We start from the raw sequence: 119,709 nt of genomic DNA, 5'->3' as shown, positions 1-119,709 counted from the left end.
TTAAAAACAACTGAAGAAAAATCGGTGTAATCCCATCACACAGCCCGCTGCCTCCTGGCCCTGCAGCTGCAGTCGGTGCTGCCCAGGCTCAGCTAGAGCTGGGCTGGGGCACAGGCCATTGGGCTTGCAGAATCATGTAATGGTTTGGGTTGGAAGGGACATTCACAGCTCATCCAGTTGGAGCCCTGCCATGAGCAGGGACATCTTCACCAGCTCAGGTTGCTCAGAGCCCCGTCCAGCCTGGCCTGGGATGTCTCCAGTGATGGTTCATCCACCACCTCTCTGGCCAACCTGGGCCAGGCTCTCACCACCCTCAGTGTAAAATATTTCTTCCCCATGTCTGGCCTGAATCTCCCCTCTTTTAGTGCAAAACCATCACCCCTTGTGCTATCACAGCAGGCCCTCCAGGCTGCAAACCTCTCGGTTGCCAGCAGGGAGAAAAGGTTTGGTCCGTCAGGCTCCCTGCACTGCCTGTGCTGAGCTGCTTCCCCTGGAGAGCTCTGTGCTCACGGTGCTGCCAGAACACCGGTCTTGACCCCGCGGGCCACCGTCACTCACTCCTCTCTTCGTTAGCAGTTTGCCGCTGCGTCAGGGATCTTCCTGTTTAAATATTGACAGAGAAGCTTTTAAAATATACATCGTTGGGACTGCTGTAATTCCAGCTGGGGGCTCCAATGACACCAGCCGTGTCCCGATTCGCAGAAAGAGGGGACGACGGGGCTGGCAGCAGGCGAGCACTCCAGAGGTCAGCCTGTGTCAGGCCATGTGTGCCGTGGTGACTGCGAGTGACTTGTCTGAGAAAGAGCTGTGGGGACAGCGAAGGGTGCACAGGCAGCCCGAGCCAGGCAGGGCGGGTTTGTCCACACAGAGGTGGAGGCTCCGTGAGGCTCGCACCAGCCTACAGATGTTCTGGAACAGCTGCAAGCCAGAGGCAAGGAAATGGGCAAGCCTCCATGTATGGGGTAACAGGCTGAAATAATCAGATGAGCTTCTAAAACAAACAAACAAAAAAACAACCAGCAGTTCAAAATCCAGTGCTGCTCTCAGCCCCGGAGCAGCTGAGAGCCAGGCTGCTCCCAGTCCCTCCAGACTCTGTGCAGGATGAGGCTTTTTCCACTCTCCAGGATTAATTCTCTTTCTTTGCTTCACACTGCTCCTGGCGTGGCTGCAAGGGAAATACCTGCCCTGCAAAATGCTCCCGGCGCTCAAATGCGAGCCCTGATGGGCTGTCATAGCTGCTGAGGATCTTCCCAGGCTGGGGTGAGCAAGAAGGGAGACACCAGGCAGGAGCTGCAGGGATTGCAACCTCAGCCTGGCCAGGAAGGATGCCCAGGCCACGGTGGGGTCAGTGCTAGAGATGATTTGTGTTTGCTTTGAGAAATCCCCCAGATTTAGTTCCTTAATGGGTGATTAACATTCCAGCTGCTCCTCAGTAATAGCCTCTCCAGCCCATGGGAAACCCACAGACACGGTGACGCTGCAGGCGGATTTCATAACTCAGCCAGTGACTAAACAAAAAGGGAGCCCGAGAGCCAAGGCAAATGGAAACGTTGCTCTCAACCTTTCCTCCCGCCTGGGCTTTGGCCCTGCTGTGAACTGGTCCTGGCTGAGCAGGGTCAGTGGGAGCAACTGACCTGACCTGTGAAAGCCCCAGCTCCCATGGCACTGTTTCCTTGGCCGTGTCTCATTCCCACGAGCCACCAGTCCGGTGGCCTTACAGATGGCCTTGAAACAGAGACAGGAGCTGGAAGAGGCAAAAACTCTCCTGAAATCTGGTCTGGAGCCATTCACAGGTTAAAAAAAAAAAAAAAAAAAAAAAAAACGAAAAAAAAGAAAAAGCTTTTCCATTCACTTTTAAGGCCATTTTTAGTTTCAGAAAGGCAGTTTGTGCATGCACACATGTAAAATGATGTGTCAGAAACGAGCACAAGAAAATTAAAAAAGAAATCTCCAGCGCTGAAGTTAAAGCACTTAAGGAATTGGCAGAGACTTCAAGAGCCAGTTTCTGGTCCTAATGAAGTCGGTGGAAGTGCTGCCATGGACTTCAAGGGGACCATAATTTGGCTGTAACTCAGTAGGGAGCTGGAAGTGTTGATTAATAAATTGGAGACAATGCAGAGGAAAGCCACTGAACTTCTTTCTGACAGATGTGCTGAAGAAGAGCCTGTAAGTTAAAGCGTGCAGGAGAGGAACTGTTTTCCTTTGTGTTTGCAAACAGAAGATAGGAGGAAAAAAAGCAACCTGATATTCATGTAAAATGGCAGAGCTGGTATTTATAAATGCCGTTCTGAGCAGCCTTCTGTTTCCACGGAGGTCATTCTTATTACAAAAAAAAAAAAAGTATTAGCAAATGCCAGACCAAGCATTCAACAAATTCCTTTTTCTCAGAAGTAATTATGCAGTGGAAAACTTTACCGCTGGAGATTGCAGATTGTGCAGATTGTCCTCGGATTTTGGTGCATGCCTTTGATTACTCATTGCTGGCTTTTTACTTGATGATTTGTGCATGAATCTCCTCTGCTAAAGCCCTGACGGAGGTTTGCATGGCCTCAAAAAGCTGTTCCTGGTGCAGATACATTTTCAGGCTGAGTTTGCAAATCATTTAAGGCTGAAAAAATCCCAAATGTTTGATACCCTTTACAGCAGTTCGTAGCTGAAAAACTTCCTGTTTGTCTCTTTTTGTTTTCTGTTCTTTCAAGTAACTTCGGCATAGGCAAGATCTTCAGAGAAAAGGCTTGTGAAGGAAGCGAAATGTTTAAGGATAAGAAGTCTTTGACTTCAATGAATGCTTTGGAGTGCATTAGGAAATTTGCAGCCATAATTGTCTGCAATTCTTTGTGTCTCCTTTCCTACGATTCCCTTTCTTCCTTTATTTTTGTTTATCTGCCTGTTTCATTGATTGAAATTGCTTCCTTGCCTCCCATTAGCTTGGAAGCTCTCCCAGATCACACCACCAAAGCCAAACCCAACAGACCTTCTGCTGCATCTCCACGGGCTGGACATGAAACTTGTCCCCAGGATCTGGACACGAAACCTGGCAAGGTCTTCTTCATGCACTGCATCCTTTCATTACAGGAGAACTGTGATCCCTTCTCACAGGAGATCCCATCTGCCTGACATGGAGCCGGACAGCTCGTGCTGGTGATTAACGTGGACTGGAGCGTGTCTGAGCGTGCGGCAGAGCCCCCGGCAGCCTCTGCGGCGAGGGCAGGAGCACCTGAGCTGTGTTAAACTCATTTTTCTCCTCTCTGAGGAATGAAGGGAATTCTGTTTGTGCACTTGCAGGTCAGGGAGCAGCCAGCCCGTGACTAGACATGTACCTTGCGCTTGTCTTGATGTTGGGCTGGAAAAGCTGAGATGATGCGATGAACCGGTGCTCTGAAATCAGGCTTGGGTTCCGCAGCTGGGGAGGAGGATGGTGACAACCTCGTGCTTAACTGGCTTCAAAAATCAGACATGAAGGCCACACACACACTGGGAGAAAGATGAAAGGAGACATCGGCCTGGCACCTCAGTTACACCAAAGGTGTGGGCTTTACAATTCAGGACAAACTGTTGTGCTTGCCCTGGGGACCGGTGGTGAGAGGAAGGACCTGGTGGGAGCATCGCTGGGTAGATCATCACATGTGCCCCAGGCCCGGGGGATGGAAGGAGCCCTGTTGTTGGGAGATTATCGCAGGGTTTACGGTCATCCCTTGTACCCCGACATGTCAGGGACTGGAGGCCGCTCTCTTCCCGAGGCTGAGGAGCCGAGGATGGGCAGGGGAGATGGAGCAGTGGAACGGCAGCCCCAGGGGGGCCAACCCCGCAGTGTGCGCTCCGAGCCCCCCGCTGCAGTCGGGTGTCCGCAACCGAGCAGCGCCGGGGCGGCTCCACCGCCACCCGCCCTCCTGGCCCCGGCCCCACAGCCCGGGCAGGAGCCCAGCGCGGCTCCCGGGGCGGCGCTGCCGGGCCGGGGCCTGGCGGGGGGCGGCGGGGGCCGGGCCGGGCGGCGGGGCGGTGCCTGGCCGGGGCGGCGGGCGGGACGCGCCGAGCGGGGCCGGGCCCAGCGGAGCCGAGCGGAGCGGAGCGGGCGGCGGTGGCGGCCTGGCGGAGCGGAGCGGTGCGGGCCCGGCCGGGCAGGCAGGTACGGGCCGAGCGGGGTGGAGAGGCGGCGGCGCAGACAAAGGGCGGCAGCGCGGGCCGGGATCCGCCGGGCCTTGCAGCACGGGCCGGGCTGTGGGAGCCGGGCCAGGGGAGCCGGGCCACGCCGCCCTTCTCGTCCCCCCGGGCTCGGCGGCTCCCCCGCGCCGCCCCTTCCCCTGCGCAGGCCGCTGCGGTGCCCCTCGGGAGGAGCCGACCGGGGGTCCGGCGGGGCCCGCCCGGGGCGGCAGAGCGAGGGGTCTGGTGCGAAGCGCACCGCGCCCCGAGCATCCCCGCCAGCCCCCGGCTCTGTCAGGCCCCACGTCCCCCCCGTGTCCCGCAGCCTCCCCTCCGTCGGTCCGCTGCACGGGGGGCTCTGGAAGTGAAGCTGTGCGGGGTGGCCGGGGGTGCCCTCGCCCCACCGCTGCCCGGGCATCCCCCTCGATGTGCGGCACCGCCGTGGCCGGCAGGACTGGCGGCTGCTGCAGCTGGGGGTGCGAGGCCTAGAGCATCCCTGCTCTGCAGGAGCGTAAGTGGCATTAGTTAAAAATAATAAAGGATTGAAGGAGATCAGGACAGCGTGGCTGGGAGCCGGTTTGATGGTGCACTCCTTTTACATGGCACGGCTTGGCCGATCTGGCTGGAGTCCCTGTAAAGCACCTTATCACTCCCTCTGGAAGCAGTCCTAGCGTTCAGCCAGCCACCGCTGAACTCCTGGGCCTTTCACACATAGCTGTATGTATTATTTCCCCACAGTCTTTTGGGTTTTTTTGCCTCCACCACTGCACAGGCAGGCTGTCTCCTGCTGTAAGGCAGCCCGCGATGCCCAGCGATGCAGAAGCCACACCAGCTTTGCCACCTTTCACTGTCACCTGGAAGGCTCTGCTTCCCTTGGAGGCTGGTGCTCGCTCCCAGCACCACGATCGCATCCCAGCGCCGGGGCTCTCCCTTCCCATGGTCCCAGCCGGCTGCCACCACAGCACATCGTGGGGCTGATCTTCTTCATGCTGCCGGTGCTCACAGGGTTGTGAAGCTGGTGCCTTGCAATGCCGCTTTGTCACCAACAGCCTTGAAACAGCAGCTCTTCCTGCAGCAAAGCAGCATCTTTGTTACTTTAATCTCAAGAGTGCTTTTTACCGGGGCTGCGCTGGCGCAGAAGGGGGGGCGAGCAACCCATTGCCTGCTCCTCTTGACTGGTCACGGAGACCACAGCCGAGGAAGTTGTCCTTTTCCAAATAAAACAACCAGGACAAATTTGATAGGAAATAAGTTCCTCGCTTCTGAGTGAACTTGCCGTGGGTGGAGAAGAAGGAAATTGAACAATAGAAAAAATGTGTGGAGTTTTATACAGCAGGAAAAAAACCCCAACGTCGCTGGCTTCTGGTGGGGTGGCCAAGCATCTTCCCTTTGCGTGTCCAGGGGCTCCTCTTCGGCAAGGATGGTGAAGACGATGTTCATGTTTCCTGGCACCCCTCCAAGTCTGGGACATTGGTATGGGGAGCCAGGACCTCCTGTGTTACTGGTCCCCAAGCCACCCCACAGGGTCACCTTGCTCAGCCCTAGTGGGTGCCATGTCACCCCGCTGGCTGCAGCCCCCAAATTCCTCCTTCGCCACCTGGAGCCACTGGCACAGGTGCTGATGGAAACACTCACGCAAACGAAGCCTTTCCCACTTCCTGCACCTTTGGGAAGCTGATGGGTCTTGTCTGGTTGTGTTTGGGTGGGGATGGAAAACCCGTCCCTGCCAAACAGACTTTTTATTACAGGTCGTTTTAGGTTTTTTTCCCCTTTTTCTTTCTGTGTGGCACTGTCAATATTCTAGAACAGGTATGTTAAATGTGCTGTTGGTGGTAATTTAAACAGAAGAAATAAGATGCCTCGCAAGATAAAAGCTAGGCTGGGGTGAAGAGGGAATGATTAATATTTTTTTTCAGTAGTGTGTCGTGGTGAAGTATTGCACGGCCAAGCGTGTCCCTGCTGCAGTGTCACCAGCACTGCCTGCCTCCCTCTGCCTGCAGGCTCTTATAACCAGGTTTGATTTGGGGGCATCTCTGGGTGCCTGGGCCAGGGACAGAAGCCCGTGGTCCCACCGGGGATCCTGTGTCAGGGGCTGGAGATGGAGCCGCTCTCTTGGCTGTTCATGCTCTGGGGCAGGGTCATGGAGGGCTTTGCTTAAAATGAGTTTTGTGGAATTTTACCTCCTAGGTTTACCTTATTGCATTGGGTTTTTTTATTTTTGACTGCTGAGGTCTAGAGCCTCCTAGAATGAGGTTAGGACTCAAGGCACAGAGGGCAGCAACATATTGTCTATATCTTGCAATGGCTTCATGATCATGGAGGGCCGGGGTTCCCAGTCCATCTTGACGATTTTTCCAGCTCTGCTCTTGAAGACACTTTTGGACCTCAGGATTGCCCTTGGCTTCTTTGTGTGTTTTCAGCCCAGATGGTGGCCTTGCTATGCGTATTTTTACAATGTGCCATCATCACACATGGGCCGGTGGCTTTGGATCATGAGACAGGAGAAGGACCTGGGTGGAGGGCAAGCATGATGCTGCTTTCTTGAGGACCACCTCAGAAGCCTCGGGGGCTGTGAGGAGTCAGTCCCCAAGTGATGGCAGCCCCTGCACCCCTCTGTGCCCGTCCCCAGGTGCGGAGGAGCAGGACAGCCCTCGCACCAGGACCCCTGGAAGGGCTTGGTGAGTCACACAGCACGGACGCGGGGAGAGGGCGGCCTGTAGCTTATGATTCATTTTGTTTTCCTGCAAAAGCCACCAGCTGTAATGGCAGAGCTTGCAGAAGATGAATCAATATCGAGCCATAAATCCCACATGTGACTGCTGACTGGGCAGCGACGGGGCTGGGGTTGGGACTGCCTTGGTTGCCCTGTCCTCCCCAAAAGCAGCAGGACCTTGCTGCAGACCTCTGCTGGGGAAGGGGCTGAGATCCTCAGGTGGTCTGAGCCTTCCTGGAAGGGTTTAGGAAAGTCAAGAGATTCCCAAATGTTAGATAGCCCATGAGGAGCTACCCTGGTATTTGTGCGGGAACATGCCCGGAGTTCAGTTCTGTTGCTGGTCTGATCCAAGCTGTGAAGATGATGGTTGTCTTGGAGAGACCGAGACTCTCTCCCAGGGGCTCTGCCCCGTTGTTGACAGGGGACCCAAAATGTCTTGGACAGCTCATCACTGATGTAAAGTGGGGAAGAAGGACGGAGTGTTCTCTGTCTCTCTTGGCTTGGGTGCATTGAGGGTTGGATGTACAGCGAGGGGTGTTGCTCTCAGATCCCTATGCCAAGTGGGGACATGTGTGTCACCCAACGGCTCTGCGCATGGCCTGGGAGGATGACCGTCCCCGGGGTGTCCCTGCTGCTCAGGCAGCCTGCCAGCTCCGCACACCTGCTGCTCTCTTGGCTCAGTCTCCAGTGCCCTGGCCTCAGCAAAACCCACATGCTGTCCTGCTGCTTGTGAGCATCTCACTGAGTATCCCCCTTACTTCCCAACCACCGTCCGTTTCTTCACAGCCTTACACAACCTTACACAGCCCTGCAGTCCCACAGCCTGGAGTCTGCACTGGTGGTACCAGCTTAGAAAAAAGAGCTGCCTGAAAAAGGGTTAACGGCACGGTCCTGAAATATGGCTGCAAAATGCTATTGATACCTGAATTCTGAACATTACAGCCCAAACCACTTTATATCTCCTCAGTTCATCCCTTGGCTGTGCTGGTGCCTCGCTGACCTTGTGGATTTACGTTGGAGAGGGAGATGGAGGCCATGAGATGGGGATGCTTTTCCTGAGGGTGGGGACATAGGAACCCACTTGAGTGAAGAATGTCCCCAGGTAGATGGACCAGCAGCAGTGTGGTCCCCTGGCCCAGCTGGCCGGTGGAATGTGGAGCAGGACATGTCACCGATGGTTTGTTGTTATAGCTCTCACCAGCTGACGCCACGAGCTGCTGTGGCGAGGCCGGCAGCGGGGAGAGCGATGGAGGGGCAGGTGGGGCATTGGAGGCTGGGTCCTCAAGCATTTGCTTTGCCTTGAGCCTCTGCAGAGGAGAAGGAGGGGTCAGGGCTGATGCTGTAACCCTGGAGCAGGTAAACTAAAGCAACAGACTTCCCATGTAAATGCCACCCACACGGATCTGAAAATTGGGGAGGCAAGAGGCAACTCTGGTGCTGGGCTTGCGGGGGGCGAACATGGGCTTCACCAGTGGTGTCTTAGAGGATGAAAACAAAACGGATCTTGTAAATATCTGCTGTACTCTGCGCCTTTTCCTGTTTTCTGCATTTCCCCTGGGCTGGTGAGCATTCCAGCTGCTGGTACTTTTTAAGGGCGGGAAAGCTTGCGTGCAGAGGTAATGTCTTTTATTAGCCTAACTAATACCTTTAGGAAAAGACAGATGTGCTCTCGGGGCTGAGGAATGCCTGCGTGTCCAAAACGTGGCGTTTTTTCCAACTGCGTCCATTGGTCTAATAAAAGATCTGACCTCCACCTGGTCCGGCCGTGACCTTGGAGCATGTTAGCCCCGGGAGCATCGCGTCCGTTTGTCAGTCACCGCCTGGCCTTTTCCCAAAAGACCTGCCAGCCCGGGAGCCGTCACTAGAGCATGGCTGTGCTCACAGCAGGCGCTTACCTGCTTCCAAATTCAGGGCTGGCTGTGAGCACCCAGCCCCACAGGTGCTCAGGCCCCTGGCAGAGTCTGTCCTGGCTGATCATGGTGAAGCAGAGCTCGGCTGCGGCTCAGCAAAGCATTGGGGCACCAGGCGGGATGGATGCGGTCCAGGGAGAGCATCCTTGGGAGCCCCCGGGAGGAGGGGGCAGCTCGTGCCGTGCTCCATCCTTGCAGGGATTTCTCCTGAGCATGGGCACTGGGGGATTGGTTGCTCTCCATGAGCCAGTTCACACCGTGGGTTTATGGATGCTGCTTTGCAAAAGTGCCATTTTGAGGCCAGGTTAGTGCTTGGCAAGGCAGCTCCCCAGGACAGCTAGTGGTTCTTCTGTGGTGGGATGGAGCTGCTCTCCTGCCATCTTCAAATTCTCCGTAATGGGCAACTGTCAAGACAATGAAGCAGCTGGCCTGTCCCAGGGGGCTCACAGCACTGCATGGCCGAGGGGGGAAATGCTGCCACCCCCCAACTCTTCACGATCGAGCATCACCTTTGTGCTTGTTGCAGGACCAGCATCTCTGGCCAAGCAAACTGTCAGAGGCAGCAGAAGGTGGTTCAATCGGTGTGTTTTTTGGGTAAGAGCCCCGTGTGACCTGCGGTGAGAGCATAGACTGCTGCTCCAGCAAAATATAAAAATTCACGCGAGATTATTTTTCTCTTGTCCTTTTTATGTTTTTTAAATACTTAGTATTTTGGCCCTGCTTACCCAGAAGGGCTTTCAGGCACTTGGAGAGCCGCAGGAACCAATACGGCACATTTCAAAGCAGGAAAACCCGATTCATTGAGTGGATTCCCACTCCACCCCGCCCCCCCCCGCCCCGCAAACCCACTTAAAATTCATGGAGAGTTTTGTCAGTAAGAACCTGTTTCAATTAACAGACAAAAGAAACTCCTCGTTAAGCACCTCTTTCAATTAAGGTTTGGGAGAATTCCCCCAGCTACGCTTCCTCTGGAGCAAAGCTGTTCCTGAGGATTCAAGGACAAAAAGCACCCAGGAGGAGGAGTCACCTTTGAAGAGCTCTGGCTTTTTTGGGGGTAGGCAGTGGCACAGCCTGAACCATAACCTGGGTGTCTGGTCGGGATAGTGTTGGGGAGCATCAGCACTGTGGGGGTTGGCTGCCCAGCCTGACATCCCTGGGGCACAGGAAAGCTAATGACAGCTGCTAATTGCTGGCCTCATTTATGGACAATTATGAACGATGCTGATTTTACGCAGGTGCTGGCAGATGGCGGGGAGTGTGGAGAGGTGCTCTTCCAGATCAGGGTGCTGGGGACAGGGTGGGTGGCAGCCACCAGTGTCACCTTCCTGGTACTGGTGCCACCTTCCAGGCACCGGTGCCCAAGGCTCAGGTGTGGGGTGACCTCCTGGGGTGTTCCTCTCTGCAGGGGTTGGGGAAGGGGCTGACAGATGGGGGTTTGCAGAGGCAGGACCTGGGGAGTGGGATTAAGAAGTGGGGTTTCCTAGAGCTGGTTTGAAGGCCTCACTGGCCGAGCTTGCCAGCTGCTCTGCCACGGAAAAAGTTTTAATCACAGGCTTCCAGAAACCTCACCCAGTTCTTTGGGGTTTTGAGTTCATTTTTCTCATTTGTTTGGGGTCTTTTTCTACCCTAAAAATTCGTCAAACATTTGCAGCGATTTGCCACACACCAAACCATCCCTCTGCAGGGACAGAAACATTTTCATGGCTGTTTTTTCGAAGAAAACTCAAGGAAAGTGTTGCTTTTATCTTTTCCAGTAAAACTGAAGTGCTAACAGGGCTTTGTGGGTGGAAAACGGCTCCTCCGGAGCTAGGTGCTTTGACCCAAAATAACATTATTTACATGAAAAGTCTTTGACTGCTTTTGCTGGGGGAATCACTCATCTTGATTTCCTTCCTGCAGGAGCGGGCAGGCGGTGGGCAGCCGGAGCCAGAGGTTATTTCCAGAGGGGAAACTTAGTTCGGGCACAGCATCTCAGGTGGATGCTCCAACTGCTCACTTCTGGCCAGGCTTTATAAATCAGATCTTAAATACAGTGTTGAGAAAAGGGGAGGATTTTCCTGCTGAAGTCCCCCAGGGGTATGAACACTCTAGACCTTGAAAAAAATCAGGGCTAAATTTTCCTGATATTCCCCTGTGTTTGCTTCTATTCAGCCTGTGCACAATGTGGAGAAGCTGAGCTGGGTGGGTTTGGGGTGTCTGTCCCTGCTTTTCCCAAGGGCAGCTGCTGGAGCTGCCATTGTCCTTCTTTAATTTTGCGCCTTTTAGGCACTGGGGAAATGCCGGTGTCCTGAGGAACGCGGTGCTGGGGCTGTCCGCCTGCCAGCAGCAGCGTGTTTTTCTCCCTGCCTTGTTGTAACTACTGTTTGCAAAGCGCTTAAGCAGCCCGTGTAATCTACCGTTAAGACGCTCCTTATCTGGCATTATAAAACTGCGCCGGTGGTGCATGGGCAACGGGGATGAGCTCGTTTCTGTCCTTCTGCTCGTTTTCCCCTCTCCATGTGCTCCACATCCCTCTCCCCTTTCCAGACATCCTGAGTTTGAAGCCTGGCGGGAGGCAACTGGGTTTCCATAAAGCTCATCCCTCCATCCGTGTCTCTTTGTGCCCATCTTAAGGCTCTCCCGGGCTGTCAGTAAGTGGGGATCGCCAGGAAAATCCCCAGTTTTGCTCCATTTGAAGCTTTTATGGCAGTTTGTCTCTTCATCCGCTCTGGCGCAGGGCTCCGGTCCCTGCTCGAGGAGCACCTTGCAGAGCTGTGACCTGGTGCCTCCTGTGTTTTGATACCGCTGTGCATCGTACACCGAAGCAAAGGAGTTCATCTCCTGATTGTGCCTTCTCTTGGCCCAGGGATCCGGCCCTGGATGTGGAGGGAGGCGATGGGGACAGGGACAGGTGGTCCTTTGCACCTTGCGATGGCTCTTCTCCCATGCCAATACTCCCAGCTCCTTGCAGGTATTTCCAGTTGCAGTTGGCATCGCTGCCTTTCAGAGTTGGTAAAGGCAGTGGTGCAGAGGTAGGTGTTTAAAAGCAGGTCTTTCACACCAATTACATGATCATTTTCAAAGCAAGCTCCCCTGTCTTCATCTCACAGTTGTCTCTTGAATAATGTGGTGGTATTAATCTCTCTAAGGACATGCTTCACTTAGTGGTTTTAGATCTGCAGCCCTCTCAATATTTCCAACGGAGTGAAGAGGATTCCCTCTAGAGGGAACTTAAACCTATTAATAATAATTTGTCTGCCTTTTGTGCATCTTTTACGGGTATTTGTGGTTCCCAGGGCTGCATGGCACCAGTTAGTTATTGCTGAGGGTGCTGGTGAGGATGCATGAGGTGTAGGAGAGATAGCAGACACGGTGGGCTGAGCACTGTCACTGTACTGGGGACCTCGGTCCCAACCTGGCCAAATTTAGACCTTCCAGTAGCCTTTTACCATCAAATATCCGAGTGGGAGACAAAGCAGATGCGTCAATGGCGCTGACCTGGCTGCCTCCTCTGCGGTGGCTGGGTACGGGAAGCATTGGAGTGAGCAGAAGCAATTGCAAATCGCTGAGCTGGGCAATGCAATTTCACATCCTGCCTCTAAATCCTTCTCCATCCAGGCTTAACCCCCAGGGCTGGCTTATGTGGAGAAGGGGAGCTGGTGTGGTGGTGAGGGGGTGATGACCCAGCAGTGGGGCTCTCCCTGGGTGGGGAGGACAGGGTGCTGGCAGGAGAGGAGTGGGATGACCCTCTTGGCTGTGGTGTTTCGGATTTGGCCCTGTCTCTGTGGGCTGAATGTTGAGCGTCTGTGAGGTACCAGAGTCAGGGGCTGGGGTCCTAACTCGTGCAAGGTCTTGGAGTCTCTTCTCCATGAAGGTGGATGCTTGCTCCCTCCTCTGCAGCCCTTTCCAAAAATGTGTGAACAATTTCTTGCCGTATGGTTTTGAGCTCACTTCCCATCCCTGGGCTGTGGGGTTGGGACGGTTGATTTATTTGACAACCAGGACTTGTGAACTGCCTGATCTTCACTGCTTGCACCTGCGGCCAGACCTATTGCACCCCCTGCCAAATCAAACCCTGCTGCGCTTGTCTGCTTGGACTGACGACCCTTCCCTCTCCTCCAGATCCGCTTGCACTTCCTTGCTTGTATTTAATCCTCCCATTCCGTCCCTGCAAAATCCCACTGGAGGTTAAAGGGAGAGTGCTGCAAGCTGCTGATGGAGATGGTTTTATCCTCTTTCATCTCCTCTGGTGCCCCTCTACCTTTCCGGGGTGCAGTGGTTCCCTGGGGAGCATTTGTGGCCATTAACTCTGTCCAGGGGAAAACTGCAGCCCCCAAACCACACTGGGAGGGCGGAATTTAGAAAAGCTTTTAAAACCATTTTTGCCTTCCTCCTGCAGCTGTCTTAGGTTTGAAGTGCCAATAGTAAAGGGCTTCCTAGCCACCGTTTGCACTCCCCACCTGCCCCGGCATCGGATCCAGCCCTGCGGGTGCTCCAGGCTGCACTGGAGAAGCTGCTCAGATGCTGATTGTGTTTGTCAGGGATGTTGGATTAAGAGCGCTGTGGCTAAGCCTCCTTGCTGAGCCTCCTCTCCAGCGGAGCCTGGGCAGGGCTTTGCTCAGAAACCCACCAGAAAACAGCATTTTCCGGGGCTCTTTCTCCTGTGGTCCTTGACGTGTGGCTGTGGCTGAGCACCCGTCTGTGTGGTGGGAGCCCACCGGCACTGTACGGTGTTCCTGGGGGCCTGAGGTCTGCGTGTGGCACTCAGACTGATGTGTCCAGCTGGTGCCTTCTAAATAACCACTGTGGTTGTAAAAGGCACCGGAGTGGCTTCTAAAAATCAGGTTAAAAGGAAGTTTGATTCTGTCACCTTGCAAGCTCTTGTGGGTTTTTTTCTATTTTATTGCCTTGTTTCCCTTTCTGTTTTAGAGAAGCTGTTGGTCTCAAGAATTTGTTTTGTGTTCTTGGACCTAAAGCTGCTTCCTTCTGTGGTGTGGAGCTGTCAGCTCTTCCACCACTGACAGGGATGCACAGGGGTTTGCTGGGCAGCATGCAGCCAGCACCCACTCCTGTGGGGAAAACCCTGAGCAGGAGCATCCCTGTCTCACACCATCGCCCCAAGCCCCTCAGCATCCTCCCCACGGAGGGTTTGGTCTGGCAGTGAACTGGCAGAGCAGGATTCCTGCCCGCTTCCTGCCTTGGCGGTGGGTTTGTGGGGCAGGACACTGCCTGCCCTGGTCCTGGCTCACACCTGTCTGCTCCAGGGGTCCAGTGCTGCCCCCCTGCCTGGGCAGGTGCTGCCTTCATGCTTTGACGTGACAGCCTCCCTCCCCAGGGAGAATCAGCCGATGTCTGCCTGGAGATACTGTCTCCAAGCCTGGTCATAAAATACCATAATGTAAAGCTCTTAGGAGAGGATGGACTAATGAAGTCCCTTTGAACCTGGCAGGCGATGTGGGTGCGGGGTCCCATTCCTGTCTGCTCCATCTCGTGGAAGGTGGTGCCGCTGGCATCGCACTTGCTGGCTGTCACTTGCCCATCACTATGGGAATGTGGCTCCCAGCACCCACTGGTCCTGAGAGACGAGAAAAATGAAGGGAGAACAGGCTGACACGGCCGGGATGCTTGGTAACGCAGTCCTGGCTGTCTGCGTCCCTAGGGATGGTACTGGGCAGATAAACTTCCCTCTGCATGGGCACATCCCTAGAAACAATGTCCGCGTGTGCTTCTCCTTTTGATCCTGCATTCGTCCGTGTGTGCCAAGCTTAATTACAAACTGATAGAACCGGGCGCTCCACCGTGCCTGGCACAGCCGGGTGTGCGGGTTGCCGGCAGGCTCTGGGTGAAGTAGTGCTGTGCTGGCGGGGTTGGGAAGCAGAGCCTGGAGCAGGGTTTGCTGCAGGGAAGGGCAGGGATGACAGGATTACCCTGCCAAGCCCCAGCCTGTAATCCACAGTACAGCTCAGCTGGCCACGTTTAATCCCGTTATGTGCCCAGCTGGTGTCTGTAGGACTGGTGCTTGGCTGCGGTGCCAACAGGGCACAAGGGACTCTCCTCGGGGAGGACCTCTATACCCTTGTCCCCAGCACCGGTGGTGGGTTTGGGGACAGTGCTGCAAGCCATCATGCCAACACTTTGTATTTTCCTTAAACACATTGGCTGCATTGGTGTGGCCCTGGGTGGCTTAACTTCCTGGCAAGCGGTGCCTTCTCCTTCTCCTTCTCCTTCTCCTTCTCCTTCTCCTTCTCCTTCTCCTTCTCCTTCTCCTTCTCCTTCTCCTTCTCCTTCTCCTCCTTCTTTCTTTCTCCTCCTTCTCCCTCTCTCTCTCTTTTCTCTTTCACAGGGGAGGAAAAAATATTCTCCAGGTCCTTTCAGCTGCTTGTGGGCACTCCTGTGTGCCCCTCTTGGTGACCTTGGCCAGTGGCTCCCTGCTCGGCCTCGTGCCAGCTGGCTGCACACATCCCTCTGTGCCAGCCAAGCTGGGTGATGGGCGGCTCGCACCCCCCACACCCCCATTTTCCTTGCCACAGCCTGGCCCCAGCTGGGCAAACAAGAGGAGCAGGGCTGCTTCTCCAGCTGTTTGGTGCAACAGGGACTCACGGGAGGTGGGAACTCCCCTGCACAGCCCCCCAGCAGCACGGCAGCTGGGATCCTGCAAAACGCCTGCGCACTGCGCTCCCGCCCCATCGCCAGCACGTCGGGAGCTCGCGGTGCTCTCCTGGCAAGCTGTGGCACGCCAGCCAGCTCGCCGAGGGATCTACCAGGGCCGCTGTGCTGGCGTCAAACAGCGGCATTGGTACAGACACCGACCCTGCCCACTCACCCTGTCTCTCTCTCACAGGGCACTGTGTGGAGCCGGGGGACCGGGGTGCCCTGGGGAGCCGCCATGGCCGTGTGCCCGCCGCGAGCCGCCCCGAGGCCGCCCGCCGCCCCCTCGCCCCGCTGAGGCCATGGGGCCACTGCCGCCACTGCCACCACTGCAAGGATTTCGGCTCAGCAAGAGGACTCTCGGTGCGTCTGCCATGGTGACATGAAGCAGACAGCAAGGGACGCCGGACTGCTGGAGGGGAGAGAGTCTGCGCAGGCGGCCTGCTAGTATTTTAATTTATTAGTAGCATTCAGTTTTATTTTCACCTATTTTTGTCGGTTGGTTTGTTGCTTCTTCCCCTCCCCGGGGCTCGCGAGGGGAGGGGGCGGGCAGGGGGGAGGTACCCCACCTCACCCTGCGGATGCAAGGATGACTGTGCTGGCCAGGGCCCGGCGGGGTATCCGGCAGCTCTCTCCACAGGTGGTGTTGCTTCTGCTCTTCGCCTTCTGCCTGCTCAGTGTTTTCGTCTCTGCATATTATTTATATGGGTGGAAAAGGGGCTTGGAGCCCTCAGGGGACGTGGTGGGGCCGGACTGTGATGAGCCCAAGGTCGCCCCTTCCCGCTTGTTGCCGCTAAAGACCCTTAAGGTGGTCGACTCCTCCCGCACGGACCCCTTGGTGCTGGTCTTTGTGGAGAGCCTCTACTCCCAGCTAGGCCAGGAGATCGTGGCCATTTTGGAGTCAAGTCGCTTCAAATACAGGACGGAGATCGCCCCAGGGAAGGGGGACATGCCCACGCTGACTGATAAAGACCGGGGACGCTTTGCGCTCATCATCTATGAGAACATCCTCAAGTATGTCAACCTGGACGCCTGGAACCGGGAGCTGCTGGACAAGTACTGTGTGGAGTACGGCGTGGGCATCATCGGCTTCTTCAAGGTAAGGGGGTGCACAGGGTGAACTGAGACCCTGTAGCCAGGCTGGGTGTGAGCAGGGGGCTCTGAGGTCCCACTGCCCTGCAGGGACCCTGCCCTTCTCCTGCTTTCTGCCAGCAGCCCTGGTTTGTGTGGAGCCAGCCCACAGCCTGACGTGAGGCACAGACTTCTAGAAGTGGGCATTGACTTAGCCCTCTCCTCATGGAAGGGCTGTGCAGGCCCTGGGTGATTGGGGGTAAAAACATAATTCTGGGGTCAGTCTGGTTGCTTTTAGCATCCCATTTCCCAACAGTGACCCTTGCTGGGCTTCGCCAAAAGCACAAGTGGGTATGTTGCTCGGCAACCTGCTGCCCTTCTCCTGCCCAGGGGTCGCAGCCCTGGGGTACTTTGCATGTTGGACGTGAACAGGATTGAGCGTGCAAGGGGGATGAGGGTGTCCCATGCTTGGGAGGGGAACGGGGGACCTGGCACATGGATTTCTGGGGATGCTGAGCCACCTACCCCCTTGCCACAGCAGTTGGTGGCCCTGGAGAGCTCCTGGCTGCACAGCCAGGCTGGGCACTTGCTGTGTCTTTCGACACCTCTGTCCCCCGTGTCCTGTCTCCTCCAGCTCCCATCTCTCCCCACGCAGGCCAATGAGAACAGCCTGCTGAGCGCCCAGCTGAAGGGCTTCCCCCTCTTCCTCCATTCCAACCTGGCGCTGAAGGACTGCAGCATCAACCCCAAGTCTCCTCTGCTGTACATCACACGCCCCAGCGAGGTGGAGAAGGGTGTGCTGCCTGGCGAGGACTGGACCGTCTTCCAGTCCAACCACTCCACCTACGAGCCCGTCCTCCTGGCCAAGACCAAGTCAGCTGAGTCCATCCCGCACATGAGTGTGGACGCGGCACTGCACACCACCGTGATGCAGGACCTGGGCCTCCACGATGGCATCCAGAGGGTACTTTTTGGCAACAACCTCAACTTCTGGCTGCACAAGCTGGTCTTTGTGGATTCCGTCTCTTTCCTGACGGGCAAGAGGCTGTCCCTGCCCCTTGACCGCTACATCCTGGTGGACATCGATGACATCTTTGTGGGCAAGGAGGGCACGCGCATGAAGGTGGAAGATGTCAAGGTGCGGCTGTGATGTCCTGGGTGGGCAGGGTGCTCGTGCTGCTCTGGGGTGCTCCGGGGATGAGCTTTTCTGCCCCCAGAGTATCCCTTGGCCCCCTGGGAGCCCCTTTTGAGGATACTGATCCTCAACTTGGTGTGACAGCTGTCCCCAAGGCCATGCGCTGAGGACATCTTGCTTTCTCTCCCCCTTTCCCAGGCACTGTTTGACACACAAAATGAGCTGCGCACTCACATCCCGAACTTCACCTTCAACCTGGGATACTCAGGGAAATTCTTCCACACGGGTGAGGAGGGCGAGGGCATCGCTTTGCGTGTTGGTGCCATACAGCTGGTGTTGGGGCACAAACCCATGCTCAAAGAGGCTGATGTTGGGGCTGCAGGAGGGTCCTCAGACATCCCACCCCTCTGCCCCTGTCACTTGGTCACTGAGAGGGGCTCCCCCTCCCTTGGCCCCAGCTGCTCACACACGGCTCTGTGTGCCTGACAGTGACACCAACCATTGTGCCCGCAGGTACCGATGCTGAGGACGAAGGTGATGACCTGCTGCTCTCCTACGTGAAGGAGTTCTGGTGGTTCCCTCACATGTGGAGCCACATGCAGCCTCACCTCTTCCACAACCAGTCGGTTCTTGCTGAGCAGATGACCTTAAACAAGAAATTCGCTGTCGTGAGTAAGATGCTGCCGGTGGGCATGCTTGTGGTGGGGGGAGGATGGGAGAAGAGGGGTGAAGAGGCTTCCTGGGGGAGCCAGGTGATGATCTCTGCTTGCCAGAGGAATGGGACCTGGTGACGTTAAGTCCTGTCCCCTACATTGCAACTGGGCGGTTAAATCCATTTATACTCTAGTATCTGGAGAAAAAATGAAGTATTGATCTGCATCAGCCAATGCACTGCTGCAGCAGCAAGCTGCCCTGCTGCCTGCCCGATGGGAGACATTGTCTGTGCATTGCCTGGCCATGGGGCATGTGGAGATCCAGCCTGAGGGATGTGGGCGTCTGATCCCAGGAAATGTGGAGATCCAGCCCGAGGGATGTGGGGTTCCTGTCCAAGGCTCTGCAGGAGGAATGGGCTGCCCGGGTTGGTGTGTGCTGGGTTTTATCTGAGCCTGGGATTTGGTGCTCAGCCGGGCACCGTTTGATGCTGCGCTGGGCAGTGATGCTGGATCTCAGAGCAGTTACTGTGTGCTGGCAGACTCAGGCTCATGGAAACTCCCTCTGCAGGCTGAGCTGTCAGGGACATGTTCACTTTATAAAGGTGGGCTCTGACCTTCAACTGGGCACGGGGTTGTCCACCCTCTTGGACTGTCCTTTACCTCCCCTGGATAAAGCCAGATCATCCTGTGATTGACTGGTTTGAATCCAAATGAGTGAAGCCAGACCCAGTAATAATAATTGGGTTCTATGGCCTAAAAGAGGGATCTTTAGGCTGATTTCATTAGAGATGCTTAATTAGAGAGAGACCCGACCATCCCTGCTTGAGATAGATGGTTGCCCAGCTCAGAATTTCCAGGCTATTTTATACCTACTGACATAAACCGATTTACAGTCCCGTATAAATGTGTCGCCTCATTCTCCACAGAAAAGCTTTGCTGCTGTTATTTTGTTGTTGACAGCAGAAATGGCAGCGATGAGGATGGTCCACGTGAAGCAGAGGAGCGAGTGTCCACCCAACATGTCTGCTCCTGGGCTCCCTTTCAAGGAGGCAGCCCTGGTTAGGAGAAGATGCACGGGCACAGCCCTGCTCTGGTTGCTCTCTATGGGCACAAATAGACGATCTATAGTGGGGAATGGACAGTCCCTTGGGGAGTGATTGGGTTGGGACATTGTGGTTTTGGGGTTTGCAGGGTCACCCACTCCCCGCTCCCTTCTCTGCAGGAGCATGGCATCCCTACTGACATGGGGTACGCCGTGGCCCCCCACCACTCGGGTGTGTACCCCGTCCATGTGCAGTTGTACGAAGCCTGGAAGCAGGTTTGGTCAATCAAAGTGACGAGCACGGAGGAGTACCCTCACCTGAAACCCGCTCGCTATCGCCGTGGCTTCATCCACAATGGCATCATGGTAGGTGGCCAGGCTTTATCTCTGGTGCTTCTCTCCTCCTGCCTCCCCTCAACACCCAGAGCCTCAGCAGGTGATTTCTGGACAACTCAGATGCTTTGATTTGAGGGGGCTGTGCCCTCTGCTTATCCTGCATGGGAGAACCTCATATGAGGACAATTTTTGGCTTTTCCATCTGTCCACCTCCATCCCTTGTGGGCAGCAGGATTCACGTTGAGGATGGTGAGGGGCAGTGGAGCTGATCCTGATCTCAGAGGGGTTGAGAACCCCCTTTTTGTTTGGGAGGAGAAGGGGATCCAGCCATGGATACTTGCAGGAACCTGTGTGGCTGTTTCCTTGCCTGACTCCTCTACCTGCACCATCCATGTTTTTCTCCTGCCCCAGGTACTCCCCCGGCAAACCTGCGGCCTCTTCACACACACCATCTTCTACAATGAATACCCTGGTGGCTCCAGCGAGCTGGACAAAATCATCAACGGGGGTGAACTGTTCTTGACTGTGCTCCTCAACCCCGTGAGTACAACCACCCAGCTGTCTGGGGACAGACGGGCAGATGTCTCTTGCAGAGCCGTCCCCAGTGCTGCTGTAGGAGATGTCCCCGATGTCCTCAGCCGGGGTGGGAGCCATTTGCACAGGACAGCTGCTGTGTAAGGCTCTGCTAACCCCTGCTCTGTCCTCTCTGCTTCAGATCAGCATCTTCATGACCCATCTGTCTAATTATGGCAATGACCGCCTGGGCTTGTACACTTTCAAACACCTGGTCCGCTTCCTCAACTCCTGGACTAACTTGAAGCTGCAGACGTTGCCACCTGTGCAGCTGGCACAGAAATACTTCCAGATTTTCTCTGAGGAGAAGGACCCGCTGTGGCAGGTACCCCCTGTGCCTGGGATGAGGGGAGCAGCCCCATTTCTTGTGCTGGGAGAGGGAAGTGGGGTGTAGCTGGCCCTGCTCTGAGCAGGGGGTTGGACAAAGTGACCTTCTCAGGTCCCTTCCAACCCATATTTCGCTCTGATTCCCTGAGCAAGCAGCGTTTTTTCATGTCTCTGTGGTTCTGTGTGCTGTTCCAGGAAGGGATTTGCCCCTTAGACCTGGAGATAAGCCCGATCTTGGCCTCACATGTGTCTGCTCAGGCTGGCGGGGACTGAGCAGTGGTGAGCGGTCCCATCCAGGCTACCTGGTCTCTAATCCTCCACCCTGTGTTTCAGGATCCCTGTGAAGACAAACGACACAAAGACATTTGGTCCAAAGAAAAGACCTGTGACCGATTCCCGAAGCTTCTAATCATTGGGCCTCAAAAAACAGGTACTTCCCTTTACCTTTGGTGCCCTGAGCATGCTGGGAGGCTTGCCAGGTCCCCCACACATCCCCAAAGAGCCTCTCTCAGCCCTCCTGCCCTGAAGCAGAGCTTGGAGGGAGGTTTGGCCCAAGTCAGCTCTCACTTTCTGTCTGTCTGAAGGAACAACTGCCCTTTATCTCTTCTTGGGGATGCACCCAGACCTGAGCAGCAACTACCCCAGCTCAGAGACCTTTGAGGAGATACAGTTCTTCAATGGACACAACTACCACAAGGGCATCGACTGGTAGGTCTCCCCGCTGCGGGGGCTGAGCTGGGAGCACCAGTTCCTTCGGGAACAGGAGCAGTGATGCCGTGGGTTTTCCCATCGACCTTGCAGCCACTGGGCTCTTGGCGGAGGGTACCTGGGTGCTGCAAAGTGGGATGAATCCTGCGCAGGCTCTGCCTTTTGCAGGGGCGCGCTCATGCTCTGCCTTCAGACCATCACACCACCGCAGTTTATCCCTGAGATGTCGTTCTGAAGGCAAAGGCCACTTGCCAGGACTCAAAAGTGCCCCCAGCAGAAGCTGGGTGCTTGTGAGTGCATCTGCTACTCCCTGGTTTTGGGGTCTGCCTGGAGTATCTAGTGAGGCCTGGCTCTCCCAAATGGCTGGAAGAGATTGTGGAGCCACAGACTGTGCGTCAGGCCTGGAGGCACCCTGCAGAATTAGTGTGTGATACAGGGCATCTGAGATGTCACCTGCAAGGGGGTGGATACTGGGGACATCCCATGGTCTCAGTCCACCTGCCTCATGCTGCGCCTCCCCCAGGTACATGGAGTTCTTCCCCATCCCCTCCAACACCACCTCAGACTTCTACTTTGAGAAAAGTGCCAACTACTTTGACTCAGAAGTGGCTCCCCGGCGAGCCGCGGCCCTGCTCTCCAAGGCCAAAGTCATCACCATCCTCATCAACCCTGCAGATCGAGCCTACTCCTGGTATCAGGTGAGCTGCCCCCCCCGCCTCTCCTCTGGCTTGGGCAGCCCCATGAGGTGCTGGGCAAGAGGCTTCCCTCCATCACCTTGGTTTGGGAGGTGGGGTGGCTGTGGATGCCACACTTTTTGGCTGAACAAGACACACAAGGACACAGCGTGGTGGCCTGGAAGTGGCAGCGCCCCATGGGCAGCCCAGGATTTGGGTTGCCCCAGGAGCAAACCTGCCTTGCTCATGCCTGACAGCACCAGCGAGCTCATGATGACCCGGTCGCCCTGAAATACACCTTCCATGAGGTGATCACGGCGGGACCTGAGGCTGCTCCGAAGCTCCGGACCCTGCAGAACCGCTGCTTGGTGCCGGGCTGGTACGCCACCCACATCGAGCGCTGGCTGAACAGCTATCATGCCAACCAGGTAGGGATGACAGCACCCCATTCCTACGGTGACAGCACCCTGAGGAGCCCCCCTCACCCAAGGAAGGATGCTCAGGGAAGAGAGCTTGGCTCCCAAGTCAGATGCCAGAGTGCTCCTGTGGGAGATGCTTTTCTTATACTCTAAAAAACATGGGAAGACGAGTAAAACTACTTGGGGAAGGGGCAGAGGGTAGATACTAAGCAAGAGGGAAACCCTTGTAGTGTGAAGCTGGTGATGGATGATGCACAGAGATGTTGTTGTGTCAGTCCTGGGCAAGGGGGTCCTGCTGGTCCCCTGGCAAAGCAAGGTTGAAGGGGGCTGTGGGGCAGAGGGCTGTGGGTGGCTCTGCAGGGACACCCACTACTCATCTGCCACTCTCGGCCACAGACCCGCGCGGGGCTGCCCTGTCCAGTGTCACCGCGGCATTGAAACAGGACAAAAATAGCAGGCAGTGCTGCCCACGGTTCAAGCTGCCTGCAAGGGAGATGGGGCTGGACGCCGGCCCCGCTGTGACCCGCACAGTACAGTGCTGCTGGCTGTGCACAGGCTCAGTCCTGGAATGATTTTTCCATCGTCACTTAGCCTTATAAAGTCTATTAGTTGTCTGGTTCTGTGTAATTGCTGTAACACAATCCTGGCTGTTGGTGGCTTGGGTGGCCGTGAGCTCTGATGTTGTCCTGGACAGATCGTGGCCCTGGCTTTATTTGCATTTAGCATTCTAACACCCAGTGTAAGTGAACACCAGAGCACGTTACCATTCAAAAGGGGACCCTGCATGGATTGGTGGAAGGTTTGACTCTGAGATGGCAAAAGGTGCAGCGAAGGTGTTGTCATGCCCCAGGAGAGCAGGGCTGGCAGCCAGCGGCACCTCACCACGCTGCCTTGCTCCTCACAGATCCTGGTCCTGGATGGCAAGCTGCTCCGAACAGAACCCGCCAAAGTGATGGAGACGGTCCAGAAATTCCTCGGAGTGACCAACTTCATCGATTATCACAAGACCTTGGCGTGAGTCCTTCCTCAAGCTTCTTCCAAGCTGCCACCAGTCCCAGTGCAGTGGTTTGTCCCTGGGGCTCACCACAGAGCTGCCCCTGGTTTTGATGACACCAGGGTTTCACCTGAGACTGGAACAGCAGCTCCTCCTTGCTGCAACCTGCACCAGGGCAGCTGCAATCAGAAATAATGTTCAACGAACACCCTGCTTTGCTGTGCTTATCCAGGCACTGCAGTGGGGACAGTGGTGTCACCTGGGGCAGCTCAGGAGCAGCTCTAGGTTTCCAGAATGGGGTTCAGGGCTGTGTTTGTGCTGCTTGTTGAGCTCTGGCACCCTGGCTCTTTATGCGCTCTTGCTGCTTGTGATCTGTCACCTTGACCTGAGCCTTCCAGACACTAAAACCCACCATAGGAAGCAGGAAACTGCAGAGCTGCTAGAAAAATGATAATTTACCTCTTTGCTGCTCTTACCTCTATACGTGGCTGCTCGGAGTCTGCACCCAGGTGTTGTGGGGTTCTTGAGGGCATCCAGGGCTGAAGATGCTGCAGAAAATAGTAATTAAACCCATGTAGACCCCTGTGCTCCCTCAGCAGGGCAATGCGGTGGTGAATTAACCTTGCTGGGCTGCTTATTGTGCTGCTGTACAGGGAAACTGTTGTACCAGGGGGATGGTAACGAGCGTTTCACTGGACCGTGAATAAAAAAGGTGGAGAAGTGCCCCCATGCAGGGCTGGCCAGCAGCAGGGCTCATCAGGGGGGCAAGAGGGGTGAGGCAGAGCTCTTGCTTTGCAGGTTTGATCCGAAGAAAGGGTTCTGGTGTCAGCTGCTGGATGGAGGAAAAACAAAATGCTTGGGAAAGAGCAAAGGGAGGAAATACCCCGAGATGGATTCAGATGTGAGTACACAGAAAGCCTGCTGGGATGGTCCTGGGCAGGGCTGGGGGGGCCATGCTGGGATGGTCCTGGGCAGGGCTGGTGGGGGCCATGCTGGGATGGTGGGCTCGGGGCTGATGCCCCTGACGCTCCTCTCCATTCTCGTCCCATTGCAGTCGCGCACCTTCCTGCGGGACTATTACAGGGACCATAACATCGAGCTCTCGAAGCTGCTGTACAAGATGGGGCAGACGCTGCCCACCTGGCTGCGGGAGGAGCTGCAGAGCACCAGGTAGCTGCCGCCTGCCGCCCCCAGCAATACCCGAGCGGGGCTGACCCTGCACCCGGCAGGACCTTCCTCAGCAATACTTGACTGTGGCCTTGGAGGGGACCCCAGGAGCAGATGTGGCCTTGGAGGGGACCCCAGGAGCAAACAGCTGCACCGGGGCTACCCCACTGGTGGCCTGACTCTGTGGTCCCTGCGCTGCCACCTCTCCACCTCACCCACACCTGTTTCACTTTTATTTTTCCTTTTTAATTCCTGGGCCCGTCAGTGGGGTCCCTTCCCACCCCGACATGGAGAAGTGGTACAAATTCCCCCTTTCTCTGCCCAAAATGGGTTCCGACTCCCCTGGGCCTGAGGGCAGCAGCAGAGCTGTCACTCACGTCCTCGTCCAAGGGTGGAGGAGCCGCTCTGGGCCCACTGGAGGTGGTGTTGCTGAGCTGAAGCAGAGGAACTGAGCTGGTGGAGACCCAAAGCACAGAGGGACCCAGACCCACTCCTGCCATCGGCCCTGCAGCGGGAAGCAGGAGAGTTTGCCAGATTCCGTGACACCTACTTGGAAAAGCTGCGAACAAAGCAGATTTTTCTTTCAAAGACTCAGGCATGATTGCTTTTGTCAACTGTTCATTTTCAAGCTCCTCAATTTCATGCTCCCCTTCTGTGGGCAGTGCAGTGGGACAACGCTGAGCAGGAGAAGGGGCTGGTGTGCTGGCCCTGGTGTGCTGGTGTGCGACGCTCCTGTCCCCCCCAAGCTCCCCTGCGATCTTGTACACACGTGGTGTTTCCTGTGGTAAAGCCAAGTGGTGCCCAGCATCCCCAGGCATGGAGGAGATCCAGCCCTTGGGGACAGGGCAGACCTTGGGATAATGGCAATCGGAAGGATGCTGAGAACTTCAAACCTCTTGAATATTAAAAGCTAAAGTATTTTAATAATGGTGGGGTGTGGGGTGGGGGGAGGGTTAGTTTGGTTCCCATTTTGCAGTTTTTCTTTGGTGCCAGAATTTGTACCTAAACCCCGAGGGTTTTACGTGGTCTCTTTGGTTGTTACATGTGACGTGGATGAAGGTCAGTGGGGAAACGGGGACAGTTTCCCAGTTGGAGAAGCATCTTTATACCAGTGGTGCCGTACAGAGCTGCCACCCCAGCTCTGCCCCGGCCTGCCCCGCCGTGTCCCCTGGGTTTTGCTGCCAGGGCTGGCAAGTGACACTCAGCCATCATGGGATAAGGTCCCAGATTTCCCCTGGGATGGAGCTGCTCCTCAGGGTGCAGGATGGAGGTGGTACCCGGGATGCTGCCCTGCCCTCCAGAGCGGGGCCAGGACAGCACGGGGGGACACACTCAGTGTTTCACCCTGGTGAGTGGCAGCGGGGGGTTCCTACATGGTTATTGTAGCAGGAGCCCCCGTAGCTGTGCGTGGGGCTGGGGGGACCGCACACCGCGCTGCCCCTGGTGGGGTTGAGCTGGTAGAGGTTCCCAGGCACTGCTGTGAGGTCCTGCCAAACGAATGGTTAATAAATGTCGGGGCTCTGGTTTTACTTGCTGGTTGTTGCCTGTTTCTCTCCTTAATCCCCAAGTGGGGTTTCCATCTGCCTCCAGGGGCCTTTAGTCCCATCTTTTGGGGGGATTTGGGGAGGAGGGAGGAGGTGTATGGGAGCAGCTCTGCGTGCACGAGGTGGCAGCAGCCGTCCAGTCCCAGATCCGACTGCGCTGCGCAACCGCCATGGCCTCCTGCTCCCGGGACAGCCTCCAGCACTGCCTGTGTTTCATTTTGAGGGGCCAGAGGGTCCCCACTTGCCTTCTTCCCCCTGCCCAAGGGTAGGTAGCCCCTGCCCGCCGTCTGCTGCCTCCCCACCGCCTTCTGCAGCCTGGCCCCTGCAGAGCACTGGAGGAAACGAAGATGGAGCCTAATTAATCCCAGCTGGGTTTGTTTGAACCTGTCGGAGTGACAAACGATGTGCAGTGCTGCGGGAGCCGCCGGACGGAGGGGAGGGGGCTCCTGCCTGCCTGCGCCCCTGGGGCTGCCTGCCTGGACAAGGAGGCTTTTAATTTCTGGTGATTCTGGAGCAAAGCCAGGCCATGTACCCTATGCCATTACCCCAGGGTTGGGTTCCCAGTGTCCCCAGCCCCAGTCGTCCCCATTCAGCCCCAGAGTGATGTGCAAACCCCTGGCTTGACCAGGTGGCACCAGCTGCTGCCCAGCTGAGCCCTGAGTTATTTGCTTGTTAATTAACAGGGCCAGCAGCACAACTCGGCCCTATGCAATGTGGAATTATTTAAACCTAAAAGTGTCTTTACCATATTTTCCTGTCAGAGAAATCTCGCTGTGACCCTCCCCACTCAGTATCAACCTCCTACTTCTGCTTGTCCAGAGAGACACATGAAAGGGGCTGAGGCTGGCAAGCACAAACCTGTCCAGGACCTCAGCTTTGAAAACCCAGTATGGGAGACGGGAAGGGCCATGGGAGCTGCTCCCTCGCAGGGAGAAGGCGGCGGGGTTTGCACCCTGTAAATAACAGAGATAATTGACCGCGGACAAGCCCATCACACCCCCAAGAAAGGCATCCCCGGGGCAGGTGGCTGGAGGTTAAATGGTGCAAATATTTCACACCACGGCAGGATTGCAAAAGCAGCAACAGCTTCACCATCTTCCACAGGCCTTTCCTCCAGACTGGGGACCTCCTCCCGGGGGACAATGTCCTGGAGGTGGGGTGGGTGTGACGCAAGGCACCCGCAAGGACAGGGAGGTGGCAGAGGTGCTGCTGATGGGGCTTTGGCTGCAAAGAGCCACACACAATATTTATTCTAATGCGTCATTATTTTGAAGTGGCGTGTTTACATTTTGTGATAAAATAATGCTAAACTCTGGTATCTGAAAAATGTCAATGTATTTTTATTAGATGTTCATCTACCCCTGGATTACAAAGCCGAGAGAAATCTTTTTGTAAAAAATTGTACGTTTTCCTGTAAAGATTTGTAGGTCTTGTTTTGTAGATCCAAATGTATAAAATGTCTTCTATACATTTGAAGATATTTATATATAAGATGCTTACAATGCCTAAGACTGTAAATACAGATCGCCCATTTAAATGTCACAGCCTAAATCATAAAATGCTGGAGATGTAAAATAGACTTAAAATGTCAAAGGACAGATGACAAAAAGATGTTTCTTCCATCCGGGAAAATTGTCTTATAACCAAATTCCATTAATCCCGGCTTTCCGGTGGCTGCAGTTAACCCAGTTCTATGGGTGGTATTTGTTTTAAAGCAGAGATGTGGTGATGGGCAGCTCAGGGCTGGGACCCCACAAAGCTCCTGGCCTGGTGTCCCCCCAGCACCCCCTCACCCCAGCCTCAAATCCCCCCTCCCTCCCCATCTGCCAACCTCCCCACCGCTGCCCTTCATCCCACCGCCCTCCCGCAGGCCACCTTTGTCCCTTTCTGTGCCATTTATTATTAAAACCAGGTGTCAGAGTGGCTCTGAGCCTGGGGGGAGCCAGGGCTACCTCCTGGGGGTGTCGAGGCAGGGCAGCAGTGGGTCATTCCCCTAAAGAGGGACCGTGGGGTGCGGGGGGATGAACTGGGGGGCAGTTCCATCTCCCTGAGGAACTGGACTCCCTGGGGACTCGGTGGCTTTCTGCCAGCCAGAGCCAGCGGGGTCAGCGCTGAAGGGGTGTCCCGATGTCATCTGGCTTCTAACACAAGTCCTGCTGGCTGGCAAAGCTAAAAACAGGCAAGTGGAGAAAGATAAGGGACTGATAAGGTGTTTCTGGTTGAATAATGCAGGGGCGGTTGGGAGGCAGAGCAGCGAGACTGGGACAGGAGGCTCAGGGCAGCTTCAGGGTGAGGAAGGGCTGCGAGGGGATGCTGAGTCCTGGAAAAAAAGCAAAAGCAGATATTAAACCAGGCTTCAGGTGCTGAGGGTGTGCAAAGGGCAACAAGATGCAGATGGCTCTGGCTATCCTGGCAGGTTTTCCTTCAGCAAACCCAGCTTCTAGCCACATAAACACAGATATAAGTTCTCTGGGCTCAGGGAGCAACAAAAATTGTGCCAGGAACAGCAGCACATTCCCACCGCTGAATGGCTGGCACTGCTGTGCAGGTACAGCTCAACTCACATAATATATAGATTTCAACCATGTTGATAGTTTTCCTTCTCTTTTTAAGGCCTGCAGGGACTCGGTACTGTTTGTTTGCTGGTGCAGAGCTCGCTTTCAGGATGCTCCTTGCTGTGGGCTGCTTGCCTCTCCCCTGCTGCCTTCCCCAAAGACCCTGAGGATGCCCAGAGCATGCTCAACGAGTCCCTCTCCTTGTCCCTCCCCAAGAAAATGTCTGTGGCCCCTTTGCAGGGCAGCTGGGGAGTGAGAGAGGATAAATTCAGCAGCCAGGGCTGCTGGAGGGAAATGCTGAAGGGTTTCCTGCTGTTGCACATCTGGATTGAGTTTCATTGCTGATCCCTCCCCAAGCATCACAGGGCTGGAGCTGCTGGGAATTGAGAGCCATGATGGGGGTCCCAGCACTGGGGCGGGCAAGGAGGGATGCTCAGAGACATCTTTCCCACTGTCACGGGGGGCTCATCATGGCAGATAGCCCATCTCAGCTCCCATCTTCCCAGCCTTTCCTCCACAGCCAGGCTTGAGCAGCCCAGCCCTGTGACCACCCAGGTGTACTGGGTTCCCCACAGCCACCCCTGGGACACTCCTGGCTCCTTGTCCTTCCCTGTCACCTCCATCCACCCACTCTCACTCAGGGTTGCCGGGATACTTTCTCCCAACCATCCAGTCCATGAGAGGCATCACCTCCGTCACCTCCGTCCTCCCACGTTCTACAAGGCTGGTGGTTACTTGGGTGCTGTTCCACAGCCAGACCCCACGGCAGAGAGGGGACAGTCTGGTCCTGTCCCTCTGCAGTGCCACTGCCACACACATGGACCATCCCCAGGGCCACTGGGAAGATGCTCTGACTGCCCATCCTGCCTGTGGGGGCTCACGGTGAGACCAGCGAGCTGAGCAGGGGGATGATGCTGCCGGCAGTCGCGAGATCCGGGCTGGCTCCCTGCCTCCCTCCAGATGTTGTGCTGGGGGGAGGTCCTGGGTATCCCGCTCGCAGCTGTTTGCAGCTCCCAAAAAACCTCCAGCTCCCCTTCAGCCTCTGCAAAAAGGAGGGCGAGAGTGGGGCCACCACTGCCTGCAGCCTGCTTGCCCCCCAGCATCTTGTGCCTTGCTATGGTGCTGCTCAGCCTGGCCAGGGCTGGGGGGGGACAGGAGCTGCCCTCTTAATTTTGGCAGCGCTGGAAGAGCAGTTGCTGGGCTCCTCCTGGACATGGTTTTGCTGCTGCTGGCTCTGGCTGGTGTGCCGGACCTGAGAGTGCTGTCATCGGAGCTGAGACTTGTTGGCTCTTGCAGCAGATGTCCCGGGGGAGTCCCAGCTGTGTCCCCCCATGCAGATGAGCAGATTGTCCCTGGGGTCCGCTCTGGTGCTGGCACAAGGTCCCATGGGCCAGGTCAGGCTGGGAGGGAGCCCCACGGTGTGGAGGTGGGTGCAGCCCACGGGTGCGCGGAGGCCTTCGGGGGGGTGAGGTGGGGAGGTGGTGAGCAGTGGCATGGTGACCTGGACCCCCACTCCAGGCTGCTGCCGGGGTCTCTTCCCTGGGCCACACACAGCCACAGTGATATTTATACAGGATGAGAGCGGAGCATCCAGCCCTGCACACGCCCCCCACCCCCCCAAAAAGCCATGCAGACCCAACACGAATCAAATGCCTCGGAATGAGCCAGAATAAATATTTTATGGTAAATTACCAAAGCTAATAATTATAAAAATCTGTACTTATGACCTAGAGGCAGAGAAAGCTTTCCAAGCAGCTGGTGACCACATGGTCCCCCCCTGCTCCCTGGGCAGGCTGACAGACCCCTCCCCAGTCGAGAGGAGCAGCCTGGGGGTAGGAACTGGGGGGATCTAGGGGTGGGTGTCCTCCCGTGGCTCTGGAGCTGGGGCTGCTGGGGGGTCTGCGAAGCCCCGTGAAAGGGCTAGAGACAGGATTTACCCAACAGCAATTGCTACTGGGGTTTGGGGAGGGGACAGCATGGCTTGGGGGGGCTCAGCTTTCCCCCCCCCACAGCCCCACTCTGCAACAGCTTGGGGTTATTTCATTGCTGAGGGATCTGGGGACAACAGCACTGCAATGTGGGGACAGGCAAGGGGAGAGTGAAGGAGAGAGGAGGAGGAGGGATGGCCCCAGCTGGCTGTGGGGTGAGCTTGTTTTACCCATTTGACCACTCAGAGGCAATTTTTTGGGATGCAGCCACCCCTCCTCGGCCAGTAGCAACCAGATCTGCTCCCACCCCGCGGCCAGGGCTGCTGGGTTGGCACAGTCCCCAGGGGGAGTTGCTCAGATGTGGCCATGTGATGGGGCTGGATGAAGCAGGTGCCAGCTCTCGCTGTTTCTTTTCCTCCTTTTTGCTCCTCCGAGCATCAGCTGGAACAAGCACAGCAAGAGCTTGGGCACATGCCCCACCAGCATCTCTCAGCCTCTTTCGCCTCCTTGCAGCCCCTGGTGTCACCGTCCCCATCATGGCGCTCCACAGCCTCTCGCCATCACCCTGGCCACTGTCGTGGCCCCATCTCCTTCCAGAGAAATTGGAAAGAGGGGAGATTTGAGGAACCTAATCCTATTTGCTGCTTCCACCTTCCCCCAAACTTTTCCCCTTCCTCCCTACCCTGATTCAGAGAAGAAAACTGGCTGGATTTCAGGTCAGCACCCAGCTCTCCCTTGCTTGGCTCCTCTGGGTCGATGACTCAGATAGTTGACAGTGGCGGCATCCGCGGCTCCAGCCTCGTTTGGCTCTGACGTGGCTCCAGCAACAATGGTGTTGCCCTTGAGTGAGTTTATGCCGAGCTGCAGGCTCCCTCGCACCCGCCTGGCTTGATTTAGGCAGCAAGCGGGGTCAAAGCAGGCAGGGAGCAAAGGCGGAGGCCCATCGCTTGTCCCCACCCAGGGCGCTCGGCAGTGTTTGGGGAGCACCTGGGTGCACCGAGGGCTGCAGGGGTTGTTGCTGGAAGCGGGTGGATGTTACAGTCGCCAGATCTCCACAGGTGGGTGCCAGCATCCCACCTGCACCCCCCCATGGCAGCACCGAGCAGCCTCGGGGTGAACATCCAACCCCTCACTGATCCGGGGGTCTGAGCTTCAATCTGCTCCCTGAGGGGAAAAAACTGCTCCCAGCCCCTCGGGCCTGTTGTCCCCCATCCCCTGGGATGCCGTGGGGGGTTAACCTGGGCTCAGCCCTTTCTCTGCATTACTGAGAGCCAAGCGGCCACAGCAGCCCTGGGCTGAGCCAGACCTTGGCTTCCAGCAATCAACAGGAAACGGGAGATGGATTTCTCGGCAAACTGGGCTTTCCATAAACAGTCTGAGGGGCCGACCCGCGACGGCGGGAGCAGCGCAGAGCCAGGGCCAGGCTTTACAGCTGTTTATCACATTTTTCTACTCTTGTTTCCTCCCCGACTCGGCAGCTCAGGGTTCCATTTCTCTCACGTGAAAACTGGGGCTGAGCCAGGCGCTGTAGGATGGGTGCTGCCATCTCCAGCCTGCTGCACCCAGGATGCTCCCACCAGAGCAGGATTGGGACAGGTGGCATCCCATGGGTCCTGAGCCCTGCTCAGCCTGGGTGCAAGGTGCCACGGTGCCCCTCCAACACTTTCCAAACCTTCAACCCAGCTCCTGTCTGGCTGCCTTTGCTTCGGAGCATGTAACCCAGCTCCATGGTGTTGGGGATCTCTGCCCCAGGCCAGCCAGGCCTCACTGGCACACAAGCTTCCAATTTCTCGGCAATCAGGGCTTAGGAAAATACAAACTGACCCTGGGAGGTGAGAGGGGACCAGGCGGGGCGATGCTGGGTTCTCTGCCTGCTTTTCATTAGAAGCAGCTTGTTCAGCACTGTCCCTGCTCCCCTGTCACCCCTCAGCGAGCTCAGCAGCCCTCTTGTTTCCCAGTGATGGTTTGCTGATCTCAACCAACCATGAGGTGCGAGATTCAGTTGTAAAACCTCCATCCATCTGTCCGTCCCTCCCAGCAGGATAGAGCTATTCACAGCCGTGCACTCTCTGCAACCCGCACCAACATCCCCAGGCATGATCCTGATCCAAGAGGCAGCATTGGGGGCTGCCCCCATCCCCATCCCCGTGCACACCCTGTCCCATGGGACAGCGGGGACTGTGTTTTCGGGTGGTGGAGGTCGGCGCAGGGCGGTGGGGTCAGTCGAGCCCAACAAAGGGGCTTTCTTTCGGCTGGGGCTTGGGGGGAGCGCGGCCCGTCTGGAAATGAAGCCGCCTGCGTCAGAGGCAGACGGCGGCGGGACGGGGGGGTCTTCCAAAGGGCAGGAAAAGTGGCGGCTGCAGCGCAGGGCTGCTGGAGCCCCTGGGGAGCTGGAGATTTGCCAGGGCAAGACCCCAGGACCCTCATGCCCCCAGCCCTAGGTTGCCCACAGCCAGTAGCAGGAGGATGCCCCGTACCCGATGCACAACCACTGTCTTCATCCCATGATGCCACCATGATGTCAGTGGTACTGCCAGTCCACCCTGCAGGCTAAGTAACCCTCATCTTTGCAAATTTGTTTTTTTTGGCTCTGAAAGGCACAAAAGCACCCCACAAATAGGCAAGAGTCAGCACATAGACAGACGTTAAAGCAAAGAGTGAGAGACCTCGCACTCCACCATTTTTGGCAGGTCGGTGTCAGTGGCAAGTGCCAGCTCCTGGCCCCTCCCCAGCATGCCAGGTCCAACCAAAACCTTCCCACAAAAGCCAACTGTGCGAGCCACCAAAACACAAGCAGCTCTGTGCAGCCGTCCAGGCGCTGCTGGCGCGGCCGTTCCTGCGTGTTTTGGCACCGAAACGCACATCCTATTTCCATGTGATGGATGTGCAAGAAATGTGTTTGCCTGCAGAGAGGGGATGTGGATGGCGGGATGGGGGCTGGAGCGGGACTGGCAGGGGAGGTGTGGTGTGTGGATACAGGGCTGGCCAAGGAGAAATGCTGCCTGGAAACGAGCTCAGCTGGACTGGGGCTGCGTTTGGGAGGAAAGCTGGTATGTGGGTGTGTTGGTGTGTGAGGACGTTGGGCTGGCGAGTATGTTGAAACAGAAGGGTTTGATTTTTTTTCATTTGAAATGGCTTTTCTGATCTCTTGGAGTATAAAACAAAACATTACCAAAGGCGGGGGGGGAACAAAAAGGCAAAAAATCAGCACTAACTATTCCTTCCCACCCTGAAAAATCCCCTTTGCAGCCACATTTTTTGCTTGCTTGTTTGTTTTTCAGCCTCAGCATGAAGCTGTGCCTCAGAGGCTCACATGTCCCCTGGCCGTGGCTCTGCTGTCCCCAGGCTGCCAGGCAGGGATGGCCTTTGGGGAGCAATACTGCAGGGATGCTCCAGCCCGTGGGACAATAGCAGTCACATCACCCTGTGTTCAGAGGAGGGAGGAAACTTCATGCATGTCGCTCTTTGCCCGAATGTTATAGAAGTGCAACCAAGCAGTGATCAGTCTGGTAGTGAGAGATGCTCATGCCTGAGGACCACAAATTGGTGCCCCCAGCCCTGCATCCCTGTCCCTAGTGGGAGCAAAGGGACACTTAACCCTTGGGCAGGGGAGAAGCTCCAAGGGTGATTCATGGCATCATGCCCGACCTGGCATGACAACACAGCTGTGTGGTGGGAAGCTCCTGCACGATTGGCTTTTCCAGCTGTAAATCAAAAGAGCAGCTTGTCTGCAGGCCAGGGGATGGATGCTACCAGCTGTGCTGCGATTTTGGGGCTTCCCCCCAGCCTCCTCTTGGGTATGGGCACAAGCAGGGGCTGCAGTTGTTGGAGGTGCAAGCCACGTGTGGGTCTCTGGCACTGCCCATGCCCCGGCCTGTCCCTGGGCAGCAGCCAAGAAGGTTTTGGATCTATATCCCTATTCCCATAGGGAGGCTAATTTACCTCCCAGGTTCCTCACTTTTTACTCTTTCTGGCAGTATTTGGTTTCACTTGTCAATAGGGAGGTGTCAGAGCCCACAGGGTGCCCTGACTGGAGCCATCCCAGCTATAGTCACTGCTATCCCACACAGGCCACCATGTTCCCCATGCTGTTCCTGTGCCCTCTCACAGTGTGAGGGACACCCAGGGGTGCAGACACTGACCCCCCCAGCCTGTTCCAGGCATTGCCGCGTCTCCACAACTTCCCAGTGCGCTGAGCCCCAGACCCCGCTGATTAGAGACATTTAACATTCCTCCCAATGCCAAAGGGATATTTTATCAGTATTGTGTATTTTTTTTTTCCTGCAGACTATTTTCTTTTCATGAAAACATTAAATGGTGTGTGAGATAAGGAGCAAATTTATAGCAGTTCACACCGAGGCAGCCAAGACACTGGCAAGGAAAAAATGCTTTCCCTCCTGCTACCCGCCTTCCCTCGCACACTCCCCACCCTGGCCGCTTCCTCTCATTCTCTCCAAATTCTCCTGACTCCCACGACAAGCTTGGCTGCCCCATCCTGGCTTTTCCTGCTCCGCACCAGGGCTCACCATGAAGTCACCCACTGAGCCGGGGCCGTGGCACAAGGAGGTGCCAGGCACAGTCCTGCTTACCATCACCCTGGGGATGCTGGTGAGGACTGCCTGCATCCTGAGGTGATGCAGCCCTGCATCAAGATAATGCACCACCTGGATCTGTCGTTGTGCCAGGGCTCCTGGATCCAGGCTGTGCAAAGCATGTCTTACCTTAAAAATGAGCTGGTCTAAAACCAGGCTGATGTTAACCATGGGTCTGGGTGAGACCTGCGAGCCCTCTCCTTCCCTCCCCCAATAAAGCATCCCTTGTTCCATCCCCGCTGCTGGGAGCTGCTTGGCAAACCAGCCCTGGGGCTCACAGAGCTGTAATGTTTCACTTACCAAAATCTGCAATAAATTTTCCTAGCGGCCCCCAATCAGCTGGCCCCCGTCTGCCGGCGCTGCAGGTTTATGAGCTCTGAAGAGCTATAAAGGCCTTTTACTGCCTGCGTTTTTTTATTCAAATTAGAGTGTGACTGGATAAACACTGGACAAAGTACCGATTTACTGTGCACCCTGCACAGTGTGGGGCTGGGGGCTTGCAGCTGGGCTGAACTGTGGTTCCATGGGATGGACAATGTGTCCCTTCACCCCCAAAAAGCTGGGCTGATGCCTTCTCCCCTGGTCAGCCAAAAGAACCAGAGCTGGGGAAAGGGGAGTCCACTTTGAGAGCCTCCATGGGTACTGGGGCAGGGAGTGGGCTCTACCGAAGGGCCCCAGTGCTGAGGGATCCCGGTTTGGGGAAAACAGAATACATCGACAGTCCCCTCCATCTCAAACCTCACTTGGAGGTTTGCCACCAGCTGATGTCTTCTCTTGCCCAGAAGGTCAAAGTCAACATCTCTTCTATGGCAATAAGGGAGAGATGCAATGCCAGGTACCCCAGATGTCCCCATCCCACATCAAGGTGGACAGTGGGATCTGCAGGTAGCGGTGCCAGCCACCCTCTGTGCTAAGGACCAGGGACGTCCCTTCCCTGCTGGCAGAAGTGGTGTCACCCTGTGTAACAGACATCATGATATGTCCCTTGGCACCGTGGAGGGAGGTGGATGGGAAAAATGGGTGATCAGCATGAGGTATCCAACACGAGTATTTTCCAGCCCTTCCCTGCTGGCACCTTGCCTGCTTGCTGCTTCGAGGGATGCTCTCGTGTCCTCGAGTGTGTGCAGGGAGGGGACTCACCACCAGCCCCTTTCAACCCCTCTCTGCCACTGTTAGTCAAAGCTCCGTGGGACTGTGGGGGTCTGCTGTGTCCCCAGGACAGAAGAGCTGTTTTAGAGTCTCAGATCCCCAGGATGGTGGGGATCTGTGCCCCCTTATTCCCAGAAGGGACACACAGCATATGCAAAATCAGGAACCCCCCTTTCCCAGACTTGAGTTTGGGGGTGAGAGGGGCTGGCTGCCCTTTTGTAGGGAGAAAATCACGCAGGGAAGTGACGGTGGTGAAACAGAGCAATTTTCCAAACTGTGGTTAAGGGTTCCCCCCAGCAAGGAGCGGTATGAGGGCAGAGGGGCCACTTGCTGCCACCTTCAGCCCCCAGAGACAGATGCCACATCCCAGACCCAAGTGCGGGGCCATGCTCCCAGCCGCTGTGAGCTCTTGAAGAATATAGGTGGTTAATGCCTTCAGCATGTATGAAATATCCCATATGCTGGGAAACAAAAGGGGCTCTGTGCTATTAAAGTTTCATTTCCCCACTCCCCTCCTCCCGCCCCTCTCCCCCCTGTTCACCCTGCCCCGCGCAGCGCGGCTGGAGCAGAGCGAGCGAGGAGATCCAGACGCTGCTGTCCCCCAGCTCCCAGCTGGGACCCCAGGGTCCAGGAACATCAGGGGGACAGCACACTTGATCCCCCTGGACTCAGCTGGAGCATATGGAGAGCAGACAGCTTTCCTTTTCCACGAGAGAGAACGGAAAGGGAAAAGAGGTGAGCATGGTGAGCGTGAGCATCCCCACAGCCACCCGGGGCTCTGGGGCCATCCTGGTGGGATGCTGGTGGGCATGGCTCTCAGTGACCGCAGGGGCAAAGTGGTGTCACAGGACACGCTCCTCCAGCAAACTCCAGGATGGAGCGGGCTCCTGGCAGAACAGAGGATGGAGATGGGCTTCCCTGAGCTCCCTGGCATGTTTTCCTCACAACGAGGGTTCCTGTGGCTTCTTGGTCTTGCCCAGGACCCCTGCCCAGGCTGGGGATTTGGAGTGGGGAGCAGCCCTTTTCCCTGGAGCTGCTGGGAGGAGGATGAGCTGTTGCGGGGCTTTGCTGGAGGGGGGAGACGAGGAGGGGGAAGAAGAGGGAAAGCAGCGCTGGACAGGGGGATCGGTGGCAGCAGAGCCAGCCCAGGGAGGCAGCCCTGTGCCTTGGGGGGGAACCCAGGCACCTCATGGGTGTCCCTTCACAGGGACAGCCCTTCCTCATGGCTGGACCCCCAAAGGTCTGTGGAGTTTGGGTCCACCAGTTCCCCAGGTTCCCAGTGCTCATCCTCTGGTCTCCTGAAGGGGTTAAGAGAGGAGAGGAAAAGCGGAGAAAGAAAACAGAGGGTTGGGAGAGAGCGGCTCGGTCAGGGGCTGTTTGCGCTGGTTGGGATGTGTCCTCTGCGTGTTTATTCCTACTGCACAAGCACTTTTGCCAGAGCGAGAGCCAGACTGCTGAACACACTGCACACACACATGCTGCTCCTGCCGCTCATGCATGCACAGCCCCATCCTAAAATGCTGCCCAGTCGCACCCTTTCCCTTCCACCTCCTGCCCATTCCCCTCTGCACTACAAATGACCTGGAGATCCCACTGAGCAGCGATGGCTGGTGGCTGTGTCCCAGCCCCAGGGATCCCCAGAGCCCAGCACCAGGGCTGCTCTCCTACCCCTCCTGCCCCCCCGCCTGTCCAAGATGGGTTCACAGCCTTGGCCAGCTGGATGGGACCAAACCTTGTGTCGCAAGGCCACCAGCCCGCTGTGTTGCTGGGGCCAAGGCCTGGGAACGGGCATGTGCTGGGGTTTGGCTGCTTTCCTGGACTGGAATGAAAACATCCCCCTCCCTGGGATGGTCTTTGTTTCCCGTGGACTGTCCCCAAGCGCTGCCAGGGAGGCTCAGACGGGCCAGACCCTGTGCTCGGGTGCACTCAGTCCCTGCCTTCTCACTGGGCTAAAATGTCCTTTATTCTGGTCCTGGCTGTCCCCAGGCTGTGTGCATCCTCCTCTCCTTTCAGGTCCCACCCTGTGTCTCTGGGACTGGAACTGGGAATCAAGGGACTGGCCAGGGCTGCGGGTGCAGGAGCCGGCAGGGAGCAGCTCCCCCTCTCTTAGCTGCCAGGTCCTGTTCCCCAGCCACCACCTCAAGGCTTTAGGGCTCCAGGGATGCCTGCCAGGGGGTCACAGTGGGGAGGATGGAGATGCCAGGGCTCAGCGAACCTCAGCCAAGTTGCTGGCTCAGCCATTGACCTTGCATCTATGCATGGAAAGGTCTTGTGTCCTGATCCCAGCAGCCCTGGGTCATGGCCCTTGGTGTGTCTGCTCAGGGGAGCAGGGGGAGATGTGTCAGCAGCAAACCTGGCTGTGAAATCCCAGTATGGCCCGGGAAGCTTGCCAGCCTCTGGGGACTGAGATGCCCTGGTTGTCAGTTGTCACAGCTCCGGCAGCCCTGAATGCACAGAGGTTGCTGCTACTGGCTTTTCAAGACTCTGTGGGTTTTCCTGCTTAGTTAATGGGTTGTTTTTTATGTCTGCTGAGGCTGAGCTCCTGGGGCCAATGTGACTGTGGGATGAGCCCCAACCCCACCGCGAGATGAGCCCCAAGCCCACTTCAGGAGGCTGCCCTGCCCTCCTCACCCAGGCATATTTTTGGCACAACAAACAACAGGTGCCCCAACAGCCTCGGGGTGACCCCATCCCCACTGTGCCCACCTCCAGGAGTGGGATTTGGTTTAATTAGACAGCATTCGTCATCACCCCCCCCAAAACGTTCAGTGGTATCGCTTGGGAACGGCGTGAAGGTGCAGTGGTGCCAGCCTCCCCTACGGCATCTGCTGCTGGGGTTCTGTGGAGAAATTCGGGTGTGGGACCTGCTGTGCCGGCAGCCAGTGGCTGCACAGCCGGGACTGTTCCCGTGTGATGGATAATGAAGATGAGCTGCCCGGGGCAGGCAGGGGTGTGCCGAGCTGGGTGGTCAGGAGCTGCCTGTACTTGGCTGGCCAAGCCGGCTTGCTCTGACATGGTTTGGGTCTGCTTTCTGGGGAGACCCACGCTGGGCTGGGCTGCTGGACCCCAACCTGAGTGAGCCCCCTCTGTCCTGCCTTCCCCCGGCTAGCCACCTCAATTCTGCATGTCCCAGGGGCTGGAAGGAGCCTCCGGTTCATCACCCAGCCCTCAGTGGGTTTATAGCAGTGGGGATGTTCTTCCCTGCTCTGGCTGCCACAGCTTGGTCTTTAAGGTCATCTTCTCTCTCAGACCTCCCTGGTTTTGCATTTCATTTGAGCATTGAAAATGCTCAGCTGCATTTTCATCCCTGGCTTCCCGCAGTGATCTGCCAGGGCTCCAGCTGATGGTCCTGTTTCCCTGCACAGCAGAGGCCAGGGGTCCTTGGGGACTGCCACCCCCTCTGTGGCACCTTAGACTAGCACTGGGCTGCAACCAGTGGGACCTGGAGTCTCCAGTGCTTGGCAAACTTGGTGCTTTGCTCCCCAAAACTGCTCTGAGAAGGGCTTGGGGCAGCTGTAACAGCCAGGCTGGGGATGTCCTCTCCCTCAGGGATGCAGCAGCTTAAGCTACTGTTTAGATCTGGTCTTGCAAGGTCCAAGATAAAGACAGGGCAGGAGGACAGCCCAAGACCTGCCCTGTGCAGCCAGGGTACAAGTGACTCCTGGGATGGTCTGAATGGGGCTCCCAAGTCAGTCGACCCCATTAGGGATGATGGGGGGCAAAACTGATTTCTGGACCCAGCCAGGAGGACTGAGAAGGGTCAGTGTCACTCCGCTGAAGTGCACAGGCTGAGGTTCAATGGATGTAAATCCCCACAGAGCATCTGCATTTGCTGAAGCCCCCTGCCAGCCTGGGGCTGGGAGGTGGTTTGAACAGTGGGAGGAATGGAGCGAGTTTGCTGAGGGCTGTGACCCAACGAAAAACACCCTGGGAGCTGGGGTGGTGGAGTGGGTACAAACATCTCCTGAAGTCTTTTGGGGATGTTTGTGCTGGGGTACAACATGCATGTAACCCCAACATCAGCCCAGCCTGCACCGCGCTGCCCTCCAAGGGATCAGCATCCCTCCAGACCAGTGCTCCACCCCAGCCCACTCCCAGCCCCTTCCAGCAGAGAGGTGAGCTGTCCAGGTGAGCTCTCCTCCCCTTGAACAGTGGAGGGACAAGCCCAGGGCCTGGGTGAGGAATCGTGCAGGCGTGCAAAGCAATGCAGAGTGGTGCAGAGAGGTGCAAAGTGGTGCAGAGCAGGTGCAAAGGGTTGCAGAGCTGTGCAAAGGCATGCAGTGTGGTGCAAAGGGATGCAGAGAAGTGCAAAGGGATGCAGAGCAGTGCAAAGGCATGCAGGGTGGTGCGAAGGCACGCAGAGCAGCCCATGCAGCCACATCCAGCCCTTGCTTCCCGCGTGGGGTGGAGGAGGAAGGGGACATGGTACAGCTGTCCCAGATGCCTCTGTCTTCCCTCCTCCTCTTCCCTTGCTTGGCTCACTGCTTGATCAGGATAACTCCTTGGCTGCCTCACAGCCCCCGTGCTGTCTTCAGGCATTTCTACTGCTGCTTCCCCTCCACCAGCTGTGGGCAGGGGACAAGGGCACAGCTCTGCGGGGGCACCCATGTGCCAGGACTTTTTGGTCCACGGGGGTTGCACAGGGATGGGAACTCAGGAATGTTATTTTTTCCATCTCAGTTTGCATCAAGGCAGTAAATCAGCCCTGAAAAAGGCTTTCGTTTTCCCCAGCACACTGCCAGCAGCTGTGCCTGCCATCCCCTGCAGTGGCCAGGATGCTGCTGTCCTTGCCCACATTCCCAGGGCTCACTCCAGGGACAGGATCCATCACAGCCCAGCGAGGCTGGTGATCTGTCATGCCAAGGGAAGCAGTCACATCACATCACAGCTTCCTTGCACCCTTTCCCTGGGCACTGGATCCCTGCAGAGAGCCGTTGCCCTGCTGCAGAGGCTTGCATTCATCCCACACAGCCCACCCGTATCCCTCTTATTGCCATCCGCTCTCTGCTGGGAACGGTCTCGCTCTCCTGTGGAAGGATGTCAGGGCGGCACAGGGTGACACTGAGCTGGCCCCAGCCCTGCAAGGCTTTGGGGTTTAGCAGTGGGGTCCTTGTGTGAGGGGGTTCACCCTGCAGGCATCTCAGCTGTGTCTCTCCCAGCACGTGGCTTGGCAGCATGTCCCAGACAGGTACCCGGAGAGCTGGGGGGGGATGTTGGATATTGAATTGCAGCAGATGGGAGACTGTCCGAGCACAGGGTGGCCCAGGCGTGGCTCCAAATGCCACTGGGTGACAGCTACACCGCAAAGATGTCTCCCATGTCAGCTGTGAAGGCAGCGCTGCCTTAAGGAAACACACAACCCCCCAGGGAACTGCAGTCACCCTTTGGGGGTGCACCTGATCCAGGCTCCCTGTCCCCTGCGGTGCCACGGGGAGAAGGGGAAAATGGGGGAAGGTGACAATGGGGGAAGATGCCCAGTTCCCCCCAGGGGACATTCAGCTGCTGGCATGGGGAAGGTGTGAAGATCCCCAAATGCATGCATGTTGTGGCTGGGCTATTTTGGAAAGGGACGGAGCTGGTCTTGTGATCGGAGCTGGGGACTGCAAGTCTGGACAGCAAGGTCCTGCCTGAGTGACAGCGACCTGCTGCCTGACCTTAGGGAAACCTGAGAGCCCCCCCTGTGCTGGGGACAGCTTTCGCACCCCTTCCCACCCCCCAGTCCACCTCATTTAATGATGATGCAAACCAAGACCTTGGCAGCAATGGGGCTGGGGACAACACAGGGAACTGGGAACAGAGCCCAGGCTTGCGTGCAAAACTGACCCCTACCCTATGACATCTTTGTGTCTGAGCCACCCACGGTCTGCAGGGCTGTCGTGGAGGTGCACCCCATTTTTTCACAGCTGTGCCACCTCCTGCCCCTGTGCTGTGGCTGGGATGGGACCAGCCCAGGCCACCATGTTCCCCTGGGTCTCCCAGCTGGGGATCCACGGGCAGACAGAGACGAAAACTTTCTGCAGCCTGAATGCCAGCAACGCCTGCCAAAAATATTTGTGTGGGAGGTGGAAAGTTAACTTTAGTTTTTCTTTTTTCAATGGCGGGAGGGTTGGCAGGGTGTTAGAAAGCCAGGCAGGGGGGACTGTGCATCACCCACCAGCGAGTGGGCAGGGAAAGATGGTCAAGCAAAAGGTCTCTCTGCTGCCAGATTACAGCACTTTATGAATTGAAGGGGGTTTTAATTATTAGTTTTCCCTTTCCTGGCACCATTTTGCAGCTTCTCGTAGGGACTTGCCTCTGCTGCAGAGTGCAAGATGCTTTCCCTGGCGGGGGCATGGTGGGCAGAGGCTTGTTGGGGCTGAGCTGTGTGCCAGCACCCAACTCAAGCATCCCTTGCACCCCAGTTTGGTGCTGTGCCCCTGAAGTGGTCCCCAAAACAACACTCACGCCCTGTTACAGCCTCATTCTGCAGGCAGGGGTGGCTGGTATCTCAGCCTGGTTTTGTGGATGTGTCTGGCGATGCTGCTCCTCTTTGCTGGTATCTCAGCCTGGTTTTGTGGATGTGTCTGGCGATGCTGCTCCTCTTTGCTGGTGCAGTGATGCACTCGGGGCACATGTACCCATCCTACCCAGCCGGTCTTTGAGCAGTCAGGATCAGCCCCACAGTATTTGCTAGAGACGCACATTACTCATAAATATTCCTGTGCTGAGCTGCCTACAGAGCCCAGAAGCCGTGTCCCGGGGGGAAGGTGCCTGCTCCGCCAGCAGCTCCACTGCCGTCCTCCCGCCGGCATGGGCTCAGACTGGCCCCCAGCGACGCAGAACACATGTGATTCAGTATTTTGGTGGCATGGGCGGCCCCATCCCCACAGTGTGTCCTTGGGGAATGCTGCTGCTTGGGTCTCGCCAGGGAGGGGTTTGCCTGGGGAACGTCGGGACCGTGGGCGCCCGTCCCCGGGATATGCCCATCTGCTAAAAGCACTCCTGACATGGAAGGGGGTGGCTTTGGAAGACGGTTTTCACGGCGGTACAGACTCGCAAACTGTCAAGGCAGCTCTGGTGTAGGATGGGCGGGAATCGTGCTGCCTGAGAAACCTTCTCCCTATGGATGGGGTGAGGGGGTGGGAGTGGGGGGCAGCAGAACCTCTCCAACAGGGTCTCTGCTGACCCAGGCTGGGCTAAGACTGTTTTTGGAGACTTTCTCTTTGTCCTTGTTTGAGATAAGCCAGCTCTCTCCAGCTCCCACAACTTGCCATAATTGTAAGGAAAAATGTGGGTGGCTTCCTGCAACTATTGGGGCCCTGAATTACATAAAGAGCTGGGTGAGATTCCTTTTTCAGAGAGAAATGTTGACATTTTCCCCCCAGGATGTCTTTGCAAATCTGTGTTGAATAATTGCAGCAGAACAAGGCAGGAGGAAGGATTTCAGAAAGGGCAGAAGATTTCCTTTGGGCATTCTCAAAAACATGCAGCCTTGCGTTTGGGAAATGCCCGAGTGCCTGTTTGACAGCAAAGCTTTCACTGGAGGTTTTCAAAACTGTCTTCTTTTCCAAAATAACCTTGCTAAGGGTAGGAAAACTTTTGCAGAGAAGCTGTGCAAGCCCCAGATGAAGCTGCAGGGTGTATTCCTGCCTGAGCTGAACCCAGAGCTTGACCTGGTGCATTTTGTTGTTTCACTGAAAAATCTTGCAGCAGCTCAGGGAAAGTTTTGGGTTGAGCAGAAACATCTTTTCCTCCTCAGCTGGCTCTTAGGCTGGAAAATCCATCACAGTTCGTGTGCCGTGGGCTCTGTGGGTCTCCCTGCAGCAGTGATGCCCCAGCGGGTGATTCCTTGGGACCCTGAGGCAAGCGGGGCTGGGTGAGGCTGTGCTGAGCATCTGCAGAGGACTCACGGCACAGGAATTTCCCCCATATCCTGCCCCAGGAGCGATGACATCCCCCTCTCCCAGCTGATCCCTCGCCTCTCGGCTGTGTCGGTGCGTGCATTCGTCATTCAGCAGGATTTATGCTCGGTGGAAGGGAAGCGGGTCTGTCTGCGCTTGTCCCGGCGCCGTGTGAGTCAATGGTTAAACACAGCTTGGTTAGCTGGATGCTGGGAATTCTGCTTTCCAGCAGGATGGAGCCAGGGCTCCTGCTGACCCGGAGCAAACCCTCATCTGCAGAGAACGGGCTTCTTCCCTGAATGCTCCCACCTTCTGAGCAGCAACCGTCCCCCAGCACTGGCCACAAATGGGGGGCTCTGAGGCCGCGTCTGGGCTGCTACAGCAAAGGGAGCTGGGCATTGTGCTCCAGCCCTGGGCACTGCTCTGGGGATGAGGATGGATGGGCAAGGGTGTTGGGGGGGGAGATCGTGGAACTTGGGTTTGGGAGGCATTTCCAAGTGAGCCCGTAAGGAGTTTTTCCATCTCAGGGGGTCCTTCCTTGCGGGGAGTGGTGCTGTGGCTGGACCCCAGCCTGGGGACTCACAGGGATGCTCTGCTGGTTGTGGCCAGAGGAAACCAGTGCATGCACAAGCATCTTCAATGCTCCCCCCTCCCCTCACACAGGTCTTTGGATGCTGCTCCTTTGCCTGCCTGGACAAGAGAAATTCCTGCAAAATCCTCCTTGGAGACGTGTGTCCTCCAGGTGAATCCCTGCGGCTGGGTCTCTGAAAGCTGCACTCCTGTGGCTCCTGCCTGGTTCTTCTGCCTGCAAGAGGAGGAAAACTGGGCTGTGCCTGACACGTGGCCGCCTGCCCTCTCGGACACTGCCCGTGCTCCAAGGGACACGGCCAGGGAGAAGCCAACCCCCCCGCCATGCTGAGAGGGTTTGAAAGGCCCTGGAGTGTCAGTGAAGGGGAACAGCAAAGATGCTGAAGGCAACGCTGCGGCAGCCCTGCCTGCAAACCCAGCCCGACTGCCCCCCACCTGGCGAGGCTGCGCAGAACCCGTGTGTCTGCGGGATGGCCAAGGGGGACACCGAGGGGGACACTGGCTGTTGGCAGGAGATGGAGAGCAGAGGGGGACAGAGGTGCCATCAGCTTCGGGGTGCTTCCACCTCCCAGCCAGTCGAGCAGGAGGGATGGACGGGGCTGGTGGGAGGGAAGACAAGCAGGAGCTGCCGGCAGGAGCCAGGGGTGCTCGACAGGGACGCGCTGGTTCCCACACTGGATGGCAGCAATCTGGCCTCAGCAACTGAAATCACAGCCCCTCCAGAATGCCCCAGCTCTGCCCCAGAGCTGCCCCCCCCAGCAGCCAGCCCTGTGGCCGACGACAGCCAGGAGTGGAAAGTGGTGAAGATCCAACGGGTCATCATCAACCCCACCAGCGAGCTGAGGAAAGTGGGTAAGAGAATTCCCCTTTGACCAACACCCCATCCCAAAACGCACTGGTGTGACCCCAGTTCTGGGGCTGCCGCTGCTCAGTACAGTGGTGGGAACGCCCAGCTCTTCCCAGGGCAGGACTTCTGCTGGGTTAGAGGTCTCAGGCTCCCAGCAAGCCGCTGGGACTTTTATAGCTTGAGATGATCTCTCTGGCCTTAAAAATGAGGAGGAATCCATGGCTTTTCTCGGAAGGGGGGTGGGAATGCAGCCAGTGGGTTTCCATGGTCTCCGAGAGCTCAATTTAAGTGAAGCACAAGCAGGATGGGCTTCCCAGCCCTCACCCTGGCCTTGGGGCTCAACGGGACCCTGCTTGGCACCATCTCTCTTTCAGCCCCTGGTTTAAAAATTAAGCGCTTTATTTCAGGCTGGTTGGTTCCTACAATTCTCAGTGCCATTGCCTCGCTTCACAGCTCTGTTTCACAGCCATTCCTCTCTGTGACTGTTCTTTCAGCCACAGTGACACAAATACAGGCACATATCTAGTGTTACAACAGTCACCCCCACACCCGGACCTCCTCACCCGGGGGAGGTGCTCCCACAGGATTAGACCCATCCTCTTACAGGCATTGGACCCATTTTTAAACCCTGCTTCCACCCTTCTTTCTATTTTGCTCCTGCCCAGCTGTTATCTCAGCTGCCACATGGCGCCGAGGCAGGTGTGTCACTGTTCCCATGGGATGGTGTTATCGGATGCTCTTGCTCTACTCAGAGCCTGGTTTTCCCAAAGCAGCCCCCAGGATGCAGAGGGACAGGACCGGCTGGGGATGCTCGAAATGAACCTGGTGTCCAAAAAGCTGTTCCCTGCCTTTTTTAGGTGTCAGATTCCCCAAAGCCAGTGGCTCCCCAGACGGGATGAGGACTGGGAAGCTCAGCCAAGCTACTTGGCTCTCTGCTGCCCCAGGAGCTCTCCCGGCCACCCGGGCGTCGGGTTTCAGAGCCCAGCATGCGAAACAGACAGACCCAAATAGTCTTCCCATTTCTCACCCTGCTCTGGGACAGCAGATCTGCAGCAGGGAAAGGTCAGGCCTGACTGTGTCCAGGCTCAGCATTTTCCTAACCCGCACCACCATCCAACACTTTTGCTGCCAGCCTGGAATTTCAAAGTAACTCAACAGGTTTGTTGGAAAGAGTTTGTCTTTCCCGTTTCCTCCCCCTCCAAGTGAGATCACCACCAGCCACTGCCTGCGGGACCCGTCAGACTTTCCAGAGCCTCTAGGCAGGATGTTGCTGAGGGTCCTGAGCACCGGCAGCAGTGCCAGGACCTTGCAAAAAACCTGCAAGTTTGTGAAGGAGAGGTTTGCTTCAGAGCAGGGACCATGACAGAGGAGCAAGAGAAGGGCAAGTCCCCGAACAGGTGACAGCACCTCCTGGGGATGTTTACAGGAGCATCCCCAGGAGGTGTTGGGGATTTGCTCCTTATCTCCTTGGCTGGCTGCGGGTAAAATAACCTCTCTCCCATGCAGCTCCCACAAGAGAAAGGGATGCACCCATCTGCACTCAAAATCATGCAGGGGTGGCCCTGCAAGCTGGGATCCAAGCGAGTGCCCCCCTGAGCAGTGCAGACCCACCCAGGCAGGTCTTGAGCACCCCTTTAGTCTCCATCCAGCCGCCCAAGGCCAGGCTGGCTTCTCCCAAGTATCTGGCACAGCGGCCCGGGCTGGTTGGCACCTCTCGGAGCAGGCTGGGGAGCACAGGAGCCCTGGGTAGAGGCAGCGGTTGGGAGATGCAGGAGACAGGACTGGTTTCTCTGTCTGGTGTGCAAATAAACAGAAGGTTTCACTCCCTGGAGGCTGCCAAGCCAGCGCCAGTCACCCCCCAAAACCAGAAAAACATAAAAAAGCAAAGAGGGCAGGAAAAAGAGGAAATTAGAAAGGCAAAAAATAAAGCCAAGAGCTCATCCTGCAATGTGGACAGGCTCAGGAACAGGGTGACACTGGTCCCACCCACAGCAGTGCCCAGGAGCTGTGCAGACCTGGCAGGAGCAGGGTTGTGGAGGTGGGAGGTGATGCTGGCTCCCTGTGAATCATCTCACTCAGGGCTGCAGTCTCCCCTCCCTGGAAGCAAAACACCCCTGGTCAAGGTCTTTTAGTGCTCCTCCCAGAGGGTCTCAGGACAGTGGCACTGGCGCTGGGTTTTTGCCCATCTCCAAGCACCATAGCTCTTGAGGCATCATGGAAACCAGCACAAGGGGAGGCCTTGCTCCCCCAGTGTCTGAAACGCGAGGTGCTGCATGTCCCCAGCAGTGCTGGGAGGAGGAAAAGGGGCTGACGAGCAGGTTAAGTGAATGCGCTGGGCTGGGTAAGGGCATACCCAGGGCCGGGTAAGGGGATGCGCAGGGCTGGGTAGAGGGATGCGCAGGGCTGGATAAGGGGATGCGCAGGGCTGGGTAAGGGGGTGCGCAGGGCTGGGTAAGGGGGTGTGCAGGGCCGGGTAAGGGGATGCCCCGCTGCTCTCACCCGGCCGCGGGCTCGGGGCAGACCCAGCCGGGACGGGAAGCGCCGGGGCAGGGCAGCCGGGGACAGCCGGGGCGGCTGCCGGTGCCGCCGGGGAGGGGGACCCGTCCCGTCCGGTCGGGCGGGCGAGGAGGGCAGGGGCAGAGCCGGCGGGACCCGCCACCCCCCCCGGCCCCGGTCCCCGCCCGCCGCCCCCCCACGGGCCCGCTCCGAGGGCGGAGCTGCCGCAACTTTCCTGCCCGCCGCCTCCTCCCTGGTGCAGTCGGGCTGCGAGGGGCGACGGCGGCACCGGCACCGCGGGTAGGGTCGGGGCTGGGGGCGGCGGCTGCACCCAGGCGGGGCTGGGGGAGGATTGGGGGAGGATGCAGCCGGTCGGGGGGGACCAGGACAGGGACGGGGTGCCGGGGGGTGCGGTGCAGAAGCGGGGTCGGAGCACAGACGGGGTGCAAGGGAGGTCCCGGGGCTGGATATGACGGGGGTGCCGGGGGCCGGCAGTGCACGGGGGGTGGGGGTGCATGCCCAGAACCCTCCGTGGGTGGTGGATGGTGGGCGAAGGGCTGGCGAGTGGAGCTGCAGACAGCCCAGAGGGGAGCGAGGGCTGAGTGGGGTTTCTCTCCATATATAAATTAGCCAGGTGGGTGTCAGTTCCCTCTGCCCACACTCGGGGTCCATCACAGGTTGTGGAGTGTGGGAGGCACAGTGGGGGGATGAGGGGGGATGTGGAGGTCCCCCCCGAGGCTTGACAGGATTGCATCTCCCAGCTCTGCTCAGTGTCTTCCCAGGCAATGTCCCCTGTCCCCCGCAGCGGGGACATGATCTCCCCTGGCTCTGCCACCCAGCACTGGAGACACAAGGTCTGTCCCTCTGGCTTGGCAGCCAGCGGGATGGATCCCTTACGTGTTGTGCAAGGGACAGCCGAAGGCCTCGTTTCATCCCACTCCCCTCCCCGCTCCGTCCATCCAGCGGGGATAAGCCAGATGACCTTCTCTCGCCATGCCAGCGTCTCCAGCTCATGACACCAGCCTGGTGGGGCCATCACTGGGGCCTAATTAACCCAGGATGTGTCATGACAAATCCGAGCACCGTTTGGCACAGCGGGGCTGGGACTCACCTGCCAGGAGGGATGGGGTGCCCATGGTACCTGGCCATAGGATGGTCTGGTTCTGCTGTGCGCTGGGCGGATGGATGGCAGGACAGCCTGACTCCAGCCTGACTCCAGCCTCCTTTTGCAAAGCTAAAAGTTTAATTTTGGCCAGCTGGGGGAAGTTGCTGCCTCTGCTTTTGTGGTAGCAGCAGCTTTTTCTTCCCCAGCATGGATGCACACAGAACTGGGGCTGCTCACTGCATCCTCTCAGCTTGGCATCCTCCAGGGAAGTGGGGCTGGGGCAGGGGCAGCCAACGCCTATTAAACATCAAAACTCCCCCAGCCCCTTTTCCTCCTTCTCACAGGTGGGAAATGGATGCACTAGGGCTTGGTGCTTGGAGATTGTGGGGCCGTTTTTGGCAGAATTTGGGTGCCGGGCAACGTAGGGGCATGGCTGAGAGCCAGGAGGAGAGTGGGGCAGCAGGCATAGGGAGGCAAACAGCTCCAAATCCAGCAAAGCTCTTGTGAACAGAGTGCAGGCAAAACTTGCAAGCGCATCGAATTTTCTTGCTGTGCCAGATTTTGTCACTGGCAAAGGCACCCGCGAGGAGAGGCCCAGCACAGTGTACCCTGCCAGGCAGGCCGGGTCTGCTCCCACCACGGCACCCACCGCTTGAACTGAGGCTTTTGGGGTCTGTGGGGCCAGGACAGATAAAAACTTAATGGACGTTTTCTGTCTGGGGTATAGGAGTGTTGGAAGCTGGGAATGAGGCAGAAAATTGTCATGTTTTTGTCCATATGTTTGGTTTGTATCTGTTCCTAGCTAGCTTGACTGTCCGTCTGTGCTACTTTCCTTGTTTTCCTAGCAGTAGATTATTTGAGATAAGTCTGGGAGCTGGAGGAAAGAGCACACTTAAATGTGTGTGAGTTTGTGCGCATTGCAAAAAATCCCACACAGCTGTAGTTGGGGCAAAAGGCCAGTTGGCTTCTCTGCCAAAAAACCTGCTTACATTTTCTCAGTGTCCAAAGCCCTCAATGTTTGGGTGAAAAACACTGGATCCCCCCTCCCCAGTACCATCCGGCTGTAAACGTGTGTTTGGATTCGCGGCAGGGAGATGGCACAGTGGCAGCATTTGTCCCTCTCAAGATGAGGTTTGTTTCATTTTAAGTCTTGGTTTTGCTGGTGGGATTTTGCCAGCAAGAGGCACCATTTGGGTCAACTTGCCACAGCCCGAGAAATGGTCAGAAAGAGGGAAAAGCACCTGCAGGTTACGGATGGCGGTTACTGCGCTGTATGAAGGTGGATTTGGGGTTTCTGGTCCTTGCTTTGCCTGGCCCTGGACAGCCCTGGGGCTGGCAGATGAACTGGTGGGACATCCTGAGCATCATCCCATGAGCTGGCCAAGGCGGACACCAGCACTGGGATGGCTGAACATCCAAACCAGGAGCAGGTTAGGGATAGATTTTAGAGTCACCTGCCAACCTTGAGTCCAAGATTTCACATGGCCTGTTGCATCCTGCCAGCCCCACCAGGACTCCGGTACCTCTCTGCTCCTCTGTAGAAAGACTTTGCACCACCACACCCAGTGCTTGCAGCCACAAAGACCTGCAAGGTGACAGCTTCCAAGTCGCTGATTTTCTTCATGTGACATCCCAGCCACATCAAGACCAACAACTTCCACTGAATCTGTCGGCTCAGAGAACCCTGGGGTATCTCTCCTCCTTGCAATTTGGGGCCAAATCCTTGTCTCATTCCAGCTCTTGGAGCCCATGTCAGGGCAGGGTGGGCCACAAGCAGGGTCTGACATGTCCTTCACCATCATTTAGGGTTGGATGGTGACTCCAGCCTTTGCTGGCCAGACTTCAGACACTCCGCAGCAACACTGTGCGGGGGGACCCATCCTTTGCACGGAAAGCTGAGCTGGAAGGAATTTCTTTTTTCCCCATCTCACCAGAAGGGGAGAGCAACAAAAATGCCTTTCATCACCCTCGTCATCCTTGCTTTGGAGCAGAGAGCGCAGTACGTGGTATGGGAAGGATGATTGGCAGCTTGGTAAGAAGCTGTTAAGCCCTGCACTAACAGGATATTGCTGGAAGTCACCCCTAGGGCAAAGGGAAACCTACAGACCAAGTGCCTATAGAAATATATAGCTAGAGATCTATAGGCTCCTCTGGCCGGAGCTGAAGTGCATTACACTGAAATAGCACTCGGGGGCTGGTTGCTTGCATGCGCTGGAGTCTGGCGATGCTGCGGGGCACAGGGAGCATGTCCTGCCCCCGCCTGGACCACAGGGCTGGGGGCTGCCAGGGGACTCCCTGAAAGTGAGGAGGCAGCAGCGGAGGGCGCTGGCAGGGTTGCATTCATTGTTCTTGGAAGAAGCCGGGACATTTGGAAAGGGGAGATGTTTTCTTCCTGAAGGGCAGAGCAGTGGTGAGACAGTGCGTGGTGTGAGGAGGAAGGAAGGAAGAGTGGAAGAGCATGGGAAGAGCATGAGAAGAGCTGCTCGCCGGTCGGATTTTGGACTGGGCTCCTGTTAATGGGCGGAAGCCGGTTTCCAGTGCTGCGCGAGCCCCGGGCGCCCTCGGCTCTGCATAGTTGTGCTTTGCCTCCTCCCTACACCGCTCGGGCTGCCTTCAGCCCGCACCCCTCCTCCTCCTCCCCAGCACCTGGACATTTTCAGTGTGTTGAGCTCCCTCCTGACTGCCTGGGGCCAGGGGGAAGCGCAGAGCCGGAGCCCCCTGAGGCTCCCCAGCTGGCAGGGGATGGCGGGGAGGGATGGAGGAACGTTCCCGGCAGCTGGGAGGGGACCAAGGGGTGCAGGAGCTGCCCCGGGTGATGGGCGTCCCCCTGGCCACCACAGCGGATGGCTAAAGGCTCTTGGGCCAGGTCAAATAACCTTGTTCTATGGCTCAGACTGGAGGGGAAAGGGGAAGGAGCTGGCCCCTGCCCTTTGGCTGGGGATGGGATGTTGCCCCGGGTCAAGTGATGATGAGCCACATTTGCAACGGTACCTGCAGAGCCAGCTTTCAGGGCTTCAGGGTCCATCTGTCCATTGGTCCATCCTCTGGGCTGTGTGCAGTTGTGCCAGCAGGGTGGTGTACGAGGCTGTTCTCTGCAATCTCCTCTGGCCCACCGGAAGCTTTGGTGCTCTCCATCCCTGCGATGAACATTGGATGTGAAGAGCAATTATTATACCCAGCATCCCCATGAGTATCCTGAGGGATTCTCATCCAACAGGCTAGGGTGGAACAGCCCAGGAACAGCAGGTACTGGGTCGGAGGGGCAAAGGGGATGCTGGAAGCCCATAGGGGATGGGGGTTGGCAAGGTGATGCTGGGAATGGATTCTAGGCGGGGGATTTCAGGTAGGGAGCTCCCACCCTGCAGCACTCCCTGTCCTGGAGGGATGCCTGTGCCCAGGGCAGCAGCAAAGTCTGGGGACACCTGGGGGCAAAATCCCAGGGGTCAAATCCTGGTGATGGTCCTGGTCCTGGCTGTGCAGGAGCATATCCGGCAGCTAGTCCAAGCAGGAATGGGCTGGCCAAGAGCTGAGTCATCCCTCCAGCACGGAGGAGATCCCCCAGGGCCCCTCAGTTGCTGTTAAAAGGCAGTAGCAAGAGTGAGAGGCTGCGAAATGGCTCCATCGAGAGCTCGGCTTCTTAGGCGGCCTCAGCCTCCGAGGAAGCGAGGATGCTCAGCCCAGAGCACGAATTTCGCAGACATCTGGAGCCTGTGGCTTTGTTTCTCAATGGGTCCTTGGCCGTATTTCTCCTCTGCTTCAGAGATGAAGGCGGCGAGGGTGACCCCGCAGAGTGTGAGCTGCGGTGCTGGCCGCCCTCCAGCCAGCCTGGCCAGAGGAAACCGCAGCCCCGTTCTGTGCCGCCGCCAAAGCAAATAGAAACGGGGCGTTAAACAATGCCGGGCGCGAACTGGGGGAGATGTTGGCCGCCAGCATCGCCGCTGCGGATGGGCTTCTCATCTCCAGGAGAGAGTTTCCACTGGCATCTCTGCCTCCTCTCCTCCGTGCCCAGCCAAAACCCTCCCATCAGGCAGCCTGAAAGCTTCGTCCACCCTCCTCCTCCTCCTCTCTGTCCCCTCTGGAGAGACAGGGCCATCCTGCATGCCTTGGCAGTGCTGAGGTCATGGCAGGGACTTGCTGGGTGCTGAGGGAGGTGGAAGGGATGAAGGATGAAGAAGAGGAGATGACCAGCTTGCAGGAACCCTCTAGCTTCACCGTGGGCTTGCTGGAAGGATTTGGCTTAGTCATTCATCCCTTCCCTCGCTGGTAGGCTGAGCCACTGCTGAAAATATCCTGGAAGGCTCCCAAGCAGCACAGAAGGCAAGAAAATAAGAAACACATGAAGAAAGGGAAGGGATGGGAATGGAAGGGAAGGAGAGCAGGCGCTGATGGGGCCCGGAGGAGCGGGGTTTGGGGTGGGCAGCCCTGGCCACCAACCTCCCTGTCCGGAGCGGGGACACGCTGTCACGGCCACCCCGGCAGCGCCTTTGGGGAGGGTGCCGCATGCTGGGTGGGTGCTGGGGTGATGCTGATGCTCCACACCCAGGTCTGTCCCCCAGCAGTGGCCTCGGCGGGGCCGGGGACGTTGCCCTTCCCGTGGGTGCTTAAGGGCAAGCTTGTAGGAAATTGCTCACCCCGAGAAAATGTGTTCCTGGCAGCTCCACATCCTTTTGGCCTCTGGGAAGGGCTGACACCCTGACCTTTTGGCCAGCACATGAGAAGCCCAGCAGCACTCTGACCACTTGCCGTGGGGCTTTTTCGGGGCTTTTAGCACTTTGCTTTTAGGACTTGCGTAGGCTCCGAAGGCACGAGGTTGGTGCGGCACTGCAGGCTGTGGCCGTGGCCGGCGAGTTGGGATCTGCACAGCTTCTGTCGGCTGCTGCCATCTCGTGTTGCTTCATACATCGGTCCCCTGACGGGGCTGGCCAATGACCTTGCCATGAGGCTATGGTGGGCTGGCATCTCCCTGCGGACGCTGGGTTTGATCTCCTGCTCGCTCGGGGCTGAGTGCCGTGATCTGGGGCAAGGGGCCGGGGGGACGTGTGCTGGCCCCTTCCCTGCCCGCTGCCTGCTCGAGCGGGGGGACAAAACCATGTGAACTGCAACCTGAGACCTGCTGAAGCCCTCGGAGAAATTCCTTTCCCATACAGTCACCCCGGTGGGCATGCAGAGCCCAGCAAAATAGAGGGTGGGATGGGAGGAAAACTCCCGAGTGCCCCTGGGCTTTGCCGTCTGTCTGCAGAGCTGCAGCTCAGCTTCTTGGCAGGGGCTGCACTGGGTGCCCATCACCCCTGGATGGTGATATCCCCCCACATACCCCAGTCCGGGAACATCCCTCCTGCCTTCCCCCAGCAGCCGGGGAAGGGGTTGAGATGCTGGGGGATACCTGGTGGAAGGGCTGCCAGTCCTGAGTGAGGAGGGTTGGGGTCCCATGTCACCGCTGAGCCCCCCTAACCCCCTTCTCCCCTCTGCCCAGGTCTCTCCCGCAGTGCCAGCCTCTCCGAGAAGGAGGTGAAGGAGGCGAAGGCACGGAGCCAGAGGATCGCGGCACACCTCACCACGGCACCCAGCCCCAGCTCCAAGGGCGTCCTGCTCTTCAACCGCCGCAAGCAGCGAGTTGATGGGCTCACCGGGGCCGGGCATGGCGGGGAGCTGCTGTTGAGCCCTGCGCCCCGGCCTCAGCAAGCACCCATGGAGGAGGGCGAGGGGCAGGAGACGAAGCCAGAGCCAGGCACCTCAGGAGAGGAGCTGCGGGTGAACACCTCCCCATGCCGGGAGCCTGCTGACGCGCAGCAGGTCCCGCTTAGCATCTATCTGAAGGAGAACATGGCATCAACTGCCACCAACGGCGTGCAGGAGCAGGCGACTGGTGGGATGCAGAGTGGGGTGGGGGAACTCAGGGATGGGGGAGCCCCCGCAGGGCCGAGCACAGTGGCTCTCACCCCACTGCAGAGCCCTGAGGAGGGGAAGAACAGCAAAGTGCCCAGCGAGGTGCCCGGCAAGGTGCCCAGCGACATGCCCAACGATCCGGCAGGGACAGCCACAGGGAGAGCATCCCCGGCTGGCCAGCAGCAGAACGGGGTGCAGGGCCGGCAGTACTACGAGGTTCATCTCACCCTGGCCAAGCCCAAGCCCGTGAAGAACCGGACGGCCAGACCCTTTGGCACCCAGGCATCCCCCGCCAGCAGTCCACCCACGGAGGGAACCCCCGTCCCCAAGCTGCCCCCACCGCCCACCTACGCAGAGACCCTGAGCAGCCCCCCACCGCTCACCCGTGTCTGCTCACCCCCTGCCTACTCGGCCCTGTACCCGCTCCGGGAGCAGAAGATGCTGCCAGGTCCTCCCCTGAGCTGCGGGGTGAGCGGACCAAACCCCCTGCCCAAAACAGGGATCTTGGAGGAGTCGGCTGCTCGGAGAGGCAGCAAAAAGTCCATGTTCACCTTCGTTGAGAAGCCAAAGCTGGGCCCCAACCCTGATCTGCTGGACCTGGTCCAGAGCGCAGACAGCAGGAAGAAGCAGAAGGAGCAGGGCGAGCCTGGTGGTGAGGATGAGCCCTTTGCACTCGGGGCTGAAGCCGCCAACTTTGTCCCCAACAGCACACCCAGGGATGGGCAGCACCTCCCACCAGCTGACAATGCTCCAGCGTGGTCCTCCTGCCTCAAATCTCCCACCATCCAGCCCAAGCCAAAGCCACAGCCCAGCCACAACCTCAGTGAAGCCAGAGGGAAGGGGGCCGAGCTCTTCGCTCGCCGGCAGTCCAGGATGGAGAAGTTCATCATAGAGGCTCCCTCCCAGCCTGAGCTGCTGCGGTCCCCATCGCCCACCATGTCCCTGCCTCCCTCCTGGAAGTACGATGCCAACGCTTGCCTGTCACCCATGGTCTCCAGGCACCCTTCCAAGAGTCCTTCCAGGCCCTCCAAAACCCCCCCAGCCTCTCTGTATGGCAGCAACCTGACGGAGAATGAGGTCTCCCAGAAGGAGCTAGAGATCTCCAAGCACCAGCCCTACCAGCTCCAGTCTTCACTCTTCATCCTCTCCCCATCCAAGGGGCCGACGAGGTCCATGCCCTGCGAGATGCCTCCACCCAGACCCTCTCTCCCCAATGCCTACCCCTACCCCCAGCAAACCTCCTGCCCGACCTCTCCATTGCCTCCTTCCCCGGTTTGGCATCCCCCCACCGTGCCCAGTGCTGGCCAGACCACCTCCAGCCCCTTCCCCAGCACCACCGCTCTGCCCCTGACTCGTCCTGGAGCCGAGGTGCTGCTGGGCTCCCCGTGCCGCCCGCTGCCGCCTCGGGCCAAGTCGGGCTTCCAGGCGCCCCGACCCTCCTATTCCACCAGGAACGCTGGCATCGAGCCACAGGTGTGGAGACCTTCTTTTTACTACAAGTAATGGTGGTGGAGAGAAAAACACAGGGGTTTGAATGTTTTCCTCTGACGGCTGAGTCCTCCCTAACTGCTCACGGGTGTGCCAACAGCCGAACCAACCACCAAAAAAGGGAAAAAAGGAAAAAGAAGTAGCTGTGAGGCTGCAGTGCTGGGACAGGGGTGAGCCCCCAGTGTAATGGGTCCCAGCAGGAGTTGGGGGCGTAGAACCTGAGGGATCCCAGAGAGCCATCGGCAGCCTGCTCGTCCCATGGGGCTGCTAGCACTTTCTCTCTTCTCTCACCTGGAAACTGTATGGAGCATCATCACCCCTCTGGCTCTGTCCTTTCCTCATCTCCTGCCTTTCCAGCTCTTGCAGCCGGCAGCTGCTGGCTCTGCCCTCTGTCCCACCGGCTCCCATCAGCCTCCTACCCAAGCAAACCTGGAGGGGACACACCGCCTCTCCGCTGCACTGTGCCTGCTCCTGTCTCTTCTGCTGCTCCTTCGAGATCTGTCCTCATTTGCTTCAACACCACAGAGGAAAGCCTTGTTCCCAGGGGAATGACAGAGCCCTGTGGTGCCAGGATGGGGGACACCATGGGGTCCCTGTCCCTCCCCAGGCTCGGTGCTGGGGCTGGGGACGGGCAGTGCTGTTTGGCATGTCTGGGAGCGAGGGATGTGCAGGACAGAGGAGGGCTGAGCTGCTGGGCGATGCTCAGACTGATGCTCGTGGCCCAGCCATGCCTCTGCCCATCCCTCGCTCCTGCCACTCTTTCCCACAGTAATGAGTTGCCTTTTGACTGTGCTTTTATTTCTCCTGCATTTTTCTCTTTTTTTTTTTCCTCTCTGAATACACTCTCTGCACTGTCAGACCTGGCTCTTCTCTTTCCTGGCGGCTGGGGAGCAGGTGACGGACCCCTCGGGTGGCTGAAGGCAGGTCTCCATGCATCACCTGGAGGGAGGCTTTAGGAAGCAGCAGGTAGTGAGAAGTCTTGGGTCATATTTTGGGCAAGGATGATTAATTGCAGGCTCAGCCTGCCCCAACCTCCTTGGTTGGTGCAGAGGCAAGTGAATTTTTTGGGAGCCCTTGCAGGGGGTGTAATGCACAGGGCTGCATCCCCCAGTTCCTGCAGGGGTGAGCCAGCAGGACCTTCTCCTGACACCAGTCCTGCCCCTGTCCCTCTGCTCTGTCTTCTCTGTCCCTCTTGAGGGTGCCAGCGCTAACCTGCTCTCTGTCCCCCTCCAGGAAAGGCGGTCGTCCCTCCCTGCATCACCCACCTGGACGCCCCGGCTGTCACGGCGCCTGGGCAGTCTGGACGGCTGGGCCAGCCCAGCCTCGGTGCCCGAGCTGGACGAGGGGCCCCCCATGTCCCCAGCGTGGAGCGAGAGGTCCCTGTCCCCGCTGCGGCAGGACGCTGACCCCCGGGCCAGCCGGCAGATGCAAGCGCGGCTCGCCAGGAACATCATCAACGCTGCCCGGAGGAAGAGCTCCTCTCCCAAAGCCGTGGGGCCAGAGGGCTCCCAGCCGTTCACCCCCATCCCCACCGGCCCCCCTAGTCTGCCCCAGTCCCCTAGGCTGGCGCGGCTGGAGAGCTCCAGAGCCCCGGCACTGCAAGCTGCCAGCAGCATCCTGGGGAGCATGTGCAGCCCCTCACCCACCCGCAAAAGCCCCCTGCAATCACCCCGGGCAGACTGCCCCCAGTTTTCTGCCTCTCCTGGGATGCCCCGAGTTGCTTGGGCAGAGGGTGGCCGGCTCCTGCTGGCACCCAGTGCATCCTGCCCTGTCCCCAGGCTGTCCCCCAGCCCCAAGAGCCCCCTGCCATCCCCCATGGCAGACGGGAGGTCCCTGGCCAAGCGCTGCACCTCCCGGTCCCCGACAGACTCGGACGTCTCGCTGGACTCCGAAGATTCGGGAGCCAAGAGCCCGGGCATCCACAGCTTCACTCTTTGTCCCCGCGGCTGGACCGGCAGCCTGCGCCTGAAGCCAGGGGGGCTGCCATCAGGGGCCCCCTGCACCTCCTAGAGAAGCTAGCCCTGGACATGGCCACCCCCTCTCTGACCCCGCCAGCCTTGGCAATGCCACCCTCTGACCCCCATGCCGGGAACACCCCAACCGTCAGGGCTGCGGTCCCCAAAAACCAGCGTCCCTGCTCCCTGCCTTGGTCCCTTGGCCTGCCGGGGGGGTCAGGTGCCTCCCACCTGCCCGTCATCCCATGGCCCTGCTCTATTTTTACCACCCTAACCTTTTGGGGCAGGAGTGCCTGGTCAGCAGGCAGCGCAGGCAGCACAGGCAGCACAGGCAGCAGGGGTGAGCCAGCCCCTGGCACGGGTTCCTCCCTCCACAGCGCCACACCATGTAGCAGGGACAGGCTCCGCAGTCCCCTGCAAGTCCCCTGTCCCCAGAGCCAGGGTGTCACTGCAGCTCTGCTTTCCCAGGGTGGCACAGCCAGTGCCGCTGCCCGTGGGCTCATGGTGTCCCTGGCAGGGTGGGCAGCACCGAGTGGGTGCTGCAGCCAGGGCACCCTTTTCCAGCCTCTCCCAGACTCCAGATCTGGCTGATTTCAACTGAAATCAGATTTTTGGGGAGGAACAGTTAATTTTGTATTCCAGCCCCCAACCCCGAAGTTCTTCATTGCATTCTTTTTTACTTTTGATTCCTTCTCAAAGAACTTCTCTCAAGTCCTTCCCCAGTGACCAAAAAGAGAGTCAAAGTTATTTATTGCCACATCAAGGGGACCATTTACAGGTGCTCTCCCGCTCTGCCTGGACAATGAGAGTGACAGACCCATCCTGTACCCTGTCACTGTCCCCATCCACAGGCTCACCCCGTCCCTGTCCCCACCCCTGTGGGATGGCGGGACACGGGTGACCAGCCATTGCTGTGGCACCCTGGGCTGGCGGGAGGACATGGGGGACTGAGGTGCGGGGCAAAGGGAGCGCTAAAGGTTGCAGAGGGTTTGACGGAGGTGTCAGTGCAGGAGGTGATGCTGAGAGTGTCTTGGGGACAGGCTGATGTCCCCATGGGGAGCTGCTCAGGGCAGCAGTGTCAGAGGGAAGCTTGAGAGATGACAGGGAGAGGAGGGAATCAGGGTGGACACAGTTCCGTGGCAGAGCCTGGGGAGAGCAGTGGATGCCCAGGGAGGGCAATGGGTCCCCAAAGCACTTGTCCCCAGCCATGGGGAGTAGGAGCAGTCGGGGCACCAGGAGATGCCACACCAGTGACAGCAGCTCTCCTGGCCAGAGGACACAGCCTTGAATCTAGTAAGAGCAGCACTTAGACAGGTGGGTGTGTTTGGGCTGCCGGGGCTCTAGCACGTTCCCCTGTCACCCCTTCCTTTTCCCTGGAACATGCTGTTGTCACCAGCCCACCCCTGTCCCCCAGGGTCCCACCACCCTGCCCCTGCCAGGGCACAGCCCCCACCTCGCTCACCAGCCACCATGACCCGCCTTTGCCACACAGTTGTGTACCCAGCTCAGAAATAAACTGCCATTATCCCACCCTGCCTGGCTCTCATCCGTCCTCGAGGTGGCCTGGTCACACGTGGTACATGGTCACCTCTTGCTGCTGCTGCACAGCCACCATCCTGATCCCAAAGAGTCAGCCCTGTTCTGCGCTGGGGTGGCAGCTTCCTGGTCCCCAAGGGTCAGCCCTGCTCCATGTCAGGGTGGCAGTGTCCTGGTCCCCAAGGGTCAGCCCTGCTCTGTGTCAGGGTGACAGCGTCCTGGTCCCCAAGGGTCAGCCCTGCTCCGTGTCGGGGTGGTAGCGTCCTGGTCCCCAAGGGTCAGCTGTGCTCCACCCCCTTTCTCAGCCAGAAATAACTGCTGTCCCACAGCCCGCCCTTGGCATCTGGTCTGGAGCCCAGCACGGGTCGGGGCGAGCGGCAGGGAGCCTGGGGGTGCCGCAGAGGGCCAAAAGGGGCCACCAAGCACTGGCACCTACAGCCTGGCTTTGGCCTCATCACGAGCACAGCAGGAGAACATCTTTGGTCCCCAGCATCTGGGTTGTCCCTGACCAGGTAGGGGAGCTGGGATCCCACGCTGGGGTCAGTGGCTGCAAGGGTGCATGGGGCTTGGGGACATTCCAGCCTTGCTGGTGGGGACATTGCCACCATGGGGGGCAGGGATGGTCTCCCAGAGTGGGGTCAGGGGAAGGACGGGGCACAGGTCCCAGGTTTGTTGCGCAGATGGTTAATGCTGAACTCGGAGCTGGCAGGGAGCTGGCTGCGTGCCAGGCACCCGTGGCCCCAGGGGACCCCCTGCTCTCCAGGGCTCTTAGGGGATGCTGCACAGCCCAAGCCCAAGCTGGAGGATGCCAGAGGCATCAAATGGGGCCAAGCCACCACCCCACTCCTTGCACTTGCAGAGCCGAATGCTCCAGCAGCACAGGAGGGGGGACAGCCAGGGGGCTCAGACCAGGGCTGGTGTCCAGCTGCCTCCCCACGAAGGAGTGACCCAGCCCAGCCATCCCATGCCCCATATTGCCACCGGCTGGGCTTGCTGGCTCCGCGGCAGGATCAGTGCTCCTGCACCCTTGGGGCCAGAAGCTGAAAATAGCTCTGCTGAGGCAGAGGGGCTGGGGGGGCAGCCAGGGCCCCTGCTCACCCGTAGGCTGCAGGCAGTGAGTGTCGCTCCAAGGGGGTTTAGGATATGAGGACACCAACTCGCTGCAGGTGAGGACAGAGCTGAGGACATTTCTGCACTAAAGAAAAGCAGAGAGGAAAGACAACAGGCAGGGGCTGAGGGGCAGCATCTGTGAACATTTCCCTACACTTGTTGAAGGGAGGGGAGAGCAGTGCGGGGATGGTGCTGTCAGGAGGAGATGCTCAGGGGTGGTGCTGTCAGGGGGGGATGCTCAGGGGTGATGCTGGCCAGAGGAGATTTTCGGTAAAGCTTGGCCGCTCCCCCTGGCACACCTGGGGCTGGTGGGTCCCCATGCTTGGTGTCACCCCGGGACTGCCTCTCTCTTCCAGCCAAGCAGGATCCACACCCCTCCCACAGAGCTGCCCCAGGAGCTCGGCAGCAAGTGATGACCATCATGCAACCGGGCCCTGAAGACGGTAAGGAGGAACAGGGGTGTCACCAGTCCCATGGCAGTGCTGTCCCCCTGCCTAGGGGTTGGACCCAGCTCTGGTTGAAACCACTGCCCCCACTCCTCACAGCCTCTGTATGTGTTTGCTTGGTCCCCTGCTGCACTACAGCCCCAAGGGGCAGCAATTTCCTGTCAAAGAGTCCATGCACAGGGGCAGGAGAGGCTGTTCAAACCTTTGGAGCTTAGATAATGCCCTGACAATTCCCCACAACAAGGAAATGCAGGTCCCCAGCACAGCTCCCACCACAGGTGCATGGCTGAGCCACGCGACAGGGACCCTGGAGAGGGGACATGCTGTCCTTGTGCTGGGCATGGGGGTCCTCAGCGTTTCAGCAGGCTCAGCTGCAGTTGTGCTCTCCCCTGGCCTCCCCAGCACCCCAGCTGGACCTGGGCAAGAAGGTGAGCACGCCACAGGATCTGATGATCGAGGAGCTCTCCCTGCGGAACAACCGCGGCTCCCGCCTCTTCCAGCAGCGCCAGAAGCGGATGCAACGCTTTGTCTTCGAGCATCCCAGCGGGTACAGGCAGGTGGGTCTGCAGCTCATCCCCACGTCCCAGTGGGACAGCCCTTCCCTGGTGCTCACTGCCTTTGCAGGGAAGTGGGTCTGGGAGGTCTCAGCAGGATGGCCAGGCTGGGCATGGAGTTGGGCGAGCATCAGGTTCAGCATCCACCAAAAAGCAAGGGTGCTGGTCCCCCTCTGCACCCACTAACCCCTCTCCTCACCTGCAGCTCCCAGGAGTGGGTGGCTCACATCACACCAGGAAGGGTGGCACAGAGGGAACAGGAAATGAGTGGACGGTGAGTAGGTGGAGGAAGCTCTGAGGCACTTCCAGCAGAATTCTGAGTCCTAAGTGGGACAGGGGGAGCTCCCTGTGCCCACTGACTCTGCCCTCTGCAGGCAGGGGAGGACGGTGGGCTCCAGAACTATCACTCCGAGATCCACGTGGCCGCGTCGCCCCAGGGCGGCCCCCCTGAAGTGCCCAAGAAGACAGAGAAAGTCTTGCAGATGAGCAAAATCCTCAACCCCGACTCTCTGGCCCCAGGTAAAACCTACCTACACCCCAAAGCCTACGCGGTTGTTACCTCAGTAACGCGAGGGCACTGCGAGCTGCTGCCTGCCAAGGGTCCTCCCTAAAACCCTCCCCTAGATTTTTTGTATATATAAAGATATATTTATGTTGTATGTGTGTAATCCCACCCGCAGCAGCAGGTCCTCCGTGGCTGTTCCGAGCCCCCTGTCCCCTGCTCGGGACATTGCCCCAGCCTGGCCGTGGCTGCCCACGCCATCTCTCCCCCCGCACAGGGTACTCAGGGCCCCTCAAAGAAGTCCCCCCGGAAAAGTTCAACGTCACCGCCATCCCCAAAGGCTACCGCTCCCCATGGCACGAACTCCTCGGTGACAAGGACAATGCTCTGCACAGCAAGAACCAACCACCCGTGAGACCTTCTCCATGGGACTTCAGGAGCTTCAACAGGTAATGCTTGCCAAGGAGCAGGCACTGCCAGCCTGTCCATCCCTTGGCCAAGCCCTTTAGCCTCAAGAAGCACCTACCATTCTGCCAGGGAAATGCAATGGTCCAGGCCCTCTTTATACACTGCAGGGCTCAGGTTGCTCTTTTCCTGCTCAGGAGCTCCTCTGTGGCCCCTCTGCAAAGGTTTCTGCCTCCAGCAGTTCCCCAGATCTCGTCGCGGCTCCACGACAAGGCTTGTGCAGCCTTACGCAGCTTGGTCTTGCGGGGTAACCTCAGCAATTATGGCTGAAATTTGGGAGGACTAATTCTTCCACATGTGGTCCTGGAGAAGGAATCGCTGTTGTTCCCTGCCAGGCTCAGCTCTGGGCTGGTTGGAATTCCTGCCCAGACACTGCCAGGTCTCTCTCCTCATTTCCTTAGGGTATCCGAGCAGCTGCTGGAATTGAGGGGGGTATAAGGTTAATCGCCACCAGATTCCTTCCAAATACCTGCTTGAGATCGAAGTCTCCAGGCTGGGGAGCTTCTGTCGGCCCAGCCTGGGCAGCTCTGTGCCCTGTGGCTGCTTCCAACAGAGCATGGCTGTTGTGTGTCCTCACATCCCCAAAGCACACTGGGGTCAAGGTTAGGACCACACAGCAGGAGGGCACCAAGGAAAATCTCCGCTCTGGAAAGGAGTTTGGTGGGGATTCAGGAGACAGAGATCTGGTGGTGGCAAAGTACCAGTAGCCCAAGGCAGAACAATGAGAACTGAACCTTTAAGCTGAACATCATCCCAGGGAATCTGCAAACCCAGGTCTTGGCTCTCCTCCTTGCTGTAAGCCTCTTTCATGTGGATGAAAGCACAGTAGCCTTGGTGGCCTGGCCAAAGTCACCTTCCAGCAGGCAAGCCCCGCTGGAGCTCCTTTCGAGGACACAGCATTGCTCCCCATCAGAGCAGCTGCCACAGTGCTGGGGCCCCACTGACAGCAGCTTTCCTGAGCCCACACCAGGGCTGGATTTGAGACAGGGGGGACATGGGCAGAGACCAGCTCGGCCACTGGAAATGATGCTGCCACCATCCCTTTGCTGCCCTCCTCTCCCTCAGCCCCTGGGGCTTTGCTCTGCAGCCTGGCGAGAAGCCCAGCAGGAGGGTGCTGTGCGCTCAGCCCCACTCATGTTTCTCCTCCCACACCAACGACAGCGAGACAGCACACTGGTCTGTACTGGAGTTGAGGGTGAGAGGGAGGAGGCAGTGGGGTTAACAGGAGGGACGAGAACCTGTGGGCAGCCATGGGGAAGCCGAAGTGCTGCGTTTTAGCCATTCAGGGTCTCCTTCCCAGTTGCTCAGCAATCGTGAGCTTTCCTGGAGCAGCAACATCCGAGGAGGTGCCGTAGGGGGAGAACAAGGAGCTGCTGCAGACACTTGGCTCTTTTCTTTCAACATTTAGCCATGCTCCTGCCTCAGTATTTATTCATGGACAGGGACGGAAGCAAAGGCATGTTTCTGAATAATGCTTTACCCCCGTACCATTTCTCCCCTCTCACATGCTGCCTTTCTATTTAAAGTCTTGAACTGTTATTTAATACAGATGGATGCTAATTTAACACCAAGCCTCTTGCCACCTCCTCTAATTCTTCACTGAAGCAAGAAGATTCAGAGAGCCAATCTGCTTTTAACTGGGCTTTTCAAGAGCTTCCAAGCTGTTGGCTCTAAAATCACTTCTCAGTTCATCAAATACCAGACTGCAGAAAAACAAGCTTTTTGGAACAAAGCAGCTAGCAAAAAGCCAGCAGTCTTGCCTGAAGCTAGGTGAATCCAGCACAGCTCACACGGGTCACAGGGCAAGTTCACTATCTCGACAGCAACTGCATTAAAGCAGACCAATTTATCCTCAAGTTTAAACATTCAGGCTGTGATGCAAAGACCTTCAGCCACCTTGCTAAGGTGTGCTGCCTCAAGAGTAAAAACCAAGCTTTGAAAAAGATCGTCTTTTCCCAGAAGGGAGAAAGTTTCTGGAACAAACCTATCTCATTTACCTTTCCCCCACCTTATTTCTCCTCTGTTGCAAAGCAGTACCACGTTACTCATGTTCAAGCAGCACTTTCCAAAGCAAACATTCCCAGCTATGCCTCACTGATAACTCAGCCTCCATATGCTGCTCCAAAACCAACATTCTTGGCTTTCTGGGGGCTAGCACTCTCTTCCCCAGTTCCTTTCCATATTTCTCCAGACAGGGATGACAGCTCTTGCCCCCACACTGCTCCTCCTGTTAGTCATAGTTCAAGAGAAGCTAGAGCCAGAGCCAAGAGAAAGACATTTGCCTACACATGTGCTAGAGTCATCAGGAGGCAGCACCACCCTCTGCAGAGCAAATCAGTTGCGTACGAGTCACTTGCTAAAGATCAGGGGGTTTGTCACCATCACCCACTTTCTTACTCTAGCCCCTTTCATGCACAAAACATCTCTGCTGCTGTTGGTGGAGCCCATTGAGAGAGACTATGGCAAAGGTAAGAAGATGCTTCCTCCCTCCCCTGCATGATCACTGACGCTCAGGCACCAAACCCTTCTCTCCAGGGCTGCCAAAGCCGAAGTTGCAGGTGGCTCTGTACAGGACAAGCACCTTGCTGGGGTGGCAGAAGCTCTAATGGCCTCTGGGGAGGAAGCGGAGGGTTGTCATTTACTACAAGCATTGCTAGGTTGCTGCCGGGCTCATAGTAAATCCAGACCTGCTTTTTCCATCACTTTTATGACACACACAACCTCTCCTCCTGACATACCAAGTCTGTTTTTTCTTGCACTGCAGGACTCCCACCCCATTTGACAGGGCACTGGTCAGTGACCTGTCCTCTGTGCCCACCGTGGATTTGGAGCACTTGAGTGTTCTGGAGGTGATTTCCCACAGACCCAACTTCAACAGAACCCCTCAAGGCTGGGTGCGGATCCTACCGGAGAGCGACGAGCTGTAGCGTGCGCTCCCTTCCTCATCGCCGCGGATGCTTTTCTCGCTAGACTCAAACGTACTTCACACAGCAGGGGAGAGAGGAGTGAGTATTCTTCGTGAAAGCTAAGTGCGTGGTCTCAGTTGTCATCCTCTTCAATGGGATCTAGACAAGCTCAAGTCTGGGACCATGTTGAATTCCCCCCATACCAGCCATTGTCACAAGGGTATTTAGTGCTGAGCTGAGCAGCCAAGTTCTCATCGGTAGTGTGAGCAGATCCCTGTAAGCTCCTGTACAAAACACCCCATACATCCCTCTCTTGTGGCCTTGCAGAAGATGGCAGGATCACCTGCTGCAACACGGCAAGCTGTCTCACTGTTTCTTCAGTGACACACAAGACTCGCTCTGACAGCTGCTGCCTTTGCAGAGAAATTCCATCTTCAGGACACCTGTCATTCTGGTCACGACGGCCAGAGGAGGCGATAATTGAAGAGCAGCAGCAAAACAAGTTACCAGAGGCATTGGCATGTTCAAAGCATTCACCTTGGACTTGGCTGGACAAGAACAATGAGGAACTGGGAATCTGTCTGTTTACCAACACAGCACAACCAGGAGATATGGGAAACACTGGGAGCTGGAAACTTGTGCCCCGTTTTCCACAAGCTACTGGCCGGCACTTGGCAGCTGGTATTTTCCCCTTCCTACTGCTACTTGTGTGCCTTGCTTAAACAGCCAAGCCCTTCGATTGACTTACACCAGATTTGGTCAATAGAGATCAGGCCCTACTTGGAGCAGCAGCGCTACAAAATTGCACCAGTCTGGAGGTACCATCAGGTATTCTGGCAACTGCAGCATCAGTGGGAAGGAAAAGGAGCGCAGCTGTGACACCAGAGCAAGCACGGGCTTCTCCATGAAGGCAAAAATATGCAGCAAGGATTCAACTACAGAAACATTCTCAGCAGTGACACACAGCAAACACCAGGCTACGGGAAAGTCCTCAGAACAGCTGGAAAACCCCGCTAAGAGCTAACAAAAATCTCTAACTTCATACAGGCTTTCTACACTTACTTTTGTCAGGTTCTTGCTGTTACCCTTATTGAATCTTGCAAAAGCAGGAGCATTAGGATAAAAGTTTCTTGTTCCACCACTGTTTAAACCAGGCAAGTAAATTCCGTGGTAGACGCAGTTAACGGCTGCCTCGCTTGTGAAGTGTGTTTGTAACGCTGTGCAGAACGAATCCCACACAGGGACTCTGCGGCCACAACGCACCACTCAGGCAGGAAACTTTCTTTGCTCTGTTCTTCCCACAGAAGCTGGAGGCACCAAGCAAATGGAAAGAAAAACAGTCTGTTCCTTATACATTCAGTATTTATGATGCTCAATTGCTGTCCTGTTCCAAACCCGTCTTTCTCCCCTTTGTCCGTCAGCTGAAGAACTCACGTATCCCTGGGGACCTGGCTGGAAATAATAAATAAATGGCGATAATGTGAAGCCTGTTTGTGTTTCAGATCTGTGTGCGGAGCACCCATGGTCCCCGACCGCAGACTCAGGGCCAGAGCAGTGGCAAACACCGCAGCCCCCCCACCATCCACCCGCAGCCTCTGCTCCTCCAACACTGCCCTGGGAAGGCTCTTACCTGACAAAAACTAAACTACCTGCACCCAAAACCCTGCTTTCTGCAGAGAAAGCCAGCCTGCCTGCCAGCCGTGCTGCTGGTGCCACCTCCAACCCAGTGGCATCGCATGGGACAGCACATAAAACCAAAAGTGGAGCTGCTGTCCTTGTGCACCCTGCACTTCGGCTTTGGCAGAAGACAAAATCAGACAAAGCGCTCAAACACTGTGCTCCAGGAGGCAGGGTCTAAGCAAAGTGTTGAAAAATTCAAATATTTTAATATATGTTTTTTTAAAACAAGCAAATGAAGCTTCGGAACAGGTCTGATCATGTTTTGCTTTACAGAAAGGTTCATACAGATCCAAGATATGAAAGCAGCTGACATAACAGATAAACTTAAAATCCTCCAGCCACGTGCACACACATCTTATTCAATGACAGGCTCCATGCAGGACACAGTCGCTCCTGAACAAACACCAGAGTTGGAGCACAGGGAAAGAAAAATGTTTCATATCTTACCAAAGTAGGACAAAATGAGATCCATCTCACAGTTAAAGAGATTGTATCCACTGGCCTCCAAAGCCCCAGACATGCTCCAAATATCCCCAGGACAAGTTTTTGCACCTGCACTGTGTCCTCCCCCCGCAGCTGTCAGCACTGCAGGCTATAGGGGCCATCGGGGGGACTGTCACCAGTCCAGAACTGGCAACTGCTGAAACCAGGCAACCGCCAAAACCAGGCAATCACCAACCTGCAGCTCCATGTCACATCCACGCCCCCCAGGGGCTGCTTGAATGACTCAACGCTGATCTGGCTCAGGATGGACAGGATTAGAAATGAAGCATCAAAACAGGTTTTGGTTTTCGGTTTTTAAGCAGAAAGACAATAAAAGGGAGGGAAGAAAATTCTGTGGCAATAGAAAGGCAAAGCCATGGGTCTGGCACCTCTGATAAGCTTGATTTTCAGTTCTTATATAAGAGTCCTGGTTTAATACCTCATTAAAATAATAAGTCGTTACCTGACACAGAAAGAGCCTCTGGTTACATTTGTATAGTCCATAGTGTTCAGACTGAGGATATCAAATGGGCTTGGAAAGGGTTTGCTTTTGTTTTTCCAGAAGTTTATTTCAAAAGTGTGCCAAGGGGATACATGGCTAGCACTGTAATTCTGGTACACCTGATCCACAGAACCCCAACAGCCCTTCTCCATCTGCCCCCCGCCCCCCCACCCCCCTGCACTAAATGAAAGACCTGGGATGTATCAACCACCCCAGCAGCCAGCAGAGACAAGGAGCTCAGCTTGCCCAGTGTCTTCAAGCGGGGAAATAAGGCTTCACTAGCTCACCCACAGCTGAACAAATGGTGCTACCATGGTAACTATAAAATAACATTTACTGAAAGGACGAGGGCAGCAGGACGTGCTAGGGGCTGCTGTGCTTCCCCGCGTGGGCACCCATCCTCTGGGGATCCTGGGATGGGTAGTGGATGGGGCCTGGGGCTCTCATGAATGGAGGTGGAGGCCCCATAGCGTGGAACATGTGTGGTCCGAAACCTGTGAAAATAAAGTCAGCAGCTTCAGAACAAGCAATGCAGATGTAAAAGTACCAACAGAAAACAGCTGGCTTACAGCTGTGCCTTAGAAAGGTGCACACCTCCCATGATTCCTCAAATCCCCCAACTCTTTCCCCTCTTCTCAGTATAACTGGGGGGCAATCCTCACCCAACACACACCTGTCCTCACAGATAAAAGCTGGGGGGGAGGACTGGACAGGTGTCTGTAACACTGACTTAAATGCTTTCTACTCAAATGTGGAGCAAAGCAAACACATCCACAAGTCTGCTGTCCCACAGAAAAAGGGGTCTCTGGGTAGATGTACACACACAGCCAAACACAGGCTGGTGTTCAAAGACCTGCAGAATGACCCTTTGAAGTCTGAGTTCATGTGGCATTTATACAGCCAGCAAAAGCACCAAGTAGGTCTCAGCAACCAGTGACAGAGATCTCTGACACGCCTGAGAACTTGCAAGTGAATATGTACCACAAGAGGCAGCTCAGTGTAATTAAACTGTGCTGACAGCTCATTTTAGCTCATCAGTTCACATTGTATGATCAGGGATGAGGAAAATGAACCCAGGGCATGTGTCAGTGCTCCAGCGCAGCCGAGTGAGGAGAACTAGATCATCTAACGCCATGTCAGACACCCCCGCTCGCAGGGGAAACACGAGTACCTGGAGGTGGTGGCGGAGCGATGCCAGGAGGAGGTGGCAAAGCGATGTTAACCACGGCTGGAGGGCCGCTCGGAGGTAGGTTGAAGTAATTTGCAGAAGCCTCCTCTTCTGCAGCTGGAGGAGGGGGGAGAGCTGCGGGAAAAGTACACAGTGGTTATGGAAAGTCTCTCAGTCAAGATATGCAGCGGTATCTGCCTCCAGAGAGGAGGCATAGTCAGTTCCTTCACAAAGACAAACTACTGCTACTGTTGCATGTATGAACTTGCAGCACATAACTGCTCTGGGCTCATCAGTGCCTCTGCTGTCCTGATCTTCGTTACGGCTCTCGGGGGTTTAACACCAGCTTTGCTCATGGAAGCAGGTCAGTACCAGGTATTTCAGAGAGAAAAACAACTCCCTTACCTCCAGGAAGCCCTGGAACTGGCTCCAGCTTTATCCCAGATTCTGTAGTACCTTCCTTGTCCTTTTCTTTTCCTCTTGCTGCCTGGGACCTATAAAACAGAAGTTCGAGAACAGGAATGAGAAAAAACAGGATAAGCAAAGATTCACACCACAATAGTTTCTCATCCATATCCAATGCTTCATGCCAAAGGTGAAAAAGTCACAAAACATCAGAGACAGCAGGTACAAAGTGTGCAAATGGCACTTGCAGGAGATAGCTTAGAAGCAAAACTTCAGAAACTCATGCATAACGCTGAACCAGGATACCCCGTACACAATTTGTGTAGTCTCCAACTCAGACCCTGCTGCTGAAAGAAAATCAAACTGTAAAAGGACCCCCACTGTTTACCAACTTGGTATCTGCTCCAACTTAACATCCACTCCTGCCCATCAAGGCTGCATAAACTGAGTGAAGAACCTTGTGGCAGCATCCTCAAGACTTCCTCCCTCCAGACTCACCTTCCCCATTTGACATTCAGCCTGCGACCGTTGACAATGAGTTTGTTGAAGGATTTCTCAGCAGCCACCTCCGCAGCCTGCCGGGTGGCAAACTGGATGAACGCGCACTGCTGCCTCTGCACCACAGTTATCGTCCGAATCTCCCCAAACTGGTAGAAGTGATTTCTGTGGGGAGGGAAAAAAATTATTATGAAACCCCACTCCTCCAAGCCAGAGGGTACAAAGCAGAGCAGGACCTCATCATGTGCTGAAATACACACACTCAGATACTTTCATTTCTCCATCTTAAGTTCAGACTAACCATTAAAAATTAAGTCCCTTGCCCCTCTGTGCAATTACAGAGCAATAAAAACTCTGCAGCCGCTTTTCCCAGCAGCTAGCTAGAGAGAAACTACAGGACTTTCTTGTAAAAAGTATTTGAAATGTGCCTGTTCATCTGTTCTCCTACAAGCTGGCATCACTTGGCACCTGGCCCATCAACTAGTTTCCCACTAAGGAGAACAAAAAAAGAAAAATATTTATTTTCTTTCCTTGCAATAGAGATTTCCTCACTTTAAGATGAGCAGTAATCAAGGCATCAAATAAAAAGGCAAGGGCAACACAAATTCACCAACACACCTGAGATCTGATTCAGAGATAGTATCTCCAAGCCCTCCAACATAGAGGGTAGTAATAGTCTTGTCATCCGGGGGGTCGAGACGAGGCATGGTTGATGCTCGTTTCAGAAGTTTATCAGCCACAGGATCATTAATTCCGTAGTAACGATCTTTGATGTTCTGATCAGCCAGAGGATCGTCTGGATCTGTAGGCTTCTCATGCCTAAGTTTCAAAAAACAGAGCATTTCATAACACCAGTCACAGCCGCATCGGGTTAAATAAATGCGCCCTTCCCCTCTAAAGGCCTCTGCTCGCTTCTATGCTTAACGCTGTTCACATAAACACACCAAAATGGAAAAAAAAAATCCTGGAGAACTTCAACTGCAGCCAGGACTGCCTTGAGCTCTGAATGAATGGCACTTGTGACAGCTCAGCGTTCAGCACTACAAAACACAAGAGCTGGATTTCAAACGGCCTCTTGTTCAAATACAAAGATCTCTGATTGAGGGGACTGACGCCATGAAGGGAAAAAATGAACTATGCAGAAGAGCTGCAGTCACTGCTTTGGCAAAACACTACGGGACCAGGCAGCTAACTCCTCACAAAACAACTTGCCACAACAAAGACTCGTTCACTGGCGCCGCGTGCCAACCGACTGACCCCGCTCCTGGTGTTACAGCTCCTGTCTGCTGCAGCATTTGCTGCTCCTCTAATGCCCCAGGGAGCTGTGTCTGACCACAGGGAACAGATTAACTGTTTAAACTGTGTCTGTACCTGTAGGGACACTCTTCTCCTCTCTTGCATTCTCCCTTTACCCAGAAGGAACAGATGTGAGGACGGTTACGTTTATAGTACGGAGTGGTCCGAGCCAGCTTCAGCAGCATGTCGCTGGTAGAAGTAGCTTTTCCTAGCGCACCAACTGGTCTAGTGCCGTCAGAATTAGATATCTGAACAGTAGTTAAAACATAAATAATTATGTATATATCACCATTAAAAACTAATGCACAGAATTAGAGCAAGCGATTTAAGATAAGCCAAGTCATTCCTCCCCTTTACACATCCACAGAGTGTGATTACAACTATACTTTCTTACCTCTCGTTCCATGTTCTGGGTGTAATACTCTTTATTAACATCAGACTTGGGCATTTCATCCTTGAGGGAGAGTCCTGCATCCCGGACTTGAATAGGCAAACCTAGAATCAAACAAACAAAACACCAACAAATCCCTATTACACCTGTGCATTTGAAGACACTTCACCAACTTTCATTTCAGAGGCAAGCAGACCGGACGCTTCTCTTTGCATTTTTTGGTACGCACCATATTCCAGGTCAAGCAGGCAGGTCTGACAGACGTTCTTCAGCTTGCTGCATGTCTGGCATACTTCTGTTTTCTTGAAACGCATACGAACACCAGGGCACCAGCGAAATACTGTGAAAGGCCTGGCACAAATCTGAAAGACAGAAAGTCGACATTTGTACCACTGTCACACAGCAGTGAAGCTACCGTGCTGGCTCTTGCACAAAAACTCTAAGTCCAAACACATCTAATATCTTTAAACTCTAAATACAATTTCATCTTTGTGCTAAGATTCACAGTTCAAGAAATATTTGTTTCTATTTGGTGCCTTTGACAGGAGAAAATTTTAGACAGGTTTTTTCTTGTTGTTGTTTTTTATTTATTTATTATAATAACTCAAAGCAGATCTACTCAATGGAAAAATAAATTCTCCTTCATTCCAGGCCATGTCAGTACAGAGCTATTCAATTACCAGTTCCGAGTAAACTGGTCACCAGTGTGGCAGCAAGTCCAGTGAGAGATTATGACACTTTTACTCCAGAAGCTGGAATGATGCATCTGCTTCTGCTGCAGGTACTGTTTGAGGAGGACAAGGAAGATTTCAGAACCTGCCTTCTCCCTCCCTCAGATGGCAACTTATAAAAGGGGCAAAAAAGTCCTTTAATTTAACACTAAATATTTCTCACTCTTTCAGAAATAAACATGGCTTATTTCTTAGCCAGCTAACACACAAACCACTGTGTAGCTGTGAACAACATATTAATAGCAAAACCTAAACTCTAGTTATTTATGCACCACTTATGGGTAAAAATAAACTTGCAAGAGAAAATATGAAATCGTTTAAAATGCTGAAATACCTTCAAGTATAATACAACATTCACAAAACCTAAGTCAAATAAACATGAGCAAATCCTAAGTCTGTCTGGACAGCCTTCAGTAATTCTATTAAGACCAGCTGACTGTCTAACAAAGCACACAGTAGACTAACCTAAAAATGTATGTAGTTACATAAACATTTTAAGTTGCAAACCCAGATAAGCACTTTTCTGAAGCAAACATTCTTTTAACATTAAAATTTATTATTCCTAGACGCATGCCAATTGAGATGTTCTTTCTTCAAAAGCCAGCAAACACACCTTGCATTCTTTTCCATATTTTTCTTTGGTCTGAAATATAATAAAAACAACAAAAGAAAATATGAAACATCATTACTTCAACATAAAACATATGATTAATGTTATAGCACAGGGGTTTTTTTCATAATTACACTGCATTTAGACTCACCCACCCCTATGTTTTGGATTTACACCTTGGCAGATCAACAGGACAAAAAATAAAATCCTAAAAAGCTTTCAATCCAGTTTTGGTTTAGAAACTTTAATTAAAAGCACAGTATAAGTCTCACCTCAGGTACAAATGAAAGGTGAGGATGAAATGGAATATTAATAGCTATTTTTAAGCAAAGATGATGTTACATGATGTGCATGAAACAAGCAGTTTTTGAAACATCACCTATACTGGCAGCAGGATTACATTTCACAAAAATGTCATAGACTCTCTCAGCAAACTTGGTGGAATGGAAATGTGAAGGGAAGATCATTCCAGTGTCAGTCACACGCAAATGGACTGAGCACAGAGAACAGCAACAGAAGAGACTGACTCCTGCACGAAGGACACCAAGGTAAACACACAAGGATTTAAACTACCATCAGGCAATCTTCATAAGACAGTTTTAACTTATTGTTACAAGCGCGTATTCTTCACATTTCAGAAATTGCGCTATTAAATATTTCAACAGCTTAATGTTCTCCATGTCACGTGATTTACCGGAACCAATGCTGTGTTTTCTAGTATTTCCTGCACTCCAGACATTGGACTGTATCATCTCACTTTCCTTTTTGAGTCATTTAGCCTTAAATCACACACCTAACACCATGACATCGCATACCAACAATGGCCAGGAGCAAATAATGGTGTGCAGGACCAATTATGAGTGCACATACACCTCAGCATCTCCTGCTGCAGCCAGGCATGTTTTAGTCCCCAAAATACAGCAGTTCTAGGGTTGAGACAGAGGAAAGGACTGTATGGTCGAACGGGCACGTACCATTCGGATATACGGGTTTTCTCCAAGGCATGTCTGGCACAGGATGGGGAAGTCCTGAAATGAGCAAGAAGAAATTAAAAACACAGATTTGCAACAAACTCTCTCATCATAACAACATTCAAATCACACTGAACTGAGCTAGACTAATCAGACCGCTTAAAAAACATAAAAAGACTCATTCAAAATGAGCCCCTGGGAGAGCTACACGCCGTGACCCAAGACCCATATTATGAAAGACCCACGACCTGCCAGCTATTCCAGTCTGAAGCAAAATTGAGACAAACAAACCAACCAAAAGCATCCTCTGGAGACATCAGCTGTTCAGTGACCTGACTGCAGCAGCTGACACGGCCCCCAGCGTCCCCCGGCATCTATTGTCTGCACTGTGCCCACCCAGGAGAGGCCTCAGCACTAAAGAACGTGGCCCGATGGGCCCAGATCAACCCCCGCAGCTGCCGTGAGGCCTCCCCAGCCCCCGGACACCCCGAGCGCCGGCGGAGAGCGGGGAGAACAGGGCGGGGCGCTCCGTCCTCCGGTCCCGCGAAGGCGCGGCAGGCCCTTCTCGGATCCCCCCGCGCTGCTCGCCCGGCCCCGAGCGCCGCCTCAGCCGCCGCCTCAGGGCCTTGTCCGGCCCCCCATCCCGACATCCTCCCGGCAGCGGGAGACCCCAAGGCCTGGCCCGGCCTCTCTCCCGGGCTCACCGCGTCCTCCCAGTTCTGCCGGTTGTAGGTGTTGGAGCCCAGTGATGTGGACATGGCGGCGCGGCCGCTCCGCTCGGCCACCGGAAGCCCCGCGCCGCTCCGCCCTGCGCCCGGCAGGCGGCGGGAGACGGAAGTGACGCTACTTCCGCCAGCGACGTACCGGAGAAGCGAGCGACGAAGCGAGCAGCGAGGCGAGGGGGTAAGGTCGTGCGGGTGGAGGGCGCTCTAGGCACAGAGAATCATAGAGCTCGGTGAAAGGCGCGGAAATGGGTGGGGCGGACACAACCACTGCGAACAGGGCATGGGGGGGAAGCGGGACGAGACCATTAGGGACGACGGGAGGGGTGCTCAGCGCTTTTTTAAAAAGTTATAGTTATTTTTTGATGAACCGCAGCGTAAGAACCAGCGCAAAGAATCCGAGAGCCACGTTTGCTTTATTAAAGGTCACTACACGACGTTAAGCAGTAACGGCAACAGGCGCCTGGCAGGAAGGGGCGAGACAGACAGAACAGGGAGAGAGGTGGAGACAAGGCGACACCTTTTCCTATCGCCTACAAGCACCTACGGGGAGGGGAAAACACCTCACCGAGCTAATGAGACCGCTCATAAATGACTGCACCTTGTCGTTGTCAGTGAGGAACCGAGTGTTCAGGAGTGGGGGGGCCACAGCACTAGCCCAGCACAGGGACACAGTGGCCACCAGCCCCAGCAGGACCATTTTAGGGACACCAGCTCATCCCTAAAAGGCTCTTTTCCATGTTAGTGTTAAAACTGGAGCAGCTATTTCGGCTACTGAAGAGAAGTCACAGCCAAAGGTTAAGTGCTTTGTTATCTGGACAGGTGAAGCTGCAGAACGTGCAAGGACTAGACATTAAATACCAACTACAAGTCTGAAACTCATGCTGTACATTCGCATGTAACCTACACTGAGTTGTAAATGTGATGCCTCACTGCTTCACGACTCATCGCAGGATCTAGGCTGCAAGGCACGTGTCCCCCAGCGCAGCAAGGCAAGGCTTCTAGAGCTATGGGTGGTGTTTTGGGGTACTGCACCCCCACCTCCTCCCAGGCAGCTTCAGGCTGGCACAACTATGGCACAACCGTCTTGATGGAGCGAGAGCTGCAGCCGGCTGGTGCTCCAGCCCTTCCCAGCACAGCAGCAGCGATGTTAAGGAAGGTCACTGTCTGAACTGGGGACGTGACACAGGCAGAGCGATCTCACCCGCGTGCGCTAAGCTTCTGCAGGTACTGGTGATTCAGTGTCCCGGATACGCTGCTCGTAATTACTGGTTTTAGTTTGGACTACAGCCAAATTACACCCCAGATAAATTACCTCATGGTGCAGCATCTGCTAGTTAACATGTAACTGTCTTGCCACTTTTACACCTCCCTCCCACCCCTTCAAACTGGAATCAGAGTATGAACTCAAACAACCTCTGGAGTTGTGTGTACACCAGACCTAACCCAAACTCTTTAGGTTTCATCCTCTGACACCTAATTAACACAGATTAATTGATCCAAAGACTGCTAGGCAGCCTATCCAGAGCATCCCTGCCTCAGTCAAGAGCTGTAGCAGAACGTGAATTCCCAGCACACATCACGCTACCACATCCACCCGCATCACAGCGGGCTGACGGCGGGCTCGGGTGCCACTCAATTCCACCAACACTACGGGACACTACGTTTGGAGTTTAAAGGCAAATAGGTCACTTCCTTTGTGAAAACACATCTATCAACTTGGCTAAACAAGCTACGTATCCCAGAGTGGGAGGGCTGTATTTCCCAATCCCCCACAGCTGGCATATCCAAGGAAGGAGATAAACAAGAAAATAAAGTGTTGCGCTGCTGCCAATAATGCAGCAGACATGGCCACATCCTAAAATATTTGTTTGAGAAGGGCATGGCTCTGTGTGAAGAGGAATTTCTTCACTATTGACTATGTAACACCAAGTTAGTGGGTTGACATTAAGAAAAACTAATAAGCATTCTTTTCTCTTGATAAACCCAAATTCAGCCAGGTGTAGTGCAAATCTGGAGAAAGCAAGACCTTTCTCTGTGCTGAAACATGTGCTGCAAAAGTTAAACTAGCCTGTGACAGTGAGGGGAAGCAGAGCGGTATTTAGTGGCCACTACGACAAGAGGAGAGAGAACAAACCATCCCAAAACCACGGCCCCTTCAGACAGCTCCTTGGGACCCGTGGTGCACACCCACACAGCACAAAGCAGCTCTCGCGGAACCTTCCACCGGGTGCTTTCTTCACCGTGACCGTCCATCCTGCACCAGCCGTCGGGGCGCGAGCCGCAGCAGCGTTTAGGGGAGCACCGGACCGAGGCTGAGCTCCACGTGATGGGTGAGCCAGATGACCTCAGAGGTGTGATCGCCTTCCTCAATGGGCCGGATGGGAGCAGCAAGGTTTTTAAACTCGTGCTTCATCTTGAAACTCACGGTCACTTCACCCTCTTCTTTCTGCGGGGTGACTTTGATGAAAACTCCCACCTTATTGGCTTTTCTAAAGGCAATAACGCTGTAAGGCAGAAAACAAAAGAACAGTGGGTCAGCCAAGTTCTCAGACAATTGTTCCAAGATAATTATTCTGACACCACATAACAGGGATGCTTAGTTTATGGCTGAATATGCCCTGTTAGAACAACTGCCCTGTTTTTTAGCTTACTCCCCACTGCTTTTTTTTGCAGGGGGCCCACAGCCCCTCCTGCCTCACCAGCAGAACGTGGGTACCCCCCTTTAGGCTGACAGCTGCTGGCACATCTGTCAAACAGAACACAGGAGTTTTGTACCCAGCTGTGTAACTGGGAAGAGCCACAATAAATGGCTCAAGTTGCCCTGAAAGAAGCTGCAGGATGTATTTTGTTTTGAAGGCTGGAGGCAACGCTGTCACACACCCTACTGTGTAGTTCTCACCGCTGCTGTGAACCCATTGCTTGCAAAGGAAAGAATTACACAGAGTATTCCTGGAGAGAATTAATACCATCATCTATAACTCAACTGCTGTTAGAGCACTCCTTGCCTCAAAGGGAACTAATGTCTTCTGAATAGTCTAAACCTCAAGCAGAAAGATAGGCATTGCTGATATCTGACCCCCTCCAAGAAAACATTAAGAAAATCAAAACCAAACACGCTGAAGACAGAGAGGAGAAGTAGTTACTTGGTTGAAGTCCCAAGTATTTAAGGGACAGGATCCCCACAGGACACCCAACACTCACTCAGGGTCATCCTGGAAGTCTTGAGGCTCTGCCAGCTCATCATATTCTGCTGCAGCATCTTTGCCAGCCAGAATCAGCTCCTTGGGAGGAACTGCCACCTGAAACAGAGCATGAAGAAAAGCCTTTCAGCACTGATCACCACCGACACTGTGAGCAGGAGAGAGCTCTCCCCTTCCGAGGGCTGCTCTGCTGCTGTTCAACAGAAAAGTGATTCATCCTGGGCTTTCCTCCACTCTGGTACCACCTCGCTACCGCTCTACCAGTGAAATCGTGAACCCTTGGGTTCTGGATGTCAACAAACACATACAATTTCGAAACACTTGATGATCTAATGTTTACATTGGTGGCAGTCCCATAAACTCCAAGGAGGAATATGCACCACAGTCAGCAGGGACTGAAAGACATATGAAAAGTGGGACCTGTGGAAGGATAAACAGGAGTGGAAAGCCTTGACAGGGGCTTGCAGGAGGGTGCAATACCTTGGCAGTGCTGTTGATGTTGTCAGGGTCTCCCTCCTCACACTCGAGCAGTGTGACATGTGTGATATTCTCCACTGGATTGGTCAGAGTCAGAAGGACTTGACTCTCCTGGGGAGAGTCAGGAATCACAGTTCAAGAAGCAATTACTCTAAAATTCATCATTACTGTTAGCAACTCTGTCTTCTGTAACAACACCTTCAAAAACCGCATCACATACACTCAAGGGATGGACAGCGAACACCCTCAGTACATAAGAAAGGTGCCAATGCCATGCAGCACTGTTTCTTAATATAGAAAATACACATCTTTGCAATCTAGCCACGATCTCAACTCCACACCTTTTATTCTTCAGGTATTGATGTGTATTTGTGATGCCAGATGTCATGCCACACAGTAATCTACTCCTGGAGAGTGAGAAGCACATGCAGCAGTATTTTGACCATTCCCTTCACCCTGCACCCCCTCTAAATGGAGAGAGCAAAGCCCTCAGGCAGCAACCATCATGCCACGTCACCTTCCAAAAAGCTCCCCCATCCACTCCTCCCCACTGCATCTCACCCCAAGACATTTCTGGAAAAAAAAAAAAAGTACTGACCTTCATGTAGCGCAGGTTGGGAATAGACATGATTCGCACTTCAGGGATGTAGTTACTGCAACAAGAACAAAGGAAATGACCATGATGGAGTGTGTTGCTGTCTATAACCTATCTCTTGAAGTAGAGGAATGTATTCACAGGCATTCAGCTATACTTGTTCAAAGCTATTAGAGCTTAGCTTACATTAAACAAAAATGAATTGCCCTTTTGCTATATAAGCCCAACCCTGCAAACTCTTACTCCTGTGCGGGGCTGGAACAGCATGTAGTGCCTTTTTCAAACTGCTGAAATCTTCAGCAAACTTTTTAGCAGATCACAAAGCAAACCTATTACAGGTGAGCTAAATATAAAGAGGTGATTACACCATCCTAAGAGATGACACAATCACACAAGAGGTCAAATCAAGAGTACAAAAGAAATTAAAATAGAAAGCGTTAACCAAGCATGGTTGTTCTCCCCAATCCCTGTATCTTACTTACACAGCAACCAACTGGATCTTGAATTTGATAGATGTTGGGTTGAACTCTGGCTTGCTCAGGTTATGTTCACATCTCTAGGGAGAAAGACATTTTAGTCAGCACCCTAAGACAGCAGTTTCTTTTAAAAATAAATACACAACCCATTTCCCACAACCCAAGTTCTGCAAGCTTAGAAAAAGTGGGGGTTTTTTTGTATTTAATTACCTACCCGGCAGCGCAGTGAACGTTTGATCAGGAGATGCTTATGACGTGGGTAGAGCTGGGAAGCGCAGATGGGCTGGAAGTCAGGCTGCAGCAGGCGCTGACGCAGAGTCGTCACTGGGTGCACGACAGAAAGCAAGACCAGATTAGTGTCTCATGCAGGCACTGAAGCTCGAGCTACATCGTACATATGCACTGGTCTAAGAGCAAGTATGTCATACACTATATACAGACATGCTACAATCTCTAAGAAATTTAATTTCACCTGCACCCAACAATCCAGAAGCCACTGGCAAGTATCAGTGCTTCCAGCAGTCAATGAACAGAAGGTAAGAGCTGTATAAACAGCTGCCAAGTCTGGGCACGTAACACTAGAGCAACATCAGTGCCATGCCAGGAAAAACAAAGGATGCTGATTCCTATTCAAAGCTCAGCAGGGGTAGAAACTGAATTTTGTAATCATCTAGAAAAAAAATTCTTTCTCCACCAAAGGAAAATGAGTTTTCACAGCTTTGTAACCCTCGCAGCTGGGTCCTGAACAAGTACAATATACAGCTTTTCAGCACGGAGTTTGCATAACTCAGACTCACACATAGAATTAGTGACTACATGGTTTCCACGGCAAGGAACTCCAGCAGCCAACTTCCCATGGGTTTGTCCCAAAAACAGGCTCCTCACTGTTCCCAGTCTCTAACAGGCAGTGAGCCACCTGGCAGCCTTTCCCCCATTGCAGGGAACCAGGAAAGTTGTCTTCTTTACCAGCATCAGGCTCTCACAATGCTGACAGTCTCATGAGAAAAGGAGGCCAAGATGAACAACCCCCTTCCATAAACCTTTCATGAATTAATTAATTTGGCAGACTTTGTAGACCTGCAGGACTACTGAGAACATCTGTCCTGCTTAGAGCCACCTCAGCTACAAGTCCACATCACTTCCTGTACCTGCTGGTTTATCCCATTTGCTCCCAAGTTTAATTGGCCAGTTTACAGTATTTGCTGATTAAATCACAAGCCAGCTAAATAACTGGCAAGTGTACGCACGTTGTTTCAAGCTGATGTCAAAGTAACACACAATTGTTACTGAACAGGTCAGTTTTGGTTCCAACTCCCCAGTAGCTCTGCTACTTCCTTATTTCCTGCTCTCATTTGAAAAAGGACGTCAGCTCTTTTTTCCATTCAAAAGTTGACACTTCACATGCAGAGAAATTAAAGTCATCAAGAAAACGAAACAACCATTAAGAGCCCTGACGTATTTGGCTCTAAGCTTTCAATGTACAACATGAAGCTGAGTTACCATTTAAAAAGTCACACATTTTCCACTATTCTAATCCCAACATAAAAATTACTAAAACCTCAGGCCATTAGGAACCCCACTGACAAGTTTCCAGGCACTGCCCATGTTATGAAATGTAAGGGTAAAAAGTGACAGAATATTAAGGCGTTACCTTCTGTCAGATTGATTGGTCTTGTGTAGTAATCCTCAGGAAGAGGTTCCACTTCTTCCACTGCATCAGCTGGCTCAATTTTTATCTCCTTTTGGTCCTCTCCTTCTTTCAGGCTGAAGTAAAGTGAGGGACAACTCAGTCATAAAATATGGCACGTGTGCTCTGACAGACAGCAACAGCAGTAACTGTGCTGTAACACAGAAGGCAGCGAGAACTGGGATTGCAAGACAATAAGTAACTACACGAGGACATGCGTAGTCACTTGTTTCTATGAGGGGAAAGCAAAACATCTGGAAATGCTGCACAGAGATGCCCGAGGATTTGACATCTCTCTGACGCTACAAAAAAACCTCCTTTCACTGCTATTTGCTAATATGTTCATCATCTTTCTGAAGTTGCTTTATTGCTCTCTTGCCTATACCTCCTGCCCTTCCCATAAAGACAACCCCAACTCCGAGACTCACGAGAGTCCAGCAAGGGCACTGATCGGTGCTCCGGGCCGCTGGCGCTGAAGCCTGGTTCCCAAGCCATACTTGTCCTATGAGGGAAAAAAAGGAACTGTCACCTTCAGGTCTGCTTCCTGCTGGGACAAAAAGCCCTACTGCAAACTCATCCTTTGAGCTGCATGACAAGCATAGGAAACAAGCAAAGGAAAGCAAAAAGGGAAAAGTATTCAATGCTTCCCAAGAGGTTTGTTTCTGCTCAAACTGTTAGTAAAGAGAAAACAACTATCACTGCACTGCAGATGGGGAGAGACAGATGTGGCTACTGCTTCTAAAGCTTTTGCTCTTTTCTCAAATCACCAGCCTGCACTACTGACATATTTTCCCTTGATCTTCTGTTCAGAGCAATTGCCTGTCAAATAGTGCAAAATGAGAGCTCAACTGCCAAAAGAACTGGGTCGATGTGGGTACGCATCTATCTGAAATGCTCTGCAGCACTACCAGAAACAGCTGAAAGGTTCACTCTCCTACAGCCTTGTTACCTACAGGCCTCTCTCACCAGGCACCACCAATTGGCAGGAATAGCTGAGCTACTCTTCAGCTTTCTACAGCTGAATTGCAGCCAGGAATCTTCCTTCTGGGCAGGACTGAAAACCTGAATTCTGACCAAATGAGAAATCTGAGCATCAGCTTACTCTGGTGATTTTTCACTGATAAGACAACTGACGTCTACGCCATTTGTCTCAGGCGGGCAGTGAGCTGCATCTGAGCCAAGCTTTGTGAAGGACTGCTTTTCAAGTGTATGTTACTTACCCAAAGACACTGCTCTATTTATAAACTAATAAAAAATGGGGTTTGGAACAGATGTTACCCTCTGACTAGTTAGACTTCACATATATCTGAGTCAGAGGCCCTGAGGCAAGGTGAAGAGTAGGATCTGTTACTGCCCTTCAGTCGGTACCATGAGAGCTTTAACACCAGCAGAAACTGTGAAAAGACTTACCACTACGTGTATAGTGTGTTGCTGTGGAGAGCCCCCAAAATAGCAGCAGGTAGCAACGGAGACAAAAAATGCAGCCATAAGACACAAGCAAGGGCACAGAGCAAGCACAGTTAATTGAGAAGTAGCAAGCATATGCAGTCACCCAGCTAAACAACGTAAGCATTCACCTGCCAGTTACAATAAACAAGTCAATCAGGCCACAATCAAGTCTTAAGGTTAATTTCAGTTGAGACGTCATGCAGAAAGTGCCAGAAAATCCTGATTTAACTGTTACTGATACATAACTGTCCTGAGAATAAGCTACCAACAGTATCATGACTGCAGCTGCACTGCATTTCACTGCGGGGTAACATATTTCTTTGCATGGCAAAACTCTTCTGCCATTATCAGAGAGAACTATTAGAGAGAGAAGCAATACAATAGACAAAAATGGGTGTAAAACTACTTGCCCCTAAAGAAACCCATGTGCCCTAGGACATTTTCTTCATGTTGTTCTCAATAAAAAAAGGCCGAGCAGTCCTATCATGCTACCAAAACTATCTGATCTTTCAGGCTGAGGCTGTTGTGCATCCCTTCTCCTGGTCTGAGAGCACAGAACTCCCAACTCACTGAAAAGGCCAGAGGCATGTAGTTTCGGCGTCGCACCAGCTTCTTCCGGTCCCGCTCGATCTTCTCTTTCTGAGCCAACTGCTGGTAATACTCAACCAGTTTGTTAATCTGGAGGGGTGAAAAGGAACACCCAGTGAGCAGGAAAAGAAAGCCAGAGCAGCTGCAGTATTTTGTTGTGAACAAGCTGGGGTTCCTGCTACTTGTTTCACCCTGTTCCTAGTACCAGCTCTATTTTGAACAATACACATTAAAGAAGTCTGTGCATCTTAACCCACACTGCAGGTGACAAACTGACCCTCCTTTGCGAACAATGTCTGTCGAAGAGCCGTGTCCAGTTCTCACTTTGCAGGCAGCTGGACAACTGAGACTTTGTACACGACAGGACAGTCATGTCACGTGGCCAAACCCGAGCAATTTGGACTAGTGGAGCAAACAGCATCTTTCCCTCCCCCACCGAAGCTAATCACATTTACTGCAGAGCCCTAACAGGTGACAGGGAAGGGAAGTAAAGGTGAAGTTCTGTTTTCCAGATCGTAGATACACTCTTGGTCGGAAACCAGCTTTTGTTCATATACATACGCAGTATATTCATTGGTGTCATTTTAACAGCACTATTACATAAGATGTTTGCAAATGAGTTTCTTCAGAAAAGAACATTTTATACTGCGACATCCATGGGAGAGCCTTTAAGAGGCCTTCCTTCCATTGCATTCAGTCAAGGTGGAGATTAGGAGCTGGAACTGGTATCTGAAGGATTACACAGATGGAGAAAAAGTGACTGAGAGGGCCCAGTACTTCTAACAGCTTTTTCTAGCTGATGCAACTCAGCTTAAGCATGATCTTCCCCTTCACTCACCCTCTGTGTGTGAGGATTCTCCGGCTCCTGCCAGCCACCACTAGCTGCACAACAAAGAGAAAAAACAAAGTCCTCAGGAGAAGATTTCCAGACTCCACATGGAAATCACATCTAACACCCAACTATCTCAGTTTTACTCATGGATATGATATTCCCTATTTTCACTACACTTACCTTTGCAATTCCTTAAGTTTATGTCTGTACAAATACACCCCTCTGAAAGCTTTTCACAGGCAGGTTTGGGCTGAAGGCGCTTCACCAGCTTTTGTACTGTGTTTTTAGACAACTGCTGCTTGAGAGATACTCAGGAGGGCACCTAGGAGTCACTTTAGCAGCAGGTACATGATTTTACAAGAACACTCTCTTACTACTGGCTGCCCACAGCCCTGAGTCTTCAGCTCCCAGTCTTCAGTCACATCAACACTGGAAGTCAGAGGATTTGCTTGGCCTACTCAGCTCCATTTCTGGAGCCTAACAGATACTTTCTGCATGACTTATGCACCAAGAAATAGATGAAAGATTTGTTCCAGTGCTGTTGTGAAGAGAAAAACAAACACTGACTAGCAGCCCTTGAATAAGCCTGAGTGAACATAAATGAGAGAAAATAAATCAGATGTTTACACTGCCACACTGAGCAGCTTCAAAGTCTCTGAAGGTACACAAACAAGATCTCAATCGTGGGCAGAGTACACCAACTAAAAAAGCCCCTTGTTTGACAGCTTTCTCATTAGTCAGGTAACACAAGTATGGAAGTGGGTGACATGTTCCATTAACTCATCTCAGATCTTCAAATGAGACTTCAGCAACAAACCACTTTCCTGTGAACTTCAAACTGTGACTCAAAACCTGGACAGATATTATACATATTGTATGGTCAGAAACTAATCTGATTATCTGTTACTTTCAAAATACATACTTGGCTCCTGCTGTTACTCAGTTTTCTGCCTTTGACTGCCACTTACCGACAGACTTGTCTGCCATGCCCACATCTCGGGAAGTCCAGCGGCAAAATCCACAGGCCAAATAATACGCTTTCTTCATGGTAGTCTTGGCCGGGTCGTCAGGGAGCGGAGCAGGAATGCTGGTGGCCCGGGTAGAAAGGGTGTGCATGCAACAGGGGCAGTCAAAGCAGTTAGCACACCTGTAGAGAGGAAGATCTGTAAGACAGCGCTCTGACAAGGATCCCAGGCCAAGGAAAATGCTCTCAACAAGCACATCAAGATTAAATCAACAGGGCAACAGAGCCACCAACAGAAACAGGAGGGGTGCAGAGTCAACATAAGAATGGCAACAGGGAGAAATACTGGGCAATACTAAAAAATCTTTATGAAAGCAGTTCTTAAAAAAAAAAAACTAGAATGTGAAGAGCACATCATACATAATGAAAAGACACTTATTCCCCAAGACTAAAAGGTAACAAGAGGCAGTGTATTTTTTTGAAGATTGTTTCAAATCCAGTGAGCTGTTGATTAAGGAAGGAGCCGCTTAAAATAGGGAATCCTGATGGGGAAAAAAAAAAAAAAAAAAAAAAAAGAAGCCAAAGTGACCTTACCTATTCTTTTTCAGCTTGGCTTCAGCTGAAGGCATGTTTTCCAGGCAGCTGGGGCAGTAGTGAGAGTCCACCTGATGAACGAGATGGTCACATCACACTTCCTGGCACGCATTTGTCTAGACAACACACTGGCAACAGCCTGGAGCTCTGCCGCATGATTTAACAGGGCTTTGCATCTGGCAACAGACATGTGAAGTCAGTGAAGACTTCAGACCTTTTTGATATCTGAAATCTTAGCCCATCTCAGCCAAATTCTGATATTCAATAATGTAAGTCAGAAGGTTCCTTAAGTGAGAATAGACTAAACTACTCTGTCTAGTAAATGGGAAAAGGACAACTGGGTAGTCACCTTTTGAGATTACCAGAATTTCACTTTTCAGCTTTAACAGGAGGTTTTAACATGCTGGTTTTATATCTAACCTTATTCCGCCCTTGTACTTACACTGGTCAGAAATTCACACATTTCAGAAAATGCTTTGTCTCCGTCTGCTGTCACAAACCAATTTTGCTAATCAAAATTACAGCAGAGAGAAGGAGGACCCATTGTTGAATAGAAACACAAACTTATTGTTAAAGATGGAAATGCATGATGACTGCACTCGTCACACTACAGAGACTTAATGATGGATGCGGCCTCATGACAAATCTGTTTTCTACTCTTCAGAGGCTTTGATATTTCTGAACAGATACCTCTTGTGAGATCTGGGTTGCACAGTCATCCTTTTAAGGCTTTTCTGATCTATTGTAGTTTCTTAATTCACCCAGACTCTTACGAAATCAATTTTACCAATTTTATTATGGCAATGAGTACGGTAACAGAAATAGGCCCGGGATCCAGGCTTGGCACAAGAACAGTGCTCAGGGCAGGGCCCTGCAGATCATCGCCCCGGCCTGACAATCTACAACTTTGGGCTGGACAGAGAGCAAACCCTCCACAGCACAAAGAGAGCAGCTGTGCCCCTGTGAGACAGCACCGGCCTGAGCCCCGGAAAGGGGCGGGAGCTCCCGGCCCTGCTCGGCCTTGGCCCCATGGAGATGTGGGGCGGTGGGTGTCCCTGCCCCCCTGGCCGGGCCCGTGGGGGTGTGTGCACGCGACGGAGTCCTTGTTCCCCCCGGCCGTGCTTCGTCGGAGGGTCCCGCCGCACCGGCCAGGCCCCGCGGAAGGGCCGCTCCCACCCAGTTCGGCCCTCCCACCACAGCCTCCACCCCTGACATGCGCGCCTCAGCCAATCACAGCCCGAAAACCGCGACGGACAACGGCGCAGAGCCAATCCAACGCAAGGTACCGCTCCATCCCTCATCCGCTGTTAATCAGCCCGCTTCATGGAAGCATCACTGTGCCCACCCCTTAGCCGAGCCACCAACCAATGCCAAGGCAGAGAAAGAGTGAGCGGCAGGGGAGCCGACCAATCAATACGCACAGAGAGGGCAACGTCCCGCCCCATCCCACCCGGCCTCCGGGCGCGGCCGGGCCGGGCCGCCGTTACCTCGTGCGAGACGCACTCCAAGGAGCGGAGCTCGCTGCAGTACCGGCAGAAGTACAGCTGCGACAGCGGCGCCCGCATCTCCTTCTCGCCGCGCACCAAGTACAGCACCCGCTCCGACTGCAGCAGCGACGCCATCTTGACAGAGGGGCGGCCACCGCCGCGCCGCCGTCAAACGTCACCACGCCGCCCCGCCCACGTGACCCCTGACGGAAGGGGTGGTGGCTGCCACGTGCCCTGCCGGCGTGCCGCGTGTCGTGGCCGCCTGGTTGCCGGACCGCGATCGGTACCGGCGGTGCTGGAGGTGCTGCTCCGCCCGCCCTGCGGGCTCCCCCGGGACGGCTGCAAGGCCACGCGTTGCCCGCGGCGGGGAGGAAGAGGACCCGGGCCCGGCCCTGCCTTTCGCGCAGCGGGGTCCCGGCTCAGCCGTGTGTCTGGACACTCACACTGTGCCCGCGGGGGAGCGGGACCAGGGCCGCCAGCCCGGCTGCTCCGCACACCCCGGAGCTGTTTGTAACACGTTCCCCTGTGTCTTCCCTGAGACTTTGTTCACGCTTTGCTGCCCACGTTCCCCTGTGAACCCACAAGGTGCCAGACGTCATACCCCAAAACCGGTTTTGCTTCAGTCTCGGGTCACTAGATCCTGTCAAACCACCACAACAGCCTGTAGAAAATTATCATCTTGCAAAAAGAATAGGCAGGATCTCTCAGCAAAGCATATTTTATTAACGATTTTGCAAGATTGGGTGTTCCACCTAAAGGTAGGCACCTGTAATAGGGCAAAAAGCCCCTGCTTATATTCCCCCAAATCTCAGCTGCAATTTCCCTCCTGTTCCCCACTGGTTGGTACTTCAGGGTTTACAGACTACCCAACGCCTGCCTCAGTTTACCTGTCTCACTCATCTAATTCTAAGAGCCCCCTCCCCTCATTGATTTATTTAAAATACGGATTCCTGGCTCTTTGGTTACCCTTCCCTCTAGCTTAACTTTTTAAATACAGTAATCAGTTTGCATTCCGGGATTAGATTGAATAGACTTTGTTTTACATTAAAGATTCAGAGTCTGATGTCTCTCAGTCCTTCCCCCTTGCTGGGGTCAGGCACCGGGTCCCCAGCTTTGTGAAAACAACATTTCTCCTTCAATGGCTCCTTACAAGACGCCCCCATATTGCGGGATCTGCAGAAAAGCATGACGTCTCCGGATGCTATGCAGTGTCCCCAGAGGCGACAGTCTGCATTAGCAAACACCTCCCCGTTGCTCCCAGGCATGCTGCCCAACACCTGTCCCTCCCCTGTCCCCACCCCGCTGTGTCTGTCCCTGCACAGCACCTGCTGTCAGCTCCTGGCCTCTGTCCGCTGCTTCCCCGTTTGGTTCCAAAGGAAACCCCGGCCCGCAAGGATCTGCCACCGCTTGTGATAAAACCCCCATGCACTTTTTATCTGACAACAGCAGAAGTGGTTTCTGCCACCAGGAACCCGGCAGGGTTTAAGGAGCCACTGAAGAAGGAATGTTTTTGCAGCTGTGGATCCAATGTCTGACCCAGCGAGTGGGGACTGAGGGACATCCAGCTATCAGACCTTGAATGTAGAACAAAGTCTTGTGGCACTAATCACGGAATGCAATTCGATTCCTGTCGTTAAAAGTTAAGCTGGGCAGGGGGGGAGGGGGTAAGAGAGCCAAAAACCCATACCTTAAATGGAAATAAATAAATAAGGGGAGGGTCGTTAGAATTGAAGTAGTGAGAGAGGTAAACTGAGGCAGGCATCCAGGAAGCCTCAGGTAGTCTGTGAACCCTGTAGTACCCAACCAATGGGGAGCAGGGGAGGTAATTTGCAGATGGGATTAGGGCAATATAAGTAGTGGCTTTTGCCCTGTTCAGTGTGTGCTTACCATGAGGTAAAACATCCAGTTTTGCAAAATCGTTAATAAAAATATGGTTTGCTGAAAGATCCTGCCTAAGCCTATTACACCGGCAAGACAATAGTTTTTTACTAGGTTTCCCCGGGAAATGTGGGGGCGAAGGGTGCGGTGCATGGGTCCTGCTGCAGGTGACACCAGCCTTGTGTCCCAGCAGGAAAATCAGAGCATCCCACCGCGCTTCCTGGGGCTGGCCGGGAATAGCTGCTGTTGGGTTTGCCGTTCAGCATCAGTGATGGGCTGGAATATTCCACTGGGCAGTGGAACCATCGTTCCCAGCTGGTGGGCTGAGGTCTGCCGCCTCCCCGGAGCTGCTCTGTGCTGTGTCTCGTAAATCACTCCTGTCCCGAAGCCCTGGCAAGCTGGCTGGCACCTCACTGGGGGGGTTTATGGAGGTTTTGTTTCTCCATCCTGCCCGCGGCCTCGACGGCAAGTGGGTGCGAGTGAGCCCCGCTGTTGGCGAGGCAGGAGGGGACTGGGGGGCTGTGGAATGTTCCCACGGTACCTCCCTTGCACACGAGACCTTCACGTCTAGCCCTGGATGGCCTCCCCCACTGGGACCCCCTCCCGGGGCGGATGAGCTGGAGCGTGTGTGTGCAGAAAAAAAATCCTGCCTTCCCTCCTCTTCCTCCTCCCCCCTCCCTCGCTTCCCCGTCCCCTCCTCTCCCCCTCGGGCCGGGCGGGGCGGGCGGAGGGTCCCTCCCCTGGCGGGGCTCCCGCCGCTGCCGCCGCATCTCGCTGGAGCCGGGCAGCGCTGCAGGTACGGGGATGCGGGTCGGGGGGGAACCGCTGCTGCCGCCTCTCCCCCGCGGAGGGGGCTCGTCTTCCCCCCCCGGGGCTGCCGGAGCCCGGGGCGGCTGCGGGCGGGACGGGGAGCGCAGCCCAGTGCTCTCGGTCGTGTCCCCCGGAGCCCTGCTGGACGGACAGCAGCTGCGGGACCTCCGGGGGGGTGGTCGCTCCTCAGCCCCGAGCCCTGCTGCTAATTACGGGATTAACTCCGTGACTCAGCAGGAGACACTTCGCGGGGCGGGGTGGGGAGAGGTGCGAGGTTTCCCCAAAGCCAAAGGAGCTCTGGCCGCCCTCGTCCCGTCATTCCCCCCTTGGCAACCCACTTGTGAGTGACCAGTGGGACGCTTGGTTGTGGCTTTGCTTTAGCAGCTCTTTCAACAAGGGTAGCAATTAACAGGGAAGTTTTTTTCCTGGGCTTCTATCCAACTGCATCAAAGCACACTATAAATCCTGGGGCTTCTGGAGGAAGCTTTTACCAAAGCCCTTTGTTCTCTAAGAGCCCAAGGCCAAGGCTGGAGGTGGCTGTGGGGGTTTCCCTGGGGAGAGCAGTGGGGTGCTCAAGTGTGATAGGGGGTTTTCTGGCTCTCCAGCCCCTATGGCTATGGGAGGGATGGAGGGGGCTCCCGCATCATCCCTCTGCCTCTTTTTTTGCAGGATGGACCTCCCTGATCCTGCGGGTCCTGCTGCCCTCCCCAAGCACATCCTGGATATCTGGGTCATCGTCTTGATCATCCTGGCCACTATCCTCATCATGACTGCCCTGGTGCTCTGCCCGGCCACTGCTGTCATTATCTACCGGGTACGGACTCACCCCACACGCAATGGCATCGTGTGAGCCTGCGGCGGAGATGACGAGGAACAGCCGGCCTCCGGGCCAGGGACCACAGCTGTGGGACCCTGTGCTAGGGACCCCGGAGAGCCCAATGGTGCACCCCAAGAGCTGGGGAGAGATGGGCAGGAGTAGGGGTGGACCAGCACCCAGACACCTACCCCTGTACCTGGCTCTCACCAGATGAACCCGTTGCCTCCTGTTTACTTACCAAGCTCATGAGGACTGTCGGGGAGATGGCAGCCTGGGCACTAGCAGGGAGATGCGTGATTTTGCAGATGTGTTGAGCTGGAAACAAGTCACTGCTGCGAAGCAGGCAGGTGGATTTCTCCTTTGCTGGCAACCCCAACTTCTCCCAGGCAAACAGCAAGGAGTGGAAATGCTCTGCAAAGTTATTCTTCTTTGGAGTTCCAGCTGTTGAGGTGGTTGGGAAAGAAGGGTCAAAGAAAGATGGATATGGCTTCTGGTTGTGCATTTGGAGACTCAGCTAAAAACAGTGGTGCCAGAGCCTGTCCTGGCTGCACAGCAGGTGTGCAGCTGGCACCAGCTCCTCCTCTGTCAGATATCTGCCGAAATTGTAGGAAAAACTCTATGGGCTGCTCAGTTCCTCTGGGTCTCACGAGGCGGAGGAAAACAGGCAGCTCCTGCCTATACACCGGCTGCGCTCGGTGCTCCTGCCGATGGGAAGAACCACTCACCCAGCACGCCGGCTCCACTGTGAGGGTCTGTGTGCCCCTCGCCTGGGCAGGCAAAGTGGGAGGAGCCCAGGGGTTCGTGCCCAGGCAGCGGCAAGAGACGATATAAGTTCGCACATTGCCTCTTACTCCAAAATAAATTGAATTTATTCTACACATGAGCGTGTTGTGTAGCTCTGTCCAGGCTACAGATGGTGTCTGGGGGACGTGTGCAGGATCTGAGGTACTTTGCAGCCTCTTCAGAAACCTTCCCCGCACTGACCCCCTGCACTGCCTTGGCTCAAGGTCCTCAGGGTTCTTGCCCGGCCGTTGAGCTTGCTTGCCACAGCCTTGCAAAAGGGACACGGTGCCAGCCCGGCCCCACACTCCTGGGCTGCAAACCCGGATCTGGCTGTGAGAGCAGCAGCATCTGTCAGGCAGTAAGAGGGAAGGATCCCCAGGGACTTTCTGACAGCAGCGACAGCTGCTTTTCTCTCGCTCAGGCGTCCGGCATCGCTCTCCCCCGCCAGCCTCGTGCTGGGCTCTGGCGTGTGGCAAAAGTCCTGGGGCTGAACCAGCATCCCGGTGACTCACAGCGGGAAAGGTCACTAATGATGAGGTGAATCAGGCTGGGATGTGGGGAAATGCTACGGTAATGCTGGTGGGAATTGTTTAAATCCCATTTTCCGCGCTGGAAAGAGCAGCCCCATGGTGTTGGAAACCCTGCATCCCATCCCTGTGCAGTTCGATCCTCAGCAGCCAGCACGGGGTTTGTTTTTGGCATTGGGGCTGGAGGGGCAGGCGATTCCCAGGGAAGCAGGACCTTGGGTGAACGCCTCCCTCCCCGGGGAGGGAGCCCAGCACAGGGTCACAACCCCCGGGGAGCGGAAACGCCTGCGCTGGAGCTGCGGTTGTGCCGGGCAGGGCGCAGACATGTATTCCTTGGCCAGCCCAGAAATACATTTCTGTTTCAAGCTGTTGTCTCTCTATCCCCTCTTGAGTTGCAGAATTCGAGGCAAATAGCCAGTTGTTTTCCTCTTGTTCCCCTTCCCTTGCTGGCACGGCACAGCAGGAGCAGCTGGAGGAGATTAGGGCTGCGCTGGGTAGGAGCAGCCCTGTCCCTGCCCCCGCCATGCTCCACCCCAGCGTCCCTTCGCTGGGGTCACTGACGGGTGTGGGGACTGCCATCAGAATCTGGCACCAGGGACTGAAGCTGAGCAGCTTTGCTATGAGAGGAATAGGGAAGAAGCCACAAATATTCGTGTGGTTTGAGGAGAAAGCCTGGTTTGGAGCAAAACACCCAAGGAAAAGCACACAAAGCTCCCCTCGTCCCTGCTGTTCTCACCTCCCCGTGCCCTGTCCATGAGCAGCCAGGGGGTGCAAGAGGGTTCTTTTCATGGTAGAAGTTTTCTGGGAAGTTTCAAGCCCATGGCAAACAATTCCAGGAAAGGCATTGCAAAGCCTTGGAAAGACGGTTTTGCACATGACAACAGCAAACTACACAGGGTAAAATGGCAGTGGGGGAAGAGCAGGGTGAAGCTAGGTCATTTTTAAAGCATGAAAATGAAGGGGATGGACTTGACAGATGTGCACTGTTGAGTTAGAAATTGCTCCTCCAGGACTGAGCAAGACAAACAAATCCCCTCACAGCCCTGGTTTCAGTGCCTGAACAGTGCTGGAGCTTGGAGCCAGTGTTTGCACATTGTTTTGCTGAGGAAAAATGCCTTTTCCTGCCTGTTAGGGAGCAGGTCGAGCAGCGGTGACGCTGCGGCAGGCAGGCGCGATGCGGGTGCCGGGGTGATTCAGCATCTGCCGGGATCCTTCCCTGCCGGTGCTGGTGGGAGCTGGAACATGGCAGGAGTGGCTGCCAGCCTGGGGCTCCTGCTGGGGGGGGGTGGGTGCTGGCAGCCCCGGTGGGGAGGGGGTGGCACAGGATGCTGGCTGTGGCTCACAAAGAAAGTTGTGGGGAGCCCCAGCAGCAAGGGCTGACCCTCAACATCTTGGGTGCTGTGGGGGGAAGCGTCGCCTGGAGCAATTGCTGATACAGGACCCAAACATGAGCCCTGTGGCCCCAAAGGGAGGCTTGTGGGATCCCAAACCACCCTCTGCACTCCTGGCTGTGGTGGGGTCTCCAGAAGCACTTTGCAAACACCATGGGCTCGTCCTTCCCCAGACCCAGGGATGAGCAAATCCCTGTGGGATTGGAGCACTCGCAGGGGCTCCTTGTGCCAGATGGGAGAGCAGCAGCACTCAGCAGCCACCCATCTGCCCTCCCGTGCTCAGCAGCAGCAGGTCACCATGTGCCCCTGTCCCCTTTGGATGGGGTGCAATGGGCCGGGGGCAAATCTCTGACTGGGAGAGGAATGGATGGGGAGGGGGCAGCACCCACAGCCATAGCCTGGAGGAGTTGGGGGGCACTTGGGGAGGGGCTGTCCCCACTTCAAGGGGTGCGGGCCACTGTCCCCAGCGGGGAGGTGTCTGCCAAACCAGGACAGCGCCTGCAGGAGCACAGAGGCTTGGGCGGCGAGCGCTGGGGGGCTGCGGAGGCGGCGGCGTGGGGGGAGCCAGGCGCCAGGGAGCTGGGGCCTCTCGCTCGGCGGAGCTTGTTTTGCTTTCTCCTCCCGTTGCACACCCAGAACAAAAGTTCAGAGGTTGCCCCGGGACTGATGCTGCGCCAGGCTGACAGAGGGGAAGCGGCACCGCTGCCAGCCGGGACAACGCTGCCTGCCGCTGCCCCGACCCCTTGCTGCCGTCCCCGACATGCAGCTGGCACCAGCCCCAGTGCTCTGTGTGGAAGAAGCTTCTTGCTTGGCTCTGGGACAAACCCAGCCAGCAGTGGGGCATGGTCCTCACCACTGTTTTTCACGTTCCCTGTGCTCATCATGGCCCTACAGCCCGGTGCAAAGTCTCTGCAGCCCCCAGCCCATAGTTTGGGGACAGCAAGGGAGGCTGGTGACAGTGGCAGCACGGTGGCCAGGGGGCTGGAAGCGCCTCGCCTCCCACCCTCAGACTCCTACCAAACATCTACAGCAGGCAGGGGCTGGCTCCAGCCCAGATGCGGTGGAAAAACAACCAAGGAAGGAAGATCATGCGAGGGTCAGCCCGCCTAGTGTGCCTGCCGTGTGGGGTGGGGGACCCCCATCCAGAGGGTGGAGGAGCACACTGCCCTCCAACTGTCTTGCTGGAGCCCCCAGCACCCTTGACTCCCCCATGCTGCCTCTAGCATGGCACGGCACAGCACAGTGGGGACACTGGGTGACATGCCCAGGGTCCCATGGGAGGTCAGTGGCAGAGATTGGATCAATCAACTGTCGCTCATTAAATCCTCCTTCATCTGCCACCCCAACCAAGGCCAGTTTGGCACCAGGACCCAAGGAGAGGGGACTTGAAACAGGCCTCTTATTTTTACTTTGGTTTTAGGTAAACAAACTTCAGGAGTGGCTCAGCCTTTCCCTGTGCATGGTGGGGATCAGGGACATGTGAAAGGGATGCAACCACACTGTGCCACCACCGTGTCTGCCATACTGCTCCTCCCAGCCCCCAAGTCCCTGTTAACCATGGGAAAGCCACCAAAGCACCACGCAGGCAGTTAGGGGATATAATTAGAAGTCAGTGGCTGTTCCTGTGGGGGGAAGTAGCAGGGCAGGGAGCACAGCCCCAGACAGCTCCCCAGCTCTGCCCTGAGAGGTGGCACAAGCCCTGGCCAAGGTCAGCAGCGTCAGCGTCTGGGGAGCATGGCACCATGCCAGGGAGCGTGGCACTGTGCCGGGAACACACCAGTCCCTGTCGGCTGCAGGATGCAGCCAGGTACAAGCAGCATGTTGACCCGGAGCTGCAGCCCCATGGCCCCAAATCTCCACAGCGCCTGGGCAGTGTTGGGGCCAGCCAGGCCGCTGGGGTGTTGTGTTGGGCTCTGGGCAGTCTCCAGGCAGCAGCTGAGCATCTCGGGGGTTTGCGTGGACCTGGGGGAGCACCCCACACAGCTTGAGGACCCAGGCCAGGTCAGGGCTAAGCCACTTCTCCAGCTGAAGTGTAGGTTTAAAGCTTTGGGAAACATTGCCTGTGACAGCGGGACCCACAGCTCCCCTGCTCCATGAGTTCCCCAGGTTCCTGGGGGACATACCTGACCCCCAGCCCTTCCCAGCCAGGGCTCCCCTGAGAGCCTGACAACATCAGTCTTTCCCAGGACACAGCATTCCTGCCAGCAAAGGACACGGGATGGGAACTTGTACCCAGCCTCCCACAAGCCCATGTCCCCGCTCTCCTTCCCTGGTGGCATCTCCAGCTATTGGCTCAGTGACAGTGCCCTGGCAGGGCTGGCCCTGCTTTCTAGTAAAGCCAAACCTCATGCTGACAGCCATGGTCCCCCCGGGGCTCACCCACTGCCACCTCATCCTGCCCTCTGTCCCAGGCCAGCCGCCATCCCAAACCACAGCCCCTCCCCAGTTCCCCTCCAGCCAGTTAATCCTGCCATCATTTTTTTTTTCCAGAATTTCAGAGAATTTACACCTCACCATGGATATTTCCCTTGGAGCCAGCCCAGGGTAAATGTTTGCATTCCCCGGGTATGCAAACAGGCCCCTGGAAACTCCTTCCCCTGGGGACACCAAGGGCTAAGGGATAGCCATGCCGTGCCCTTGGCCACAGCAGGGTCCCCATGGGGCTAAGGTCCCCCAGCCCCAGCAGACCAGACCCCCCAGGGCTGCTTCTAGAGGCACCCTTAATTATAGGGCTGCAAAAGAGAGAAGTGTGATTAACCCTTCCCACCCTGTGCAGCGGAGCCATGGCAGGGGAGGACACCAGCCCCAGCCCAGCCTCCCTGGGGATGCTGCTGGGGCAGTTCGGTCCCTGCTTCTCGGGTCCCAGCACCCCACTGGGGCTGGATGTCACCTTGGCCGGGTGCCCTGCACAGGGTGGGGACATTTGCCTGGCACCTCTCCCACCCTACAGGTTTTTAATCCCCAAGTCCTTGGCTCATATAATGTGTTGTATAAACACCTGGGCACATGCGGCTGGCCCATGTGTTGGCGGGTGTGTCACATCCCTGTCACACCGAGGTGCCACCATGGCACTGCAACCCCCCTTCCTCCCCAAACCCCCCGCATGGCTGGCGCCGTGTCCGTCCCAGGGCCCACACGGTTAACGCCCGTTGTCGGTCCGTCCTTCCACCGGCGATTGGCTCCCCCCTGCTCAGCCCAGCAGCTATTTCTCCGCTGTCGGGCTCCGAGGTGGCAGAAGGCAGAGGTGTCCCCTCCCTTCACCCTCGCCACCACTCTCCCCTGGGGCTGTGAGGAGGGTGCCCACACCCCACACCTGCCCCTGCCATGGGGGGCTGGTCCTGCAGCGCCTGGATTTTGCCCCTTTTCTTGGCTGGGCTTGTCCAGCCGGGACAGAGCCAGGAGAGGGAGAAGGTAAGGGGGTGGGGGAGACCCGTGGGACCGGGTGGGGTCTTGGATGGGATGTGGCACCCTGGGGACCCACCTGTCCCCAAGACTTGCAGTAGAACTCCCAGGGGTAGGAGTGGGGCACGGTGGCCCTGTGACCCCCCCACCCAGTCCCAGTGGCTGGATCATGTGGGGTATTTTTCTGAGCTGATTCTTGCAAAGGGGGAATTGCTGTCCTGGGGTTGGGGCAGAGTGGGACAGAGCCTGGTCCCCCCAGCATTGTTCCCCATAGGGGCAGAACATGGGGCTTTTGTTCCATGCACAGTGTCCAGGGGGGGTGCAACCATGTTTGGAGGGTGCAGGGACCTCTGTGTCCCCACATCTTGGTGGGAAGAGAGCAGGGTGACAGTCATCCCCAGCCCCCCTCCCTGCCCTGCTACCGGGATCTGGTCAGCCCCATGGAGGACAAACTCTCCAGGCAGAGCCCCTATGACTTTACCTCCTGCCAGCTCCCAAAATAGCTCCTCAGTGACACTTGCGTGAGCCTGGGTCCCCTCATGGGGACAGACGATGGGCTCCCCTGGGTTAACCTCTGCAGTGCTGCAAGCAGAGGCTGCTCCACCCCAGCCCTTCACTGCACAGGTCTGATCCAGTCCCAATCCCTCCCTTGCTTGGGCCCGGCTTGGCCATGGCACAGCACCCACTGCTGCTCCCAGGCACCCCGGCTGCCCCTGCCCGCCCTGGGCCCAGAGGGGCTGGGACTGGTCTCCCCCTGTGCTAATACGCCAGCTCCGGCTGTTGTCCAGTCTCTTGCTTCATCCTGGCCGGGTAAACATCCCTCCAGCTGCAGCCAGATGTGCTGGCTGTTTGTGCACACGCATGTGTGTGTGCTAGCCAGCCTGTCCCATCACCATGACCTTGGCATGGTGGAGCCGGGCTGCTGCCAGCAGCACTCAGGGCAGGAGACACAATGCTGGCAGCTGCCATGTCAGCCAGTGCCAGGGGTGGATCTGCTGCTCAGGGGGGTGTGGGCAGCCAGCAGCCTACAGCCTGGTCCCATGGGATGCTCCTCACCCCACAGGTGAAATGCTACGACTCGGTGCCGGGCACTATCTACGACTATGGGGCTCTGACCATCGATGGGGACGAGTACATCCCCTTTAGGAACTACGCGGGGAAGATGGTGCTCTTTGTCAACGTGGCCACATACTGAGGCCTCACTCTGCAGTACCTTGGTAAGGGTCTCATGGAACACAGGCACCCCAGGGGACAGGGCAGGCAGCTGAGGAGCAGGTGGTGTCACCCAGACATGCAGCTCTCAGCCTCAGCAGGTTCCCATGGTCCATCCTGCCCAGGGGAGTCAGGGGAAGGGCTAACGCCTGCTCCCCAGGACTGGGCACGGCTGGGGATGCTCTGAGGGGGTCAGTGCAGCTGTGTGGGTGAATCCAGTCCCCTGTAACCCACCCCGGCTCTGCTCACACACAGAACTGAATGCACTACAAAACGAGCTGGGGCCCTATGGGCTCGTCGTCCTGGGCTTCCCTTCCAACCAATTCGGGAAGCAGGAACCCGGCCAGAACTCGGAGATCCTCCCCGCACTGAAGTGAGTACTGCCGTGGGGGCTGCAGGGCACCTGACCCCCCCAAGCTGGGCTGGGGTCCTCAGCCAGGCAGCGGGTGCATAGGCTCCTGCTGGCTGTGACCCCCAAAAGCACAGAACTTGGGGTGCAGCACCGAGAGCTGCCCATTGCACAACTCCCTGCCCACCCGCCCCTTGCAGGTATGTCCGGCCAGGTGGTGGCTTCGTCCCCAACTTCCAGCTCTTCCAGAAAGGGGATGTGAATGGGGCCAAGGAGCAGAAGGTCTTCACCTTCCTGAAGGTGGGTGCCATGGCAAAGGGGGGGGGTGAGGAAGGCAGCACTCAGCTTTTCGGCAGGGGGCAGGGGAGCAAAGCAGTGATGCGCTGGTCCCCTGTTGCAGAACTCCTGTCCCCCGGTGGCAGAGGAGTTTGGGAACCCCAAGAACCTCTTCTGGGAGCCTCTTCGGAACCATGACATCAAGTGGAATTTTGAGAAGTTCCTGGTGGGCCCCGACGGCGTGCCCGTCATGCGCTGGTACCACCGCGCCAACATCGCCGTCGTGAAGAACGACATCATTGCCTACATGAGGCAGCAGCAGGAGCAGCTGCTGCCACAGCGCCAGTAGAGGCCTGGGGCTACCAGCTTGGGGGCGGCTTCTCGCCTTTTCCTGCAATGTCCCCAGCTGCTGCAAGGCTGCTCCCTGCACCCATCCCCTCCTGGGACGCTCCCCAGCAGCAAGCTGGCACACTCCCCCCTCCATCACTCTGCTCTCTGCCACCCACCAGCCAGGATGCTGGGCCACCTGGTGGCAGAGACCTTCAGCGATGGGAGAGGGACATTTCCCAATAATCCTGTGTTCCAACTCCACTTCCAGCAGTTCCAACTCGTCCCGGCCACCAGCTTGTCCTCCTTGTGCTCCCCGCTCCGCCATCCCATCTTGCCAGGCAGCAGGGGGATGCAGGGGCTGGCCGCCCCCGGAGCAGAAGACCCCGTCTCCATGAAGGCTCGGCCCGAAAGCCCCCAGCATGGGGTGGGCCCGGCCTGATCCTGCCAGGCACGGAGCAGCTCTTAGTGCATTCAAGCTGCCTGTGGTCCTGGGGCAGAGACGTGCTCCTCTCCCAGCCAGGTGCAGTCGCAACTCCTCATCCCCCACCATAGAAATGCCAAATAAAGGCTCTGCAAACACACAGCCCCGCTTCTTGGCCAGGGGTCAGGTGAAAGAGCAGGGGGCACAGCAGTCAACCTAGGGGTACCAGACGGGAGGGATGGCTCCTAGCTGGAGAAACTCGCATTTTTCAGGGCAACTGCAAACACAGATGTATCATCACAGCCCAGCACTGGGGGAGAGGATGAGGTGGAAGGGGTTGGTGCAGAGCATGGTGTGGAAAAAAGGGCTGGGAGGGGGAGACCAAGGATCAGCCCTGGCAAGGAACATGCCAGGGTGTCATTGCCCCTGCTGTCATGAAATAGGTGTTTTGGGTTTTGTTTGATTTCTTGAAGTAAAATTTGAGAGCCTAGCCCCAAGGGCATTGCTGCAGGGAATGACAGAGGGGGAGCAGGGGTATCCCTGCCCTGGCAAAGGTGTCGGGACAGAAAAAGGGGGAGTGAGGGGCTGAGGTGGGGGGCATGCACTTGGGGCAGTAGATCCTTCCTGGGGTGCCTGTGCAGGGGTTGAGTTTCCTTCACTACACTCGAGCACATGGGGAACGGCAGCCCTTGCATCCCTCCCAAAAGAAGCAGAGAGACTCAGTTACACTTCAGTCCTTAAATAAATACAAAGACACCAACCACCCTCAGCCGTGGCTGTGGCAGGCACGTGCCTGCAAGCTGGGAGAGCTCCCCCGCTGTCACACGCTGCTCCAGGGCTGAACCACACCGAGATCCACAGTGAAGCCCTTGGACCAGGGCCATCTCCTCTCCCTGAAGACCTGGCTTAGGTCTACAGTGACACCAGCCCTGACATCTCACAGGGAAGGGGATGGCCACAGGGGTTGACCCCATGCTGGCCACCACCACGATGGCACCTCAGGTTCCTCCTTCACACCTTCCCCAGGGGAGGCACAGCCGAGCCGCTCCAGGCCCTGGTTGCAGTCACGTCCACCACGTGTCCACACGGGGGTTAAGTAGCTGGAGGAATCTCTTTGATATATACACATGGGCACACACACACACCCTACTCCTCTTCTGCCAGTCCCACAGTGCAGCCGGTCCTCGATGTTACGGCAATCTGGGACCTCCCTGTTCTGAGACACAAAAGGGGTGGCATGGGGTGAATATGGCTCTTTGTGCCCAGACGAGCTCCACAGGAGGGGTGTTAGTCATGGGACAGCTGTTCCTCCTGAGCATTGATTGCTATAACCCCACAGGATGCTGGGGCTTGGGTTCATGCCTGGCTTCAGATGCTGTGGGGACGACAGGGAGGATGCAGCAGGGACTGACCCCCCAGGTAGAATCATCCCCTTGTCTGATCAGAGGCAGGGTCTGAGGGGAAACGGCCACTGCCTGGCAGAGTATTCCACCCCCATCTCTCACCCAAATGGCACCTGGGGTTCCCAGGGTGAAAGATGGGGCTCTTGCCACCACTCCAAGGGTCTGAGCCTTACCCAAGTCCTTGGGGACCTGTTTCACCCCAGCCATGGCCTGGGCGTTCTGGCTGCGAGCCATGGCGCAGGGCGGGCGCCAAGGGTACTCAGGCTGCAGGAGGAGATGGAACAGAAACGACATGTTACCAGGGATGTGAATCACGAGGCTGTGCTCTATATTTGATTGCTGGGGTGTGAGGAGGAGGAGGGGAAGGAAGAGGACTGAGCATTCACGTGTCACGAGGACACATGCTCAGCTCCCTGCTTAGTGACTCAGTGGCCCTGCAGGAGCCGCCTGTGTGGGACCCTCGTGTGGCACAGGTAGACACTCACCGGGGGAAAATGGTGGAAGTTTTGTCCCGGCGTGTGCTCGCTTGGCATCGGTGGCGGGTATCGGATCTGCTGCCATTCATCAAAGCCGTGGCACATGGGGTGAGCCATGGGGGGACTGTACTGATACTGGTACACAGGGCAGGCAGGGCCCAGCGGCCCCGGCAGTGGCTCAGCATGTAGCCTCTCTCCAGAAGCCTGCAAGTAGCCAGGGGAGATGCTGGGGAGAGCCCTGAAGGCAACCCACCACCACCCTAATGCCCCAGCTCAGAGCTTCTCCTTCAATATGAGATAAGGGGCTGAGGCCCCACAGCCCCCAGCCCCTCTGCCCAGGAAGGGTTTTCCCTCCATGCGCACCTGTTTGTGCTGTTTCAGCAGCTTCTTCAGTTTCTCCTTCTCCTCCTTCTCCCTCTGGCAGTCCTCTTTGGAGGCCCGAAGCTGAGAGAAAGGGGGGATTAGTGCAGAGCTCACTCTGTCACCTTCCTCGTCTGTGGGGCAGGGGTTGCTGTGGTGCCCCATGGGAAATGTCTGCACTATCCCCACCACCCCACATCAGACTCCCAGGAGAGGGGCAGAAGGAAGAGATGAGTGAAAGGAGATGCTCTAGCAGTGACAACTGGCAGCTCCAAGATGGGTACAGGAGCCATGACACTGGGGACAAGGATCTCTGAAGTACCTTGAGGGGACACAAGCCTCCTCCTGGGGTGCTGCCCATGGCACCCAGTGCTTCTCACCTGGTTGTTGGAGAGGACCAACTGTTTCTGCAGCTTCTCCAGCTGCTGCTTCAGCTCTTCCTTCTCCTCATTCATCCTCTCCCTGTCACTCCGCTCCCGCTGGAAGTCCTCCTCAAAAATTTTCACCTGGCAGAAGGGAGGGGAGTAGGTGCACCTGGCTGAGGGTGGACACGTCCCCCAAACACCCCCCATTGCTGTGTTGCCATCCATGACCCCACCAGCTGCACCAAGCCCCAGGCAGGCAGGCTGGCACGATGGCCCACAGCTGTGGTCCCTCCAGCTGAAGACCTGGTAGATGCTGAGCTAGGTCCCCCATCCCCACCACTGCAGCACAGACACCTGGCTTGGTCTGCTGGGCTGCTCCTAGCCACACTGGGCTCTTTACTAGGGGGGGGGCAGGGCATGCAGCTCCCTCCCCATCTCAACAGGAGCAGATGCCGTGCTGTCTTGCCCTACCTGCTGCTTGAGGAGCTCGTTTTGGGTCAGCAGCTCCTGCTGTGGCACCTTCCCAGCTGGCTCCATAGCACTGGCAAAGATGGGTGGTGGGGAGGCCTGGACATTCAGGGCCTCCTCTAGTGCCTGGAGAGGAAGAGGAGTGGGGAGGAGGGGTCAGAGCAAGGTGCTGTGCCCATGACATCTCTGGAGGGCCACAGGCACAGGACCAGTGTGGGAAGTGGGTATAACTGAGCAAGAGGGACTACAGACCCCGCAGCCCCCTTTCTGGGGAGCCTACAGGGAGATGATGGGCATAATCTGACAGGAGCTCCTGCCTGTGCAAAGAGCTGGGCAGGAAGGGGTTGATCAGGGTCAGTTTTTGGGTCTGAGAGATGGAAAGAGGCTGGAGAATGTAAAAGACATTTTGCAGGGAGGGGGATTTTCCCTGGCCCCCACCTTGTTCAGCCTCTGGATCTCCTTCTCCTGGTATTCCCGCTGCCTGGTGACTGGAGCCAGCTGTTCCTGCAGGAACCGCATCCTCTGCTGCAGGTCCCTCACCTCCATGGCCAGCCTCTCCTTCTCCGCCTGCAGGACCCAGGGAGGAGAGGGATCAGCCAGGGCAGGGCGACGGGGTGTCCCTGCTGCCCTTCCTGAGGGACTCACCTCCTCTGTTTCAATCCGGGACTTGGCCAGAAGCAGCTTGCGGTCAAAATCCCGTTGTTTTTGCTCCCGCTCTGACTCCAGCTCAGTCAGTGCCCTGCGGGCCTCAGCCAGCTCCTGCTGCAGGTCTGTCACCTGCCAGGAGGGAGAGGGGACATTGGCCTGCCCACAGGGACCCACACTGGAAAGGAGGGACAAGCAGCCCCAAAGTCTCCCCTATAGCTGGTCTCCTCCAAGTCTCCCAGCAGAAACATGTCCCCCAAGCATTCAGCCCTACCTTCTGCTCGTACTTCTGCTTTGTGGCTCGGAAGTGCTGATCCCATTGCTTATTCACCTCCAGCAGCTGTAGGAACACAGGAACAGCTGAATGGGAGCCCAACCCTACCACCAAGCCAGCCATGGTGATCCCCAGCAGCCTCCCATTGCAAAAGCACCTCAGGGTCCAGCTGGATGAAGATCCCAGCCCCAGCAGCACGTCCCTGCGGCTCCGCAGCCCTGTCCCAGTTTCCCCACACTGTCCCAGTCTCCTCATGTGCCCATCACCCACTCTCACCCTGCTCACAACAGGGCTTCCCCCCAGCCCCATCCTCACCTCCCTGCGCTGGTGCTCCAGGATCTTCACCTTCTTCTCCTTGGCCTCCAGCTCTCCTCTGCCTGGCGCCTTCTCCGCTGAGGCCCCACTCTGCTGGACACACACAGGGGAACCATTAGGGCTTCTGTGGAAGCTGTGCCTGAGACAGGCCAAACACAAGCTGGTTCCCCTGCCACCGCCTCCTCAACTCCTCAAGACCCTGAGAAGTACTGCTGGTCATACTGGGACAAACTGGGGGCTTGATTAAAATCAGGCCATGTTTGCTGATGGGTCAGTGGGCTTCCTGCCTCCTCCCCAGCCCTCTCTGAGGGTGACGCTGCCTCCTCACCTGCTGCTGCTCGGCAGCTTCCCTCTTCCCGCTGTCCTGGCTGCTCAGCATCACCATCCTCCGGAGCTCCTGGTTCTCACACCTGCAGGCATGGAGGGACAGGTCAGCACAAAGAAGCACCCAGGGCAGTCCTATCCCTCTCCCCACCACCCACCCTCACCTGAGTTTCTCCAGTGCCTGGTTTCTCTGCTCCAGGTCCCGCTCCAGCTTGGTTCGCAGCTCATTGTTCTCACTGTGCAGCGTCTCACACAGTGTCTGGGGGGCAAATGCCAGCAGTGTGAGGACCACAGCCAGCCCCAAGAGACTCCTTGACCACCCACCTCGCACCAAGCCCTGGCACAGAGGTGGATGTCCACCTCAGGGTGGACAGGAGGTGCTTGGTGGGGGACAAAAAAATATAATGGGGGAAAAATCCCTGTGAAGAGCCCACCAGCCATTGCTTACCTGCAGGAATGATGTTCGCTGCTCATTCTTGTGCACCTTGGAGGCCAGGCGCTTGAGCTCAGAGGCCATGTAGCCCATGCGCACAAAGACCTGGTCCTTGCTGGCCTCCTTGGTGCAGCCGCTCAGTGTGTTCTCCAGTTGCTGCAGCTGCGGCAGCAGGTTGGTGTCCTCACTCGGTGACTGCTCCACGTCCTGGGGATGGGGAAAGGATGAAGCGCAGTCAGATCAGTTCAAGGAGCATCACAAAGCTCCCTCTCAGGGCAGCCTTGTCGCTGCCAGCCAGGGCTGTGGTGGGAGCTGGGCCAGTGCTGAGACCCTCTGCAACAGCCCTCGGTACGCTGACAAATCGTGTTTGCTTTGTAGAAGTTTGATTCCCAGCTGCTGGACATGGGACACCAAGTCCCCAGGTGGAGGGGGACAGTACAGCAGCTCTTCCAGTCCATGCAGTTCCCCATGTCCCTTGTCAGTCTGAGGAAACCATGCTCCGGACTCGCTGGTAACAGCAGAGACATCTCCATCCCAATCCTGTCTTCTGCCTGAGCTCTCCCAGTTGGCACCAGGACTAGAAATCCCAGCTCCTGAGACTGTCATAGAATCATTTTGGTTGGAAAAGACCCTCAAGATCATCGAGTCCAACCACTAACCTAACACTGGCACTAATCCATGCTCCTAAGAACCTCATCTCCACATCTTTTGAACACCTCCAAGGATGGTGACTCAACCACTGCCCTGAGCAGCCTGTTCCAATGCCCAACAGCCCTCTCCATTAATATGTTTTTCCTAATATCCAATTTAAACTTCCTCTGGTGCAGCTTGAGGCCATTTCCTCTTGTATTGTCTTGTTCCTTGAGAGAAGAAACCAACACCCTCCATGCTACGATGTCCTTTCAGGTAGCTGTGGAGAGCAACACCCCAGTACCACCCCTACACTCAACTGTGCTCGACTGTCCAACCACTGCCCACCAAATACCATGGGCACCAGAGCCACTCACCGCTCTCCCCATCTCCTGAGGAAATCCTTGCGCTTCCACAGCGACGATCTCAAACTCAGAGGAGGATCCCTGCAAGATAGGGGGAAAGCCAGGTCAGGTCTCCCCAGGGAATGGCAACCCAGGACGCTCCCGCATGGAGGCAGGGACCACAGTGGGGAAGCTGAGCCCTCCTTTCAGATTTCTCCCTGTTTCTAGAGGCTAAAGGCTGCCTCCTTTTGCTTTAACTAGATGGAGGGTCTCTGCCTCCGGCCATCCCACCACCAGCTCTCGTGTTCACCAGACTCACGCTTGGAGGAGATTTTCGTGCTTCCCTGTCTGGCTGGGCGCTGCCCGGGACGGCCTGTGTGGAGCTGGGATCAGGGCCGATGGCTGCAGAGAGGGGAGAGGACAGAGCCATGAGCCTTTTGGAGAGCAGGGCCCCTCCCCACTCGGTGCAGGGACACGGAAAGTCAGCACCCATGAGGCCAGGGACCGAAGGTTTCTGCCCCAGCGACGGGGATGGGACAGAAACCCCCTTCTCAAAGGGAGAGCGGCAGTGACTTGACACACTCTGGAGACAAGAGGGCTGTGAGAAACCCTCATGAAAGTCTCCTTCACACCCTCTCCCTTTCCCTGAGCTCAAAGATCCCAAGTCATCAGGTTATCCCTCCTCAGCCACGCTCCTGTCTCCTACCTCCAGTTTCCACCAGGTCCTCCAAGGAAGATGATGCCACCAGCATTTTGTTGTCCTTCACGAGGTCCTCTGCTTTCTGCCGCAGCCTGGACGCCTCCAGCTGAGACTCCTCCAGCAGCTCTCCTGTTGTGGACAACAGAAAGATGCTCAACTTCTCTTCCCAAAGCTCCTGCTCTGCCGCAGCTCCATCCACCAGCACAAAGCCTCATGCTTGGGTGGAAAAGAGCCCAGCATGGTTCTTCTTCATCCAAAAAGAACTTTTCTTGGCTAAATCCAATGGCAAAGCTCTACCAGCAGCTCACTGGCTGCAGAGTTCCCCATGCTGACACACAGAGGGCTGGCTACAGGAGGCAGAAGGGCAGCACTGCATCTCTTAGAGGTCTCTTCCACCTCCCAAAAGAGATATATTTAATCCTAAGTGGTGCAAGGTCCAGTCCACCAGCCTGGCGGTCTCGTACACCAATGCAATCCCTCTCCCAACCCCAAGCTGCTCCCACACCAGTGAGTCCCAGTCCCAGGTAGGGACATGGTGACATGATGGGAATCACGAGGCAGGTGGAAATTCAGCTGCAGAAGCGGGACTTGAAAGTGGAAGCTGGGTCACGAGATCGAAAACAAAACTGGGGGTGGACAGGGGGAAGGCAGCCAAGGAGGAGAAAGGGGGTGGCACAACTTGGCTGGGGCGTTTCAACACCAGAATGTCCCCCCGCTGCAGGGAGCACCCAACATCAGGGGCTTTGAGCAGCACCTCGGAAAAGCCCCTGACCCGACAGGGATTGCAGGAGGTGAGGGCTTTCAAAGGCAGAACGGATCCCGGCATCTGCGACCTGCCACTGCAGGATTCCAAGGAGCTGACCTGGCTCCATCACTTGCCTTTTTTTCAGCTGTTTATCCCACTGTAAAGCACACTGAAAGTTCAGCAAAAGCATTGTTCCCTCCACACCACAGCATTAAAAAGCCCAGAAATCCTGCTCAACCCCCAGGACAGGGACACTCTTGCTACTGCCCTAGTGCCAAGACCCGCCCCCCCCCAGCTTCTCATAGCACCTTTCCTAATTACTCCAAGAAAGCCCCAGGCTCGGTGGGCCCAGGCTGAGCTGCCCCAAAAGCAAATATCATCCCCCAGCCACGTGGCAGTTACCAATAGACTTGATCCCCTGCATCTTCTCCTTCAGCCGGGCGTTTTCCTCCACCAGCCGCTCAAAGGCAGTGGATCCATTTTCCTCCGTCCCCCCACCAGGGTCGTAAATGCGGTAGGGTCCTCTCCCTTCCACGCCCGCCATTCAGTCGCCTACTTCCCAGCCAGGCATCCCTGGAAGGCAATGGAGCACGGTGTCACTCTCCCCTGGCCCCGGCTGGTGCTGTGGTCCCCTGGTCCCAACCCTGCAGGGGTCTGGGGCACCACGCAGACAGAGGCAGGGTGGCCTCACTGGGCAGCAGAGAAATGTCCCAGGTAAAGGCACTTCCCCCTATGGCCCTGCTTGGGGTGAATATGCCGGGGTGACTCATGGCCATGAGAAGTGTCACACGAGAAGACATCACTAGCACTCCCAGCCAAGGCCAGTTCTCAGCCCTGCGGGGGGTGGGAGTCCCTGAGATGGTCACAACTGCCTGTTCCCTGTGGGGATGGGGACTCAGTCCAGGACATCTACCAATGCTGGTGCAGACTTGGGCACTGCCCCTGGAGCATCCCACTCATTGCAGGGTATTTTTGGGGTGCAGAAAGGATTGCAGGGGGTTGTTTGGGGAGGGGCAGTGTCTACAGCTGCAAAAGCCTTAACCCACAGCCAGTGGGCTGTTTGGGCAGCACTGGGGTGGACAGATGAGCCCCAGTAGCCAGTCAGGGACCCACTCTGCCCTCCAGCTCAGCCAGAGAAACCAGTGGCCAACAGCATGGCTTCCCGAATCAGGGCATCGGTAACAGCCAGGCACTGGGCCAGAAGCAAAATCCGAGGAAACACCCACATGCTATTTGCTTTTTTAATTCCTTGTGTTTGTGGGTGGCCCAAGGCCTCCCTCTCGCTGAGCTCTGGCCTGGGGACAGCCAGGCAGCACCCCAGCCCCAGGTCTCACCCATCTCCTGGGGGTGATAAAGCAGCTGCTGTGAATCACAGCCCAGCTCATCAAAAACACCCTCCACCCCCAATGCCAGCTCACTATAACGCAGGACAGTGTGGCAGCCAAGACAGCTCTGGGGGCGATGCCAGCTGGAGCTGGGGCACTGCCATAGGGACCTCAGGAGCACCCAAGTGCTCTTCCACCCAGCCAAGGTAGCAGGGTACTCATGAGCTGGGGGAGGGGGGAGAAGGAAAGGAGGGCCCATTTTGAAAGGGGAAGAGGGGAAGCCTGTACCTGAAACTATCTTGACCTCAGACTAATGCTTATGTCAGGAGCAATCCGGGCTGATCACTAGTTGAATGACCTGCCTGCCAGGGAGCGGCAGGGACTTTCCAGATGACAACTGCCACCTGGCAGCATCTGCAACCGGAGCCGCAATTAACACCCACCTTGGCAGTAGGTAATTACACATGGCCTCAGCAGCGGTCTGCTGTTGGGAGATGCATTTGTCAGTAGGTCTCACATTCGTCCTGCTTTGCCTCCTCCAAGCAGCCCCCCATTGCCTGTGGCCCCATGTGGGGAGCCCACAGCCCTGTCCCAAGCAGCTGGAGGTGGTGACCAAGGGAGCTGCCCAGCAACTATTTCTGGAGCCCACAGCAGCTGTCCGGAAGCTGCATAAGAATCGGGGCGGTTTCCGTGCCGTGGGTCCTGGTGCTGGAGCATCACCACAGCCGGTAAGAAATCCCCCACTGAGGGATGAGGAAAACTCCCAGAGCAGACCTGCTGGTGGCCTGGGGACCCGGCAGCACCTCCATCACAGGCAAATGCCATTGCTTGTGGCCATGCCACCTGCCTGGTCAGCCAGGCAGAGGATGAGGACAGTGTCACAAGCAGGCTGGGGACCTGAGCCTGTTTCTCACTGGTGTCTGGTGATGCTCTGGGTCCAAACCCAGGGCTCTGGGAGCAGCTTGCAGTGAGCATCACGTGGGGTGTCTGTGCCCTCTGCCAAGACAACCCTAGGTGTGGGTCAGGGAAGGTGAAGGACAAGCTGCCCTCTCACCAGGGAGCCTCTCCCCAGGCAGGTTTGCAGCAGCCTGAAATGCCAGCCCCCATTTTCTTGCTCTCCAGATCCCAAAGCAGGGGGATCTTCACCCCACAGCACATGTGGGATGTCCCCTACCCCCGTACATCCCTGTCCACAAGGCATCGCGGCACCAAACACCCAAATCCTGCACTGACCATCTCACCCACTGGCAGAGCTCACAGTGACCCCATGTTCTTCCAGCTGGATAGAGTCACCAAAAGGCTTCGCTATTCCCAGTTCTGATTATTTTATTAAGGATTTCTGTACCCAAGGTCTGTACCCCACCAGGCAGACAGCAGCAGAAGGGTGGCAGGAGCTGTTTCCAAACAGCAGCTGAGGAGAAGAACTGAATTATCTCCAGCTGACAGAAGCACAGATCAGCCACAAATTCACCAGCCAACAAGACCCAGTGAGAGGGAAGGGTTTCTGCAGCATCTGAGCCCATCACTTGGGTCAGGGCAGGTTTGTCCTGGGTGAGGAACAGCCTCATTTCTGCAAGGAGCTGATGGGACCGAACTGACACTCTGAGGACAGGACCCTGGACCAGGTCACTGTTCCCAGTCCTGTTAGGTTTTGTTTGTTTTCCTTAAGAGTTTTGAAAGGTGAGATTTGCAGTGAGAAATCTCACATTTCAGTAAGAACACCAGGGGAGGAGAAGTGGCTATAGATAAGCATGTAAAAACAGTTAGAAACACAAAGAAAACATTACCACAACTCCAGAATAAACCTCCAAACCAGAAAAAAAACACTTCTCTTTTTGCCAATCGACAGTTTCTAATCTAATCTGACAGTATCTCACAGCCCAGGGGGTTGAGGGCCAGCCATGGACCTTGGCTGCTTGGCTCATAACCAGCTCCGTGCCATCGGCACAGGCTGCCAGACGCTGTGGCTGCCCGTGGGCATTGCTGGTTGTGAGCAGGGCACTGAGACCTTTAGGTAGTAAATTTTTATGACAACTCAGCAAAAGGAGAGAATGAGAGAGCAGGGGAGACTCCCAGGCGATGAAGAAAGCAGGGCTGTATTTAAATAGCTGTGGCTTGGGAACGAGTTGGCACTGTGTAGCCACAGACTGGTTGTCCCTGCTGCGTATCATGGCCCCAGCACCACAGCCATTGCCACACTGGCCGCACAGAAGGAAATGATTCCTGCTTTAAAATTACCAAACAGCTGAAGATACAAAAGGCAGAGGATGCAAATCCTGCACAGCAAGCAGACCGGCACCACTGGAGGTTTGCTTTCAGTGTTGAGACCTGGAGCACAGACCAGCCTCCCGAACCTGCAAGGCTTGGCAGCCCACGAATTCTCATCCTGTGATCCACGGTGGGGGTTCAGCCCAGCCTTTCAGAGAGCAGGGTTTTCCTTAGCCCAGCACACAACATTCCCAGGCAGTCTCCTCCTCACCAGGATCACACGAGGTGAAGGCAAATCCCTGCAGGCTGCCAGCATCGTTTTCCTATGACCAGGACTGCCAGGCCCCCAGCATCCATCCTCCTCAAAGGAAAAGCAAAAGCCACTCAAGATAGACACTATAGGGGATTTTTTTGTTTGTTTTAATAATTTTACTAGAATTCAGCAAAATGCCACAGCCCCTGGCCCAATTTCTTTTCATCTCCAGAGCACCAGCAGCTCCTCAGACCAGGGACAACCATCATTTCTGGGCTGATGGGCTGGGGTCCCTGGGCTCATTCACCAGGAAGCAAAAGCAGAGCTGGCTTTAGGAGGAAGTAACAATAAGGAGTTTCTGGGCACTGCAGTCAAGTCAGGAATAATAAAATAAGAGAAAAGCAAACACTGCAAGGCTCAGATCCCAAAGGAAAAGGTCTGAACCTCCACTTGAAGAATTTTTCTTCCCAGCCAGGCCAGCTGCAAAGAGAGGGTGGGAAAGGCATAAGCCCCATGTGAAATGGAGCAGATATTACAGATGTGCTCTGGCCAGAAATGCCACCCTGGCCTGAGAAACCCACCTCCCACAGAACCTTTACAAAGCCACCTGTTTCTGACAAGGCAGCCAGACTTGGCAGTGGTGCTCCCCTGGGCAGCACAGTGGGGTTTTTTGCAATACCCTCTCTTGTGCTGCAAAGATATCTTGCTTCATGCTGTCTGCTCCATTTCTTCCCCCTGCAGAGCTCAGTAGCTATAATGGCTGCTTGACACAGCGCTCCAAAGCACAGCAAGGCACAGCCACCCCTTTCCTTGCAGCTCCAGTGCAACTCAGGCTGCTCCTGTCCAATCCGGTGCACTTCAGCCAGGCAAGAACCAAGCAGCAAAAGACAGCAGAACCACAAGGCTACACCTGCAAAGCCACCTTGCTCACCCAAAGCCTAAGAATTGTTCCTTAAAACTAAATCTGCAGTGCCACAGGAGTAGATGGTTCAGCTTCTTCCATCCATGAGTGTTTTGTACCAGCTGCTGGCAAGCAATGACCCACAGCCCTGTGCTAAATAGGTCTCCCAGGCATATAGGTCAGGCAAAAAGGGCATTGTGGGATTTCTTGCAGTGCCAGGAATGATGCCAAAGGCTGCAAAAAGCCTCCACTCTCTTCTTATTGCTTTGCCACACCATGGAGACAGCTCTCATGGACACACCTGGCTAGAACCTTCCTGCCTCCAGAACTCACCCCAGTGCTCAAAGTCCAGTCTCCAGCACACTTTGGCCACAGTCTCAATGAAATTTGCACTCCAAAACAGCCTGTGGCAGCATTTGGCTCCCTAATACAGGAAGCAACTTTACCCAGAGGCACTGAGGAATGGGACAGCCAGATCCTGAGAGGCTGTAGGTGCCCACCGAGTCCCATCCAGAGCTATTTTCACCCCAAACCACGGCTGACAGGCAGCATCTTTCTTTCCTCCGCCCTCAGGGAGAACCCTGGCCTGGAATTGAGGGAGGAGAGATAGGGAGGCAAACTGTGCACTCCCTCCCCAAAGGATGATGCTGCGATCCCCACTACGGCTATTCCAGCCTCTGGCCCCGCATCCCATGAGGGCTCCTCGGAGCCGCAATCCCCGGAGTTCCGTCCCTGCCCGGGGGGAACCACAAGCCCAGAAATAGTCAGAAGGGAGATGCGGGGGCCGGGGAAACGCCGGGGTTGTGTAAGGCAGAGCGAGGGGAGGAGCGAGCCCGCGGTGCGGGGCTGCCCGGCCCCAGGGGCCGGGGGGAAGGAGAGGACCCTCCCCAGCAGCATCACCTCCCCGAGCCCTTCCCCACCGCCAGGCATCGCCCCCGCCAGTGAGCCCCGGCTCCTCTGCAACCACAATGCCCTCTGGGGAGCGGCGAGAGGAGCCGACATCCCCAGCCCTGCCTCGAGAGAGGGGAAACTGAGGCACAGCACGACTATCGCGACAAGCCCGTAGCAGCCGGGCTGTCCCCAGCAGAGCAGCCCCGGCCCCTCCCAGGGTTGCACCTCGGCCGCCCGCGGAAACCGACAGCCCAGGAAAGGGTCAGATACGGGCAGCCTCGAGCCCCGCCGGGACCCTTCGCTGGGGCGGCGATACCCAGTAAGACCCCGGTTCCCCAGGCAGGGCGGCATGGCCCTGTATCGCCCCGAGCTCACCTGCCGTACGCCCCCAAAGCCGGATCGGCCCCACCGCCGCTCCCGGTACCGCTCGGCTCCGCCGACAGCACCGGAGGAAGCGCTTGGGGAGACGGGACCGACGGTTCCGCCCCCGGGAAATTCCCAGCCTGACGGACAGGTACCGCAGCCAATCGGTGCGGAGCGAAGGTTATAAAGAGGAGGGCTGGGGGGCTAGGCAGTGAGCGGTCAGTCATGGCGGCGCAGCGGATGTTTGTGTTGCTGTCCCTCCTGGGCTCCCCAGGCTGCTCTGCTCCCGCGGAGCGTTCGGCACAGTGGGGCCCTGAGGGGCGGAAGGAGCCGGCCTGCCTCCCCTTCAGGGGATCCCGCTCGAAGGGGAGCGGCAGGCCCGGGCCCAGCAGCAGTTCCCCCGGCTTACCAAGAGACAAGATGGCGGGGCCAAGGGGAGGGCAGGGCGGAGGAGCCACCTTGCACCCTTGGTGCTCCTTCTGGGGTGCAGCCAGCTGGAGGTGTGGAGGAACAGCCGATGGGGGGGCCGTGCTACAGAGACCCCAGGTCCTCAGCCACTGTGGCAGCCCAGGCTGTCCACTCAGCCCGGGTGCCCAGGGCAGCCTGGGTGCTCCTGCAGGCCCACTGGCTCCCCAGAACTTTCCTGCTTGGCAGCTGAGGCAGGAGAATTCCCCATCGAGTCTGTCTCTTGAGCTATGTTACATGAGCAAATTACACCTTCCAGCTGGAGCGTTTATTACCAGCAGTCCTTTGTGCTGCTGTGTTATTGTGTGTTTTATGAACAACAGGATTCATCCAGAGGAGCAGGAACCACAGGGAGCACCCGCTGGTTTTGTGTAGTTCTTGGGGACTTGCTCTGCAGCAGCCTTTCTTTCTTGTGTTGTTTTTTTTCCACAAGGAAGGTGCTTTATGTATATATATATGTAAAAACGACAAACTAGAAGAAAAGAAAGCCTGCTGTAAGCAGACAAGCTGCTTGTTCTTTTCCTGTTCTGACATTTCTTCTTTGCGTGGCTGCTGCTGGGCTCACAGAGCTGTTGTTCATCGGCGATCGGGTTGTTTCCAGCTGTCCCGGCTTCCTACTCAGCTCAGTCCAGATGGTTACACCACTTCTCAAGGATTTGATGTTTTGTGTTGTAAAAATTAAAAAATGAAAACAAACTCTTTTTCTGCCTGCCCTTCATTCCAATCAGGACGTTGTCCTGGCAGCCTGGCTGGGTTATGAGGCAGCTCAGCAGGTGCTGGGACCCCGACCTGCTCGTTGTCTGGGCTTGCGCCCAAGGTCTCAACAGGGGATGAGGCAGCAGGACCTCACACGCGGCCAACATCTTCCCTTTTGTTCCTCCAAAGGGCTTGTTTTCCCCCAGAGACCCAGCGCTATTCTGTAAACGCTCAAAAAACCCGGTTTTAAAGCTAAACACGTTCCCACAGAAACAGAAAACACCTTGTTTACAAGATAAGGTCTCAGCCTGCAAAAAAAATAGCCAAACCCCAGCTCTGTTTCTGAGCGTACCATCTTGGGTACACTTGCACCAAAAGAAGCATTGTGGTACTCACCCGGCTGGGTTGCCGAGAGGCTCGGGGGTGGTGAGAGCCCTTTGCGCCAGGCCTCGCCGCCTGCAATCCCCAAATGCAGGAAGGCTGGCCCAGCTGAGCTTACTTTTAGGCACAGAGAAGGGGAATTCCCCATGATGGAGGCTCCAGACAGCCTCTGTGTGGTTTTGATAAGGAGCCAGGCAGGGCTTAAAGGGCTCCCCTGTGCCATTACAGGGGCTGCCGAGCCCTGTCAGGTATTAGTCAGCAGCAGGAGGGGTGGGGGGACCTGTTGTGGAGCCTGTGAATCACTTTTGGACAACTTGTGGGCCTGGTTACATCATTCTCCTCGCCTGGTTTCCGAGCGACTTCACCGGGTTTCTGAGCATGTCGTGTGTCTCCCCAGGGAACCTGCTGCGTCTTGCGAGAGGCTTTGTCATTGTTGCTCACGCATTTCCATTCCATTCGTAAGAAAGACAGGGACAGACTTTTTAGCAGGGCCTGTTATGATAGGACAAGGGGGAATGGGTTTAAACTAAAGGAGGGGAGATTCAGGCCAGATATGTTGAAGAAATTTTTTACAAGGAGGGTGGTGAAGCACTGTCCCAGGTTCCCAGAGAGGTGGTGGATGCCCCATCCCTGGAGACATCCCAGGCCAGGCTGGACAGGGCTGTGAGCAACCTGAGCTGGTGAAGATGTCCCTGCTCATGGCAGGGGTGGGACTGAGTGAGCTTGGAAGGTCCCTCCCAACCCAAACTATTTGATGATTCTTGGCCATCTCTGGAATCAGAACTGGATGCATCTTCCCAGGGGAGCAAGGAAGAGCTGGCTTTTCTGGTGGAGCTGGCCAGGTGATGGTGTGCCAGGGTTGCAGGTAGACCGTGGAGACCATCCATCAAGATGACAGATGGTCAGAATCGAGGCTGGAGCCAGCTGGTGCTGAAGTAAACAGCAAAGATTTAAATGTTTCTGTTTCACAGAGGCTGATTCCAGCTCTTTGCCAGCAGGCATGAAGTTGCACCTGGCAGAGCGTTTGGTCCACACTCGCCAAGCATGACCTGTGAAGCCCAAAGAGCACCCGGCTTTAGTCTGGGTGTTTGGGTGGTGGGCGCGGCGGGAGGGGTGGGGAGCCAGGGGCTCTGGGACTGGCCAGCTGCTAAGGTACCTGTGGATGTGGTCTGTCAATGGTGTGCCCTCACCCAGCACCTCTCCACCTCTCTACCCAGCTGCTCTTTGTGTTTCTTTCTACCTGAGGTCACCAGCTCTGGATGGCCCAAATGCCAGGATGAATTTCACTGTGAAAACCAAAGGCTTTTGGTTCCTTTGGTCCTTCCTCATTCCTTGGGTCCCGCTGTACTCACGGGAGAGAACTCACCTGACGGCAGCTGTGATTCATGAGCACGCCTGGGTGGCTGTGAAGATGTATTCATAGCTGACACTTTTACATACTAGGGTTTTTTTTTTGGCGCAGCGGGTTGGGTTTGGCACCTTCAGCAGAGACTTGTTCACATGAAGGCACCCTGATTGCTTTTGTGTCATTTTGGATTGGAACAAGCTTCCTTTGGGTTGACCCCCCTCGTGGGTGAGCAAGGTGGGCTCTGTGCATGGCTGGTGGTGTGAATCCCCAGTGATCCAGCAGCCTGAGACATCCAATAAACCCACCTGCCTTGGGTGCTGCTGGGCAAACAGGGTGCATTTCAACCTTCCCAGCGCGATGGGGCAGCTGCAGAGCGGGCAACGGGTGCAGTCGGTTTGGGTGCTCGTGGGCTTGGTGCGGGGGGCTGGGGGTGCTGCCAATGGGTGACTCCTGGCATCAGCAGTGGGTTTCGCTTGTGCCTCGCTGATCGGATGGGTGCTCCGGCGAGGGAAGGGAAGCAGAAGGCTGACAGTGACGCTGTGAGAGCGGGGAGGAAGCTCAGGCCGCAGGAGGGGATTTCCAGAACATTGTGATCTGCTGCCTATGCAAATCAGGAACTCAAATTAACTGGGCAGGGAGGGCTCTGGGATGGAGGGCGAGGGAGAGGCAGGGGAGGGAGGCTGGGGACTGGGAGAGGGAAGGAGGGAGTCGGGGTAGGCGAAGGGTCAGCAGAGGGATGGAGAAAGGGGCAATGGGGAGTGATCTCGCACCCCAGCCCTCCCGCAGCGCCTTCCCAGGGGGTCAGAGTCACACTGTGGCTTTCCAGGGACGCTGGGCTGCCTGCACTTTGCTAAATTCCCTTCTCCCTCCACCTCTGGTGTGAGGCAAGGCTCGGTGTCACCCACTTCACAGGAGGAGATGGCCTCCTCCTGCCTTCCTCCACAGCCTCACCATCCTCCTCCTCCCTACTCCACAGTCAGCAGGGGATGGGTTATGGTGGGACTGGTGCTGTCCCACAGCAGATATGCCAAAAGCTGTGAGAACAGGGTCCAAGAGTGCTCAGAGGATTTCCTTGCCTGCCTTAAGCTTTCAGTTATTTGGAGTCCCAATGTGCAAGATCAACAACATGCACAGAAGGGATTTTCCCCTCTTCCTCTCTCTCCAGGCCATGTCTCATCCAGTCGCAATGCCTGAGACAAAGGCTCCTCAGCGCTCATCATGTCCTGGAAAGCGGCTCCAGGCATGATGGTTTGGGGAGAGCAGCCCCGGCAAGCTCAGTCGTTTCCAGCCTTGGCTCACCGTGGGGAACAGGCTGCCTGGTGAGTGGCACTTGGATGTGAGGGGCAAGGCTACTGCTTCCCCATCTGGCTTGGGAAGAAGAAACTTCTGCTGGCTGCCAAGACTTGAGGCTGGGTTTCTCCTGTGGGGGAAGGGGAGGACAGCGGGTGGGATGGAAGTGACTCGCTGATGTTGCAGTGTTGGGCCAAGGACCAAGACCAACATCCCGCATGTCTCTGCACCAGACGTGGCTCCTCCTGGGGTCTGGGAGTAAAGAGTATCTGTAGTGGCCCCTGGAGCTGACTCAGAGGGAGAGGTCTGACCCTCTGCACATCAAACACGGGCTTGCGGGGTTTTTTTGGATGTTGCAACCTGTGAAATCTGGTATTGGCTTTGCCTGGAAGCGAGTCGTTGCCCCCCGGCATTGCTGTTCAATGTGCAAACCAGCCGTGTGCTGGGTGTTGGTGTGTAAATCCCAGACCCTGGCAGCAGCTTCTCTGCGGTGGCCAGCGTGGACCTGCCTCCAGCCCTTACCCTGCTCTCAGCCTTTCTAATTTTTCATGGGTTTTTTGTCCTCATCATTTTGTCCTCACCTTTCCTTTCCTTGCTTTCTTTGAACTGCTTACCTTCTTGCTGATCACAGAGTCTAGGCATGAGATTTGCCACCAGTTGCCCTCGGATTGGGCTGGTGGGAACCAGCGGGTGAAGCAGGAGTGTTCTTGGAGAGCTATGGAGTGTATTTTCATTAGAGACCGGGGTGCTGCAGGGATGAAGCTGCTTTGTCTGAAGGGTCTATGACCTGCTTGTGTATAGAGGGTTTCATGGGGAATTTTTATTTAATTTATTGTCAATTAATACAGTTTGCTAGTGAGTGATTTGGGCATTAAAAAACAAACAAAAACAAAAACAAAAAAAAACCCCAAACAAACAAACAAAAAAACCCACAAAACAAACCCCCAAAAAACCACAAAAAAAACAAGTGTTCTTTCTTTCCCAGGCTTGGCTTAGGCCTTTCTCCTTCCTAGACTCAGCGTTCCTTGTTTCACTGCAGGTTACACTCACCCTGTCCCCAATCTTTTGGCAAGGTGACAGGTCACATTGAACCTTCTGGCTGCACTTCTCTGTGTTTCTTACTGGGTTTCTTCCACTCCTCTGTGCTTCTCCTTGTCCCAGGGTCCACAGCCTGTCTTGGTGCTGCTGGTCCCAGGCTCTTCTGGATTTGCTTGGAGTCCTTTTAAAGCAACACCCCTGCCCAGCACCTCCTCCTTCCTCCTGGCTGCTTTTAACCAGACCGTCTCATTTCTCTGGGCCTGGTGCAGAGACCTCAGGCTCTCCAGCACGGGAAGGCAGCAGGAGTTTAATTCAACTGGCAGTGGGAGATGCATTTACTGCAATGCACAACAGCAAACGGGAACAGGTCTCCAAACAGGAGCTGGCTGCAAACTCATCAACATCTGCAAGCAAGCATCGGGGTGAGAAACAGGGAGAAGATGCCCCAGGTGGAGAGTGAGTCCCAGAGGCCATGCTTGTGCTTCCCCAGATGCTGTCACACTCCTGGCATTGCCCTCAGGGTGGGCAGCTCTGCTGAGCTCAGTCGAGTTTGTGGTTTTCCCTCATAGGGCAGCCCACTGAGAGCAGCCCCAGGTGTGCTGCCAGCCCCAGCACCATAGTCATTTTGGTTGGAATAGACCTTTAATATCATTGAGTCCAACCATTAACCTAACACTGTCAAGTCCACCACTAAACCATGTCCCTAAGAACCTCATCTCCACATCTTTTAAGCCCCTCCAGGGATGATGATTCCACCACTGCCACGGGCAGCCTGTTCCAGTGCTTTACAACCCTTTCCGGGAAGAAATTTTTCCCAACATTCAATCTAAACCTCCTCTGGTGCAACGTGAGGCCATTTCCTCTTGTCCTATCACTTGTTGCTTGGGAAAAGAGACCATCACCCTCCACACTACAACCTCCTTTCAGGTATTTGCAGAGAGCGAGGTCTCCCCTCAGCCTCCTTTTCTCCAGGCTGAACCTCCCTAGTTCCCTCAGCTGCTCCTCATCAGACCTGTGCTCCACAAGCGGGGAGTGGGATGCT

The 119,709-nt window shown here is 55.7% G+C and overlaps 8 protein-coding genes across 16 annotated transcripts; 5 read left to right on the top strand and 3 right to left on the bottom strand.

Moving 5' to 3' along the window:
• The first annotated feature begins 4,002 nt into the window (after nt 1-4,002).
• NDST1 (N-deacetylase and N-sulfotransferase 1) lies at nt 4,003-26,018 on the top strand. Of its 2 annotated transcripts, none has more exons than XM_065848940.1 (15): nt 4,003-4,126; nt 15,584-16,489; nt 17,117-17,599; nt 17,795-17,882; nt 18,110-18,264; nt 19,472-19,657; nt 20,039-20,167; nt 20,343-20,525; nt 20,861-20,957; nt 21,112-21,235; nt 21,759-21,933; nt 22,167-22,337; nt 23,233-23,342; nt 24,121-24,223; nt 24,377-26,018. In XM_065848940.1, exons 2-15 carry the CDS (start codon nt 15,980-15,982, stop codon nt 24,494-24,496), a joined length of 2,634 nt encoding a protein of 877 aa, XP_065705012.1. In that variant the 5' UTR covers nt 4,003-4,126; nt 15,584-15,979; the 3' UTR covers nt 24,497-26,018. The 2 variants fall into 2 exon arrangements, with proteins under 2 accessions (XP_065705012.1, XP_065705011.1); XM_065848939.1 differs by having other exon boundaries at nt 17,096-17,599.
• Nucleotides 26,019-36,799: 10,781 nt separating this feature from the next.
• Nucleotides 36,800-60,032, top strand: SYNPO (synaptopodin). The gene is made up of 4 exons (XM_065849204.2): nt 36,800-36,992; nt 44,801-45,577; nt 54,647-56,532; nt 57,781-60,032. Exons 2-4 carry the CDS (start codon nt 45,103-45,105, stop codon nt 58,555-58,557), a joined length of 3,138 nt encoding a protein of 1,045 aa, XP_065705276.1. The 5' UTR covers nt 36,800-36,992; nt 44,801-45,102; the 3' UTR covers nt 58,558-60,032.
• Nucleotides 60,033-60,132: 100 nt separating this feature from the next.
• On the top strand, nt 60,133-66,149 carry MYOZ3 (myozenin 3). Its single transcript, XM_065849403.2, has 7 exons — nt 60,133-60,550; nt 61,505-61,591; nt 61,997-62,151; nt 62,354-62,422; nt 62,523-62,667; nt 62,928-63,099; nt 65,880-66,149. The coding sequence occupies exons 2-7, from the start codon at nt 61,561-61,563 to the stop codon at nt 66,040-66,042; spliced, it is 735 nt and encodes a 244-aa protein (XP_065705475.1). The 5' UTR covers nt 60,133-60,550; nt 61,505-61,560; the 3' UTR covers nt 66,043-66,149.
• Nucleotides 66,150-67,885: 1,736 nt separating this feature from the next.
• Nucleotides 67,886-75,609, bottom strand: RBM22 (RNA binding motif protein 22). Of its 2 annotated transcripts, XM_065849324.2 has the most exons (11): nt 75,461-75,609; nt 74,760-74,813; nt 73,789-73,818; nt 72,674-72,806; nt 72,448-72,548; nt 72,129-72,301; nt 71,376-71,576; nt 70,758-70,922; nt 70,260-70,348; nt 69,858-69,989; nt 67,886-69,180 (listed from the first exon to the last, which is right to left on the bottom strand). In XM_065849324.2, exons 1-11 carry the CDS (start codon nt 75,512-75,514, stop codon nt 69,050-69,052), a joined length of 1,263 nt encoding a protein of 420 aa, XP_065705396.1. In that variant the 5' UTR covers nt 75,515-75,609; the 3' UTR covers nt 67,886-69,049. The 2 variants fall into 2 exon arrangements, with proteins under 2 accessions (XP_065705396.1, XP_071670819.1); XM_071814718.1 differs by lacking the exon at nt 73,789-73,818.
• A 266-nt stretch (nt 75,610-75,875) lies between these two features.
• On the bottom strand, nt 75,876-88,010 carry DCTN4 (dynactin subunit 4). 4 transcript variants are annotated; one of them, XM_065848851.2, is made up of 14 exons: nt 87,831-88,010; nt 86,344-86,414; nt 85,754-85,932; nt 84,792-84,835; nt 83,936-84,043; nt 83,327-83,347; nt 82,345-82,418; nt 81,881-81,993; nt 80,444-80,553; nt 80,236-80,309; nt 79,757-79,811; nt 79,162-79,269; nt 78,683-78,780; nt 75,876-77,985 (listed from the first exon to the last, which is right to left on the bottom strand). In XM_065848851.2, the coding sequence occupies exons 1-14, from the start codon at nt 87,963-87,965 to the stop codon at nt 77,772-77,774; spliced, it is 1,404 nt and encodes a 467-aa protein (XP_065704923.1). In that variant the 5' UTR covers nt 87,966-88,010; the 3' UTR covers nt 75,876-77,771. The 4 variants fall into 4 exon arrangements, with proteins under 4 accessions (XP_065704923.1, XP_065704925.1, XP_071670818.1 ...); XM_065848853.2 differs by lacking the exon at nt 87,831-88,010 and adding an exon at nt 87,034-87,491; XM_071814717.1 differs by lacking the exon at nt 87,831-88,010 and adding an exon at nt 86,786-86,973.
• Nucleotides 88,011-90,399: 2,389 nt separating this feature from the next.
• On the top strand, nt 90,400-92,213 carry SMIM3 (small integral membrane protein 3). Of its 2 annotated transcripts, none has more exons than XM_065848854.1 (2): nt 90,400-90,504; nt 91,188-92,213. In XM_065848854.1, the coding sequence occupies exon 2, from the start codon at nt 91,189-91,191 to the stop codon at nt 91,366-91,368; it is 180 nt and encodes a 59-aa protein (XP_065704926.1). In that variant the 5' UTR covers nt 90,400-90,504; nt 91,188; the 3' UTR covers nt 91,369-92,213. The 2 variants fall into 2 exon arrangements, with proteins under 2 accessions (XP_065704926.1, XP_065704928.1); XM_065848856.2 differs by lacking the exon at nt 90,400-90,504 and adding an exon at nt 90,532-90,858.
• Nucleotides 92,214-97,237: 5,024 nt separating this feature from the next.
• Nucleotides 97,238-100,184, top strand: GPX3 (glutathione peroxidase 3). The gene is made up of 5 exons (XM_065848897.2): nt 97,238-97,447; nt 98,502-98,655; nt 98,906-99,023; nt 99,200-99,299; nt 99,400-100,184. The coding sequence occupies exons 1-5, from the start codon at nt 97,361-97,363 to the stop codon at nt 99,622-99,624; spliced, it is 684 nt and encodes a 227-aa protein (XP_065704969.1). The 5' UTR covers nt 97,238-97,360; the 3' UTR covers nt 99,625-100,184.
• A 565-nt stretch (nt 100,185-100,749) lies between these two features.
• TNIP1 (TNFAIP3 interacting protein 1) lies at nt 100,750-113,580 on the bottom strand. Of its 3 annotated transcripts, XM_065848895.2 has the most exons (18): nt 113,462-113,580; nt 107,911-108,081; nt 106,770-106,892; nt 106,383-106,465; nt 106,097-106,165; nt 105,105-105,296; nt 104,821-104,915; nt 104,661-104,742; nt 104,333-104,425; nt 104,018-104,083; nt 103,744-103,875; nt 103,537-103,665; nt 103,102-103,224; nt 102,646-102,771; nt 102,269-102,349; nt 101,915-102,109; nt 101,603-101,693; nt 101,069-101,242 (listed from the first exon to the last, which is right to left on the bottom strand). In XM_065848895.2, the coding sequence occupies exons 2-18, from the start codon at nt 108,050-108,052 to the stop codon at nt 101,217-101,219; spliced, it is 1,848 nt and encodes a 615-aa protein (XP_065704967.1). In that variant the 5' UTR covers nt 108,053-108,081; nt 113,462-113,580; the 3' UTR covers nt 101,069-101,216. The 3 variants fall into 3 exon arrangements, with proteins under 3 accessions (XP_071670808.1, XP_071670809.1, XP_065704967.1); XM_071814707.1 differs by lacking the exon at nt 101,603-101,693 and having other exon boundaries at nt 100,750-101,242; XM_071814708.1 differs by lacking the exon at nt 101,603-101,693 and having other exon boundaries at nt 100,750-101,242; nt 104,333-104,422.
• Nucleotides 113,581-119,709: the final 6,129 nt, after the last annotated feature.

Source organism: Patagioenas fasciata, chromosome 14 (genome assembly GCF_037038585.1).
Source record: "Patagioenas fasciata isolate bPatFas1 chromosome 14, bPatFas1.hap1, whole genome shotgun sequence".
Lineage (NCBI taxonomy): Eukaryota > Metazoa > Chordata > Aves > Columbiformes > Columbidae > Patagioenas > Patagioenas fasciata.
The sequence above is the reverse complement of the archived record's forward strand: the minus strand, read 5'-3'. Positions and strand labels throughout refer to the sequence as shown.

Bases quoted from the DNA above. Each gene is read 5' to 3' on its own strand.
- NDST1 (XM_065848939.1), top strand. From the start codon at position 15,980: ATGACTGTGCTGGCCAGGGCCCGGCGGGGTATCCGGCAGCTCTCTCCA. The intron at 17,600-17,794 runs GTGCGGCTGTGA...CCCCTTTCCCAG, and splicing joins TGAAGGTGGAAGATGTCAAG to GCACTGTTTGACACACAAAA. The intron at 17,883-18,109 runs GTGAGGAGGGCG...TTGTGCCCGCAG, and splicing joins AGGGAAATTCTTCCACACGG to GTACCGATGCTGAGGACGAA.
- SYNPO (XM_065849204.2), top strand. From the start codon at position 45,103: ATGCTGAAGGCAACGCTGCGGCAGCCCTGCCTGCAAACCCAGCCCGAC. The intron at 45,578-54,646 runs GTAAGAGAATTC...CCCTCTGCCCAG, and splicing joins CAGCGAGCTGAGGAAAGTGG to GTCTCTCCCGCAGTGCCAGC. The intron at 56,533-57,780 runs GTGTGGAGACCT...GTCCCCCTCCAG, and splicing joins ACGCTGGCATCGAGCCACAG to GAAAGGCGGTCGTCCCTCCC.
- MYOZ3 (XM_065849403.2), top strand. From the start codon at position 61,561: ATGACCATCATGCAACCGGGCCCTGAAGACG. The intron at 62,423-62,522 runs GTGAGTAGGTGG...TGCCCTCTGCAG, and splicing joins GAACAGGAAATGAGTGGACG to GCAGGGGAGGACGGTGGGCT. The intron at 62,668-62,927 runs GTAAAACCTACC...CCCCCCGCACAG, and splicing joins CCCCGACTCTCTGGCCCCAG to GGTACTCAGGGCCCCTCAAA.
- RBM22 (XM_065849324.2), bottom strand. From the start codon at position 75,514: ATGTCCACATCACTGGGCTCCAACACCTACAACCGGCAGAACTGGGAG. The intron at 72,807-73,788 runs GTGTGTTTGCTG...TCTGTCTTTCAG, and splicing joins AATATGGAAAAGAATGCAAG to ATTTGTGCCAGGCCTTTCAC. The intron at 71,577-72,128 runs GTACAGACACAG...TTTGAAACTTAG, and splicing joins GGAGAAGAGTGTCCCTACAG to GCATGAGAAGCCTACAGATC.
- DCTN4 (XM_065848851.2), bottom strand. From the start codon at position 87,965: ATGGCGTCGCTGCTGCAGTCGGAGCGGGTGCTGTACTTGGTGCGCGGC. The intron at 82,419-83,326 runs GTAAGTCTTTTC...TTTCCCTCATAG, and splicing joins AACACACTATACACGTAGTG to GACAAGTATGGCTTGGGAAC. The intron at 77,986-78,682 runs GTGAGTGTTGGG...TCTGCCTTACAG, and splicing joins GACTTCCAGGATGACCCTGA to CGTTATTGCCTTTAGAAAAG.
- SMIM3 (XM_065848854.1), top strand. From the start codon at position 91,189: ATGGACCTCCCTGATCCTGCGGGTCCTGCTGCCCTCCCCAAGCACATC.
- TNIP1 (XM_071814707.1), bottom strand. From the start codon at position 108,052: ATGGCGGGCGTGGAAGGGAGAGGACCCTACCGCATTTACGACCCTGGT. The intron at 106,466-106,769 runs GTAGGAGACAGG...CCCTCTCTGCAG, and splicing joins GGACCTGGTGGAAACTGGAG to CCATCGGCCCTGATCCCAGC. The intron at 104,743-104,820 runs GTGAGGGTGGGT...CCATGCCTGCAG, and splicing joins CAGGCACTGGAGAAACTCAG to GTGTGAGAACCAGGAGCTCC.